We start from the raw sequence: 144,179 nt of genomic DNA on the forward strand, positions 1-144,179 counted from the left end.
ACGTACAGACGTACAAACGTACAGAGATTACTGGAATTATAGATAGACTAGGGCATGCCCGTACTATATATAAGCTAGGACGTGCCCGTACGTGGGTGCCCGTTCCTTGCAAAAAAAAAAAAACTGCAAAAAAAAAAAAAAAACTGCAAAAAAAACAATGGTTTGGTCCATTCGCAACGACCACAGAACCCCCCCCCCCTCTATTTACATGAATGGTTTGGTCCATTCGCAAAGCCAAAGCGAACGACCACAGAACCCCCCCCCCTCTATTTACATGAATGGTTTGGTCCATTCGCAAAGCCAAAGCGAACGACCACAGAACCCCCCCCCCCCCCCTCTATTTACATGAATGGTTTGGTCCATTCGCAACGCCAAAGCGAACGGCGAACGGCTAAATCGCCATAGCTCGGTAAGTACTTGTCCGATTAATTTCAAACCTTGAAAAGGCACATCCTCGGGTCCCCCAGCAATATACCTGGCAAGTTTCAAGTATATCGGACCGGTAGTTGTCGAGAAACAGCGGTCACAGACAAACGTACAGACGTACAGACGTACAAACGTACAGAGATTACTGGAATTATAGATAGATGGAGGCCACTGTGCTCTTGGGAACCTTCAATGCAGCAGAATTTTTTTTTGTCGGCTTCCCCAGATCTGTTCCTCGACACAATCCTGTCTCTGAGCTCTGCAGGCAGTTCCTTCGACCTCATGGCTTGGTTTTTGCTCTCATATGCATCGTCAGCTGTGAGACCTTATATAGACAGGTGTGTGCCTTTCCAAATCATGTCCAATCATTTGAATTTACCACAGGTGGACTCCAATCAAGGTGCAGAAACATCTCAAAGATGACCAAGAGAAATGGGAGGCACCTGAGCTAAATTTCAAGTGGCATAGGAAAGGGTCTGAATACTTATGTCAATGTGATTTTCAGATTTTTTATTTTAAATAAATTTGCAAAACTTTCTAAAATCCTGTTTTCTCTTTGTCATTATGGGGTATTGAGTGTAGATTGATGAGGGAAAAAATGAATTTAAACGATTTCACCATGGGGCTGCAACATAACAAAATGTGAAAAAAGTGAAGGGGTCTGAATACTTTCTGAATGCAACTGTACGTACACACACACACACACACACACACACACACACACACACACACACACACACACACACACACACACACACACACACACACACACACACACACACACACACAATATTCATGGTCAGATAGAAGACTGAGATTCAAGATGCTTCAGGAAATGGGAATTGAGAAGACATTCAAAGACTTTGGAAATAGTAGAAGTCAGAGCAATAGGATGGTAGTTGGAAGGGTTTGAACGATCTCCCTTCTTTAAAATAGGCCAAAACTAAGGCATGTTTCCAGGAAAGAGGAAAAGTTTGGGGTTTTAAACAAAAACGAAATGAACGAGCAAGCGCGGGTGGAAGTTCTGAAGCACACTCCTTCAAGACACGTTGAGGAATGACATCTTGTCCGTACATCTTGCTTGTGTCCAGAGTACTTTTTTGACTCCATGAAAAGAGATTCCAGGGAGGGGCATAGGATTGGTAAGGGGTGCATCAGAGGAAGATGGAATGTTAGAGTCATCCATTGTGGAATTGGAGGAGAAAAGAGAAGCAAAAAGAGTTGCTTTATCAGTCGTAGAGACAGTGATGGTATCATTGGTATGGAAAGGTGAAGGAAAGGTAGAGCAGCAGAAGTTGTTGGAGATACTTTTAGCTTATGACCAGAAAGATCTATTAGTGGAAGATGAGAGGTTGTCACATTTTTTTTGGATGAAGGAATGCTTCTCCTCACGAATAACATGTTTGCAATGATTTCTGGCAGAATGAAAGCTGGATGTGAGTCGGAGGAAGAAGAGTTTTTTCATGTGCAATATGCTACATCTCTTTCAAGAATGGCCGCAGAGCAGGAATTATTGAACCAAGAGTTGGTAGGAGAGATAGACTTGAAAGAGAAGGGGATATAAGGCTCCATTCCTGCAACAATAACTTCAGCTATACGTTCAGCAGAGATAGAGGCATCTCCTGAGGAGAGGCAGTATCTTTCCGTGAAAATCAGAAAAGAAGTTTAGTAAACCAGTCCAGTCAGCACTTTTGAAATGCCAATACTAGTGTTTAGTCGGAGTAGTCGGAAGAGAGGAGTGGTGGTAAGTAAAGTGATGTTCATACGATTGTGGTCAGAAGACCCAATTGGAGGTGAAATTGTGTAGCTGTACTGCAATGGATTGGAGGTGAAGAACAAATCCAAAGTATTGGAAGAGTGGTCATGACGATCTGGGATATGAGTAGGGTGGGTGATAATTTTGTTACAAATCATTGGGAATGGAAAATGTAAGAGCTTCAAACTCCCCCAACATCCATGTGGGATTGATTTCAACCACTCCCTGTGGTGTAACATTGAAGTCTCCTAAATACAGGAATTCTGCTTGAGGGTGTTCGGATATCATGGTCTCATGGCAGGAAATAAGATAGTCAAAGAAAGCTGTGAAGTGTGTAGAGTTGGGAGAGGCAGTAAGTGAAACAGAGAAAAACAGTGTGATGGTTGGAAGACAAATATTAAGCCAGATGACATCAAAGTTTGGAGATTCGAGGTCAACAAGGAGAACGGCAGGTGTGTTGATGTTGGAGTGGATGCACACTCCTCCTTTGAAGCGCAATCGTGAGTCGAAGGTTGTACTTTTGAAATGTTAAAGAAGTTGACAAGAACATCATGTGACAATTGGGTCTGGGAGAAGCAAGATATTAGGAGGTACTTGATAGATGATGTTCAACAGAGGAAAGATTCAAACAATGACCACAAATGTTGGTGAAATTAATTGAAAAAGAGACGTTGATTCAACAGGGAAGGGTCTTGGGAGGGACTGATACTACTACTGCCATCAACAGATGTCAACGAGGCAAGGAGCAGGCTTATTCCAGTGAAGGAAATGGAAACACTGCCACCTACACATGATGCCCTCCAGCAACACATCATGAGGGCACACACTACCAAGCAAGGCCCTGGGGAACAGCAATTGTTTCAGGTCTGTTCGTCCATCCATCTTATCAGTCTATAATCATCCGTTCGTGATCGAGGAACAACGTATTTAAATAGATTATCATATTTTGAACATGAAGTAAGATGACAAGTCCGTCGTTTTTACCACAGCTTGGCTAAGAATTCATCTGATCAGCACATGCACAGAGAGGAATGAGACTATATATATATATATATATATATATATATATATAATATATATAAAATATAACTCTATTGCAGTCCACCAAGATTGAAAAAGATTCTAAACAGAAAACCTACTCTTTTTAAGGATGTCATATGGACACATATCACAGGCACGAATAACTCACGTACGTGTTCGACAGGGTAATGTAATAGACGCTGGAGAAAATGGCAGTATAATTCATAATTTGTTTATTTATACGTCTTTAAACCATCCTCTTTAAAACGTTACTCAAATTGAATTATATATTTTAACACTGTATAACAAATCACCTTCATAATACTTCCAAGAACCTCCATTTTTGAAGGGGTGTGTTCAGTTACTAAGTTTCTTGCAGAACGCTCACCAAGTGGCTTAAGCACTCAATTCAAAACCAAATCAAGGTACAGTTTATATTTTCTATCCACTGATAGGCCAGATCTGGATTTGGACCTGGACCAAAGCCTAATCGGCTTGTTCTTGTCACTTAACCAACTCATCCACAAAGTTTTGTCATAATTCGTCCACAAGTATGTGACTTATGTTGACCTCAAAAATCGTTGGTAGTTGGTTTCACTAACCTGATAGATATGAAAATCCTTTTCAAATTTCAAGTGAATCAGATGAAAATTGAGGATTTTAGGAATTTGGAAAAGTGGTTGACCTTTGGCCTACGTTGACCTTTTGGCCTAAGTTGATCTAAAAAATAGTTGGTGGTTGAATTCAGTTTGCTATGTAAATCCCATTCAAATTTCAAGTGAATCGGCTGAAAATTGAGGATTTTAGGAATTTGGAAAAGTGGTTGACCTTTGGCCTGTTGACCTTTTCACCTCAAAAATATATAGAATTGTCAGACCACCAACTCTCTACCATTTGGTGGTTTCATGAAGATCGCTTTAAAATTGTGACCTGTAGGCAAGTATAAGTGAGCGGACAGACAAACAAACATGAAAAATCACTCAAAGAGACACTTGGCAAAAGAGAACAAAGCAGAATGGCACTCAATAGAGAATCCTTTTGCCCTCTTATATAATTGGTGGTTGAATTCAGTTGACTGACATGGAAATCCAATTCAAATTTCAAGTCAATCGGATGAAAATTGAGGCATTTAGAAATTTGAAAAACGTGGTTGACCCTTCGCCTATTTTGACCTTTTGGCCTATGCTGATCCCCAAAATAGTTGGTGGTTGAATTTAGTTTGCCGATGTGTAAATCTCATTCAAATTTCAAGTGAATCGGATGAAAATTGAGGATTTTAGAAATTTGAAATTGTTGTTGACCTTTGGCCTATGTTGATCTCATCAATAGTTGGTGGTTGAATTCAGTTCGCCGTTATGTAAATCCTCTTCAAATTTCAAGTCAATTGGATGAAAATTGAGGATTTTAGAAATTCAAAAAAAGTGGTCGACTTTGGCCTACGTTGACCTCTTCGCTGATGCTGATCTCATCAATAGTTGGTGGTTGAATTAATTAGCCGATATGAAAATCCCATTCAAATTTCAAGCGAATTGGATGAAAATTGAGGATTTTCGAAATTTAAAATTGTTGTTGATCTTTGGCCTATGTTGACCTTTTGGCCCATATTGATCTCAAAAATAGTTGGTGGTTGAATTCAGTAAGCCGACATGTATATCCTATTCAAATTTCAAGTCAATCAGATGAAAATTGAGGATTTTAGAAATTTGAAAAAAAGTGGTTGACCTTTTCACCCCAAAAATATATAGGATTTTGTCGGACCACGAACTCTACCATTTGGTAATGTTTCGTGAAGATTGGTTTAAAATTGTGTCCTGTAGGCAAGTATAAGTGAACACACACACACACACACACACACACACACACACACACACACACACACACACACACACACACACACACACACACACACACACACACACACGATCAACATACTTGCAAATATATATATATATATATATATATGTTTGCCAAGTAACAAACAGGCGTGATCAACATACTTGTCTTTAAAAAATTTTTGTCAAGTAAACAGACAGACCGGTCAAAACACAACCTCAATCCACCTCCAGTGGCAGAGGTAACAAGATTTTGTTACCTTTTAATTATAGCCTCCTTTTTTGAGAATGACCCTCCTACGCTTTCTTTTCATTCGTTTTGTTAATAGAAAGTCAGTTCTGACATCAAGCCTGGTGTTGGCTTATTTGTTAAGGCGGCTGGCTTGAGATCTTATAGGGTCTTGAGTTCGACCATGTGTCATGCCATTGAAATAATAACAAGTAGGTTGAGTCAGCCTGTCATCCTTCCGAGGTCGGCAAAATGAGTACCAAATTACTGATAACAGGGGCAGCCGTGTTTCCAGAAATGATGTAACCAGCACCCATAGGCTGCATATGGAACAACAGAAACAGGGCTGACATTGTCGAAATATTTATCCGCAAATGTGCCGGTGTTCCATCTGTCTCAAAAAGTGAGCCAGAACAGCTGTCTCTGGTTCACCATATTGTTATTGTTAGGATTTTGGAGATTATACTATGCTTGCCAGATTGTGGGTGTGACCAAATGTCAGTATGATACATCTCTCCCCCATTGTGCTCCCCTTGAAGACGACATTGCAGCTGCCATTCTAGCAGCAACAAGTGTGTACTCAACTGCATGTGATAAAATGTGCATTACACTGCAAATACATTTTTAACAAGATAGTTGGTTGATGTACAAGAAACCATTCAATGCAAACCATAACTAATGTGCACACAAGCGCACACATTTGTGATCGGAAACCAAAGCTTAAAGTTAAAATTATTCAAAACACAAATTAAATTGAAGGCGAAGACCGACACTTAATAGGTGCTGAAAACAAAAAATAGAAATGATAAGTGAGATTTAAAAAAACTTTGACAAAGTCAACAAAGGGAGAAGGCAAAAACAATTATTTGAAAATAACCCAAAAAGATTCTACCACAAACTAGGGAAACAAAATCAAAGTATATCAAGTCCCCTAAAAAAAGATTAAAAAGAATATTTTTGGAAAGAAATAAGTATGAATGATCCTATTCAAGAAGAAAAGTTAATGGATGAGTGGTTCACATAAGGTAACACCCTCCTCGTCGCAAAATCTGAAGAAACCCCATGACCACTTGACATAAAACTTTGAAAGGAATTATCACAGAAATTATGCACCACCACCTAACAAGGGCACCCAGAAGCAGAACAGAAAGATGTCGGAGAGAATGCCATGGAGAAGACCACTTTCTACAAAACAAGGCCATACTCAAAAACTGTAAAACGAGGAGAACCAAATTGTCCACAGCCTGAATTGACAATAAAAAAACATTTTGAGTGTCCCACATTGATGGATGATAAAATACATGCAAGTGTACAATTCAACCACCAAATAATCAATATGATTGAGAAAGCAATGGAACTCTGGAATACTATGGATGAAACTGCACTCTGAAGGAAAGATCGAAATACGTACCAGGAGTGAAGATACGATGATATAAGCAACCCTCGATACCTAAATGCATGGGAAAATAATCTTTAAAATCTTATAGTTTGCATAAAATGATATTTTGACAAAACATTAAAACATTACTACACTGCAAAAATTCTTTGTGCTTTATTGCAAATTTTATACATCAAAAGTAGTATGTGCTCCTAGACATTGTACAAATCAAGACAATCATTAAATAATTTAACACCTAATCCCACCCTGACCACCTTTCCATCTCTTAAACTCCTCTGATTCATTGACAATCCAATAAAACCAACATGTAACAAATATATTACAAACTTACTCAAAATCATATCAAATGCAAATCCATCTTTCCTTATCCTTTAAACATGTTGTTTACATAGTGACTATATTTTGTTTTAAAACAACAACCGATAAACAAATGCTGTGTTTATATAGTGACCATTTCAAAACCATTCATAACAGGTGAGACGTAATCATATAACTAAATTGTGCAAATTAATGCTTTACACACAGTACTTGCATTACTAAACAGTGAATAAGTATTTTTTTTTTAAAGTTAGCGCCTTTTGTTTTTGTTGCAAAACAAGGACAGTGATATTTAGTGGGATAAAGGAAGCAATATTTCTGCTAAACAAGAATGTTTACGCTTTGAATTTATCAAAACGTTTGGTCACAATAGAAACACCACGTGTTACTCAAAATGTGTAAACATATTTTTAATTATGCCATAGCACATGTCACGGTTAAAATTATTTCACAATACAATTACAGTGTTGTTTTAAATAAATGGCATGGTGATATAGACTTGGAAATTGTTAACATTAAGGTATCAGATTTCAAAAGTTAAAATTTAAAGTTGATATATTCAAATCAAAACCAAGCACAATCTGACCAATTGAGTTCGAGAACAGAAAACATAAGTATGTGCATGGTGAAAACTTCAGTTTGCTTATTCAACGAAGACTACATTTTCATCAACTTAAAGTACCAAAAAAAAAACTATCTAGGTAATGAAGTTAATAATACAGTAATCACGTCATTTCTACATGGAAAAAGTCTTAAAGAAAAAAGACAAACAGACAAATGTGTAGAACAGTTACTCAAAAACACAACATTTTCTAACTGATTGTACAGCTGTAATGTTTTCCGTCAGAACAATATTGCTTTTCATAGTATATTGGACTTCAAAATCAGTTCCTTTATCATTGTCAAAGCAAAACTCACAGTAGAACAAGTCATTCATCTCAAATGCAGCACACAAAATGGCTGTTTTTGAAAGAAAAAAAATAATAATAATAAGACAAGCTATCGCAATCATTTTCTGGATTCAATTATGCAGACGATTAGATATAGACAATGAAGTCACAATATAATGCTACTCGACCCAAACCTATGAAAGAAAATAGAATCAAGACTAGGCACAAACGCGTTTCAATCTACTTCCCGAATTAGTCGACATTTTATTCAATCTTTACACAGGAGCTTAGAGAAATAAAAATTCAAAATATTGACATTGCAAAATTAAGATGCACTGTTCTATTCTATACAGACCATGGATCATTAATATGAACAAAAGAAGAGGTTTGCTAGGATATCTTTTTGTTTTGCAACTGCATCTCAAATGAAAATCCATCCTTCATTGTCCTTTAAAACATCGTTTACCGAGTGATCTTTTTAAGAACCTATAAACAAATGCTGCATTTATATAGCGACTATATTTCAAGTCTTCATAACAGGTGAGGCAATGACATGACTAAATAAATTGCACAATCTAAGGCTTTACACACAGTACTTACACTTCTATTCTGTTTGGGTTTTGCGATTTATTTATCAGTAACGTTGAAGAATGCTACCAATCTGTATACATGTGGAAAACTGTCAAAAACATCACTAAAATAAACAAAAATAAAGAATATATGAGAACTCGTATGAATGGATGTTCCATAAATTTAAAGACAATACTTCACCATTTTCCCATCTTTTCTGCTGTCCATAAGGTCAAATACCATTGCCTTTTCATATGATATTTCTGTGTAATGGAAGACTTGTAAAAAGTCCATCAATTTTTGTATTGCACATTCAACTTTTTATTAATAAAACACACTATTCACTTTTCCAAATGTCTGTGCATAGATTTCACTCAGAAAAAGACAATAAAAATTTCACAAAAAAAAAAAAAAAAAAACTTCAAAAAAAAAATGCCTTTTCAGTCCAGGTTATTAAAAATGGTGTGCGTGAATGTATGCTTTACACACCCAACAGTAGAAAAACATTTGGTATGATGAAAGATAAATAGTTCACATTTCTCCATCATTAAGTGAACACAAGGCAGATGTACTCGTTTAATAATCCAACTATTTGACTTGATTTATTGGTAAACCTCAACATTTCTCAAATGCACAGAGTAAAATTGTGCATCAACCTTACAATGCACCTAAGGGACAATTCAGATTTTTAAGCACCCAAACATCTCACGTTATCAGTCCATAATGGTTTACACTGAAGAACATTATTATGGGATTACAGGGGATTTCCACATCGAAGTTTTGGATCCTGTACTGCTTCCCACATTGGCAACATCTGGTAGGGCAAAAGTCTGTGCACAAGGAGCATTTCACGGTAGTAACATGGATGGAAAGAATTAACACGTTTCCCTGGCAAATTTAGGCCCGAAGTGCGAAAGCCATTGTGATATTGTGGCTTCAGGCCAAGAAGCTCCAGACATTGTGCGAGAAAGACATCGTCAATGGGCAAAATGGGTAGTGATGATGCCGCAACATGTATCTGCAAAGCCGTCCATGATGACATGATAATTCCCCCACCGGACACATATGTAGGGTATTTCTTTTTGGCTTGAATTTGGGATGGAACATAGTACCTGAAGAAAAGAAGTATATGCAACTGGTCAGCAAAGCAAAGACATAACTGGTGGCTCAAAAGTCTTCATTTGAAAGAATTTTCCAATCCCATCCATTCTTGTTTTTGCGAAAATGAAATATATTTGCATTCAATGCATGTCTATATACATGTTTGTGTCCTAAAAAAGTGTGTAAGGTTTCAAATGGATCTCAAAGGGTCTTTCAGTTTGGAGGGGTCTTAGGTGTCTGAAATGGTCTTAGGGTTATAAAGGGTCTGAAGGGTGTTAGGGGTCTCAAATGGTCTCAGGGTTATAAAGGGTCTAAAGTGTTTTACATGTCTAAAAGGGTTCTAGGGACATCAGGTTCTTTGTGGATCTTCATGATCCTTAGGTTCTTCGGGTTGCAAAGGTTTGGGAGATTTTTAGGGGTCGTAAAGGGTCGAATGTAATAAATACACATCCTCATGTTCTGTGCAGACAAACAAGAAGACTTGTGCCAAGTGCCAAGCACAATACTTGCAAAATACAACCCTCCCTCTCCACGAAAAAAAAGGTTGCAATTGATCCAGCAAATTGTCCATTTCATCAAGATCAAAATTAACGATCTTGATCAAAGCCTTCAAAGATCAAAGCCTATTCCCTTCTCTGTTCTTATCCGTTTTGTTCTTATTTGTTCATTCGTTCTTTGACCACGTTGTTCGTGATCACGTGTTCACGTCATTAAAAAATGTTTCATCTGTCCCCTGAAGAATGGTATTCTGTCATATTCTATAACACCTTTTTCTTCTTGTTCTATAAAAGGATGCTTTCGACTTCCTCACCAAATCTATTCATTCCAAAAAAAAATTCCATCTCTTACAGCTACAGTGCCTCTTTCATTCATTCCCTAAACTCTCCAGAACTCCACCCATCCTTCAGCGTCCTCAAACGTATTTTTGACTCAAAGGTCGCAAGAAACTCATTTTGCAAGAAATGTTCGTTTCCCATTAATCGTACATTTTTCAAAATCCAATCTCACCCCTCACCTCCAAATCTTCCCCATCACCCATCCCTTTCAAATCTTCCCCCTTGCCCCTGCCCTCCAAATCTTCCCCATCACCCATCCCTTTCAGATCTCCCCCCCTTGCCCCTTCCCTCCTAAACTCCCCCCACACGCCTCCCCTCTGAGACCCTCCCTCACTCCTCCCCTCCTAGACTCCCCTCTCACCCCTCCTCCTCAAAGCATCCTCCCCGCTTCTTCCCCCTTCCAACTCTCACCATCTCCCTCAACCTTCTGCCTCACTCCTCCCCCTCCTCAAACAACACCTCACTGCGCCTCACCCAATCACCATCAAACCTTTTGTCCGCCCCATTCTTCCCTTTCTCCAAGCTATTCTGTAACCTCTGACACACCTGCAACAGCTCTCCCTACCTCTTCCTCCTCTTCCACATCATACCCTAACGCTCCCCCCCCCCCCCCTGTTCTGTATCCGATGCTCCCCCTTCCTCTTCTTTAACAGTATGGACCTCAAACATCCAGGGCCTTCGCTCAAACTTGACTGATCTCTCCATACAGGTTGCTTCTGCCAAACCAGACGTGATCTGCTTAACAGAAACTTTCCTCCTTCATGATGTCTCTGATTCCTTGGTATCTCTCCCAGGTTACTCCCTCCTCCGGTATGATAGACCTGAGCCTCGTCCTGGAGGGGGGGTTGCTATCTTTATAAAAAAACTCTTCCTCACTCGCCCTGCACTGCCCTCTCTCCACCTCACCCCCAGGAATACCTTTGGCTACGGCTTCCCCTTCGCTCCCACCTTTTGTTCATGTGTGTGTTGTACCGTCCACCAAACAGTGATGACTCCATCTACATCTCGCTGTCTGATAACATGGACCAACTTCTATCTACCCATCCCAACTCTCTCTTCCTCATATGTGGTGATTTCAATTGTCACCATGCCAGTTGGCTGGGTGTGGGTACCTCTCTCACCAGCCATGGCTCTTCAGCAAAGGACTTCTGTGACTCACTGGGACTGACACAATCTGTCAATTTCCCGACCCGGATCTCAATCAACGGAGCATCTTCTCTTCTGGACTTGGTTATGACTAACTTCCCTGAAAATGTCTGCTGCTCTTCTTCTGCTCCAATCGGCTCATCTGATCATGTGCTTGTTAAAGTGGACATGTCTCTGACCATTCTCAGAGAGCCTCCTCAGCGTCGACGAGTCTGGCATTTCACTCAGGCCAACTGGCATGGTCTTCAAGCAGCCATCAATCATCTGGACTGGTCTCCCATCTCGACCGCCTCTGACATCAACTCATCCTGGGAATTCTTCCAAAGTAAACTGCTCTCTCTCATGAACAGATTTATCCCATCTCGTCTTCAGTTGTCATACCCTTCCTCCCGTCCATGGTACACGGAATCTTGTGGTGAGGCTATTGCCCAGAAACAACTTGCTTTCGTCTCCTGGAAAGCAAATCCAACGGAAGGAAATCTCATTTCCTTTCACAAAGCCCGAAACAAGTGTGTGTCCACCCTCAGGAGAGCCAGGAAACAATATCTCTCCGTTCTCAGGACAGAACTCTCTTATCTGTCTCCCTCTTCCAAATCCTGGTGGCGTCTGGTCAAATATGTTTCTGGTGTTTGTTCCCCCTCCATCCCCTCCCTCACCTCAAATGGCCACACGGCTGACTCCGCGCGTGAAAAACCTGAATGCCTCAACTCTGTGTTTGCCTCTAAATCTTGTGTCCCAAACCCATCCCTCTCTGTACCCACCGTACCCAGTCGTACCCAGCTGCTCCTGGACTCTGTGTCCTTTCCTCCTGACAAGGTGGAAAAGTTTCTGTCAACCCTCGACTCTGATTCTGCAACTGGACCTGACGGCATCAGCCCACGGGTCCTAAAATCTTGTTCTTCCGCTCTTTCACTCCCTCTCTCTGTTCTCTTCACACTCTCTTTTGCTCAAGGTCATCTGCCATCTGCTTGGAAATCTGCCAACATCACCGCTTTGCACAAAAAAGGTGCAAAAACAGATCCCAGCAACTACAGACCAATCGGCCTTCTCTCAATTATCAGTAAAATCATGGAATCCATCATTGCTTCAGATATGAAATCCTTCCTCTTCTCCAATGGCTTGATCTCTCATCATCAATTTGGTTTCAGACCTGGTCACTCTACTCTGGACATGCTGCTACTGCTTTCTCAGCAATGGATGGAGGTCCTCAATGCCAAACAGGAAATTAGAGCTGTCTCCCTTGACATATCACGTGCCTTCGATACGGTCTGGCACTCCGCTCTGCTCACCAAACTCTCCTCTGTTGGTATCCATGGAAATCTCCACGCATGGCTGGCGGACTTCCTCTCTAGTCGTAGTCAATGTGTGGCCCTGAATGGGTTTCTCTCATCTCCTCTTCCTGTTCAGGCTGGAGTTCCCCAAGGCAGTGTTCTGGGCCCTGTGCTTTTTCTGGTCTTCATCAATAAATCTCTCCGACTCTCTTGAAAATCCTCTCTATCTCTTTGCTGATGACTCTACTCTCTGTCGCTCCATTCTTCATCCCTCTGATCGGCAGTCTGCAGCCTCCTCACTCTCTGCAGACCTGGACAAAATCACAGACTGGGCAAACAAGTGGAACATGTCTTTCAATCCTGACAAATCTCAGACCTTACGATGTCTCTCCGAAAAGACCGACTGGACAACCCTCCCATCTACTTTCTGAATAATCCTCTCCAAGAAGTTCTGTCACTCAAACTTTTGGGTCTCACTATCTGCCATGATCTTTCCTGGGAAAACCACATTTCAAATCTGGCCTCCAAAGCCAGTCGCCGACTGGGCATCCTCCGTCGTGCGAAGTCCTTCCTTGGCACACCTGAGCTCCTCACCACGTACAAGGCTTTCATCTGCAGCTCAATGGAATACTGCTCTCCCCTCTGGGCTGGTGCTCCTGCCTCACACCTAGCTCGTCTTCACGCTGTTGAAAGCAAAGCATTCAGAATCATTGGAATCTCCCGCGATGAAGCAAACTCCAAGGGCCTCTCACTCACTCACCGCAGGCAGGTTTGGTGGTCTTTCCGTCTTCTACCGACTACTCTCTGGCCTTGCCCCCCCAGCTCTCTCTGGGCTCTGTCCCGCAAATATTCCTTCAGGTCGCACAAGATCTGCCTGCAACCCTCTTATGGTTAAACTGCCAAAATCAAGACTCTCTGCTCACCTTCACTCCTTCATTCCTCTTTTCTCCCGCCTCTGGAACAAACTCCCTCACTCTCTTCAATCCCACTCCACCCTCCAGGTCTTTAAAACAGCTGTTCACCACCATCTCTTATCTTCTCCCATCCAAAACCTTGATCTTTTCTATCCCCGATAATTTCACCCCAATTCCACTTTTTGAAATACCAACTTCCGTCCTGGAAGTCCTTGGTGTCCTTGTGTTTTATACTTCTCCCACCCCCCTCCCCCCTTCCCACGCCTCCTCCCCCCAAGCCCTCTCCCTCCCACACATCTCCCTGCTCTTAAATGTTGTGTGCTCTCAAGTGTTTGTGTGCTTCCCATTCTCTTGTCTGCAGCTCCCTCTTTTTATATATTTTGTTTGTCTGGTTGATTTGTTTGTGAAGTAAATGTCAGCTTTCACGAGCCTCGATTCAGTATACAAAAAAAAAAGAAAAAAAAAGAAAAAGAGCTGAGGTCAATAGGATGAAAAGTGATGATTTTTAGATGAAAATTGATGATTTTAGAAGTTTGACCTAGAGTTGACCTTTGACCTTTTGACCTAAAAAGTTGGTTTCCCAATTCAGTGAGGCACTATGCAGATGCTGTTAAATTTTCAAGTCAATAGATTGAAAATTGATTTTGCAAGTTTGACCTTGAGTTGACGTTTGACCTCAAAATTAGTTGGTTTCCCAATTCAGTGAGGCACTATGCAAATGTTAAATTTTCAAGTCAATTGGATGAAAATATATGATTTTTCAGATGAAAATTTATGATTTTGGAAATTTGACATTGAGTTGACCTTTGACCTGTTAACCTCAAAAGTAGTTGGCTTCCCAATTCAATGAGGCACCACACAAATGCTTGCTGTTCTTTTCCAAGTCAATCAGATGAAAATTGATGGTTTTTCAGATGAAAATTGATGATTTTGGAAGTATGACCTTGAGTTGAACTTCGACCGTTTGAGATCAAAAATAGTTGGTTTCCCAATTTAGTGCCTCAATATACAAATGCTGATCAATTTTCAAGTCAATCGGATTTAAAATGGCGATTTTAGAAATTTGACCTCCAGGTGACATTTGACCTCAATCAATAGGCTTCACAATTGTGACTACCTCTACAGCTTGGTGAAGCTTCATGATGGTCGGTTTAGAATTGTGACCTGTAGGCGAGTGACAAACAGACAGACAGAATAATGAAAAATCACTCAGAGCGACACTTGGAAAAACAGAACAAAGTAATATGGCACTCAGTAGAGCATCCTTTTGACCTCAAAAATAATGAATGGTTGAATTCAGTGACCTGATATGCAAATGGTCTTCAAAGTTTAAGTTAATCTGACGAAAATTGACAATTTTAGAAATGTTTCCTATGTTGACCTTTTGGCCAATGTCGACCTAAAAAAATAGGTGGTGGTTGGTTTCAGTAACCCAATATGCAAATCCTATTCAGATTTCAAGTCGATCAGATGAAAATTGAGGATTTAAAAAATTTGAGAAAAGTCGTAGACCCTAGTTGTCGACCCTAGCCTATGTTGACCTTTTGGCCTATTTTCATCTCAAAAAAAAAGTTGGTAATTGAATTTAGTTAGCTGATATGAAAATCCTATTCAATTTTCAAGTCAATCAGATGAAAATTGAGGATTTTACAAATCTGGCCTATGTTGAGCTTTTGGCCTATGTGGACCTCCAAAAAATAGTTGGGGGTTGAATTCAGTGATGAGATATGCAAATCGTCTTCAAATTTTAAGTTAATCGGATGAAAATTGACAATTTAGAAAATTGGCCGATGCTGACCTTTTGACCTATGTTGAACTCAAAAATAGTTGGTGGTTGGTTTCAGTAAGCTGATATGCAAATCCTATTCAGATTTCAAGTCAATTGGATGAAAATTGAATATTTTAGAAATATGAAAAAAGTGGTTGACCTTTGGACTATGTTGACCTTTTGGCCTATGCTGATCTCAAAAATAGTTGGTGGTTGAATTCAGTTCGCTGATAGGAAAATCCCATTTAAATTTTAAGTCAATCGGATGAAAATTGAGGATTTTAGAAATTTGAAATGGTTGTTGACCTTTGGCCTGTGTTGACCGGGTGACCTATTTTGACCTTAAAAATAGTTTGATGTTGAATTCAGTTCGCCGATATGAAAATCCCATTCAAATTACAAGTCAATCAGATGAAAATTGAGGATTTGAAATTTGAAATGGTTGTTGACCTTTGGCCTATGCTGATCTCAAAAATAGTTGGTGGTTGAATTCAGTTAGCCGATATGTAAATCCTATTCAAATTTTAAGTCAATCGGATGAAAATTGAGGATTTTAGAGATTTGAAAAAAGTGGTTGACCTTTGGCCTATGTTAACCTTTTGGTCTATGTTTATCTCAAAAATAGTTGGTGGTTGAATTCAGTTAGCCGATATGTATATCCTATTCAAATTTCAAGTCAATCGGATGAATATTGAGGATTTTAGAAATTAAAAAAAAAAGTGGTTGACCTTTGGCCCCTGTTGACCCCAAAAATATATAGGATTTGTCTGACCACAAACTCTACCATTTGGTGAAGTTTCGTGAAGATCGGTTTAAAATTGTGACCTGTCGGCATGTATAAGTGAGCGGACAGACAAACACACAAACGCACACACAAACCGGAGTGATGAACATACTAATAAATAAAAAAACATTTTTGCTCGTAACAAACGGACAGAATAACGCACAAAACCATCCAATATACCTGAAAAATCTTCAATTTTGCTAGTAACAAACAGACTCAAATGAAATACCCTCTCCTCCAGGGAGGGTAACAGTCCTTCGGTTGGACATTCAGCTGGGGACCCATCTGCCCGTGTTAGTTGATGAACATTAAATACCACGTTATCTTTTACATAAGATAGAGTATGTGTACTACTGCTGGCTGGCGTCCTGTAAAATTGCAAATTCCTGCCTTCACATTGTACAATTGAATATCAGACATGGCCAGAAGGTTTTCTAAATAACTGCGCCAATTTACCTTTTGCGGCTGACCTATTAGAAATGGTTAGATTAATTGAGACCATTAGAGTAATATCCATCTCGGATTATAAATCAGACATTTGCTATAATATCATATTGTGGGCCATAAATAATTGGCCAACCTCATGCACTCTTTGGGAATTCATTCATTGAATTTGAATTCATTCATTCATATTCATGCACTCTTTGGGAAGAAACGTCCCCACTATATTATTCACCACATCAATTCATTACTGCTTTGTCATACCTCAGTGAAATAATCATTGCCCGATTTCCATTGAATACATTTTGGACCGATTTTTATTTTTTTTAATCAAATGTGAAATTACAAGTAAACTAGTTACAATTTTACAGTTTCACAATTATCATACTAAAATACGCAATTTGGTGTTGTCTGTCTGACGATATTTGACCGAGATACATTGGGTTGTTACTTATCCAATCGCAACCAAACTTGACAGGAGGACTACGGGACACGGGTCACACGATGAAGGTTGCAGCGAATTCGTTTGTCCCCCTCCCCAAGGGGGTTTCTTCAACAACGGGGTTTTCCCCACCAATGGGGTTGCGTGTTGAGGTGTATATCTGTGTTCAGATAGCTTTATCGTGGTGTTTTTCCAAGGATGCTTCTAATAACAAAAGCACAATATTAATACTCATTAAATCTCCCCCTTCCCAAGGGGTTTTTCCTCCTTGAACAAACGCCGTGTTAACGTGTATAAACATCTTATCGTGCCGTTTTGGTGGGAGCACCTCTACCAGAAGTGAAAATATTATTAACCACAAACACCTTTGATTACCTTTTGAAATAGACGCTACTGTTGTTACCGCCACCACCAAAGGTGGATGGAGGTTATGTTTTCACCCCTGTCTGTTTTGTCTGTTTGTCTGCCCGTTTGTTTGTTTGTGTACAAAATATCTCAAAAAGTTGTGGACAGATTCAGACAAAATTGGGCAGAGATGTAGCGTATGTGACAAGGACTAAATGATTTGATTTTGGTGAAGATCCGGATTCAGATCCAACTACTAGAATTTTTCAAGTGATTCTTCACGATTGGGAGATCTGGCCAAAAACGATACATAGCAGGATATCTCAAAAAGTTGTGGACGGATTTGGACGAAACCTGCTGGACAGGTTGGGTGTCTGACAAGGACGATTCGGTTCGATTTTGGTGAAGATCTGAATATGGATTCGGGTATGAGAATTATTTAATTTTTTTAAGCGATTCTTCACCATTGAGATATAGGGCTAAAAACGATACACAGCGGGATATCTCAAAAAGTTATGGATGGATTTGGACGAAACTTGTTGGACAGGTGTGTGTGTGTCTGTGTGTGTCTGTGTGTGTCTGTGTGTGTCTGTGTGTGTCTGTGTGTGTCTGTGTGTGTCTGTGTGTGTAAGAAGGAAGAATCGATTCAATTTTGGTGAAGATCCAAATCCGGATCCAGCTAGTAGAATTTTTAAAGTGATTCTTCACCATTGAGTGATATGGCCAACCAGGTGGAGGTATGCTCTCTACTGAGTGCACTTCTAGTTTAACATCAAACTGAAAGGAAGGAAACCCAGGGTGTGTTCAGTTACCAAGCAGCTACCTAGTGCTTGCCAAGCCAGCTGTTCCTTATCAAAGGTTTTGAATGGAGTGCTTCCTCGAATGCTCAAACCACTTGGTAAGTACTCTGCAATAACTTGGTAAATGCACTCTCCCCCAACAACCGCCCTCCCTCCCCCCAATGTTCTTGAGGCTCGGCCAAAATCTACTGTAATCTATACATCCCAGAGAGGAATGACCCTTCCTGCCGCCCCCGAAGGGATCCAAATGATATTTTGCTGCACTCAAATCAAATTATTGGCAACCCATGAATTGCAAATTGGATTCATATATTCAAGGTCAATGTAGGTGTCGTTTTATACTTGCTGTGTTGATTGAGAATGGGGACTGCATTCTTAATGACCATGCCCGTATAGATGTGTTGCTGTTGTTGCTGAGTAAGCAGGAACTGCACGAGGTTGTCAATGTTGACAAAGACGTCATCATCTCCATCAAATATGTAAGAAACTCCTGCACAAGTTTCATTCAACCAATCAAGAAAGAGTAGCTGCTTGACAGTCAGGTTGAAGAACGTGTCGTAAAAGTTCCACTGGAGCACATCATTGTGCTCGACATTCTCCCGCTGCAACAAGGCATTCAAGAACCGAGTCTCGGACTTTTGGTCATGGACACCTGCCAAGAAGATACGCCGGACAGACCTGCCCTGTGGGGGTTGAGGAGGTTGGGGGAGGTGAGAAAGAGGGGGGGGGGGGGGGTTAAAGGATACAGTAGTTCAGACAACAAATCAATTGCCACTTCAGGCAGCTAAGCTTCCAAAGAAAGCTGCATTTAAGAGAAAACAAATAAAAGGAAGTGTCAAGTTGAGTAAAGCTTTCATTTTGATAGCGAGGAAAAAAGAATACATCAGGAAAATGCTTGAGAAGCACCTGCAAATTTTTCTGGGAAATAGTTTCATTCCATTTTTTATGTCCCAGAAAGTTTAATTCACTTCTCAACTTTTCATGTCCTAAAATATACATATCTGGCATTTCATTCTTTCAATCCAACAATTACTGTAAAATGCAATATAATGTTTAAATCAGGACATTTCTTGTTTAATCCCCCTTATTCTTCTTTAACGGCCACTATTATCCCACCTTGTGGGGTCGGCTGGTGGGAAGCTTGGCAGACCTGACAATTGACTAGTTAGGGCAGGAATTTGGAATTTGGCCATGGTGCCGGCAATAGCTCGCCTAATCTTTGCGATGGACACTCTTTCTTCACTATGCATTAGAAATATTTTTTTGTCATTTTATATAGAGTTAAAATAGCATGTAATGGCACTATGCACTCTCACATTCCATTTTTTGCTGTAAAATTGCATTCTGAATGAGGAAAGTGAAGAAGAGAAAGTAAAGCAATAAAAAAAGGGAAAAGCTTTCATTTACACTTTACAGTATTCACATGGCAGCCCTTAAATTAGTTATTATATACTCTAACGCAAAAGGAATAGTCTTGGGAGTTCAACATAGTTTCTCAATGTTTCAAAGGTCATCAGTCCTTCCACCTTCATATTATGTATGTGCAGGATGTTTCAAAAAAGCAGACCCATTGACCAGCCTGATATTTTGTCGTTTCTCATGCCATACCCTTCTCTCTTGCAGGGTATGGTGGTGGTGGTGGTGGTGGTGGTATGCCATTTCTAACAAGTAGTCAGGAGTACCCCATGTCAACTATGGTGTTCACAGTGGAACAAAAAGTGAAAATCGTGACTTTGTGGTTTGAGACAAAATCCTACGTGCAGGTGCGCAGACGATACTGTCAGTATTACAATGTTCACACCTGTAATGGAACTTCCAATGGGAGTATTTAGCAGTTTGTGGATCACTTCCAAGCACATGGAAGCATGAATAATCAAAATAAAGGCAACAGTGGCTGCTCAACAAGTGTTATCAAGGACCAAGGGAACATTGATCTTGTGAGATATGCTGCTATCATAAGTCCTAAGAAATCCCAACATCGGCATTCCCAAAAACTGGCAATCTCAGCCTCATCTATGTGACACACTCTCACTTCTGAACTCAAGCTCTACACCTACATCATATCTGTAAGGCATAAACTAACTCTGAATGACATGGCAAGACGAGTAACAATGTGTGATTGGTTCAGTGACCAAATGGAAAGGTACCCAAATTGGATCAACCCCTTGTGGTTCAGTGATGAAGCACACGTCCATTTGAACGGGGGCTATCAACAATCACAACAACATCTTCTGTGTTGCTGAACCTCCTGAGGAGGTGCCTGAGATGTCTCTCAAGGGCCGAAAGTCAACTTGCTTCTGTGCACTGAATGTCAGATTGAGTATGCGGGGACCGTATTGGTTCAAGGACGCCAATGGCAAGACAGTAACAGTCAACGGAGAGCGGTACTGCAAGGTCTTGCACCGATTACACGTTGATCTCGCTTAATTACTGTCTCCAAACCAACGAAGACTTGCATGGTTCATGCAGGACAGTGCCTCACTGCACACTGCACAGGTGAAATCACTGACTTGCTCTACCAGCTGTTTGGAAATTGTGCCATCAGCCTGGGAACAGTGCATGAGTGGGCACATCACAACCAGGATTTAAAACGTAAATTTTCATTTAAGGAAGCTTTCCGATGGTTCTGCGATTTTTCCCGGAATATTGGCTCCGATGTCCGTCGGCACGCCAAATCTCAGCTTACCACAACAACCAGAAGATACCTAACATTAATATCAGTCCATCAGTCAGTGGTTAGAAAGAGCAATCTATCTATCAAATGTGTATGTATATATATATATATATATATATATATATATATATATATCTATATATATATATATATATATCTATATATCTATATATATCTATATATATCTATATATATCTATATATATCTATATATATCTATATATATATCTATATATATATCTATATATATATATATATATATATATATATATATATATATATATATATATATATATATATATATATATATATATATATATACATATATACATATATACATATATGCACATATATACATATATGCACATATCTATATATATATATATATATATATATATATATATATATATATATATATATATATATATATATATATACATATATATATATATACACAGACTTGGCATTTAATATGGATTATTTTTTTTTTCTTGACTTGGGTTTACTTTCTGAACTCAGAATATCAATCTGGTGAGTTTATTTTACGCTTCGGTGATTTCTTTGTTAAAAGAACCATGTCACTGATTGTCTTTCGCAGCAAGAAGTCAATAACAGGATAATATCACAGGTGGCGTGACAAAATGTAAGGGAAGGTACATTTGACGATTGGCTTCACAATAGGGTATATAAGGGTTGTTGCATTCTATTAGTGGAAAACAACTGCTGCACGTCTACAAAAGTTATTGCCGCTTCCTCTGGAGATGGTCCGTCAACTCGACAATGCTGTTTGTCATGGAGTGGTGGCTTTATGAAATTCCGGTATGAAACAGCGTGCTATTGCTTGGCAGGATGGCATCACTCAAGGTCAGGTGTCAAAGATCCTGAAACGAAATTCTCAGAGGGGTGTCCCTACTCCAATACCGAGGCCAGGACGTCCCCGCAGAATCACAAGGAGAGATCATCGCCAGCTGCACCGGTTAGTCCACAATGGCCGTACCAAGTCAGCTAATCGGCTTCGGGCTGAGTGGCAGCAACTGACAAATGTGCCTGTATCCAGAAGGCTAGTTAACCAACGACTGGTTCAAGCAGGCTATCGTGCCAGGTGTTCCCTGAGAAAGCCACGACTGACCAGACAACACAGCCAGCACCGATTGCAGTGGGCCAGAGAGCACCGTCAATGGCAGCCAGGACACTGGAATCACGTGACCTTCAGTGACGAGTCTAGATTTCTGGTCTATCGTAAAGATGGCCGCGTCTGAGTGCACAGACAAGTGCATGAAGCCTACAACAAAGATTGTATAGTGCCAAGAGTCCAAGCTGGAGGTGGTGGGGTGACCGTTTGGGCTGCTTTTCATGCAGGGGGCAAAACTGACCTGGTTGTTCTGAATGGAAACCTGAACCAGTTCAAGTACAGGGCCATTCTGGAAGAAACATTGCTTCCATTTGCTCTTGCAGCCTTTCGAGGAAACTTTGTCTTCCAAGATGACAATGCATGGCCTCCCAACACTTTCTTGTTGACCATGGTGTCGAGCATATGGAGTGGCCTGCCATGTCCCCGGATATGAATCCGATGGAGAACTTGTGGGCAGAATTAACGCGTCAAATCGACAACTTGGTCCAGCAGCCTACCTCTGTGCGTGAATTGCAGCAGGCTATTGTCACTGCATGGCAAGCGATTCCTGTCCAAACCTTGGCAAATCTCGTGAACAGCATGCCTCGACGTGTACGTGCTCTCCTGAATGCTCGTGTGGGTTACACGAAGTACTGAACTGTAATTTTACTGTCCGTAATCCCAGTCATAATTTAACTTATGTTTTTGTTGAAATTTTTTTTGGCTAATGTGTAAAATAAAGAGATACTTCTGGAAAACGTACAGAAGTTTAACACAGTACTGTCCGTGAATTGAGTTCGATTATCAGTTCACATCACTTTCAAGGATCAATTTATTTGCTTCGAAATGTCAAATGTGGTTTTTGTTTTTTTTAAAGGTCACATTAACAAAATCTAGAATAATTTCAACATAATTCCAATGAACTTTTGGTTCTAGGGCATCTTGAAAAGTAAGTTCACCCCCATAAAAAAAAAATTCCATATTAAATGCCAAGTCTGTGTGTGTGTGTGTATATATATATATATATATATATATATATATATATATATATATATATATATATATATATATATGTAGGGAGCTGTAATGCCCCTCCCCCTTTGTATATCCTTGCTGCTTTACCAATTACCAAGTATAACCAATTATATGTTTTGTTTTGACTTGCTACTGTACTCTTTTATGATACTGAGTTCTTTCTACTGCATTGAGGATGTGTAATATCCTAATAAGGAGTTCTCTGCCTGTGTGCTCTGGCCTGCGTGGGCACAATCTCTAGTTCCCCTTTCCAGGCCTTGGAGGCAACTCTTATCTCTCTTTGCCTTTTTCCTGATTTTGCCATTATCTTGCAAGTTGACAGTTTTACGAGTGTCCACTCCCCTTTGTACTTTCCCAAGCCAGCTGCTATACAGAAAGTTGTAAACATGTTGTCACATAATGCTGACCATCTCCTTATCAGAAGCTAACCCATGACTGGCCTTGGATGAACTTCCTTTAATTAACTGAACAACAGGATGGGACTATGGTGGGGGACCCAATGAGCCCATTCTGTCTCTGTGTCTTGTGAGCTAACTCCACCCCTGACTTTCCTTTATATAAAGCAATGTTAATTGAATTATTTCAGAGCATCTTGTTGTACTGTTGGTCATTCCTTGTGAGTTTCAATGCAACTTTGCTGTCCTCAAGCTTGAGTACTCGAGTTCCAATAAATATATCCGTTGCTCCTTTCTTCTGAGTTCTTCTGAGTCCCAAGTCCTAAGTCCCGATCCGACAACTGGTGGCAGCGGTGGGATCAGTCTGGGCAGTCCGGGACGCGGTCCCAGGCAAGGGAGTGGTGAGAGACCAGCTGGCAATTGATCCGGGTCAGGTGAGCTGTGGTTTTCTTTTGTTTTTTCCTTTTTAGCCCGGGGGTCAGTCCAAATTGTAACCCACTCTCTCTTGCTCGGTCGCCGTACGTTCCGTTCCCTGCTCATACCTGTTCCACGAACCTAAATTTAATTACGGACCGCTTGGGTCCTGGAGCAACTGATTGTTTATGGACTCGTTAGGGTAACGTTACGTAAGGAGAAGTGCCCCACGTTGGGCGCCTGAGGTTAAGGGGTAATAGATCTCTGGGTTGTGAGGGTAAGGATAAGGGCGGCGTCCCGATCCGAGGCCTACCCGGGAGACGTTGGGATTTTAAGTAAGATCAGAACTATTATACGGGCGTAGGACGCCAGGAAAGTGCAGTAAGGGTAGGATAGACGGCTGTGTAGGCGGGCGAGCCTCTCAGGAGAGTAGGTAGCGCGGCCGTACCACGCGAGGCGGGCGAACCTCACGAGTACAAGACTGCGAGCCTCTCAGAGTTAGGTAGACGGCTGTAAACGCGAGGCGGGCGATCCTCACGAGTACAAGGCTACGTCGGTAAACTAAATTTTCCTAGGATGGGTAACAGTATGGGTAATAAGACAGTAAAGGCAGGTGAACCGCTTAGACATACCCCAGCATTTTTTATGTTTAAGAGGTATGGCTATGCTGCTGTGAGACCAGGGAAGTCATGGGTTGCATTGACGAAGGATTTAGGAGAACCGTGGCCCGAAGGAGGGTCTTTTGCGCTGGAAAAATTGGACGTATTGTATGAGACATTAGAAAAGTTCGAACAGGCCACGAAACACTTTCCGCCTGACTATTGGAAAGTCTTTGGCTGGTGGAAGGAAGAAGCGATGAAGCGACACGCAAAGTCGAAACAGGCCAGCTTGGCCGGTGAGGTAACAAAACTCAAGGGTCTGAGGAAACAGGCGAATAAAGAGCAGGATGAAGCGCTTAAGGAAATAGAGAGGCAGGCCAACGCGCGACTGATGCCGCTCGTTGAAAACCCAGACCCCGCGAGAGGGGAGGCAGTGACCAATCTACCCTCCCCAGCCCCAGTCCTAAGCTCTGTCCCGGGGTTTCAGGCACCACCTATCCTTTCTGTGCCCCCGCTACCACCTCCCTATAACCCCGCTACCATCGCGCCCCAGATACCCCAGAACCACCCGAGCCAGGGAAGGCCGTTTGCACAACTCGGGGCTAACGGAATAGATGACGGGACCGACATCGCAGGGTTCCCGCCACCGATAGGACCGGATGGGTTATACCCCTCACTGGTAGGTTGTAAGGGGAAAAGGACCTCACAAACTACCCCATCGGAATGTCAGGAAATAGAGGAAAGGAAAACATTGTGCCCTGTACAAGTTATCGGGGTTGACGCAGCAGGTCATGGGGTTTGGGAAAGAGTACCATGGAAAGAATCCTCTTTAACTGTAATGCGGGCAAGGATTCAACATTTGCTTATTGAGGATCCACGGCAGATAGTGCCGACCATGTCGAATTGGGTTTTGGATGGCGAGTGCGACTATCGAGACATAACCCATATGGGAGTGTCCGTGCTCCCACCCAAGGTATGGGAAAGGGCTAGACAAAGAGCACACTGGCCGGTGGCAGACCCAAGGGCTGGTGCAAACCCCCCGTTAACACAAGCGCAATGGGATGCTCTAAAGGTCCTGCTGCTAGATTCTATTGAGCAGGCGCTGTTGCCAGCAGGAGGTCCGGATTGGGGAAAGATCGGGGCCATAAAACAAAAGGCAGGAGAACCAATTGGAGAGTACCGAGAAAGGTTGGAAAAGGCCATTGCGCGCTGGGGAGGACTGGGTCCGATGCAGCTGGGAGGGCTACCCCAACCATTGGTAAATCAATATCTAATCGAGGGGCTTCGGCCGGTGTTAAAGAAACAGGTACAGACCGTCCTCTTCGGCTGGAAGGGAATGACAACCAACGAATTATGCGACAAACTGGAACAATGCCCGGGCTCCTCCCTAGAGGAGAAGAAGGATATTAAGGAGGAAATATTGCAAATGTTTGTCCAAGAGAAACGGGCTCAATTTAATCAGAATAAAAAGGGGGATCAGAGTCAGAACTACATACACGAACAGTGCCAGAAGTGGGGACCTGTTCGAGGTCCAGAGGAACATAGGAGGAGTTGTTATCCTCTTTTCTATAAGGGCCAATTCCCCAACGGAGAGTGGATCCACAACGAAAATGAGAACTGCGACGGTTGTACTGAGGAAGATTTTGGACTAATTAATATGAACGAGGTGAAACAACAATGGACAATACCACCCCCTCTTCCCCCTCCTCCTCAAAACCCTCAAACTTGGACTGTGCAAGGGCCCCCTCCCCAAAATTGGTATCCACCAAGACCCCTTCTCCAAAACCCCGGACCACCCCCCAATAGTGGGATGCAGAACGGACCAAGGGGGAACTGGGCCCCGCCTCGGGGTCCGCCGCAGTGGCAACCAGTGAACCAGTCACATTGGGGGCCGCCAGAACGCCGGCAGGGCGGAAGGGGCGCTGTAGAGGGACGACCTATGCCCTCCGCACCACCGGTTCCGCAGGAACCGTGCCATTATTGCAAGCAGATGGGACACTGGATACGTGATTGCCCAAAGGCTCGTAAGGGGTTTCAGCCCCAATACAATAGAGGGGCCTATTGACGGGACGCTGGCGAGTCGCCCAAGGAGTGTCCTCTCTTGACCATGACACCGGCAGAGGAACCAACCATGATGTTGGACGTGGAGGGAAGACAATTAGAATTTCTCGTAGATACGGGCGCGACTCGCAGCACAATTAACAAGGGGCAATTGCCCTCTTTGCGCCCTACGGCCAGGAACGTTCAAATACTGGGTGTTTCGGGTTTACCCCAAGCGCTTCCTATTTCGGAGGAAGTGCGAGTAACATGCGGCCCGCTGGAGGCTAAACATGCTTTTTTGATGACCACTACCGCCCCGACGAATTTGCTGGGACGGGATTTATTGTGCCGTTTGGGCTGTCAGATCTCATGTACCGAGGAGGGAGTTTTCGTAGACGTCGCGGAATCTAAACGCGACTTGGTAATGACGGCATTGTCTCGGCCCGGCCCCACCGTGTATTGGTGGCGCATGGATGAAGGGGCTCTGGCTACCTGGACGCATATCATAGATAATGTGTGTTTGGACAACGCAGTTCTGCGAGATTGGCTACAACTGCACGAAATTTCGATAAAAACCTTAAAGGATAGTCCACCCCATTGCACTGCGTACTATGATGCAACGGGCGACGACGAGAATTATCGAGAAAAGGTTAAGGAAAAGCTGGGCGAGCGCACGCCTCTACACTTGTCACGGATGTGGATCGGCCGCGAGGGAATAGGAATCGAGGCAGTCCTAACCTCGAGTCAGCGTGCATTGACCCGATACCCCGAAGGAGCGGCCGCCCATGTTACCCTCACTACTGCCAAGGGGTGGCCGCCGGAAAGTGTAGGTTGGATGGTAGGGAGGTTACGTGAAGTTCCCCTACAAGGTTATCGGAGTAAGAAGGGCCGTTGGACTTTGAAACGGCTCCAAAATGGCGAAGGGTTCTCAATTGACTTCAAGACACAACGGAGGGATGGAACGTTCGAAGCAACAGAGTTGCCTCCTAAGGGCACCTATGCCATGAGGGCAGTGCTGACGGACCCGGGTGAGTCAGATTACCTCCTAGCGGAGGTGCCAGACAATTTATGGCCCAAAAGCGACGGTGAGGTTGGACGGATGCGAGACGCCGAACCTCTAGTGATAGCAGTGCAGCCGGGGATGCGCTTGCCAAATGTAAAACAGTATAAGCTACGACCTGAGGCCGACGTAGGCATAGCACCAGTGATTCAATCCCTAGTGGAACAGAAGATTATCGTGGAAACTAACAGCCCATGTAATACACCAATTTTGCCAGTTAAAAAGCCGTCAAAGGACAAATGGAGGTTTGTACAGGATTTAAGGGAGGTGAACAAGGTGATACAGGGCATACACCCACTAGTTCCAAACGGAGAAACCCTCATGTCAATTCCACCGGACGCAACATACTTCACGGTCATCGACCTTTGTTCTGCGTTTTTCTCTGTGCCCATCGCGCCTGAGTCACAATACTTATTCGCTTTCACCCATAGGGGGCGCCAGTATACTTGGACAGTACTACCTCAGGGGTTTTCAGATAGCCCCACTCTGTTTTCCCGGGCGCTGCACCGCGACCTGGCGGATGTGGAATTGAAGGGAGGGTCAGTGTTGCTGCAATACGTTGACGATTTGTTGATTTGCTCCCCTTCAAAGGAGGCGTGCGAAATGGATTCTTTGGCCCTATTAAAGGCCTTGGCAGCCAAAGGCCACAAAGTAGGCAGACCAAAACTTCAGTTTGTGCGGCAGGTTGTAACTTACTTGGGACACGCCATTTCGCATGGAAAACGAGAATTGGATGCTGGACGGGTGACCGCTATCATGGAGCTGCCTCGCCCTCGCTGGCAACGACAAATGCTGCGCTTCCTAGGTATGACGGGATATTGCCGCACTTGGATACTTGATTTTGCGCTGCTGGCTAAACCACTGTACGAGGCGACCAAATCAAATGCCCCGGACCTATTGATATGGACGGATGAATTGAGGCGATGTTTTGACGGGCTGAAACAGGCGCTGGTTACGGCACCGTCATTAGGACTCCCGGATTATGCGAAACCATTTACCCTTTACACTCACGCCGTGGGAGGTTTCGCCCAGTCAGTTTTGACACAGACCCATGGGGATAAGGAGCGGCCGGTGGCCTACTTTAGTAAAAAGTTAGACCCGGTCGAACAAGGGTTTCCGGTGTGCTTGCAAGCCGTGGCAGCGGCCAGGTACGCAGTAGAAAGAACAGCGGACATTGTTATGGGACACCCAGTAACGCTACGAGTACCGCATTGCGTCACTTCGCTGTTGTTACAGCGAAGCACACAGCATTTGTCTAACACTAGATTAATGCAATACGAATCCGCACTGATCACTGCAGCCAACATCACGATCGAACGTTGCACGACGCTCAACCCAGCCTCACTGATGCCCACTCCTGAGGAGGGCGAACCTCATGTGTGCTCCGACGTTGTGCAGCTAGTCTCCACGGTGCGATCGGATTTAAAGGACAATCCCTTAGAATACCCCGACTGTATATATTATGTCGATGGATCAGCTAGGCGCGCATGGGACGGGTCTCTGTTGTCCGGGTACGCCGTGTGCTCGGATAGCGAAACGGTAGAGAGCGGGCGTCTTCCACCTACATTTTCCGCACAGCAGGCGGAGCTGTGCGCCTTGACCAGAGCGTGCAGCTTGGCGGAAGGCCTTGCCGTCAACATTTACACAGATTCGGCCTACGCTCACGGCGTAGTCCACGATAAAGGAGCCATCTGGAAGATGAGAGGTTTTCTCACATCTGCCGGTTCAGTGATAAAGAACGGCGCGCTGGTAGAAGGGCTCCTCCGAAGCATTTTACTTCCCCGCGCTATCGCGGTAATTAAGTGTCGTGGCCACCAAAGGGCGGACACTGACGTTGCCCGGGGCAACGCAAGGGCGGACGAGGCGGCAGGAAAGGCCGCCAACCAACAGATAGAACGCAACATGCCGATGGTGACACGAGCACAGAAGACAGCCGCACAGATTGCTGACATACCGACTGCGGGACCACCCGCCACACCAACTAAGGACGATATCATAAATTTGCAAAATGCTGCACCGACGGCCGAACACGAGGTCTGGCTCAAACGAGGAGCGATACGCCCTGGGCCAGGGGAAATGTGGACCCTTGATGAAAAACCTATAGCACCCCAGGCTTTACTGCCTTGGCTGGCACGCATGGCTCATCAGAATGGTCATGTGTGCCAGAGGGGGGTGATGGGACAGATAGACTACACTTGGGCAGCGCCAGGACTGTCACGGATTGTATCCGAAGTGTGCCGATCGTGTGTGGTCTGCCAGCAACACAATAGAGGGGCGCCGCCGAGACATGCACATGATGGGGGACGGCCCCCGCCAAGTGGGCCGTTCGCAACTATTGAGTTCGATTTTACAGAATTGGAACCAAGCTTGTCGTTTCGCTATGTGTTGGTAATCGTAGATACGTTCACCAAATGGGTCGAAGCATACCCATGCGTCAAATCCGATGCTCCGACAGTAGTGAAGCGCCTCGTGCGGGATTTTATGTGCAGATTTGGCATTCCCCAGATAATTTCGTCAGATCAAGGAGGCCATTTCACGGCGCAGGTGGTTAAGGGCATCCTGAAGGCGTTGGGCGTTAAACAATCCTTCCATTGCGTCTACCACCCACAGTCCTCAGGACTTGTGGAACGAACGAACAAGACTTTAAAGAATAAACTAGCGAAACTTTGCGCAGACACAGGCTTGAGGTGGCCAGAGGCTCTTCCGCTTGCATTGATGAGCATTCGTTCCACCCCGGGTCGCACTACGGGCCTTTCCCCCCACGAAATATTAATGGGACGACCTATGAGCTTGCCCGTTTCAGCACCAACAGACATGTCCACCCTTGCTTTGCCAGTAATGGATGACATGCTTTTGAGATTTTGCATAGGCTTGTCGAATGTGGCACGCAGCATCCATGCTCGAGTACGAGAGGCGCTGCCTGAACCAATAGGCCACGCCATCCACAACTTTCAGGCCGGCGACTGGGTGCTCGTGAAGCACTTCACCCGCAAGGCTGCTTTGGAGCCACGGTGGAAGGGACCATTCCAGGTGCTACTGGTCACACCGACGGCAGTCTTCTGCGAGGGTAAACCTTCGTGGATCCACGCCACCCATTGTAAGTTGTCCTTCCCCGCACCACAAGCCACACAAGACACCGCACCTCACATTGCTGCAGACACCACACCTCACACCGCTGAAGACAATGCACCGTCTAGGGCACCACAGTCTCCTAAGGGCGGCGATGACGGTCATGATGATGGGAATTCTGGGCAGCTGCCTAACAAACCCCGCCAAGGATAGGCTTCTGCAGTTTAACCCACTGAGAGAGGATCTCCCCAAATACCCAGGACACGACAACTACACGTTATTTAAACTTTACTCCGTCAAATACATAACGGCTCCCCGGGGACAGGGGATAGTAGTACATTGCTGTGAGTTGGAGACACATTTCAAGTGGTTATCTGTAAGATGGATGGAAGCCATGGTGGTACACAATGGGACACCACAGGCACGCATGACAACCCCACGCATAGTCTTAACTAAAGTTAGACAGGTGGAAAATGGAAGGTTTACTGGGACCGTGAATAGTCACGCCGCCGCAGGATATCAATGGGGCACGGGCATCGACAATACTACTCTCCTACTGTCGCATGCCCTCGTCGGCCCACACACCACGATAATACTTGAATGTGGAATATGGCCCCCGCGCACGCTGATTAGAAGGAACAAAAAGAGGGGAGAGACCCAACACCAATTCCGGCCTAGTTGTGCCGCCTACGTCATTAAACCCCCTCCTGCCCAGGAAGTAAGAAGGAAGCCAGAGGAGAACACATACTGGAAGGTCGCACGGCATATGGCCACAGTACAGAATAGGACACAGTGTTGGATGTGTATGCACCTTCCCCGCACCAGCACAGCAGGCATACCAATGGTAGTGTTACCCCTATCACTCAATGATTTGTGCTCGAAGCCACTAGATACCAAATGCATTAGTACAACTCTGACAAGCCAAGGTTCTGATGAAACCGCGTGTAAACGAGTTTTCCAGTACTCCCCTCCCATCCTGTCCCGACACTTTGAGGAACGTCCGGCGCCGGTTTGGGTCAAGCCGGCATGGGGGGCCCTCTGCTTAGAAGGAAAGGGCCAAGTAATGGTAGGCAAATCCGTGTGTAGAGATACCCTTCCCGCGGACCCGAGAAACGGGAAACACACGCTCCTAGTGAACGTTACAAGCTCGCCCTTGCATAACCTCACACACCTCCAGTTGGCATGGAAAGGGGAAAACGGGACAAACACTATCCCAGGTCTTCTCACTTGCATGACCACCCATTTAGTGGCCCCGCACGGGACCATGTTTGTATGCGGGAATAAAGCTTACCCGTATTTACCTGATAATTGGGGAGGAATTTGCTATTTAGGATCAGTTTTCCCAGAGATGGAAATGCGACAGCACTTGCATAATACCACCGCACTCATAAGGACACAACGAAGCACCTATTGGCACGACGACGACACCACTACTTTACACGGCGCTGATTGGGAGAAAGCCGTTAGCTTCTTCTTCCCATGGGCTGGGACGGTCATGAACAGTTACCGCATTGACAAAATTGCGTTAATCTTAGAAACTGTGGCCAACGCCACCGCTACAGCACACGACGAAATGTTGGACACAGTTGTCCATCTGCGTACAATGGTTATGCAAAATAGGGTTGCATTAGATATGCTATTGGCAGAACGAGGAGGGGTATGTGGGATAATTGAGGGTAAATGTTGCACTTTTATTCCTGACCCCTCACAGGGTGTCAGTGCTGCTATTATAACGTTAAGGGAAAGCGCTCACTCATTGACAAGGGATCGATTGGATCGGGAAGCCTCCCACCAGTGGCTTACCGACTGGTTCAAGGGGTGGACAGGCACAATTGTAAAGTGGGTACTAACCGCCTTGGCAATAGTCCTTGGAATCGTGGTTTGTTGTGTAATAATCAAGGCTTTAGTCCTTGCGTGTGTGAGGAAGTTTTCCACAGGATGGACACTGAAGACGACAACAGAAAGGGCCATGGTGATGCTTGAAAAGCTGACCGTGGGTCCAGAGGACACACTGGCCGTCGACGTGACTGCAGACCGCGGATCCTGGAACGACGACCCGGACGAGCCACTGGGCCGCGACAATGAGATCTCCGCTTCCGAAGATTGTTCTTCCATTGTTGATATTACCGATAATGACGTCGAGTACACTTATGCGGACCTCGAAGCATTTCAGGCTACCAGGAGGCCGTTTAAACTGGGCCCCGACACGTCGGAAGAAGAAATCGACGATTTCCTGAAGGATTCCTCTCGTTTCTTCACGATATGCCATGCCGTGGCTATGACTATGGGCCGTCCACTCCGCAGGCCTACGCCACCTGAAAATAATGTTACTGATGATGTTACCAATGATGATGTGGGCCACTTGCGAGGGTCCCCGGCTGATGTTTATGTTTCAATGCAGGCTCTGCCTCTCCATGTTTCACGAGCTCACCTTTATGTCTCACAAGCCCACAGTGAGTCAAACGCCACTGACCCAGTTCGGGATTTGGACCCAGCTGTGAACCCAAGCCCGGATGGAGAGGAACTCGATCGTGAAAATACTCTGAGTTCCGAGTCTGATTGTTTTGGAGATTCGCCCTTGAATAACAGCGAAGCAAGCAGCATCGCCTCGGACGATCTCGACTTTGACCCAAAGGAAGTTTCTCTCCCACCTTTGGATCGTTATGCTTTATTTCATGGCCATAGGTTTGAGCCACCTGATACTGACGATGTTGTGTCTTCCCCAGATCACCAGCACGTAAGAGACCTCATGAACATGAATATCGATTGAGCGCTGAAGATCGACAAGGATTTCACTTGGGGAAGCCTGGGCGAGCTCCAGTTGGGGAGGAGTCCGGCTGCACCTCTGTGGACCAAGGGTGGGTCGGAGATCTTCCTGGGTGTGGACCCCGGTGGAACCAGAGGTCTTCGTTGTGGATTTGGCGCGCTATTCGATCTTCATGTCTCTACGGTCTCACCTCATACACCCATCTACACCCGACTTACATCATACATCCACTTACACCCACTTGCACCCACACACCCGCGGATCAGCCTGCTGGGTTCGTTGTGCGGTACTGGGTACGGGACATGCTCACTGGGCTGCATTCGTCTGGTACGTTACGTTTAGTTACACTCTCTCTCTCTCCCACCTCTTTTGGTGGATTTTGTGTGCCATTTGATCACTCTGCTTTTACGGCCTTACATTGCATACTCACATACAGACGCGAATCATCCGACTGAGTTTGTGTGGTGCTTTGGTACGGGACATTCTTACGGGGCTGCCTTCGCGTGATATGTTGAATGATTTTTCTGTTTTTGTTTGAAATAAAGGCCTTTGATTGGCTCGTAGATAACTTTGTATCTTAGATCCAAAAGGGCGGTATGTAGGGAGCTGTAATGCCCCTCCCCCTTTGTATATCCTTGCTGCTTTACCAATTACCAAGTATAACCAATTATATGTTTTGTTTTGACTTGCTACTGTACTCTTTTATGATACTGAGTTCTTTCTACTGCATTGAGGATGTGTAATATCCTAATAAGGAGTTCTCTGCCTGTGTGCTCTGGCCTGCGTGGGCACAATCTCTAGTTCCCCTTTCCAGGCCTTGGAGGCAACTCTTATCTCTCTTTGCCTTTTTCCTGATTTTGCCATTATCTTGCAAGTTGACAGTTTTACGAGTGTCCACTCCCCTTTGTACTTTCCCAAGCCAGCTGCTATACAGAAAGTTGTAAACATGTTGTCACATAATGCTGACCATCTCCTTATCAGAAGCTAACCCATGACTGGCCTTGGATGAACTTCCTTTAATTAACTGAACAACAGGATGGGACTATGGTGGGGGACCCAATGAGCCCATTCTGTCTCTGTGTCTTGTGAGCTAACTCCACCCCTGACTTTCCTTTATATAAAGCAATGTTAATTGAATTATTTCAGAGCATCTTGTTGTACTGTTGGTCATTCCTTGTGAGTTTCAATGCAACTTTGCTGTCCTCAAGCTTGAGTACTCGAGTTCCAATAAATATATCCGTTGCTCCTTTCTTCTGAGTTCTTCTGAGTCCCAAGTCCGAAGTCCCGATCCGACATATATATATATATATATATATATATATATATATATATATATATATATATATATATATATATATATATATATATATATATATATATATATACAGTGGTACCTCGGCTTACGAGTTTAATCCGTTCCGTGACGGAGCTCGTAAGCCAAATCGCTCGTAAGTCAAAGCAAATTTTCCCATTCAAATGCATTGAAATGCTATTAATCCGTTCCAGCCTCAAAAAAAAAACACCAATTTTTTTTGTTAGGTGCTTCTAAATAACAAAAATGTACTTTATAAATAACAAATAATGTATAAACAAGCACGACCTCGTATATACTGTACATAATACAAGAGAATGTAAAGAAATAAACTGGACCTCTATCCATGAAGATATGGAGAAGTTGTTGTTTGTGTGGTTGAAGGAGAAGCAGCTCGCAGGAGATACCGTGACCGAGAGCATCATGTGTTTGAAAAGATTGAAACTCGGATATCGAGCACGGACCACGAGGTGTTTTTTCTTTTTTCTTAATCTCGGTTTCAGTGAACTTTTGCTCTGTGCTCACGTGTACTGTACCTGTACCTGTAATGGTACGTCAGAGGATGGCACCTGTTGTCATCATATTAAGTGCAAGATGTTCTGCATCGTAAGTTGGTACACCGTGGTCTTTCGGCGGTGTTTAAGCCGGCCGTCTTGGCTTCTGTCACCATTGGCATTGAGTCTTTCGATGTAGGTAGGTCGTTGTGTGCCGGTGCCTTGGCCGAATTCCTTCATTGCTGCATTGTTAGCTCACCTGGTTTTTTATACCACATCTTTGGTTATCGGACCAGCGAATGACGTCATCTCCAAAGTATGGCTTATTCTCACTTGTCTTGGACGATCTTCTACTTCTAGCCTTCCACCGTGCATTTGGTGTCCACTGTACTTACTGTACAGTGCCTGGTAAAATTGATGTAATGGGTTTTTGACCGTCAACGCCATGAACCGTCATGAACCGTCAACGCCATGAACCGCTAACACTCAAAAGCCCATTTATCGCGCCTTATAAAGCAAAACGCAAACCGAAAGCCATGCCTCTCAAGCGAGGCGTGCTTCCGTGGTCACGTGATCCACAGGTGTAGCTCATTATACCCGCACGCGCGACACGCTTTGGCGGTCACGTGACCAGCCACTCTGGAGGCGGGGATCCCCGCCGATGACGTCACCGGCTGGAGCAAGGAGATTCCTCGCTAATGTATTTCGACGATTGCGTGTTTTATATCCAAGCAGAGATGCTTTCACGGCAAGATAACCACGTGACCGGAACCGGAAGCCACAACCGGAAAATTCAAAAAAATAAATTTTTTGAGCTCGTACATCGGATCTCGGCTCTTATCCCAAAGCAACAAACCGCCCGAGCGACGGCTCGTATCCCGAAAAACTCGTACGTTGGGGCACTCGTAAGCCGAGGTACCACTGTATATATATATATATATATATATATATATATATATATATATATATATATATATATATATATATATATATATATATACAGTGGAACCTTGACTTACGAGTTTAATCCGTTCCGTGACCGAGCTCGTAACTCAAATTGCTCGTATCTCAAATCAAATTTCCCCATTGAAATGCATTGAAATGCTATTAATCCGTTCCAGCCCGCCAAAAACCACACCAATTTTTTTTTTAATATACAGTATATATATAAATATCTCGCGCTTTATATTTCACCTGTATGCAGCATACAAGTTGGCAGGATGGCCTGGACTGGAGGTACGCACACTTGACTCTAAAGTCTAAACTGTCCAGCCTGGGTTTGAATCCCGACCCAGCTATAACCTGTCATGGGTGAATCACAGGCAGGGTGATTCATCAATGGGTGTACCGCTAAACTGGGCGCCCCGTTTGCGTCCCATTAGTTGTTGGATGTTAAGGATCTCACCGTGTTTTCCACAAAGAGAAGGCGAGCTATCGCCGGCACTCTGAACAAGTTGACGGCAGAGATACTGTACTTGCACGGCATGATAACCACGTGTCGCACGATCTCTTGTCATGGTCCACAAGATTATCACAGAGAGGTGCAGCTTCCAGCGTTTCGAGATCTGATCCAGGCCTATCCAACGAGACCGGTCCCAGCGTTCTAGGCCCGGTGGTTGTCTCAGACGGACCCGACAACGGCAGTGTTCGTTTTAACTCGATTCGATTCGAGCGCCGACGTGCCGGCGAACAAAACCGGTCATATCTTTTGAACGCGTGGCTCGATTTTTACAAAATAAACTTTTTCTTGAAGGTCTGAACCGTGCGCTCAAAACGATACCGAGTTTGACCCTGAGAGAGCCGTTTTGCGCCGGCAAAGGCGCCTTGTGTGACGTGAGGACCACGTCGTGCTGCATAGATTATCATAAATTATCATATCATTATCGGCGGCGTTATATATCATTAGCGCTATACGACAGAGATACTGTACTTGAACGGCAAGATAACCACGTGACCGGGTGGCGAAAGCTCGTAACTCGGATCTCGGCTCGCATCTCAAAGCAATAAACTGCCAGAGTGACGGCTCGTATCTCGAAAAACTCGTAAGTTGGGGCACTCGTAAGTCGAGGTTCCACTGTATATATATATATATATATATATATATATATATATATATATATATATATATATATATATATATATATATATATATATATATATATATATATAATCGGGAGATTAAATCAGACGCAGACGTAGCTTCAGGACGGTCGATCTTTAATTCTCGACAAGCTTTCGACCAACAAAGGTTTTCTTTTTTGTCTACAGAAACAACAGGAATGTATATCAGACAAGTATGTACAGTGATATGTGTGTAAGATGTGTGATATGTGTAGAAGATGCATATAAAAATAAGAGCCACGCTAAAGCTAACTCACCGTCCCCAAGTTCAGCGGAAGTGAAGCGCAGCTTACAGTTATCGTTCACGTTACAGTTTGTGCACGTGCATATACAAATATATATATACATACATAAACACACAAGCATATATTCATATGCCATTTATATTCATATAATATATTTATATATTTATTTATATATTTATATAAATGACATATAAATGTAGAATGAATGAATGAGTGAATATGAGTGAATGAATGGGTTACGGTTAATGATTTGATTGGGTTGATGTTGAAACATTCTTTAATCATCAAAATTTATGTCATGAGGGATTTTTGTCCGAAATTTATGTATCCAAAAGGACTCACGTTTCAGAATCGTGGTGTGTGATCGATTTGTAATTGATTCAATGGCAGAGATTTGAATGTCATTTATAGAGTGATCCGGTTGATTAAAGTGTATCGTGTAAGGTAGAGATTTGCCCTGACTGGTGTGGAAGTTATTGATTTCTGACCGGGTGTTATTAAATCGTGTGTCGAGTGTATTCTCAGTTTTTCCAACATATTGTTTGGTGCACTTTTGGCAAGTGATTAGGTATATGACCCATGTAGATTCCCAGTTCATATAGGAGGTGATGGGGAATTTTTGTCCAGTGCTAGAACTACAAAATTTGTTTCCTTCTAGTAAATGCTTGTGAATAATACATTTGTTTGCTGTGCATTTATAGAAGCCAGGGATCCTAGTTTCTTTGTTGTGGGGCTGTGGGTGCTTTGCTTTTACCAAAAGGTCCCTGAGTGTCCGACCATGTCAAAATGATGTTAGTGGAGGTTGAGGAAATGTGGTGCCGAGTGTTTCTGATTGATGGAGGAGAGGAAGGGCCTTATTCAGAATACTTGGCAATTGGGATGAGGTAGGAGAGTAGGTGGTTACCAGTGGGACACGGTTAGTTGCAGGTTTGGGTTTGTAAGTCAGGTCTGCTCTCGGTATGCGTTTTGCTCGGTTTATTGCTTCTTTCACAGAGTGAGGGTCATAGTTTCTTGCAATGAAGTGTGTTTCTAATTGGCAGAGAGATGTTTCTTCTGCCATTTTTGTTGAGCAAATGCGTCTTACTCTGATTGCTTGACTGTATGGTATGCTTGCAATTGTATGTTTAGGATGAGATGAAGAAGGGAGAAGGTAAGAGTGAATGTCTGTTGGTTTGGTGTATAGTTCTGTTTCAAGTCTGTTATTTTGAAGTGTGAGTGATGTGTCTAGAAAGTGAACTTCGGACTGTGAGCTGTCGAATGTTAACTTGATGGTCGGATGAATCAAATTAAAATCATTTTGGAATTGTGTGAGATTACGGGGGGGGATTTTGACCAGATGAACTGGATGTCATCAATATAACGTACCAAGGATTTTTCCAAGATGCCGTGATGAGGTTGTGCATAGATCTTGGCCTCTATCATTCCCATGAAGATGTTGGCATACGATGGTACAACAGGAGTACCCATAGCGGTACCATGAATTTGAATGTATTGTCGTCCGTTGAATTAGAAATATATGATATTTCATATATACAGTGGGGAGAACAAGTATTTGATACACTGCCGATTTTGCAGGTTTTCCCACTTACAAAGCACGTAAAGGTCTGTAATTTTTATCATAGGTACACTTCAACTGTGGAAGACGGAATCTAAAACAAAAATCCTGAAAATCACATTGTATGATTTTTAAGTAATTAATTTGCATTTTATTGCATGAAATAAGTATTTGATCACCTACCAACCAGTAAGAATTCCGGCTCTCACAGACCTGTTAGTTTTTTCTTTAAGAAGCCCTCCCATTCTCCACTCATTACCTGTATTAACTGCACCTGTTTGAACTCGTTATCTGCATAAAAGACGTCTCCAGACCGTCTCCGACCACAAAGACCGCAAAGACCGACCGCAAAGCCGTCTCCAGACCTGTCCACACTCAATCAATCAGACTCCAACCTCTCCACAATGGGCAAGACCAGAGAGCTGTCTAAGGACATCAGGGACAAATTTGTAGACTTGCACAAGGCTGGGATGGGCTACAGGACAATAGGCAAGCAGCTTGGTGAGAAGGCAACAACTGTTGGCGCAATTATTAGAAAATGGAAGAAGTTCAAGATGACAGTCAATCTCCCTCGGTCTGGGGCTCCATGCAAGATCTCACCTCGTGGAGCCTCAATGATCATGAGAAAGGTGAGGGATCAGCCCAGAACTACACGGCAGGACCTGGTCAATGACCTGAAGAGAGCTGGGACCACAGTATCAAAGAAAACCATAAGTAACACACTACGCCGTCATGGATTAAAATCCTGCAGCGCACGCAAGGTCCCTCTGCTCAAGCCAGCGCATGTCCAGGCCCGTCTGAAGTTTGCCAATGACCATCTGGATGATCCAGAGGAGGAATGGGAGAAGGTCATGTGGTCTGATGAGACCAAAATAGAGCTTTTTGGTTTAAACTCCACTCGCCGTGTTTGGAGGAAGAAGAAGGATGAGTACAACCCCAAGAACACCATCCCAACCATGAAGCATGGAGGTGGAAACATCATTCTTTGGGGATGCTTTTCTGCAAAGGGGACAGGACGACTGCACCGTATTGAGGGGAGGATGGATGGGGCCATGTATCGCGAGATCTTGGCCAACAATCTCCTTCCCTCAATAAGAGCATTGAAGATGGGGCGTGGCTGGGTCTTCCAGCATGACAACGACCCGAAACACACAGCCAGGGCAACTAAGGAGTGGCTCCGTACGAAGCATCTCAAGGTCCTGGAGTGGCCTAGCCAGTCTCCAGACCTGAACCCAATAGAAAATCTTTGGAGGGAGCTGAAAGTCTGTGTTGCGCAGCGACAGCCCCGAAACCTGAAGGATCTGGTGAAGATCTGTATGGAGGAGTGGGCCAAAATCCCTGCTGCAGTGTGTGCAAACCTGGTTAAGAACTACAGGAAACGTCTGATCTCTGTAATTGCAAACAAAGGTTTCTGTACCAAATATTAAGTTCTGTTTTTCTGATGTATCAAATACTTATTTCATGCAATAAAATGCAAATTAATTACTTAAAAATCATACAATGTGATTTTCAGGATTTTTGTTTTAGATTCCGTCTTCCACAGTTGAAGTGTACCTATGATAAAAATTACAGACCTTGACGTGCTTTGTAAGTGGGAAAACCTGCAAAATCGGCAGTGTATCAAATACTTGTTCTCCCCACTGCATATATATATATATATATACAGACTTGGCATTTAATATGGAATATTTTTTTTGTGGGGGTGAACTTACTTTTCAAGATGTCTTTGAACCAAAAGTTCATTGGAATTATGTTGAAATTATTCTAGATTTTGTTAATGTGACCTTTAAAAGAAACAAAAACCACATTTGACATTTCGAAACAAATAAATTGATCCTTGAAATTGATGTAAACTGATATCTAACTCAATTCGTGGACAGTACTGTGTTCAACTTCTGTACGTTTTCCAGAAGTATCTCTTTATTTTGCACATTAGCCAAAAATTTTTTTAACAAAAACAAAACTTAAATTACGACTGGGATTACGGACAGTAAAATTACAGTTCAGTACTTCGTGTAACCCCCACGAGCATGCAGGAGAGCACGTACAGGTTGAGGCATGCTGTTCACGAGATTTGCCAAGGTTTGGACAGGAATCGCTTGCCATGCAGGGACAATAGCCTGCTGCAATTCACGCACAGAGGTCGGCTGCTGGTCCAAGTGGTCGATTTGACGCGTTAATTCTGCCCACAAGTTCTCTATCGGATTCATATCCGGGGACATGGCAGGCCACTCCACATGCTCAACACCACGGTCAGCAAGAAAGTGTTAGATCATGCGAGCACGATGAGGCCGTGCATTGTCATCTTGGAAGACAACGTTTCCTCGAAAGGCTGCACAAGCAAATGGAAGCAATGTTTCTTCCAGAATGGCCCTGTACTTGAACTAGTTCATGTTTCCATTCAGAACAACCAGGTCAGTTTTGCCCCCTGCATGAAAAGCAGCCCAAACGGTCACCCCACCACCTCCAGCTTGGACTCTTGGCACTATACAATCTTTGTTGTAGGCTTCATGCACTTGTCTGCGCACTCGGACGTGGCCATCTTGACGATAGACCAGAAATCTAGACTCGTCACTGAAGATCACGTGATTCCAGTGTCCTGGCTGCCATTGACGGTGCTCTCTGGCCCACTGCAATCGGCGCTGGCTGTGTTGTCTGGTCAGGCGTGGCTTTCTCAAGGGACGCCTGGCACGATAGCCTGCTTGAACCAGTCGTTGGTTGACTAGCCTTCTGGATACAGGCACATTTGTCAGTTGCTGCCACTCAGCCCTAAGCCGATTAGCTGACTTGGTACGGCCATTGCGGACTAACCGGTGCAGCTGGCGATCATCCCTCCTTCTGGTTCTGCGGGGACGTCCTGGCCTCGGTATTGGAGTAGGGACACCCCTCTGAGCATTTCGTTTCAGGATATTTGACACCTGACCTTGAGTGATGCCATACTGCCGAGCAACAGCACGCCGTTTCATGCCGTAATTTCGTAAAGCCACCACTCAACTCGACAATGCTGTTTGTCATGGACGGACCATCTCCAGAGGAAGCGGCAATAACTTTTGGAGACGTGCAGCAGTTGTTTTCCACTAATACAGAACGCAACAACCCTTGTATACCCGACTGTGAAGCCAATCATCAAATGCACCTGTCCGTACATTTTGCCACGCCACCTGTGAAATAATCCTGTTGTTGAATTCTTGCTGCGACAATCAGTGACATGGTTCTTTTAACAAATAAATCACAGAAGTGTAAAAGAAACTCACCAGATTGATATACTGAGTTAAGAAAGTAAACCCAAGTCAAGAAAAAAAAAAATATTCCATATTAAATGCCAAGTCTGTATATATATATATATATGTATATATATATATATATATATATATATATATATATATATATATATATATATATATATATATATATATATATATATATATATATATATATACACACACACACACACACACATATATATATACCGTAAATTTCGGACTATTGAGCGCATCGTTATATAAGCCGCATCCCCTAAATTTTTTTTAAAAGTGGAATTTAAACACACACAAGCCGCACTGGTTTATAAGCCGCAACCATTTATTAACCACAAAAAGTGAGAAACTCGACAGCCACAGAAACTTGTCAGACGCGCGCAAAGCACAAATTCAATCACGGTTGCCTTTTTTGTTTACAGTCCGATTGAGAGGTAGGTCAAAGGTCAGAGGGACCTCATCCATATTAATTATGTCCTGCGGAGCAATGACGTTCTCTGCTATTTTCTCCTGCGTGTAGTTCCGAAAGTTTGCGATTTTTTCTTCGAAGTCAGGAGGGAGTTGTTGACAGAGAGTCGTTCGTGCTCTGACAGAAAGACCTTTGCGTTTCATAAATCTGAAACACCATGACTGCCCGCCCTGAAATTCTTCTATTTTCTTTTCTGCAGCGATCGATCTTGCTTTGAGTCTAATCTGAACAGTAGAAACACCCCGACCATCCACTCTCTGTGTGTTAACCCAGTCTTCAAGTTCGTCTTCCAGTTCGGGCCATCGGCATTTCCTACCTCTGAAAGCCTTTGTTGACTTTTTGCAGCGAGAAAGTTCGCCCCTCTGCTTTCTCCAACGTCTGATCATGGATTCATTCACTCCAAGTTTATGAAAATTCCATAAACAAGCCGCATCGTTATTTTAGCCGCAGAGGTCAAAGTTGAGGGAAAAAGTTGCGGCTAATAGTCCGAATTTTACGGTACATACATACAGTCACGTGAAAAAGTAAGTACACCCCATGTAAAGTTTTGACTTTTTCAACATATTTCAACATACAGCTATTTCATCTTCATTTCAACAATATTGATCGATAAAGGTGATATAATATAACAAATCAAATGAAACATTTACATTTTGTAATCCATTGTATAATTTAAATAAACATAAATGCAAATTTCGCTTGTGGAAAAATAAGTACACCCCTACATTTATCACTACTTCAAATACCTAAAATTAGAATCAGGTGCACCAGCTCAAGTGCAAATGATTTGAACATTGTTAGAGAGGATCTTGGAGGAACCTGTCTTATTTAAACCTCAGACATTTAGTTTGGTTTGCTCTTTGTTGTTGAGGTGTGCGGCGTCACCATTCCTAGATCAAAAGAGCTCTCCGAGGCCTTCAGAAAGGTTATAGATGCCGACGAGTCTGGGAAGGGATTTTAAAAGATCTCCAAACAATTTGAAATCAATCATTCGACTGTCCAGAAGATCATCTACAAGTGGAGAAGATTCCAAAGAACTGCCAACTTGTTCAGGCCAGGTCGCCCCAGCAAGTTCAGCCCGAGAGCAGACCGCAAGATGCTGAAAGAAGTCTCTAAGAACCCCAGAATGTCATCACGGGACCCACAGGTAGCTCGTGCCACTGTTGATGTCAAAGTGCACGAGTCTACCGTTAGAAAGAGGCTGCACAAATTTGATCTACATGGGAGGTGTGCCAGGAGGAAACCTTTGCTGTCCAGAAAGAACATCAGGGCAAGACTAAGGTTTGCCAATGAACACCAAGGCAAAGACCTGCACTTCTGGAACAATGTGCTATTGAGAAATGAGTCAAAGGTAGAGCTATTTGGCCACAGTACCAGAAGACATGTTTGGCGAAAACCAAAGACAGCATTTGACCACAAGAACCTGATACCAACTGTAAAGCATGGTGGTGGAAATATTATGGTTTGGGGCAGCTTTGCTGCATCAGGGCCTGGGCAGCTCACCATCATAGAATCCATTATGAATTCTTCATTGTACCAGAGGGTGCTTGAGGATAAGGTGAGGCCATCTGTCGGAAAGTTGAATCTCAACCGAAGGTGGACCTTGCAACATGACAATGACCCTAAACATACCAGTAAATCCACCAAGGAATGGCTGAAAAGAAAGAAATGGAGGGTTCTGGAATGGCCAAGTTAAAGCCCGGATCTAAATCCCATCGAGATGTTGTGGGGGATTTGAAACGAGCTCTGCATGTAAGAAACCCCTCAAACATCGCACAGCTGAAAGAATTCTGCATTGAGGAGTGGGCAAAAATTTCTCCCAGTCGATGTCAGAGACTAGCAGACAGTTCCCAGAAACGCCTACTTGAGGTTGTTTCTGCCAAAGGGGGCAATACCACCTATTAGAGCCAAGGGTGTACTTACTTTTTCCACATGCGAAATTTGCATTTATGTTTATTTAAATTATACAATGGACTACAAAATGTAAATGTTTCATGATATTTGTTACATTATATCACTTTTATCTGTAAATATTGTTGAAATGAAGATGAAATAGCTGTATGTTGAAATATGTTGAAAAAGTCAAAACTTCACATGGGATCTATATATCTATATATATATATCTGTGCAGCGTCTGTCCTGTGTTGTGTTGTCTCGTCACTGAACTACTTTCTCAAACTTTTGTGAAATCGTACCAAACTTCTGGTATGCACATATCCTAAGGATATTACATATCCTAAGGTCCTAAGGGTATTTTGTTTGAAAAAATTTCCAATTATTATTATTATTTTTTGGGAATTTTTTGGGGAAATTTTTTTTTTCAACTTCAATTGTTTATGAAATGTGATATCACGTATATTACAAATACATTTGTGCAAAATAATTGTTTGAATTATGATTGGTTTAAACCATGACAAAACGGCACCTCGGGTACAGTCATTTATCTATACTAGGGCATGCCCGTACTATATCTATATCTAAAATTATATCCCCCCCCTCTATTTACATGAAATGGTTTGGTCCAAAGCGAACGGCTTGTGAGTACGGTGACAATCCCCCCCCCCCTCTATTTACATGAAATGGTTTGGTCCAAAGCGAACGGCTTGCGGAGTTTGGTAAAGAAATCGCCATAGCATGCACAAACGCGCAGGAAAGCGAAAGAATCGCAAATTAGTTTTAATTAGTTTTAAAACATCGTTTAACGCCAACATAGCGGCAACATAGTTTGCCAACGTGAAATAAATGAATACGCTCTCAAATGTGCCGTCCGAGGCAGAGTCTGTTCGCCACGTTCGGCACACGTGATAACTCGCTGCTCTCTGATTGGTTGAATCGTTTTTTGGACATAGCTCGGTAACTACTTGTCCGATTAATTTCAAACCTTGAAAAGGCACATCCTCGGGTCCCCAGCAATATACCTGGCAAGTTTCAAGTATATCGGACCCGTGGTTGTCGAGAAACAGCGGTCACAGACAAACAAACAAACACACACACAGACACACACACACACACACACACACACACACACACACACACACACACACACACACACACACACACACACACACACACACACACACACACACACACACACACACACAGAGATTACTGGAATTATAGATAGATATCTCCACATCTGGGCAGCGTCTGTGTTGTCACTTAATGACTCCCTCAAACTTTTGTTTCCGTGGTTGTGAAGTGTTTTTAATGACGTTGTGGTGGTTTTGAATCACGTGGTGGTGAGGTATTTTGAATTACGTGGTGGCGAGGTGTTTTTAAATGATGTGGTGGCGAGGTGTTTTTAAATGACGTGGTGGCGAGGCGTTTTTAAATGACGTGGTGGTGAGGTGTTTTTAAATGACGTGGTGGTGAGGTGTTTTTAAATGACGTGGTGGTGAGGTGTTTTTAAATGACGTGGTGGTGAGGTGTTTTTAAATGACGTGGTGGTGAGGTGTTTTTAAATGACGTGGTGGTGAGGTGTTTTTAAATGACGTGGTGGTGAGGTGTTTTTAAATGACGTGGTGGTGAGGTGTTTTTAAATGACGTGGTGGTGAGGTGTTTTTAAATGACGTGGTGGTGAGGTGTTTTTAAATGACGTGGTGGTGAGGTGTTTTTAAATGACGTGGTGGTGAGGTGTTTTTAAATCACATGGTGGTGAGGTGTTTTTAAATCACATGGTGGTGAGGTGTTTTTAAATCACATGGTGGTGAGGTGTTTTGCTTTACGTAGTGGTGAGGTATTTATAATTACGTGGTTGTGAGGTGTTTATAATTATGTGGTGGTGAGGTGTTTTGAATTAGTTGGTGATGAGGTGTTTTTAATTTTGTGGTTGTGAGGTGTTTTTTTTACGTGTTTTATGGCTGTGAGGCGTTTTTAATTTCGTGGTGGTGAGGTGTTTTTATTACGTGTTTTATGGCTGTGAGGTGTTTTTATTATGTGTTTTATGGCTGTGAGGCGTTTTTAATTTTGTGGTGGTGAGGTATTTTTATTACGTGTTTTATGGCTGTGAGGTGTTTTTATTATGTGTTTTATGGCTGTGAGGCGTTTTTAATTTTGTGGTGGTGAGGTATTTTTATTACGTGTTTTATGGCTGTGAGGTGTTTTTATTATGTGTTTTATGGCTGTGAGGCATTTTTAATTTTGTGGTGGTGAGGTGTTTTTATTACGTGTTTTATGGCTGTGAGGTGTTTTTATTATGTGTTTTATGGCTGTGAGGCGTTTTTAATTTTGTGGTGGTGTGTTTTTATTACGTGTTTTATGGCTGTGAGGTGTTTTTATTACGTGTTTTATGGCTGTGAGGTGTTTTTAATTTTGTGGAGGTGTGTTTTTTTACGTGTTTTATGGCTGTGAGGTGTTTTTATTACGTGTTTTATGGCTGTGAGGTGTTTTTAATTTCGTGGTGGTGAGGTATTTTTATTACGTGTTTTATGGCTGTGAGGTGTTTTTAATTTCGTGGTGGTGAGGTATTTTTATTACGTGTTTTTATGGCTGTGAGGTGTTTTTATTACGTGTTTGATGGCTGTGAGGTGTTTTTAATTTCGTGGTGGTGAGGTGTTTTTATTCTGTGTTTTATGGCTGTGAGGTGTTTTTATTCTGTTTTATGGCTGTGAGGCGTTTTTATTACGTGTTTGATGGCTGTGAGGTGTTTTCAATTTTGTGGTGGTGAGGTGTTTTTATTGCGTGTTTTATGGCTGTGAGGTGTTTTAAATTACTTGGTGGTGAGGTGTTTTAAATTACTTGGTGGTGAGGTGTTTTAAATTACTTGGTGGTGAGGTGTTTTGAATTACGTGGTGGTGACGTGTAATCGTCCCAAACTTCCAGTCTGCACCTACCCCTCCCCTATGTGTGTGCTGAGGGGTTCTTTTTTGGAAAAAAAAACATTCAACCTAAATCTTCAACCTAAATTGCCTATAAAAATGTAATATCACAAACACAACAAATACATTTGTGCAAAGTAATTGTTTGTATTATGATTGGTGTAAATCATGACAACACAGCAACTCAGGTACAGTCATTAGCCTCAGCTAAAATAAGCCCGTTCCTCAGTAACGACCGTCTTGTTCCGTCTTGAACAAGCCTACCGTCTTGTTCTTTTCCTCGAAGGTAGTTTTGACATTGCGTGGAGGTGTGTATCGGGTCATTATCTTGCTGTAGGATGAACCCCTGACCAACTAGGCGTACACCAGAGGGTATTGCATGGCGCTGCAAAATGCTGTGGTAGCCCTTTTGGTTCAGGGTGCCAGTCACTCTGTGCAAGTTGCCAGCTCTGGATCCAGCAAAAGAGCCCCAGACCATCACACTTCCTCCTCCATGTTTGACAGTTGGTGTCACACAATGAGGAACCATCCTTTCGCCTAATCGATGGCGTACAAAAATCCTGTGTGATGAACCATAGATTTAAAATTTTGATTCATCGGTCCATAAGACCTTCTTCCAGTCTTCAGTGGTCTGCCGACGGTGCTTCATGGCCCAGGCAAGCCTCTTTTTATTATTTTGCAATCTTAGCAATGGCTTTCTTACTGCCACTCGACCTGTCAAACCTGCAGCTTGAAGTCTTCTCTTCACAGTTGAAACGGAGACTTGCTTACTTCAACCAGTGTTAAGCTGTGCTTGAAGCTGTTGTCATGTGAGCCGCCTATCACGCAAGCTGTTGACTCTTCGAAACTTGTCTTCTGATTCTGTTGTGGCTTTGGGTCTGCCAGACCTCTTCCTGTCATAGTTTCCTCAGCTTTCCAAGTGCCTTTTGATGGTGTAGGAAACTGTACTCACTGACACCCTGGCTTTCTTTGCAATTTCTCTGAGGAAAGACCGACACTTTTAAGGGTTATAATGGTCTGTCTGTCTTCCTTTTTCAATTGCCCTTTTTCTCGCCATTATGATAGCAATATACTACTTCCTGCAGTGCAATATTGTCCAAATAATGCTTCAGAGAGTGTAATAACAGTCTGTTCCAATACTGCTTTTATACAGACAGGGGGTTTGTAATCAAGTAATCAGCAGAGGTTGGTACACCTGTAGGAATTGTTTGCATCAACTTTCAATGCTTAATTTACTTACATTGCTGCAGAACAGCTGTAAGTTGTTAAACCATTACTTGTTCCTTGAAGAAGGCCTTTTTTTTTTACAATATAACTGTGCAATTTACATTATTTTCCCATTTTTGCTAACCTAAACTTTTAAAAACCTCGAGCAGTTTTTACTGCTTACCTTTGTACCATTTCAGGTTATTCACTGGACTTGAATTGCTTAAATTTTTTTTTAAAAACTGGTAAAATTGAGGGGTTCTAAAACTTTTGACCGGTTGTGTACATGTTGAAAGATTTGCAGCTCAGGATTCATATTGTAAAGGACAGCACACTGAGCAGTAAACAACAACAACAACAGGCATTTTAAGGCCATTTTCCCTGCAAGAGCGGGGGTTAGCCTTGCGGCCCCCATGACAATGTTCTCCATTTTGCCCTATTTTCTGCATCTCCCCTTGTTAACCCCCTTGCCCGCATTTCTTCTTCGACCATCTTTAGCCAAGTCTTTCTCGGTCTTCCCCGTCCTCGACTTCCTTCTACATTCATTTCCATCACTCTTCTCAACCAGTCACTTTCATCCTTCCTCAACACATGACCAAACCATCTCAACCTGTTTCTCTTCACAGCATCCATCACAGGCTCTACTCCCATCATCTTTCGCAATTCATCATTTGTCTTCCTCTCTCTCAACGATACTCCACACATCCACCGAACCATTCGCATTTCCACCCTTTCCAGCCTTCGATGCTGCTCTATGTTCATTACCCATGTCTCGCTCCCATAAATCATAACACTTCTCACACATGCAGCATACACCTTTCCCTTCGGCTTCAACGACACTCCCCTCCTCGTCAGCACGCCACTCAGTTCCCGAAACTTCTTCCATGCACATCTCACTCGAGCAACCGTCGCCGAGTCTGATCCACCTTGTCCATTCAGCACGTCTCCCAGGAAACAAAATGTTTTCACACCTTCCAGCTTCACGCCATCTCCAAGATCCAACTCAATATTTCCTCCATCTCTCCCTCTGTGTACACCTCACACTTGAATGTAGCTGCCACACTGGTTAATGACCCTCTCAAGCCACTACATTTTTGATGAACCCACTTAGCGCACATTGTACATTGAATGGAATTCAATCCGACACCCTTCCTGCACACAGCACACGGCCACTTCCCAGTTCTTTCCACCTCACCACATGCTTTACCACTTGCCATCACCTTCGTTTTTCCGATATTCACCTTCAGACCTTTTGTCTCCATACATTCCTTCCACTTGTTCATCTTCTCCTTCTCCATCTTCTCCATCACACTGAGCAGTAAAAAGAATTTAAATTCTTTATTAATGACCTGACGTTGCGAGAGCAAACTAGTTCTCTTCATCAAAGGCGTTGAGTGTTGCGTTAACCATCAAGTTCTGTTGGGGATGGTTCCCGTCATGGATTGGCCCAAGGCAACTGTATCTATATTTCGGTGTGTATACCTATAGTGTGTCCTTCGTAAGATTCTCGGTGTTAATTTTTCATACATGTATACAAAATCGTCGGTTAATTCGTGTCGCGTATTTTAAGGCCGAGTAGGCTACCGTGTCCGACCTTGAGGCTTTGTTTTTCTCTCAGCGGTCCGTCGATTGTGCTGCAATTACTTTAGTTTACCGTTTTGTCCCAGTCTTTCACCCCATACTTCCTTGTTTAAAATCTCAACTAAAAAAAAAAAAAACCAAAAAACATTTCCTTCTCTGTTCTTATTCGTTGTTCTTATTTGTTCGTTCGTTCTTCGATCACGTGTTTCACCCCCATTTCCATTTTCCATTTCCCCAGATAGTTTTCACTGCTCAATTTAAAAATGTTTAAACTTTCCCCTGAAGAACTGTATTCTGTCGTATATTATAACACCTATTTCTTCTTCTTCTTCTATAAAAGGATGCTTTCGACTTGCTCACCTAATCTATTCATTCCAAAAAAAAATTCCATCTCTTACAGTTCCTCTTTTCTACATTCCCGAAACTCTCCTGCACTCCACTCCCCCTTCAGCATCCTCAAACGTATTTTTGACTCGAAGGTCACAAGAAACTCATTTTGCAATAAATGTTCGTTTCCCATTAATCGTACACTTTCTAAAATCCAATCTCACCCCTCCCCTCCAAAACTTCCCCATCACCCCTCCCCTCCAAATCGACCCCCTTGCCACTCCCCTCCAAATCTTCCCCATCACCCATCTCTTTCAAATCTTCCCCCTTGCCCTTCCCCTCCAAATCTTCCCCATCACCCATCCCTTTCAAATCTCCCCCTTGCCCCTTCCCTCCTAAACTCCCCCCACACCCCTCCCCTCCGAGACTCTGCCTCGCTCCTCCCCTCCTCCTCCTCAAAGCGTCCTCCCCACTTCTTCCGCCTTCCAACTTTCACCTTCATCTCCCCCAACCTTCTGCCTCGCTCTTCCCCCTTCTCGAATAACACCTCACTGTGCCTCACCCAATCACCATCAAACCTTTTGTCCGCCCCATTCTTCCCTTTCTCCAAGCTATTCTGAAATCTCTGACACAACCTTCAACAGCTCTCCCTCCCACTTCCTCCTCTTCCACATCTTACCCTACCCCCCCCCCCTGTTCTGTATCCGATGCTCCCCCTTCCTCATCATTAACGGTATGGACCTCAAACATCCGGGGCCTTCGTTCAAACTTGACTGATCTCTCCATACAGGTTGCTTCTGACAAACCAGACGTGATCTGCTTCACAGAAACTTTCCTCCTTCATGATGTCTCTGATTCCTTGGTATCGCTCTGAGGTGTTACGTGTTCCTCCCCGCCCTCCTGGTCTCGGTATACCTCCGAACCCCGAGAAGAGCCACGACAGAAAAATATGTTATTCCGTGTCAAAATCAATATTGAAACCACACCAATGGTTATCCACAAACAAAGAATATATTAAAAAGCACACAGGAAGAACAATACAACAATGATAGCAATCAACCATACAATAAATATCTTAAGATGGTACCATCTTCTCAAGTAACCGAACTCAAACTCACCGCACTCCCAGGGAACGGAACAGAACACTCCTCAATGTCTCTATAACTCAGAGGGGATCCCGGCGAAGAGGCGAGTAAGGAGGTGTAGGCAAGGCGTGGACCGTCACGTGGTCCAAACCAACAGCAAACTGGCGGTGGAAAGGGAAATCCCAAAGACGCGATCCAGACGTGCACATTCAACGTTCAATCCGCAAACCGCAGTGTAATCTTCACACACCGCTTTAGTGCACACCCATCCCCGGCAGACCACCGGAGGGTGAGACAAGCTGACGTGGCCAAAACCTTTTTCAGTGAACGACGCGCAAGGGTCAAAATGGCGGACGGCTCTTACTCGAGCTGAAGCCTCCAGGCGAGGATTCTCCGGAACCTCAACGCCTATACCTGACTATGCAGGTTTTTCAATACTCCCGCGATAACACCAATCGCACGAAATTCCTTTCACGGACTAAAAGTTCACTCGCGACGTTCGTTCGACCACGCTCGGTACAGAGCTTCCAGACACGCGTCTTTCCACTTTTTCCTCACGCCTTCTTCTTCCTCCTCTCTGTCCTCGTCTTCCGGCTTCCTGTCTCTTTTCCATGAGCGCTTTCAACCTTTTAACCACAATAACCATTTCCCTTAAACAACAATAACCATAATACTTAGAACAAACAATAATAATAATAACAACAATAATAAGTGCCGAATCCATAACACAGGTTACTCCCTCCTCCGGTATGATAGACCTGAGCCTCGTCCTGGTGGTGGGGTTGCTATATTTATAAAAAAACTCTTCCTCACTCGCCCTGCACTGCCCTCTCTCCACCTCACCCCCAGGAATACCTTTGGCTACGGCTTCCCCTTCGCTCCCACCTTTTGTTCATATGTGTGTTGTACCGTCCACCAAACAGTGATGACTCCATCTACACCTCGCTGTCTGATAATATGGACCAACTTCTATCTACCCATCCTAACTCTCTTCCTCATATGTGGTGATTTCAAATGTCACCATGCCAGTTGGCTGGGTGTGGATATCTCTCACCAGCCTTGGCTCTTCAGCAAAGGACTTCTGCGACTCACTGGGACTGACACAATCTGTCAATTTCCCGACCCGGATCTCAGTCAACGGAGCATCTTCTCTTCTGGACTTGGTTATGAATAACTTCCCTGAAAATGTCTGCTGCATTTCTTCTGCTCCAATCGGCTCATCTGATCATGTGCTTGTTAAAGTGGACATCTCTATGACCATTCTCAGAGAGCCTCCTCAGCGTCGCCGAGTCTGGCATTTCACTCAGGTCAACTGGCACGGTCTTCAAGCATCCATCAATCATCTGGACTGGTCTCCCATCTCTACTGCCTCTGACATCAACTCATCCTGGGAATTCTTCCAAAGTAAATTGCTCTCTCTCATGCACAGATTTATCCCATCTCGTCTTCAGTTGTCATACCCTTCCTCCCGACCATCGTACACGGAATCTTGTGGTGAGGCTGTTGCCCAGAAACAACTTGCTTTCGTCTACTGGAAAGCAAATCCAATGGAAGGAAATCTCATTTCCTTTCACAAAGCCCGAAACAAGTGTGTGTCCACCCTCAGGAGAGCCAGGAAACAATATCTCTCCATTCTCAAGACTGAACTCTCTCATCTGTCTCCCTCTTCCAAATCCTGGTGGCGTCTGGTCAAATCCGTTTCTGGTGTTTGTTTGCTCCCCCTCCATCCCCTCCCTCACCTCAAACGACTACATGGCTGACTCCGCACGTGAAAAAGCTGAATGCCTCAACTCTGTGTTTGCCTCTAAATCTTGTGTCCCAAACCCATCCCTCTCTGTACCGACCGTACCCAGTCGTACCCAGCTGCTCCTGGACTCTGTGTCCTTTCCTCCTGACAAGGTGGAAAAGTTTCTGTCAACCCTCGACTCTGATTCTGCAACTGGACCTGACGGCATCAGCCCACGGGTCCTAAAATCCTGTTCTTCCGCTCTTTCACTCCCTCTCTCTGTTCTCTTCACGCTCTCTTTTGCTCTAAGTCATCTGCCATCTGCTTGGAAATCAGACAACATCACCGTTTTGCACAAAAAAGGTGCAAAAACAGATCCTAGCAACTCCAGACGAATCAGCCTTCTCCCAATTATCAGCAAAGTCATGGAATCAATCATTGCTTCGGATATGAAATCTTTCCTCTTCTACAATGGCTTGATCTCTGATCATCAATTTGGTTTCAAACCTGGTCACTCTACTCTGGACATGCTGCTTCTGCTTTCTCAACAATGGATGGAGGTCCTCAATGCCAAACAGGAAATTAGAGCTGTCTCCCTTGACATATCACGTGCCTTCGATACGGTCTGGCACCCCGCTCTGCTCACCAAACTCTCCTCCTTTGGTATCCATGGAAATCTCCAGGCATGGCTGGCTGACTTCCTCTCTAATTGTAGTCAACATGTGGCCCTGAATGGGTTTCTCTCATCTGCTCTTCCTGTTCAGGCTGGAGTTCCCCAAAGCAGTGTCTGGGCCCTGTGCTTTTTCTGGTCTTCATCAATGATCTCTCTGACTCTCTTGAAAATCCTCTCTATCTCTTTGCTGTTGACTCTACTCTCTATCGCTCCATTCCTCATCCCTCAGATCGGCAGTCTGCAGCCTCCTCACTCTCTGCAGACCTGGACAAAATCACAGACTGGGCAAACAAGTGGAACATGTCTTTCAATCCTGACAAATCTTACACTCTTACGATGTCTCTCCGAAAAGACTGACTGGACAACCCTCCCATCTACTTACTGAATAAACCTCTCCAAGATGCCAGTATATACATATATATATATACATTATATATATGCTAGCAGAAGTACCCGGCATTGCCGGGCGGGGGAGGGGAGGGGAGGAGGGGAGAAGAGGGGGGGGAGGGGAGAAGAGGGGGGGGGAGGGGAGAAGAGGGGGAGGGGGAGGGGGAGAAGGGGGGGAGGGGGAGAGGGGAGAAGAGGGGGGATGGGGAGGGGGAGGGTGAGGGATGGGAGGGGGAGGGGGGGTGGGAGGGATGAGAGGGGGGAGGGGGGAGGGGGGAAGGGGGGAGGGTGAGGGATGGGAGGGGGAGGGGTGGAGAAGGGGGGATGGGGAGGGGGGAGGGGGAGGAGGAGGGGGGGAGGGGGAGGGGGCTTGGGGAAGGGGGAGGGAAGGGGAGGGCCAGTCAACAATGACGTTGCAGTTCTCATGGTCGGAGAGCAGCACAACAATCGCGACATCGTCCTGCATCTTCGCAAGAGCACGAAGCGGATTTGGAGACTCACCGATCCTGTGACCCACGTCCTCCAGTACCGGCGTTGCCGGGCGGGGGAAGGGAGACCCGTACATTCCCAACCCGTACATTCGCCCTCTCGACTCAAGCTCGTATTCGATTCGTATTCGAAATCGAAAGGGGAAAGGGGAAATCCTTCGTATTCGAATTCGTAAACACGAAATATGAATTAAAATTTAATTCATATCGCACAAAATCGACACAAAACACGATCGCATAAAGGTGAAAAAACGCAATCGCTTTTCGCCCTGAATTACGTGCAAACGTGTGACGTGTGACGTGTGGATGGAACATCACGTGATTGCTCTGAGCGAATCAGCGAGCTGCTCTGTCACTGGCTGAGATTAGCGGGTACTTCGCTGAAATGCGCTGAGGTAAATATGAATAAAAAATATGGATCTCGTCAAATATGGTCTCGGCCATGTTCGTCCCAGGCTCAATGGCCATGTCTATGCCAAATATCAAGCACGTGAGCCTCTCCGTTTCGGAGTCTATCGGTAACATTACACACACACACACACACACACACACACACACACACACACACACACACACACACACACACACACACACACACACACACACACACACACACACTGTTTTATATATATGTGTATATATATATATATATATATATATATATATATATATATATATATATATATATATATATATATATATATATTCATATACATACACAGATTGAACCCCTTAACTCGACTCGGAAGCAAGGCACAGATTGAGTCTCACCCCAGCAATTGCAGCACAACCTGTTAGCAACAAGTGTCACCTGCCACGCTGACACATTGTCTCTGCCCTGCCCATCAACAATTAGGAGGTTTGCAGTCAGGAATATTAAATTTAACCAAAGAAGCACACTATTGACGCTGACATTTTATGTCTTTTTATTCTTGTGATATCATGATATCATCGCGATAATCGTGATAATGAGGTCCATTATCATGATAAAGGTTTGTTCATTATTGCCCAGGCCTATTTAAAGGGTATGAGGAAAAGGTCTGAAAAAAACCACAGGTGGGATGGACAGAGACAGACAGACAGAGGATAGTCCCCTCAGGTGAAACCGCAGATGTTTCATGAATGGCTTATGGATTTGGTCCTGTTTTCTTCTTGAGATTTGGTCCTGTTTTCCTGTTTTCCTTAAGCATGATCATCATCACGCTGAAGTAGGGGACGAATACAATTTAAAACGGGAACAATGCAAGTGTGTTGCCAATATGCCTCCGCATAGTCCCACAATGGGTAGATGCCGTCACTCTGCATAGGTATGGGTAGGGGATCACATTTGTGAAGTTTTTTGTTGATCGGATGAGGTTCGTTATTCTATCCAGGATGGCTGCAAAAACCACATGACCTATGACATCATCATTTTCAAACTATATGCAACAGTGCTGTTCGATGATATTTGTAAAATTTCACATCGATAGGGTGAGCGGCTTCAGAGATATAATTATTTAATATTTTCCTTCAATCCAATATGGCTACCAAACCAAGTGACCGATGATGTCATAAATTTTATATTTCAATACAAATGGGTCATAGATCATGTGCATGCAATTTCAGATTTTTAGGATAAGGAATTCGATTAAAACATTTTTGGCTGGTATACCACTTCACCTATGATGTCATCATTATCAACTTTTGTTCCCCATTGGGAGTACTTGACAATGTCTCAAGTTTCAAATGTTTCCCTTAAGCAGTTTCCGAGAAATATTTTTTGAACTATTCGCTTTTAATCCAAGATGGCTACCATACCACGTGACCGATGACATCACAATTATCATAAAAACATTCTGCATGGGTGTCACTCCTACCCTGAAAGTTTTATCTCAATCGGACATATGGTTGTTGAGGAAAAACGAGGTTTAGCCCGTATGGATGGACAGACAGACAGACGGACGGACAGACAACCCAAAACACATAATCATCAGCTTCGGCGACTTTCGGCAGAGGCATAAAAAGCACCTTCACCTTTGCAAACAGCCTTCTACGTGGTACCTTATAAAATGTCTTCTGAAAGTCCATGTATAATACACGACTGCACTTCCCTCATCCAACCAGTCAGAAACTGCTTCATAGAACTCCAACGAATTTGTAAACATGACCTCTTTTCAGTAAATCCGTGCTAACTACCTTTAATTAGATCGAAATTATTGAAATGGCTCCCTATCTATCCATTGCTTAATTTATGACTCCAACATTTTCTCCATCAACAGAAGTCAAACCAACAGGTTTATAGTTCCCCAATTATTCTCTGAAACCTTTCGCAAACGGTGATGTAGCATTTTCCACTCTCCAACCGAGCTTATCCGCTCTGCCACCTGCTCAATACTCTCGCACAGCATATTATCCAGCCCTGGAGCTCCATGAACCCTTAATTTTTCCTCGGTATTCCTTCACTTACACCTGCATGGATCTCTTGCAAATGCCCTTGCTCACCCCAGTGATCGATACTCTCAGCTACTAGAAGTTCCCCCGACTGTTCCTGCGTACATACAGTTGAAGCAAAAAAAATAAAAAATAAAAATGTTTTTTTTATAAGTCTGCAATCTCACCCTCATCATCCACTAATTCTCATGCCCACACTCTTCTTAACCCTTTCCTTACACCTTGGGTAATACTTCAAGAATGTCTTGCCGTTTACGTTTAATATTCTTGGCTTTGCCCTTTTCATATTCCCTTTTGACTTGTCGAGTTGTTGTCGGACTCCAGGCCTGTTGTTTTGCATTGGATTAATGCTATTTATCCTCAATTACACGCCGTACCACCCTGATTAATTTCACAACACGACAATTATCCTTCATTGCACAACCATCGTGTTCTCTTTCTGTCCCTACCTTTACACCTCACTGGAATATGCCCACTCTGCAGTCTACACATTTGTTCCTTGAAGGTTGCCCATTTCTCTGATCCAGACCATCCACTTGTAAACTTTTTTTACCCAATCCTTTTTGCCAATGATAATTTATTGGTAAAACCTAGCTACCTTAACCTAAACTTACCTTTGACCTTAACTTAACTATCTATCTATCTATCTTTACCTCAACTTAACTTTACTATCTCAACAATAACTTTACCCAATCGTCAACCGAGCTCGGCTTCACGCTGTTGAAACCAAAGCGTTCAGAATCAATGGAATCTCCCACGATGAAGGTAACTGCGAAGGCCTTTCACTCACTCACCACAGGCAGGTTGGTAGTCTTTCTGTCTTCGACCGACTCTTCTCCGGCCCAGCCCCCCCCCCCCCCCCCAGACCTGTCTGTGCTCTGTCCCCCAAATATTCCTACAGGTCACACAAGATCTGCCAGCAACCCTCTTATGGTTAAACGACCAAAATCAAGACTCTCCATTCACCTTCACTCTTTCATTCCTTCATTCCTTTTTTCTCCCACCTCTGGAAAAAAAACTCTCTCACTCTCTTCAATCCCACTCCTCCCTCCAGGTCTTTAAAACAGCTGTTCAGCACCACCTATCTTCCCCCATCCAAAACCTTGATCTTTTCTACCCCCGCTAATTCACCCCAGATCCACTTTTTTGAAATACCGACTTCTTTCCTAGAAGTCCTAACAGTGCCCTTGTGTTTTATACTTCTCTCCCCCACCCCCCTTCCCACGCCTCCTCCCCCCCAAGCCCTCTCCTTCCCACAGATCTCCCGATATCCCTGCTCTCAAATGTTGTGTTTGTGTGCTTCCCCATCTCTCCCAATTTTGTCTACCACTCCCCTTATTTTGTGTTTGATGTGTCCATTTGTTTTTTTGTGCGATTAATGTTAGCTCTTTCACGAGCCTCGATCTTGTACACAAAAAATATATATATATACATACATACATACATACATATATATATATATATATATATATATATCCAAATATATGTTCAGTTCTCCAGCTTTCAATGAGCGCATGTAATGACGTCACTGCCATGTACATACGCTCTGCTTGTCAAGCTCTCAAGAGAACCCTCTGACAGAGCAGAATTTTGATCTTAGTTCAGATACTGTCATAAGTGTATGTAAAACTCACAGTTACCGACCTGGTTTCACCCTTTTGGGGGTCATCAGGGCAACGCAGTGAGTCCTGCATACACTTATGACTCTGAAAACCTTTCGGTTATATACCAGTCACTATGCGATTTCATACCATCAGTGGTGAACCGCCATTAAGGTATCCCATCCAGCTATGCTGTGCCTTAATGGGAGCGATAAGTACCATCTGCCACATGGCACATTATCTCTGGTATCCACTCATTTATATGGAACAGCCATACACCACTTCATCCCGAACTACACATCTCAACATAGGAATTTCGCTGACTACATTGTGGTCACTTATACCCATACGTAATGGCACCTCCACCTTCTCCACCGCAATGGGATCATTCCTGAAAAAGAGGTCCAAAACTGCACTCCCCCCTCGTGGGCTTCTCCACAAACTGTTAAAAAGCAATATTGGACAAGAGGTAGAAATTGCTCATCCACTCGGCCTTTCCTCTGTTCCTGAATCAAATATATTCCTGGCAAATTAAAATCCCCCAAAATACTTATTTTTTCCTTGTGATATGCCTTTCTGAATTCTTCACTTATCCATCTTTCTTGCCCTTCCCTCACACCAGTCCAAGCCATGCAAAAACATCCTGCATGCATCATATTATCCTTGTAATCTCCATGCACCGAATCCTCAACATTCCCTTTTCTCTCGAGAGTCCATGCAATAATGTCTCACCCAGATCACCATACCTCCGACCCAGATCGCAATACCTCGTACCCAGACCGCAATACCTCCTACCCAGACCGCAATACCTCCTAGCCAGCCCGCAATATCGCCTACCCAGACCGCAATACCTCCTACCCAGATCGCAATACCTCCTACCCAGACCGCAATACCTCCTACCCAGATCGCAATATCTCCTACACAGATCGCAATACCTCCAACCCAGATCGCAGTACTTCCTACCCAGATCACAATACTTACCACCCAGATCGCAATACCTCCTACCCAGATCGCAATACCTCCTACCCAGTTCGCAATACCTCCTACCCAGATCGCAATAACTCCGACACAGATCACAATACTTCCTACCCAGATCGCAATACCTCCTACCCAGATCGCAATACCTCTTACCCAGATCGCAATACCTCCTACCCAGATCGCAATATCTCCTACACAGATCGCAATACCTCCTACCCAGACCGCAATACCTCCTACCCAGATCGCAAAACCTCCGACCCAGATCGCAATACTTCCTACCCAGATCGCAATACCTCCGACCCAGATCGCAATACTTCCTACGCAGATCGCAATACCCCCGACCCAGATCGCAATACCTCTTACCCAGATCGCAATACCTCCTACCCAGATAGCAATATCTCCTACACAGATCGCAATACCTCCTACCCAGACCGCAATACCTCCTACCCAGATCGCAAAACCTCCGACCCAGATCGCAATACTTCCTACCCAGATCGCAATACCTCCGACCCAGATCGCAATACTTCCTACGCAGATCGCAATACCCCCGACCCAGATCGCAATACCTCCTACCCAGATCGGAATACCTCCTACTCAGATCGGAATACCTCCTACCCAGATCGCAATGCCTCCTACCCAGATCGTAATACCTCCTACCCAGATCGGAATACCTCCTACCCAGATCGGAATACCTCCTACTCAGATCGCAATACCTCCTACCTCTTACCCAGATCGCAATACCTTCTACCCAGTCCGCAATACCTCCTACCCAGATCACAATACCTCCTGCACAGATCGCAATACCTCCTGCACAGATCGCAATACCTCCTGCACAGATCGCAATACCTCCTACCCAGATCGCAATACCTCCTACCCAGATCGGAATACCTCTTACCCAGATCGGAATACCTCCTACCCAGATCACAATACCTCCTACCTCCCACCCAGATTTCAATACCTCCTACCCAGATCGCAATACCTCCTGCACAGATCGCAATACCTCCTGCACAGATCGCAATACCTCCTGCACAGATCGCAATACCTCCTGCACAGATCGCAATACCTCCTGCACAGATCGCAATACCTCCTACCCAGATCGCAATGCCTCCTACCCAGATCGCAATGCCTCCTACCCAGATCGCAATGCCTCCTACCCAGATCGCAATGCCTCCTAACCAGATCGCAATACCTCCTACCCAGATCGCAATGCCTCCTACCCAGATCGCAATGCCTCCTACCCAGATCGCAATGCCTCCTACCCAGATCGCAATGCCTCCTACCCAGATCGCAATACCTCTCTCCTTTTTTTGTTCTCATCACATCTATAAACCCTGCAGCCTTGAATTCCCGAGCTCCAGTGGGATTGCTCACTAAGCAATGTTTGAGTACAATAAACGTCCGAAGCGAGTTGTATTTACAGCCAGATCATAAATGGCTGCAATCGTCTCCATCATCATGTGGTTGGCACATCGTCTGTCGAGGCTCATAAAAAACAACTCCATTTACATTAACAAATTAGGACGTTTAAACTGTCGTCGGTCCCTCCCTCGCAGGTATTTAGTACTTTTATGAAGCAAAAGATGTGAAGACCAGAATATATCAAGTCAACAAGTAAAATTGAATAATAATCGATAAAAAAACAAAACACTAAATAGACGAGGCCGAGTCGACTCCACGAAGGAACAATCGCGTTTCCTTTACAGTTTACCTTGATGTCGCGCTCCTGTCCCCAGGTGCGCCGGATGGCATCCCTCCGGTGCACGTTTGGCGCCACCGTCTTGATCGCGAGCAACAGGAACTCGTCGCCGGACGAGCACTTCCCGCGGGGCTCGATGATCCGTTCGAAGTTCCTGCAATGCCGGTGTCTGAGAAAGTCTCGAATGAGCGGCGAAAGTTTCTGGAAACCGGGAATCGAAGGAGCGCTGCCATTGGCTTCGCAGAGCGCCGAACGTCCGTCCCAGACGACCTCCCCGCGCGGTTCCGACGAATCGTGCTCGGCCCAGAGCAGTGGAAACGGGTCGATGCTTTTCCGGGTCGGATCCTCCGACGCGGGTTTGGTCTTGGCGATCATCACCTCGGTGTGCGAACGGCGCACGTGCACCGCGGGCGTCGTGGAGACCTCTTGCTGCTGCGTCCAGCCGTAGATGCTGAGCATGGCGAGGATGGCGAGCAATAACACCGCGGGTTCTCGAGGTACCCGGAATGAGGTGCATCGCACCATGGTCTCGCTTTGCGGCTCCGAGGACGACGAGTCCGCTGAGCTCGTTCGCTGCGCGCGCGCGTCTCACGTGTTCTCCCGCTTGTTCCCGTTTTCGCCGGAGAGCTTACACAGGCCCCGCCCCCTTTGTGCGACGTCATCGCCGTGCACGCCTCGTCGTCCACCCCGGCCCCGACCCCGCGCACGTGGAATGCGAGGTGCGGTGAACGATGCTGCAATGATCGTCTTCGCAATCGTGGAATCCCGCACGACCTGCACCGATGAAATCCCGTATGCAAATACAACATTATTGACATTTTATTGTCGTTTCGACTACCGGACTGTGGGTCTGGCAGAAAAATATAGTCTTCGAATAATTTTAATTTACAAAATTAACTCTTATTATGAAGTTTCATATAACACAGTTTTGCTCTATTTCATTTTTGTTTGACAATTTGAAGCACAAAATAACCTGAGAAAAATACACATTATAGCGGAGATGCATCTCAGCCCAGCTATAAACCGCCATCCTGGTGTTGCACAGGCAAGGTGATTCATTAACCCCAGTCCCCAGATAGGTGTACCCTTTTCACCTTTTGTGAAACTTTTTCACCTTTTGTGTTGAGCTATATTTCGCGTTTTGACACCTCTGGAGTAGTTTAGTTTCATCCCAGGGAAAGGTGCTTTGATTTTGCTTTGAAAACCCAACCGGTCCGCGTGCGCACGGATTAGTCAATTTACCAACGAGGGCTTTCACTCCGGTTTTGTGATCGTACAATAAATTGTAGTGTGGACTTGCGAAACAATATTAATGTGTATTATCCTGAGGAATTGTATAAATTTTATTGTGATTATTGTACACCGCTCCTTTCCGAAGTCACCACCGCGGTGATGCATGACGTCATCGCCAGGCACCGAAGGAGGCCCGGAAATGATGCACGCTGAAAGGGGGTGCTCAGTTTGCACTCTGGTTGTTACTTGCAAAATCAAAGATTTTTCAAGTATATTGGTTGGTTGCATTTGTGGTTCTGTTTGTTTGTTACTTGCCGGAAAAGATTCCGGCAAGTATGTTGATCTGTTCGTTTGTTTGTCTGTCTGTCTGTCTGTTTGTCTGTTTGCAGCACTACGTCACACCGTTGCACGTAGAATCGCCAAACTTTGCACACGTATTTGTCTTGCACTCTAATATACTATGCCCAAATGATGACGTCATTGGTCACGTGGTTCGGCCGCCACCTTGGAAAAACCGAAAAAATTTGCACCTCCATATCTCCGAAAGTGCTGAATAGAAAAAATTGATACATGGCTCATTGTAAAGAACTCTCCATGGAGAATAAAATATGTTATTGATGACGTCATAGGTCACGTGATTCCGCCGCCATCTTGGAAAAACCGAAAAACTTTGCACCACTATATCTCCGAAAGTGCTGAACAGAAAAAATTTAGACATGGCTCATTGTAAAGAACTCTCCATGGGGAATAAAATAAGTTAATGATGACGTCATAGGTCACGTGATTCGGCCGCCATCTTGGAAAAACCGAAAAACATAGCACCTCTATATCTCCAAAAGTGCTGAATAGAAAAAATTGAGACATGGCTCATTGTAAAGAACTCTCCATAGGGAATAAAATAAGTTAATGATAAAGTCATCGGTCGCGTGGTTCGGCCGCCATATTTGTCCTAAATGGCCGATAAAAAAGAAAATTCCGGCAAGTCCTCGGTCTCTGACCGATTTTTCATTACTTGCCGGAAAAGATTCCGGCAAGTATGTTGATCTGTTCGTTACTTGCCGGAAAAGATTCCGATTTTACTTGCCGGAAATTTTTGATTTATTGATTAATCAATTAATTATTCGATTAATGACTAAAATGTTTTTTTTTTTAAGTTACAGATTCTGATGAAATGGTGGTGGTTTATGTGTTCTATTAGCGAATTGATTACTTATTTAATTTTTTTGTGATTATTATTTATTTATTTTCATCATTATTCATTTATTTATTTTATTTCTCATCTGGGCAATATCTCAGGCACCTTTTGACCTAGGAAGCTGATATTTGGACATGACAGTGACCATGTGATTTGCCTGTAAATGGTATTTTTGATTTATTGATTAATTAATTAATCGATTAATTATTTAATTTTTGATGAATGACTTAATTTTTTATTTTTTTTTAGTTACAGATTCGGATGAAATAGTGGTGGTTTATGTATTCCATTAGCCAATTGATTAACTATTTAATTTTTTTGGGGTGATTATTGTACACTGCTCCTTTCCTATGCCATCTCCAGGCACTGCAAAACGTCATTGCCGGGCACCGAAGGGTGCTTTGCAATGACGCCGGCTGAAAGGGAGTATTCAGTTTTCACTCCAGTTTATTGATGTACACCACACCTTACCTATGCCATCTCTAGGTGCTGCATAACGTCATTGCCGGGCACCGAAGGGGGCTCGGCAATGACGCACGCTGAAAGGGAGTACTCAGTTTTCACTCTGGTTGTTTGTTTGTTTTCTTTCTTGTTTGTCCGGGTGATATCTCAGCCATCCTTTGAGCTAGGAAGCTGAAATTTCGGCACAATAGTGTGCAAGTACTTTTTCAAAAACAGTATTTTTTGTTTTTTGATTAATCAATTAATTGATGAGTTATTTAATTATGAGCGATTAATTAAGTACTTATACATTTCCTTTCTCTTCTGGCCATTATCTCAGGCACCTTTTGAGTTAGCAAGCTGATATTTGGACATGCCAATGACCAAGTGATTTGGCTAAAAAAGCTATTTTTGATTTATTTGTTAATCAATTAATCGATTACTTATTTAATTTTTCGTTTAATGACTATTTTTTTAAATTTATTTTTAGTCACAGATTCGGATGAAATGGTGGTGGTTTATGTGTTCTTTGAGCCAACTGATTAACTATTTAATTTTTTTATGATTATTATATATTTATTTTTATTATTAATCATTGATTTATTTTCTTTCTCATCTGGGCAATATCTCCGGCACCTTTTGAGCTTGGAAGCTAATATTTGGACATGACAGTGACCAAGTGATGTGGCTATAAAGGATATTTTTGATTTATTGATTAATCATTTCATCAATTAATTATTTATTGAATGATCAATTAATTTTTTTTATTATTATTAATGACTTCTTTAATTAAATTTCTAAAAGATACATCTTCGGATGAAGCACTAGTGGTTTAGTTATGTTATTAGCCTATTGATTAAGAAAATATTGTATGATAATCTTTTATTGATTTTAATTATGCAATTAATCAATCAATTATTGTGCACCTCTCCCTCCCAATGCAGTCTCTATGAGCTGCACTGGGGTATTGCCGGGCGCCAGGGGCGCCCCGGCAATACTGCGCTGTAGGATATTTAATTATTTGGCATGGGGGTGGTGTATTTTGAATGTATCTGTACTTGTTTTCTTGTTTCTTGTACAACGCTCTTTTCCTATTCCATCTCGAGGTGCTGCAGGAGGTCATCGCCAGGCAATGAAGGGGTTCCAGCAATGATGTGCGCTGAAAGGGAGCACTCAGTTTTCACTCCGGTTTCTTTCTTTCTTGTTTGTTTGTTTTCTTGTTTGTTGTGCACCACTCTTTTCCTATTCCATCTCCAGGTGCTGCATGACATCATTGCCAGAGCACCGAAGGGGTTCCGGTGATGACACACACTGAAAGGGAGCACTCAGTTTTCACTCCGGTTTCTTTCTTTCTTGTTCGTTTGTTTTCTTGTTTGTTGTACACCGCTCTTTTCCTATTCCATCTCCAGGTGCTGCATGATGTCATCACCGGGGCACCGAAGGGGTTCCGGTGATAACGCGTGCTGAAAGGGAGCACTCAGGTTTCACTCTGGTTTCTTTCTTTCTTGTTTCATTATTACTTGGCAAAAAAAGAAAACATTTTTTCCAAGTATGTTGCTCAATCCGGTTTGTGTGTTTGTTTGTGTGTTTGTTTGTGTGTTTGTGTGTGTCTTTGTTTGTGTGTTTGTCTGTCCGCTCACTTATACTTGCCTACAGGACACAATTTTAAAGCGATCTCCACAAAACTTTAACAAATGGCAGAGTTCGTGGTCCGACAAAATCCTATATATTTTTGGGGTCAAAAGGTCAAAATGTCTACATAGGCCAAAGGTCAACCACATTTTTCAAATTTCTAAAATCCTCAATTTTCATCTGATTGACTTGAAATTTGAATAGGATATACATGTCGGCAAACTGAATTCAACCACCAACTATTTTTTAGATCAACATCGGCCAAAAGGTCAACATAGGCCAAAGGTCAACCATTTTTTTTCAAATTTCTAAAATCCTCAATTTTCATCCGATTGACTTGAAATTTGAATAGGATATACATGTCGGCGAAATGAATTCAACCACCAACTATTTTTGAGATCAGCATCGGCCAAAAGGTCAACATAGGCCAAAGGTCAACAACCATTTCAAATTTCTAAAATCCTTAATTTTCATCTGATTGACTTGAAATTTGAATAGGATTTACATATCGCCGAACTGATTTCAACCACCAACTATTTTTTTTAGATCAACATTGGCCAAAATGTCAACATAGGCGAACGGGTAACCGCTTTTTTTCAAATTTCTAAAATCCTCAATTTTCATCCGATTGACTTGAAATTTGAATAGGATATACATGTCGGCGAACTGAATTCAACAACCAACTATTTATGAGATCAGCTTAGGCCAAAAGGTCAACATTGGCCAAAGGTCAACAACCATTTCAAATTTCTAAAATCGTCAATTTTCATCCGATTTACTTGAAATTTTGAATAGGATATACATGTCGGCGAACTGAATTCAACAACCAACTATTTTTGAGATTAGCTTAGGCCAAAAGGTCAACATAGGCCAAAGGTCAACCACTTTTTTCAAATTTCTAAAATCCTCAATTTTCATCCGATTGACTTGAAATTTGAAGAGGATTTACATATCAGCTCACTGCATTCAACCACCAACTATTTTTGAGATTAGATTAGGCCAAAAGGTCAATATAGGCCAAAGGTCAACTACTTTTTTCAAATTTCTAAAATCCTCAATTTTCATCCGATTGACTTGAAATTTGAAGAGGATTTACATATCGGCTTGCTCAATTCAACCACCAACTATTTTTGAGATCACCATCGGTCAAAGGTCAACAACAATTTCAAGTTTCTAAAATCCTAAATTTTCATCCGATTCACTTGAAATTTGAAAGGGATTTACATATCAGTTAACTGAATTCAACCAACAACTATTTTTGAGATCAGCATAGGCCAAAAGGTCAAAATAGGCCAAAGGTCAACCACTTTTTTCGAATTTCTAAAATCCTCAATTTTCATCTGATTGACTTGAAATTTGAATTGGATTTTCATATCAGCTTACTGAATTCAACCACAAATTATTTGTGATGTCAAAAGGATTCTCTATTGAGTGCCTTTCTACTTTGTTCTGTTTTGCCAAGTGTCGCTCTATGAGTGATTTTTCATTTCTTGTTTGTTTGTTTTCTTGTTTGTTGTATACCGCTCTTTTCCTATTCCATCTCCAGGCGCTGCATAACGTCATCGCCGGGCACCGAAGGGGTTCTGGCGATAACGCGTGCTGAAAGGGAGCACTCACTTTTCACTCCGGTTTCGATATTTTTTGTTTGTTTGTTTTCTTGTTTGTTGTACACCGCTCTTTTCCTATTCCATCTCCAGGTGCTGCATGTCGTTATCGCCGGGCACCGAACCGGACCCGGCAATGCCGCACTGGAGGATGTTATTTATTTATTTGGCATGGAGCGGTGTACTTTGAATGTATCTGTACTTGTTTGTGAATATTGTTGCATGTGTATGCATGAAACGTAGTTATTATTCCACTTGCTTTCTCGACTAATAATAACCTCGCCCCCTAATTTTGTAATCAGCAGAAAATATTTTAAAAATCGATTAATCACGTGACAATGCTTTGTTTCCTCGAGATGGAGCATTCCCTTTATGATGTTTGAGTTTGATATTTTTGGAAGCAAAGTGAGACCTCGCCCTCGGTCTCAGCTCGAGTGATTGTGAACCATGATCGATAAGCTCTCATCTCTCATGATCTCGGGGCCCCTTGGAATTTGCACAGGTTGCATGACTCTCACGCCGCCTCTGCCAGGGCCCTCATTGAGCTTGTTGGGTCCAGCGTGCCAGTGCGTTAATCCGCCACTGAGAATATAAGAATCTAGGATATCCGGCTCTGCATTGAAACAATGCCTATTTTGCATTGGTCAAACAAACATGTCAGGCGTGTGTTTCTGTTTGCAATATCTTGCTTACAAATATTACAATAATAACTTGTTCGAAGCACTTTCACTGTACACTGTCTCATAAGGTGTTTGGAAATGGCCCAAATTGTCTTCAGTCGTCCCAAAGTAAGCAAAGTTGACTCCAGTGCTTCACTGTGGGCTTACATGTCTGGGGGACCATATGGAACAGGAATCTTGTGCGTTGTCTATTTGGCGTGACCTTTAGAGCTCAGATGGGATTTTGGGAGCATGTTCATCTTCGGACTGTCTGGTAGTGGATTACTGCTTCCCCATGGAATTGAGTCTGACTAAAATTGTTATAGCGATTTAGTGAAGCGTTAAGAGAATAATTCACATAGCTAGTAATAATTAAATGTTCTGAGTTATCTGCCAAAAAAGATCACGATATGCTGACGTTTGGACTTACTCTGAAATTCATGTCCTCATTCAGACCGGAAAGTTTGGTTGGTAGACTGGTCTGCAGTTAAGGTGTGCTGAGAGCATATCTGATTTCCCTGCTTAAAACCGGTTTTGTCTGTTGTTACACAACAACTGACAATACCCGAAATGAATTTCCTGCCTCGAGCTTAATCAACGTTTAAGAGTATTTGCAGTGCCCAAAGATAGTCTACACCCCCTTTCAAATTATTAATCTTTTCTTACCTTATAGCCTGGAATTAAAATGCATTAAATCAGACTTTTTCCACCTTTATTTACACATCGGAACCCACAACTTCCAAATGAAAAACAAATTCTACAAATTTCAGAAAATTAATTTAAAATACAAAACTAGAACATCTTGGTTGGATAAGTGTTGCTTATAATAGCAATTGTAAATTAGCTCAGGTGTAACCAATCACCTTGAAAATCACACATCAAGGTAATTGGCCTACACCTGTGTTAAATTGTAGTGATTCTGATTATTTCAGAACAAAATCAGCTGTTCCTGTAGTTTTCCTCTGCTGGGTAGTGGTGAATGTCAGAGCAAAGACTCGACCATGAGCACCAAGGAGCTTTCAAAAGACATTCGGGATAAAGTTGGGGAAAGGCACAGGTCAGGGGATGGGTATAAAATTATTTCAAAGGCCTTGAATATCCCTCGGAGCACAATCAAGATAATCATTAAAAAGTGGAAGACGTGTAGTATCACCAAGACCCTGCCTAGATCAGGCCGTTCCTCCAAACTGGATGACCAAGCAAGAAGGAGACTGATCAGAGAGGCCACCAAGAGGCCAATGGCAACGTAGAAAGAGCAAACTTTATGGCAAAGACTGATCACTGTGTGCATGTGACAACAATATCCCAAGCACTCCACAATTCTGGCCTGTACAGTAGGGTAGCAAAAAGGAAGCCATTACTCAAAAAGACCACCTTTAGTCCCGTTTGAGGTATGCAAAAAAACACTTTGGAGATTCTGAGGCCATGTGGAAAATTTTTTTGTGGTCTGACGAAACCGAGATGGAACTTTTTGGCCTAAATGCAAAACGTTACTTTTGGTGTAAACCCAACAGCACATCGCCCAAAGAACACCAACCCTACTGTGAAGCATAGTGGTGGCAGCTTCATGTTATGGGGATGTTTCTCATCAGTGGGGACAAGGGCTCTTGTCAGGATAGAAGGGAAAATGGATGGAGCAAAATACAGAAAAATCCGAGAGGAAAACCTGCTGCCCTCTGCAAGAAAGCTGAAATTGGGACGGAAGTTCGCCTTTCAGCATGACAACGACCCGAAGCACACAGCCAAAGCTACACTACAGTGACGAAGGAACAAAAAGAGAAATGTCCTTGAGTGGACCAGTCAGAGCCCCGACCTAAATCCAATCGAAATTCTGTGGTACAACTTGAAGATTCCTGTCCATCAACGCTCCCCACGCAACTTTACTGAGCTTGAACAGTTTTGTACAGAAAAAAGGGCAAATATTGCCCAATCCAGGTGTGCAAAGTTGGTGGAGACCTATCCCAACAGACTCACAGTTGTAATTGCTGTCAAAAGTGCTTCCACCAAGTATTAACTCAGGTGGGGCGTACACTTATCCAACCAAGACGTTAGTCAGGTTCACTATGTTAACAAATATAATTTCGTTCAAAATTTTGGTAGATGAGCAAAACTATACATTTTTGGAATATTCAGAGCATGGGGAATCCAAAAATTAATGTTTACATTTGCGTAGACACCTTTGCGAAAATGACACTCAGGACAGTGATGAAGATAGTCAGGTTCACTATGTTAACAAATATAATTTCTTTCAAAATTTTGGGATTAGCAAACCTGTACATTTTTGGAATCTTCAGAGCATGGAGAATCTGAAAATCAATGTTGGCATTTGCACAGACACCTGCGTGGCCGCCATTTTGGATTTTCAAAATGGCCGCCATAAAATATATATTTTGCGCGATCTCGGCTTCTAGTCAACCTAGAGACTTAATTAAATATGCTAATCCTATGTTTTCTGGGTCAAGGAATCCAATAAAGGCCTCAAAATAGTGCTCAGGATTATAGAAAAGCAACAAACAAAGGTCATTGAAAACCATTGTCTTTATATTTGTGATATAACTGTATTACATAATACATGATATTGCAAGTCCTTTGAAGTTATAGGTTGTTATAGGAAGTTATAGGTAGTATCAGATTGAACTATAAGTCCTATACATAGGATCTACGAGGTCTATACCGTTCAGGAATATGCTTTTACACATCTTCATCACTGTCCTGAGTGTCATTTTCGCAAAGGTGTCTAAGCAAATGTAAACATTAATTTTTGGATTCCTCATGCTCTGAATATTCCAAAAATGTATAGTTTTGCTAATCTACCAAAATTTTGAACGAAAAAACATAGTGAACCTGACTACGTTCTAGTTTTGTATTTTCAATTAATTTTCTGAAATTTGGAGAATTTCTTTTTCATTTGGAAGTTGTGGGTTCTGATGTGCAAAGAAAGGTGGAAAAAGTTTGGTTTAATGCATTTTAATTCCAGGCTACAAGGCAACCAAAGGTGAATTTTTTTAATGGGGGAGTAGACTTTCTATAGGCACTGTATGGCTCATACATAAGGTAGAGAGAAAAACGAGAACGGCACTCAGTAGAGAGCAAACCTCCACCTGGTTGGCCATATCACTCAATGGTGAAGAAAAGCTTTAAAATTCTACTAGCTGGATCCGGATCTTCACCAAAATTGAATCGATTCTTCCTTATCACACACACAACCTGTCCAGCAAATTTTGTCCAAATCCATTCATAACTTTTTGAGATATTGTGCTATGAATAGTTTTTGGCCCAATCTCCCAATGCTGAAGAATCACTTAGAAATTAAATAATTCTCATGTCCGAATCATATTCAGATATTCACCAAAATCGAAGGGAATCCTCCTTGTCAGACACCCAACCGGTCCACCAAGTTTCGTCCAAATCCGTCCACAAATTTTGAGATATCCTGCTATGTATCGTTTTTGGCCAGATCTCCCAATGGTGAAGAATCACTTTTAAAATTCTAGTAGCCGGATCCGAATCAGGAACTATCACCAAAATCTAATCATTTAGTCCTTGGCACATACGCTACATCTCTGCCAAATTTTGTCCGAATCCGTACACAACTTTTTGAGATATCTTGTTCACAAACGGACAGACAAACAAATGAAAAATCACTCAGAGTGACACTTGGCAAAATAGAACAAAGTAGAATGGCACTCGGTAGAGCATCCTTTTGACCTCAAAAATAATTAGTGGTTGAATTCAGTGACCTGATATGCAAATCATCTTCAAAGTTGAAGTTAATCTGATGAAAATTGACAATTTTACAAATGCGGCCTGTGTTGACCTTTCGGCCTATATTGACCTCAAAAATAGTTGGTGGTTGGTTTCAGTAAGCTGATATGCAAATCCTATTCAGATTTCAAGTCAATCGGATGTAAATTGAGGATTTTAGAAATTCGAAAAAGTGGTTGACCTTTGGCCGATGTTGACCTTTTGGCCTATGCTGATCTCAAAATAGTGGGTGGTTGACTTCAGTTAGCTGATGTGTAAATCCTCTTCAAATTTCAAGTGAATTGGATGAAAATTGAGGATTTTAGAAATTAAAAAAAAGTGGTTGACCTTTTGCCTATGTTGACCTTTTGGCCTAAGATGATCTCAAAAATAGTTGGTGGTTCAATTCAGTCAGCCGAAATATAAATTATATTCAAATTTCAAGTTAATCGGATTAAAATTGAGGATTTTAGAAATTTGGAAAAAAAGTGGTTGACCTTTGGCCTATGTTGACCTTTTGGCCTATGTTGATCACCTTTTGATCTTTTGACCTCAAAAATATATAGGATTTTGTCTGACCACAAACTCTACCATTTGATGAAGTTTCGTGAAGATCGGTTTAAAATTTTGACCTGTAGGCAAATAGGCAAGTATAAGTGAGCGGACAGACAAACACACACACACACACACACACACACACACACACACACATACACACACACACACACACAAACCGGAGTGAAAACTTACTTGCAAAAAAAAAAAAAATTGCCAAGTAACAAACAGACAAACAGGGGTGAAAACATAACCTCCAATCACCTTTAGTGGCGGAGGTAACAAGCCAATTGATGTCAAGTTGATGCAATGGAATTATATCACAGGTAGTATGATCAACCATTATTAACTGAGTTTCCGCAGTTGTATTTTCTAAATTGAGCTTTCCATAGTGATTGCCTAAGATTACGATGCTTGCATGCTCACCGAGACGATAAAATATTCGTTTAAAGTGATGCTTTCAGAGCAACTTTAATTCCGAAGCATTTTATTCAAATCCAATGTCTTTGGAAATCGAATATATATAACTTTTGGAAGTAAAAAGTCCCACAGGGTCCTTCGCAAAGAGTAGGCGAGCTATCGCCGGCACCATGAACAAATTAGAAATTCTTGCCCTAACTACTTGGTCGAATGTCATGCCTGACCAGCTGATTCTTGAAAAATATGGTCAAAATCTTCCCAGGCTAAACCCACAAGAACGTGGCACTAATATTGTAGCCGTTTATAGAAGAAGAAGAAGAAGAAGTAGAAGAAGAAGAAGAAGAAGAAGAAGAAATATGACAATTAACGTGTACTATAAAGCAGGGTTGTAATGATCGGATGAGGCATCAGTGCAATCATCAATACTTGTTTGAAAAGTATGCCTTAATATAACGTTTTGTGTTTGTTTTCACCCGTTTGTCTGTCTGTCTGTCTGTCTGTCTGTCTGTCTGTCTGTGAGCAGGATATGTCAAAAAGTTATTGACGGATTCAGACGAAACTTGCTGGACAGGTTGGGTATGTGACGAGGACGAAGTGATTCAATTTTGGTGAAGATACGAATACGGCTCCTGATACGAGAGTTATTAAATTTTAAAGTGATTCTTCACGATTGAGAAATAAGGCCAAAAACGATGTAGAGCACGATATTTCAAATAGTTGTGGACGGTTTATGACAAAACTTGTTTGATGAGCCAATTCGATTTTGGTTCAGGTCCGAGTCCAGATCCGACCTATCAGTGGGTTACAAAAGGTAGACAGTTGAGCCTGGCGTAGGTATGCGCTCCACTGAGTGCAGTTCATGTTTCCAACTGTACTTTCACTGCATTGTTTAACCATGAGCAAACAAAATTCAAAACCGGTTTAATCCCACTCACGATACATGAATGACGTCAGTAGGGGGAAAATGGGGGGTCTGGGACACATTTAATTTAACATTGAAGTCAATGGGGAAAAAGGGAAAAACTTATTGACTCACACCCCCCTCTCATAAAATTACACCCCCTTTTCTCTCAAAAAATTGCGTCCACTTTTTACGAAGCTAATTTACCAACTACTAAAACATATAGAATTTAAAATTGAAGTCAATGGGGAAAGAGCTAAAAAAAACTTAATAACTCACTAGATTTTCAACCAAATTTCACCCTCTTTTGGGACAACCTATTTACAAATATTAAATCCTCAATCGACCTAACTACACTCATAGGTTCTAGCTCACCTCAAATTTAACATTGAAGCCAATGGGGAAAAGTATGGAAACTTATTGACTCAAACCACCTGTCTTGAAAAATTACACTCCTTTTTTCTCTCATTAAATTATGCCCCCTTTTCTCCCTCCTAAGCCACGCCCACTTTTGACTAAGCCCCGCCATTTTTCCTCAACCTTGCCCATGGCTTGAAATGCCAGGCATGCCAGGCTTGAAAAATTACACCCTTTTTCTCCCTGCATTTAACTTATTAACTCCCCCATTTTTCATTATACTCATACAGAGACCCAACAAATATTTGTGTTTCATTTTTAGGTAATAACTTAATTCTCTTAGAAGAACAATCACCATCTTGAATATTTACAAATGTTATATTAGAATTTAACTCTCTGTTTAGGTATCGCCGTTGAGCTGATATGAAAGGATAAACTTCTCTTCATGACCTCGTCTGACCCCCTCCCGAACCACATACCATTTTGAGATCAGAGTAAGTTATTTTCCCCTCGATCTCTTGACAATCACTTTTTTGTCTAATAAATACAATGTTTCAAAACACAAAAGACAAATTTCAATCAATCTCCTCATTTAAAAAGGATACTGAAATATATTGCACTGATGTAAAATTTAACAAAGATGATTTCAATAACTTTTGGATTAAACCTATTATCTTACTATAATTCACCAAATGTCCGTCCGTCCGTCTGTCTGTCTGTCTGTCTGTCTGTTCGAAGGTACCGAAAAACTGCTGAACCGATCGCAAAGATATTTTGGGTGGATAATCCTGGGATCTCCATGAGTAAAATAGGCTATTTAGTTTTTCCAATTTTAGCTTTAGTCTCTAGCATTCTCAGGTTTGGACTCCCGCATAACATTCGCGTTCACATAACGTTCATTGTTCTCATTGTGACGATGTTGTTTTCCCGGGTGCCGCACAAACGGCTGCACCGATCGCTGCATGGACTCGATTGGACTCAGTGACCTTGGACAAAGACCTTTTATAAGCACACTGGTTGAATACCTGCTTGGGAGAATTCTAACCCATTTCAACTGAAGGAAACACCTACAGGGAGTACATACGACATAGCGATTGTGAACACGATTATCGATCAGGCTTCACGATCACGATCATCACGATCATAGTGTATCGATCACTGTGGGACTTTTGGTGAATTATAGTAAGATACTGTTTAGATTTTGATGATTTGCGTGTGATATGATTTAACGGATGTTTATATGAATCATTTAAAATAAAAAAAGCCTTCAATTTCTGATATTTTACCTTTTCATTTGGGTGTCCCAATTGAAGCCCCGACCGCAGGGGCCGTTGTGGGCGTACCGTTGGGGCGTTGAAACCCTGCTTGAGAGAATTCCACCCCCCTCACCGCCATCACGGTGATGGTGCTTCTTCTGCTCAATACCCGCTCCACCCCATCATGCATCTCTGCCATCAAATCAAATGGACTCCTCCGACGACCCAGGTACATTCACCGTGGCTCCGGTCGTAAGTTTGTATATGTACAATCAGGTCACTCCATCCCCGTCCTCTGGTCGGCTCAGCGCACTCCCACTCATCGTCCCAGCGCACCTAGACACGGCAACGCACAAAATCGCACCTCCTGCCTGCGAACCCTGGCTAAATCACCTGAATTCATCCCCGCTGTTCAAAACAACATCAAGCTCACCCTGTTCAACACCCAGTCCCTCAACAACAAATGCCTCATCCTCAACGACTACACCCTGGATAACAAACTGGATTTTCTCTGTCTCACCGAAACCTGGCAACAACCACTGGACTACTACACGCTCAACCTCACCACACCCAATGGATATTCCTACGTCAATAAACCACGCTCGGAGGGCCGAGGTGGTGGAATTGCCATTATCCACCGTCAAGACATCAGGACCAGCCTCATCCCCATCGCCTCATCCTCATCCTTTGAACACCTGGCTTTTAAACTCTCTGGTCGCACGCAGTCAGTCATGGCTGTCGTCTACCGCCCTCCCAAACCACACCAATTATTCCTGTCTGACCTCTCCTACTTTCTGACCCAGCTATGTTCCCTCTCCCCCTCAATCCTCCTCCTTGGTGATTTCAATATCCACATGGACTCCACTGACTCCACAATAACCACTGACTTCACTGATTTACTCACCTGCTTTAACCTCACTCAACATGTCAACTTTCCTACGCATATCCGTGGTCACATTTTGGACCTTGTCTGCTCCACTGGATTAATTTTGCACCATCTCTCTGGCTCCGACCTCACCCTCTCTGACCACTTAGCCATCACTATGACCATCAACATCCCCACCCCAACACCAAGACATTATCGCACTATCAACTTCCGTAAGCTAAACGCTCTTTCACCGACCTCATTCTCATCCACCCTCTCTGAAAAAATGTCCACTTCTCCCTTCATTGACCTCCACACCCCTTCCGACCTCACTGACTACTACAACCACACTCTCTCCTCCTGCCTTGACCAGCTTGCGCCTGTAAAAACCAAAACAGTTTATTTCACCCATTCTGCTCCCTGGTTTACCCCTGAACTCCGCCTGATGAAAACTCGTGCTCGCCAACTTGAAAGACTCCGCAATAAAACAGGTCTCACAGTTCACTCCCAAGCCTACAAGGACCACCTACAACACTACAAAGATGCCCTCTCCCACGCCCGCTCCGCCTACTACTCTCAAATAGCCACTCTGGCTCCGGAAACCCAAAAGCACTCTTCTCGACAATAAACAAACTCCTCCGCCCCCTGGACACCACCACCCAGTCATTCACAGTAGACAACTGCATCTCCTTCCTTTCTTTCTTCCAACGCAAAATTGACAACATCTACAACAGCTTGACCACCGCCGCACCCGCTCCCCCTCCAACCACCTGCCCCCCCTTATCCTGCCTTCCCCTGTCTCAATTCTCCCCGGTCTCCCCTACTGACCTCTCTGAACTCCTCATAGGAATGAAAACTGCCACCTGCACTCTTGACCCCATCCCCTCCAGCTTTGTCAAGGCCTCCCTCCCTGCTCTCTCTCCACTTATCATTGCAACAATAAACTCCTCCCTGTCTACAGGCATCGTCCCACCATCCCTCAAAATTGCTGCTGTTACCCCCATTCTAAAAAAACCTGGTCTAAACCCTGACACCCTAAACAACTTCAGACCCATCTCCAACCTACCCTTTCTGTCGAAAGTTTTGGAACGCGCTGTAGCCACTCAACTCAAACATCACCTCTCTGCCAATAACCTGTATGAAACATTCCAATCCGAATTCCGCTCCAACCACAGTACTGAAACTGCTCTCCTCAAAATCACCAACGACCTTCTCCTCTCCTCTGACGCTGGCAACCTCAACATTCTCGTCCTCCTCGACCTCAGCGCTGTCTTTGACACCATCGATCACACCATCCTCCTCACCCGACTTGAATCCACCTTTAACGTTACCGGCACTGCCCTCTCTTGGATTAAATCATACCTCTCTGACAGACGCCAGTTCATCTCCATCAATAACTGCAAATCCCCCACTGCTCCCCTCCCCCAAGGTGTCCCCCAAGGTTCAGTTCTTGGCCCCCTCCTCTTCATCCTTTACCTGTCCCCCCTCGGTCACTTAATCCGCCGTCATGGTCTCCAATTCCACTGCTTCGCCGATGACATCCAGCTTTTCATCTCCACCAAGTCCGTCTCCACCGACACCCACTCTATCCTGACAAACTGCATCTCTGAAATAAAATCCTGGCTTCAAATCAACTTCCTCAAACTTAACTGTGATAAATCTGAAATAATCATCATTGGCCCAAAAACGCTCACAAAATCCACCCATAACTTTGCCCTCAACATCGACGGTATCCCAGTATCCACCTCCCCTCTCATCCGGAATCTTGGCATCATCTTTGACCAAACCCTCTCCTTCGACAAATACACTAAACAGATCACAAAGACAGCCTTCTTTCACCTGAAAAACATCGCCCGTCTCCGCTCATCCCGCTCCTCCACGGCTGCAGAAACCCTCATCCACGCCTTCATCACCTCCCGTCTGGACTACTGCAATAGCCTCCTCTATGGTTCACCCTCAACAATCACCAATAAACTCCAATACATTCAGAACTCCGCTGCCCGTCTACTCACCCATTCCCGGACCCGTGACCACATCACCCCCATCCTTTACAAGCTTCACTGGCTCCCCATCTCCCAGAGAATCCAGTACAAAATCCTCCTCTTGACCTACAAAGCCCTCCATAACCTGGCCCCATCCTACCTGGCTGACCTCCTCTCCAGACACACTCCCACCCGCAACCTCCGCTCTGCTGGTACCAACCTCCTGACCCCCCCCCCCATCCGGACCAAATTCAGATCCTGGGGGGACAGGGCCTTCTCCATCGCTGCTCCCACCCTCTGGAACTCACTACCTCACACCATCAGAGACTCCTCCTCACTCACCACATTCAAAACATCACTCAAGACCCACCTGTTCAGCACTGCATTCAACATTCAACCCACAGCATTTAACCCCTGACTATCACTTCTCCTTCTCCCTCCTTTTGCTTTAAATATTTCCCTATTGATTCTTGTCTTTTTGCAATTGTTGTTTTCATGTTTTGTTATGCATTATGTTTTGCACTCTGTCAAAGCACCTTTGGGCTTCATGAAAAGCACTATACAAAATAAATGAATTATTATTATTATTATCCAACTTAGAATCCCACGAGATATGCGGAAAGGATGACCCAAAACCAATATAAACATCATTAAACATCATTCGTATATAAACATCATTAAAAGTAAATAATGACCTCGGGAAAAGTTCAAAGACATTTAATCTCTACATGAGAGAATTTCACATAGCTATTTGGGCAGTGAATATGCTAACAGATCGCTGTCTCCATCGATCTTGCCAAGGCCGGAACACCTATCGGCTCAAAATCCTTTCAACTGTTCATTTGGTAGTTTTTACAATGAAGGAAACATTGACAATGTTGTTCAAAGTTTATTTTGTGATTAATTGGAGTTATGTTGTTTGGAATAAAAAAAAGAGATATCAGGTTCAAGTGAATGACGACATACCGTGATGGTTTCTACTTTCTGAACGTGAACTTCACGGATCGCCATATGCAGATTCGTCACGGTCCCATGATCGATGTTTCTATACGTGAACGTACCCGTTTGTTTGCGAACGGGTACGTTTTTCATGGAAGTCCTTCACGAACTTGCTGTCCATATCTGACGTGCGACTGAAGGTGATACAGAAATGTGGAATTTATTGGTTTCATGCTTTAGCATTCGCCGTATCTGCATTGCCTGTTTGCTTCTGGCCTCCCACCCGTGCGTAGCATCCACACACACGGCACGTGCACGGCATACACACGTAACATCCATACACGTGATTGTGTGGATGTGTGGAATGTGGGACATTTGGTGAATTATAGTAAGATACTGTTGAGATTTTGATGATTTGCATGAGATATGATTTAACGGATGTTTATATGAATCGTTTAAAATAAAAAAGCCTTCAATTTCTGATATTTTACCTTTTCATTTGGGCCTCACAATTGAAGCCTCGCCCATAGGGCGGGTACCGTTGCTAGTGAAGGATAATATGAGCTACTCAATACCTTTTAAACTAAGAGCATTCTCTGTCTTTGGGAAGTCGTCAATTAAAGTAATTATAACAAAAGTTTCACCACCATTTACGAAGATTTATAATAAACTAGAGGAGGTAATGAAACATGTTAAAGTATCAAAAAAGAAAACTCTTTTTACTGAAGTTACCGAAAAGGAAGATAAAACTATTAGCTCCAAACACTGTGAAATTTCTATATTCTTTAATAACACCAAAGATGTCAATCTTGATGAAATGAAAGATGTTAATATATCAGTTGAAATGTCATTTCGCTCAATCGTAGTTAGGAACCATTTTAAAATTACCTATAATATAAAAAATGTTGTAGTTGAATCTGTTAATGAAAAAAAGTATATGGATATAGACGGTAATGTTTTTTCTTCTAATTAAATATGTCATTATTCAAGTGAAGATTTTGTTGATTTTAAAAGTGATGATAGTGGTAGTGAGACTTTGTCTTCGCAAGACAGTTATGATACTGAGAGTTTATGCTCTAATGATAGCTATGAAAGTAGTTTTATAGATGATGATGATTATGAAAGCACCAATTATAGTGAAGATGATTTTTAGTTTAAATAATCTTTTACTATATAAATATGATAAATCCAAATGGCATACCAGATATTGAGCCTCTTGAATTCCCTGATTCTCCATATGATAAATTAGAGAATTGTCCGGCTTGTGATAGAGTGGGATTAAATACAAAGTCAAAAGCCCATAAACAATGTTTATTCTGTGATTATCTTTTAATTAATGATGATAAAAAAAATATAAATATATACAGTATAACTCTTTTAAATTAGAACCCAAAATGAATTACTTTACAAGATTAATAAGAGAGATGAATGTTAAGTATTATGATGATAATACACCATTTCTTACAAGGGAAGAGGCTATTTGTATTGAGGAAATGTATAGGGGCTTAATGATATTTATTAATCAAAATAATTTTAATGGAAATATTAATACAAGATACTATATAAATAAAATAATGGATTATCTTGAAATTAAACCCGAACTCAGGAAAAAAAATTGAGCTTCTAAAAAAGCTCATAAAAAATTAGATGAATTGTTTTCCAAATATAAAAAAGAATGATTTTTTACCCGTTTGGGAAAACAAGATAAAATTTAACAACCATAAAAATCTCCCAAATTCATTAAGATGTCTAATAGTTGGTTCAAGTGGATGTGGAAAAACCTGTTTGCTTTTAAAGATGCTCCTCACCCCCAACTTTTTAGATTATGATAATTTAATAATTTTCACAAAATCAAATTTTCAACCCGGGTATCAACTACTATCACAAGGTTTTAATGCGGGCCTTCAAAAAGAAGATAAATCGGTTTAACTTTAAAAAAAACTAAATGATTATAATATTGAAGATATAATACAACTATTTTGTGATACACAGAAATCAAAACCGAAACCAAAACCCATAAAGTGTATTCTCGGTGATAATAAGGATGATATACCTTCACCCCAAGATTTAGATAAATCAAAAAAGAACCTCGTTATCTTTGATGATTGTGTTAATGAGAGAAACCAAACGGTTATGGATAGCTACTATACAAGAGGGAGACATTCTTCTTGTAATTGTATTTATCTCAGTCAATCATACTTTCAACTCCCTCGTCGCTCAATAAGAAACAATGCCAATACTTTTATTTTATTCAAGTTAAATTCAATAGATGTAAAGAATTTTTGGAGAGACAATTGTTCTACGTTATGTAGTAAAAAAGAATTTGAAGCTCACACGAAACACACGATTGGAAAATATAAATATATTGTTGTGAAACAAGATGAGATACTAAATGATATTTTTCAATAAATAAATACAGAAAATGAATACACAAGAAAGAGCTAGAAGATTTAAGGAACATCAGGAGTTAGTTTCAAAAGTTGTAAAGCAACAGGAAGGCATAAAGAAGAAACGCAGACAGAAACTAACGGGTGAAGAAGCGTTTGAAAGAAAACAAGAGAAATTTATTAAACCGCTTTTAAAAACTTCCCAACAAAAAATGATTTCGTCTGCAGTTCCTGCGACACAATATACTCAAAAAAAACTTCAAATGCTTAAAGATTTTAGTCAAATAACGGAGCAAGAACTTGGAGATATAGGAGAATTAGAATATGATGATGAAGGATTATTTCGGCAACTTGAGCAGGTAAATCAACCTACCAATTATATTGTGGAAGTTCTTCAAAACAATGAATATTCGGCGGATTAAAAAACCAGAGCAGGTCTCATTCCAACAGAAGCACCAGCACAGTTCTATCTCGTTAAAGAAAAGGTATTGATATATAACGATGAATTGGTGTTCTTAAGCTCTGCTCAACCAAATGTAAAATTAACCCCCAGATTAATGTTTCTTCTAACAAAAGATGGTCTACACCGACCAGAATCATCATATTATGACACACCATTGAATATGAAAAATGAAGATGATAGGGTATATATTGATTTACTAAACTAGCTTGATTATGGAGTTTCTGTTGCTGGTAAAAATAAGAAGCATGAGAAGGAAAAGCATATTATTGATGCTTTAAGCAAGGTAGGTTCAGGTGTTAGATTTCTTCCAAATGACCCATCACAATTAGTTAATAGGCTATTATTGCTGTTAGGTAGTGTTACGGGGTCCTCTACAATCTCCTGGTCTCGGTAACCTCCGAACCCCGAGAGGAACCCCGGCAGAAAAATATGTTACCCTGTGGTGAAAATCAATAGTGAAACCACACCAATGATTATAAATGAACAAACTTGTATTATAAATCACACACAGGTATAACGGTACAACAAATGGCCATTAAGAGTGCACTTGATATATCTCTTATATAAAGTCAAATAACTCACTGCTCCCAATGAGTGAAAAGGACACTCCTCAATGTCTCTATGACTTTTCCCAAGGCAAATGGGATTCGCTCCAGGGGTCGATTGAACGAAATCCGGTCGAAGCCCGAATCTCGCTCTCCAGTCGATATCCGAAGCGGGTACAGTGGGCAAGAGTGCTCTTCCCACCAACCTGTACAACGACGCCCTCTAGAGGCGCACCTTCACCGCTCCCTCAACAAACCGCAATGTAATTGTAGACGAAGCGGTCGCACACACACATCCCCGACAGACGGTAGGATGTTGGGGTGAAGATGACACGAAGCAAACCATCACAGGTGTCCGAAGCATGGGGTTCAAGATGGCCGACAGCTCTAGCTTGAGCCGATGCGACGAGACGAGGATTCGTCGGAATCTCAGCGCCCCAAATCTGTCCACGCAGATTTCTCCACTCCAACGAATATTCTTATCACCGGATGTCCCTTCCAGGAACTCAAAATCCCCTCACGGCTGTCAGTAATCCTTGCTCATTACCGAGCGCTGATGTCACGCGTCCTCTCCGATTTTGCTCGCGCTGCTTCTTCCTCTTCACCTCATTCTCTTCTCGTTCGGTTTCCTGTATCGTTTTAAGTTAACCTTTTTAACTTTTAATAACTGTTCATAAACAATAAACCTTGGGAAGACAATAATAGTACATCGAATCCGAAATCTTTCAAGTGTAGGAAAACCACAATAACGGAAGTTACGAATCCGTAACACTTCCCCCCCTCAAGAAAGAAAATTTGAACACAGCAAAAACTTTCTTTGCATACAAACTCTTTAAACAAGCAAGTAAATTCCCAACCCAAATCATCAATTCCCATGGGCAACAATATTCAACATTCCCCAAAAAATAAAGCAACAAAATTTCACACAACCCACAGAGATTTCCAAAGTTAATTCACTCTGGACAAGCATCAGGAACGACATTGTCCCTGCCCTTTACATGTTCAATTTCCAAGTTGAACTCCTGCAAAGCCAAACTCCATCTCATCAACCTCTGATTTTTCACTTTTAGTTTCTTTTGCATGAAGGTTAAGGGGTGGTGATCAAAAATCCAAAGTCAAGCAAATCGATAGCACTTTTTCTGGGAGGCCGATCTGAGGTCCAGGTTCCATGGTGGTTGGGTGGTGAGGCCTGGACATATTCACTACATGGACGCCTTTAGGAATGTGGAGTTCACGGTTAGACCGTGTAGGAAAGTTCACTACATGGACGCCTTTAGGAACGCGGCGTTCACGGTTGATCCGTGTAGGAATCTTGGCTCGGCTGCTCCACAGCATTCAGGGCTTCAACTCTTTCTAACTTTCCTAACAATCCCGGTTGGACAACTTATCACGGTAGTCACATGAATAGCGGTCTCCTTCTCGGCCACTGCTCTGATAATCCTTCCTTCGGGAGCTGCCATAACTCTGGAAGCCTCCATAATAATATCGATTGTGGCCACCACCACTACTACTCCGTGGTCCTCCTCTGTAGCCTCCTCTACACCTAGGAAATGCCTTCCCTACTGTTATGGTCCGACCTTCCAACTCCTTGCTATTCAGATCCTTTTCTGCCACTCTGGCGTCCTTTGAGTTTTCAAACGTGACAAAGCCAAACCCTCTTGACTTTTGTGTCTCCTTGTCTTTTATCAGCAGCACTTCCAAGAGTGGTCCATATTTGCTGAAGGCAGACTCCAGAACATCTTCCTTTGTTTTGAAGTTCAGTCCCCCTACAAATAACTTGCTAAATTTGTCGTCATCCCTAACTAATGTGGTGTTATTTTCCCTACTGGGCTTTTTGACAACCATCAGGTGACCATAAACTTGACCACCGGCCAAATCATTGCCGATAACAACAGATACTCCCTCTACAGGAAGAGTGGCTTGTAAACCTATGGTGACCGGTCCTGACACCACATCGGACTCCAAATGGATGGCATGAAGTGGAGCTCTAACATAGCCAGCAATCCCCTGTAAACGAACACTATCACCAGTTGCTGTCTCCTCTGACAATGGCAAGATGCCTTCAAGCATTAAAGATTGATGTGCTCCGGTGTCCCTCAATACCCTAACAGATCTCCGGCTAGTCGAGGCTCCATCCAGTGACACAAACCCCTCTGAAATAAATGGTTGGTAACCCTTTTGAGGGTGACCACTCACATTTGCCATTGCATTCGGAGTGGTACTAGTCGAACTCCGCTCCTGATTTTCCTTTCCCAGAGCATAACAGTGGGACATCAAGTGTCCAGGTTTATGGCAAAAAGTGCAAGTAGGCCCGAAGGAGAACCTCGTGGTTTGCCTTGAGCCCCCCGGAGGATAAGTCTGCCTTGGAACTGTTGTTTTCTGATTTCTAGAAATCATAGTATCAGTGTGGTCCTCATAGTCATCTCGAGGCCGCCCCCCTGAATCTTCGTTCTCCGCACCAGATGTATCATAACTCTCCGTGCGAACTCTAGGCGGGAAGTTAGGTTTATGGAACCTCATCCTGTGTGTTAAGGCATAGTCATCTGCCATGGGTGCCGCCTCATACAACTTTGGTACTTTCCTTTCCTCCAAATGTACTTTAATGTCCTCATGGACACACTGTTGGAATTCCTCCATCAGGATCAATTGTCGCACTAGTTCGAAGTCTTTCCCGACTTCTTTTGAATCACACCACCGATCAAACATGGTTTCCTTCATTCGGGCAAACTCCACATGGGTCTCATTCTCCCTCTTCCTGGCGTTCCGGAATTTTTGCCGGTAAGCTTCAGGGACCAATTCATAGGCTTTGAGAATGGTTTTCTTCACTCTCTCATAATCTGCACATTGCTCAATCGGTAAAGCCGAATAAATATCTTGAGCTTTACCCACCAGAACACTTTGTACTAATATGGTCCAGGCCTCCTCCGGCCATTTTAGCAGTTGAGCCACTTTCTCAAAGTGTAAAAAAAAACTTGGCTACCTCCTTTTCATTGAAGGGTGGAACCAGTCTCACATGTCTGCCAACATCCCAGGTGTTTTGACTAGTTGTCAAACCAGTCGGCATGGGTGGTACCTCTCCCCGTTCTCATTAACTACAGCTCCTTGACTTTAATTTCCTGCTGACGCGCCAATTCACGGTCCTTTAACTCCCTTTCGGCTCTTCTCTCCTCTGCTTTGAGTTCTCTTGCAGCTCTCCTTTCCTCTGCTTTTTTGTCTTCTAACCTTTCCTGGAGTTCTCTTTCTTGTGCTTTCAACCTTTATTGGAGTTCTCTTTCCTGTACAGCTCTTCTTTCCTCGAGCTCTCTTTCCTGTGATTTTAACCTTTCCTGGCTCTGCAATTGCATCTCCATTTTTTGGAGCTCCACATTTTCTTGTTCTTCTGGTAACCAATCCAAGGCTCCCTCTCTAAATGTTCCTCGTTCCACCATAGATTCTATCACCACTGTCTGCATCTCTGTTTTCTTCATTTTAGCTCGTACCTCCAAGCTAAAATGTTTGCCCAATATCAAGAGTTCCGATTTTAACGCTTGGAACTGTGCCTCACTAGGGGTCGCTGTAAACTTCTCTGCGTCAAACTCCATGGTGACTATCCGTTAACACCTATTAACCATCACACAAGAAATTTCCCCTCCCAAAAAAAATATATATTTTTTGTTTTTTGAAAAATTTGGGAATGTTGAAAAATTTCCAAAATTGGAAAATTTGGGAATGCTAGGGAATTTTTATCCCGGACTATATTTAAGGAATTTTATATCCCGGACGAAGACCCAATTGTCAATAGTCAATTGGACGAGCCCCGAATTTCTGTTACGGGGTCCTCTACAATCTCCTGGTCTCAGTAACCTCTGAACCCCGAGAGGAACCCCGGCAGAAAAATAGTATGTTACCCTGTGGTGAAAATCAATAGTGAAACCACACCAATGATTATAAATGAACAAACTTGTATTATAAATCACACACAGGTATAACGGTACAACAAATGGCCATTAAGAGTGCACTCTATATATCTCTTATATAAAGTCAAATAACTCACTGCTCCCAACGAGTGAAAAGGCACTCCTCAATGTCTCTATGACTTTTCCCAAGGCGAATTGGATTCGCTCCAGCGGTCGACGGAACGAAATCCAGTCAAAGCCCGAATGTTGCTCTCCAGTCGATATCCGAAGTGGGTACAGTGGGCAAGAGTGCTCTTCCCGCCAAACTGTACAACGGCCCCCTCCAGAGGCACACCTTCACCGCTCCCTCAACAAACCGCAACGTAATTGGAGACGAAGCGGTCGCACACACACATCCCCGGCAGACGGTAGGATGTTGGGGTGAAGATGACACGAAGCAAACCTTCACAGGTGCCCGAAGCACGGGGTTCAAGATGGCCGACGGCTCTAGCTTGAGCCAATGCGACGAGACGAGGATTCGTCAGAATCTCAGCGCCCCAAATCTGTCTACGCAGATTTCTCCACTCCAACGAATATTCTTATCACCGGATGTCCCTTCCAGGAACTCAAAATCCCCTCACGGCTGTCAGTAATCCTTGCTCATTACCGAGCGCTGATGTCACGCGTCCTCTCCGATTTTGCTCGCGCTGCTTCTTCCTCTTCACCTCATTCTCTTCTCGTTCGGTTTCCTGTATCGTTTTAAGTTAACCTTTTTAACTTTTAATAACTGTTCATAAACAATAAACCTTGGGAAGACAATAATAGTACATCGAATCCGAAATCTTTCAAGTGTAGGAAAACCACAATAACGGAAGTTACGAATCCGTAACACTTCCCCCCCTCAAGAAAGAAAATTTGAACACAGCAAAAACTTTCTTTGCATACAAACTCTTTAAACAAGCAAGTAAATTCCCAACCCAAATCCTCAATTCCCATGGGCAACAATATTCAACATTCCCCAAAAAATAAAGCAACAAAATTTCACACAACCCACAGAGATTTCCAAAGTTAATTCACTCTGGACAAGCATCAGGAACGACATTGTCCCTGCCCTTTACATGTTCAATTTCCAAGTTGAACTCCTGCAAAGCCAAACTCCATCTCATCAACCTCTGATTTTTCACTTTTAGTTTCTTTTGCATGAAGGTTAAGGGGTGGTGATCAAAAATCCAAAGTCAAGCAAATCGATAGCACTTTTTCTGGGAGGCCGATCTGAGGTCCAGGTTCCATGGTGGTTGGGTGGTGAGGCCTGGACATATTCACTACATGGACGCCTTTAGGAATGTGGAGTTCACGGTTAGACCGTGTAGGAAAGTTCACTACATGGACGCCTTTAGGAACGCGGCGTTCACGGTTGATCCGTGTAGGAATCTTGGCTCGGCTGCTCCACAGCATTCAGGGCTTCAACTCTTTCTAACTTTCCTAACAATCCCGGTTGGACAACTTATCACGGTAGTCACATGAATAGCGGTCTCCTTCTCGGCCACTGCTCTGATAATCCTTCCTTCGGGAGCTGCCATAACTCTGGAAGCCTCCATAATAATATCGATTGTGGCCACCACCACTACTACTCCGTGGTCCTCCTCTGTAGCCTCCTCTACACCTAGGAAATGCCTTCCCTACTGTTATGGTCCGACCTTCCAACTCCTTGCTATTCAGATCCTTTTCTGCCACTCTGGCGTCCTTTGAGTTTTCAAACGTGACAAAGCCAAACCCTCTTGACTTTTGTGTCTCCTTGTCTTTTATCAGCAGCACTTCCAAGAGTGGTCCATATTTGCTGAAGGCAGACTCCAGAACATCTTCCTTTGTTTTGAAGTTCAGTCCCCCTACAAATAACTTGCTAAATTTGTCGTCATCCCTAACTAATGTGGTGTTATTTTCCCTACTGGGCTTTTTGACAACCATCAGGTGACCATAAACTTGACCACCGGCCAAATCATTGCCGATAACAACAGATACTCCCTCTACAGGAAGAGTGGCTTGTAAACCTATGGTGACCGGTCCTGACACCACATCGGACTCCAAATGGATGGCATGAAGTGGAGCTCTAACATAGCCAGCAATCCCCTGTAAACGAACACTATCACCAGTTGCTGTCTCCTCTGACAATGGCAAGATGCCTTCAAGCATTAAAGATTGATGTGCTCCGGTGTCCCTCAATACCCTAACAGATCTCCGGCTAGTCGAGGCTCCATCCAGTGACACAAACCCCTCTGAAATAAATGGTTGGTAACCCTTTTGAGGGTGACCACTCACATTTGCCATTGCATTCGGAGTGGTACTAGTCGAACTCCGCTCCTGATTTTCCTTTCCCAGAGCATAACAGTGGGACATCAAGTGTCCAGGTTTATGGCAAAAAGTGCAAGTAGGCCCGAAGGAGAACCTCGTGGTTTGCCTTGAGCCCCCCGGAGGATAAGTCTGCCTTGGAACTGTTGTTTTCTGATTTCTAGAAATCATAGTATCAGTGTGGTCCTCATAGTCATCTCGAGGCCGCCCCCCTGAATCTTCGTTCTCCGCACCAGATGTATCATAACTCTCCGTGCGAACTCTAGGCGGGAAGTTAGGTTTATGGAACCTCATCCTGTGTGTTAAGGCATAGTCATCTGCCATGGGTGCCGCCTCATACAACTTTGGTACTTTCCTTTCCTCCAAATGTACTTTAATGTCCTCATGGACACACTGTTGGAATTCCTCCATCAGGATCAATTGTCGCACTAGTTCGAAGTCTTTCCCGACTTCTTTTGAATCACACCACCGATCAAACATGGTTTCCTTCATTCGGGCAAACTCCACATGGGTCTCATTCTCCCTCTTCCTGGCGTTCCGGAATTTTTGCCGGTAAGCTTCAGGGACCAATTCATAGGCTTTGAGAATGGTTTTCTTCACTCTCTCATAATCTGCACATTGCTCAATCGGTAAAGCCGAATAAATATCTTGAGCTTTACCCACCAGAACACTTTGTACTAATATGGTCCAGGCCTCCTCCGGCCATTTTAGCAGTTGAGCCACTTTCTCAAAGTGTAAAAAAAAACTTGGCTACCTCCTTTTCATTGAAGGGTGGAACCAGTCTCACATGTCTGCCAACATCCCAGGTGTTTTGACTAGTTGTCAAACCAGTCGGCATGGGTGGTACCTCTCCCCGTTCTCATTAACTACAGCTCCTTGACTTTAATTTCCTGCTGACGCGCCAATTCACGGTCCTTTAACTCCCTTTCGGCTCTTCTCTCCTCTGCTTTGAGTTCTCTTGCAGCTCTCCTTTCCTCTGCTTTTTTGTCTTCTAACCTTTCCTGGAGTTCTCTTTCTTGTGCTTTCAACCTTTATTGGAGTTCTCTTTCCTGTACAGCTCTTCTTTCCTCGAGCTCTCTTTCCTGTGATTTTAACCTTTCCTGGCTCTGCAATTGCATCTCCATTTTTTGGAGCTCCACATTTTCTTGTTCTTCTGGTAACCAATCCAAGGCTCCCTCTCTAAATGTTCCTCGTTCCACCATAGATTCTATCACCACTGTCTGCATCTCTGTTTTCTTCATTTTAGCTCGTACCTCCAAGCTAAAATGTTTGCCCAATATCAAGAGTTCCGATTTTAACGCTTGGAACTGTGCCTCACTAGGGGTCGCTGTAAACTTCTCTGCGTCAAACTCCATGGTGACTATCCGTTAACACCTATTAACCATCACACAAGAAATTTCCCCTCCCAAAAAAAAATATATATTTTTTGTTTTTTGAAAAATTTGGGAATGTTGAAAAATTTCCAAAATTGGAAAATTTGGGAATGCTAGGGAATTTTTATCCCGGACTATATTTAAGGAATTTTATATCCCGGACGAAGACCCAATTGTCAATAGTCAATTGGACGAGCCCCGAATTTCTGTTACGGGGTCCTCTACAATCTCCTGGTCTCAGTAACCTCTGAACCCCGAGAGGAACCCCGGCAGAAAAATAGTATGTTACCCTGTGGTGAAAATCAATAGTGAAACCACACCAATGATTATAAATGAACAAACTTGTATTATAAATCACACACAGGTATAACGGTACAACAAATGGCCATTAAGAGTGCACTCTATATATCTCTTATATAAAGTCAAATAACTCACTGCTCCCAACGAGTGAAAAGGCACTCCTCAATGTCTCTATGACTTTTCCCAAGGCGAATTGGATTCGCTCCAGCGGTCGACGGAACGAAATCCAGTCAAAGCCCGAATGTTGCTCTCCAGTCGATATCCGAAGTGGGTACAGTGGGCAAGAGTGCTCTTCCCGCCAAACTGTACAACGGCCCCCTCCAGAGGCACACCTTCACCGCTCCCTCAACAAACCGCAACGTAATTGGAGACGAAGCGGTCGCACACACACATCCCCGGCAGACGGTAGGATGTTGGGGTGAAGATGACACGAAGCAAACCTTCACAGGTGCCCGAAGCACGGGGTTCAAGATGGCCGACGGCTCTAGCTTGAGCCAATGCGACGAGACGAGGATTCGTCAGAATCTCAGCGCCCCAAATCTGTCTACGCAGATTTCTCCACTCCAACGAATATTCTTATCACCGGATGTCCCTTCCAGGAACTCAAAATCCCCTCACGGCTGTCAGTAATCCTTGCTCATTACCGAGCGCTGATGTCACGCGTCCTCTCCGATTTTGCTCGCGCTGCTTCTTCCTCTTCACCTCATTCTCTTCTCGTTCGGTTTCCTGTATCGTTTTAAGTTAACCTTTTTAACTTTTAATAACTGTTCATAAACAATAAACCTTGGGAAGACAATAATAGTACATCGAATCCGAAATCTTTCAAGTGTAGGAAAACCACAATAACGGAAGTTACGAATCCGTAACACTTCCCCCCCTCAAGAAAGAAAATTTGAACACAGCAAAAACTTTCTTTGCATACAAACTCTTTAAACAAGCAAGTAAATTCCCAACCCAAATCATCAATTCCCATGGGCAACAATATTCAACATTCCCCAAAAAATAAAGCAACAAAATTTCACACAACCCACAGAGATTTCCAAAGTTAATTCACTCTGGACAAGCATCAGGAACGACATTGTCCCTGCCCTTTACATGTTCAATTTCCAAGTTGAACTCCTGCAAAGCCAAACTCCATCTCATCAACCTCTGATTTTTCACTTTTAGTTTCTTTTGCATGAAGGTTAAGGGGTGGTGATCAAAAATCCAAAGTCAAGCAAATCGATAGCACTTTTTCTGGGAGGCCGATCTGAGGTCCAGGTTCCATGGTGGTTGGGTGGTGAGGCCTGGACATATTCACTACATGGACGCCTTTAGGAATGTGGAGTTCACGGTTAGACCGTGTAGGAAAGTTCACTACATGGACGCCTTTAGGAACGCGGCGTTCACGGTTGATCCGTGTAGGAATCTTGGCTCGGCTGCTCCACAGCATTCAGGGCTTCAACTCTTTCTAACTTTCCTAACAATCCCGGTTGGACAACTTATCACGGTAGTCACATGAATAGCGGTCTCCTTCTCGGCCACTGCTCTGATAATCCTTCCTTCGGGAGCTGCCATAACTCTGGAAGCCTCCATAATAATATCGATTGTGGCCACCACCACTACTACTCCGTGGTCCTCCTCTGTAGCCTCCTCTACACCTAGGAAATGCCTTCCCTACTGTTATGGTCCGACCTTCCAACTCCTTGCTATTCAGATCCTTTTCTGCCACTCTGGCGTCCTTTGAGTTTTCAAACGTGACAAAGCCAAACCCTCTTGACTTTTGTGTCTCCTTGTCTTTTATCAGCAGCACTTCCAAGAGTGGTCCATATTTGCTGAAGGCAGACTCCAGAACATCTTCCTTTGTTTTGAAGTTCAGTCCCCCTACAAATAACTTGCTAAATTTGTCGTCATCCCTAACTAATGTGGTGTTATTTTCCCTACTGGGCTTTTTGACAACCATCAGGTGACCATAAACTTGACCACCGGCCAAATCATTGCCGATAACAACAGATACTCCCTCTACAGGAAGAGTGGCTTGTAAACCTATGGTGACCGGTCCTGACACCACATCGGACTCCAAATGGATGGCATGAAGTGGAGCTCTAACATAGCCAGCAATCCCCTGTAAACGAACACTATCACCAGTTGCTGTCTCCTCTGACAATGGCAAGATGCCTTCAAGCATTAAAGATTGATGTGCTCCGGTGTCCCTCAATACCCTAACAGATCTCCGGCTAGTCGAGGCTCCATCCAGTGACACAAACCCCTCTGAAATAAATGGTTGGTAACCCTTTTGAGGGTGACCACTCACATTTGCCATTGCATTCGGAGTGGTACTAGTCGAACTCCGCTCCTGATTTTCCTTTCCCAGAGCATAACAGTGGGACATCAAGTGTCCAGGTTTATGGCAAAAAGTGCAAGTAGGCCCGAAGGAGAACCTCGTGGTTTGCCTTGAGCCCCCCGGAGGATAAGTCTGCCTTGGAACTGTTGTTTTCTGATTTCTAGAAATCATAGTATCAGTGTGGTCCTCATAGTCATCTCGAGGCCGCCCCCCTGAATCTTCGTTCTCCGCACCAGATGTATCATAACTCTCCGTGCGAACTCTAGGCGGGAAGTTAGGTTTATGGAACCTCATCCTGTGTGTTAAGGCATAGTCATCTGCCATGGGTGCCGCCTCATACAACTTTGGTACTTTCCTTTCCTCCAAATGTACTTTAATGTCCTCATGGACACACTGTTGGAATTCCTCCATCAGGATCAATTGTCGCACTAGTTCGAAGTCTTTCCCGACTTCTTTTGAATCACACCACCGATCAAACATGGTTTCCTTCATTCGGGCAAACTCCACATGGGTCTCATTCTCCCTCTTCCTGGCGTTCCGGAATTTTTGCCGGTAAGCTTCAGGGACCAATTCATAGGCTTTGAGAATGGTTTTCTTCACTCTCTCATAATCTGCACATTGCTCAATCGGTAAAGCCGAATAAATATCTTGAGCTTTACCCACCAGAACACTTTGTACTAATATGGTCCAGGCCTCCTCCGGCCATTTTAGCAGTTGAGCCACTTTCTCAAAGTGTAAAAAAAAACTTGGCTACCTCCTTTTCATTGAAGGGTGGAACCAGTCTCACATGTCTGCCAACATCCCAGGTGTTTTGACTAGTTGTCAAACCAGTCGGCATGGGTGGTACCTCTCCCCGTTCTCATTAACTACAGCTCCTTGACTTTAATTTCCTGCTGACGCGCCAATTCACGGTCCTTTAACTCCCTTTCAGCTCTTCTCTCCTCTGCTTTGAGTTCTCTTGCAGCTCTCCTTTCCTCTGCTTTTTTGTCTTCTAACCTTTCCTGGAGTTCTCTTTCTTGTGCTTTCAACCTTTATTGGAGTTCTCTTTCCTGTACAGCTCTTCTTTCCTCGAGCTCTCTTTCCTGTGATTTTAACCTTTCCTGGCTCTGCAATTGCATCTCCATTTTTTGGAGCTCCACATTTTCTTGTTCTTCTGGTAACCAATCCAAGGCTCCCTCTCTCCATGTTCCTCGTTCCACCATAGATTCTATCACCACTGTCTGCATCTCTGTTTTCTTCATTTTAGCTCGTACCTCCAAGCTAAAATGTTTGCCCAATATCAAGAGTTCCGATTTTAACGCTTGGAACTGTGCCTCACTAGGGGTCGCTGTAAACTTCTCTGCGTCAAACTCCATGGTGACTATCCGTTAACACCTATTAACCATCACACAAGAAATTTCCCCTCCCAAAAAAAAATATATATTTTTTGTTTTTTGAAAAATTTGGGAATGTTGAAAAATTTCCAAAATTGGAAAATTTGGGAATGCTAGGGAATTTTTATCCCGGACTATATTTAAGGAATTTTATATCCCGGACGAAGACCCAATTGTCAATAGTCAATTGGACGAGCCCCGAATTTCTGTTACGGGGTCCTCTACAATCTCCTGGTCTCAGTAACCTCTGAACCCCGAGAGGAACCCCGGCAGAAAAATAGTATGTTACCCTGTGGTGAAAATCAATAGTGAAACCACACCAATGATTATAAATGAACAAACTTGTATTATAAATCACACACAGGTATAACGGTACAACAAATGGCCATTAAGAGTGCACTCTATATATCTCTTATATAAAGTCAAATAACTCACTGCTCCCAACGAGTGAAAAGGCACTCCTCAATGTCTCTATGACTTTTCCCAAGGCGAATTGGATTCGCTCCAGCGGTCGACGGAACGAAATCCAGTCAAAGCCCGAATGTTGCTCTCCAGTCGATATCCGAAGTGGGTACAGTGGGCAAGAGTGCTCTTCCCGCCAAACTGTACAACGGCCCCCTCCAGAGGCACACCTTCACCGCTCCCTCAACAAACCGCAACGTAATTGGAGACGAAGCGGTCGCACACACACATCCCCGGCAGACGGTAGGATGTTGGGGTGAAGATGACACGAAGCAAACCTTCACAGGTGCCCGAAGCACGGGGTTCAAGATGGCCGACGGCTCTAGCTTGAGCCAATGCGACGAGACGAGGATTCGTCAGAATCTCAGCGCCCCAAATCTGTCTACGCAGATTTCTCCACTCCAACGAATATTCTTATCGCCGGATGTCCCTTCCAGGAACTCAAAATCCCCTCGCGGCTGTCGGTAAACCTTGCTCGTTACCGAGCGCTGACGTCACGCGTCCTCTCCGACTTTGCTTGCGCTGCTTCTTCCTCTTCACCTCATTCTCTTCTCGTTCGGTTTCCTGTATCATTTTAAGTTAACCTTTTTAACTTTTAATAACTGTTCATAAACAATAAACCTTGGGAAGACAATAATAGTACATAGAATCTGAAATCTTTCACGTGGAGGAAAACCACAATAACGGAAGTTACGAATCCGTAACAGTAGTAAGAAGGCTGGGAACAACAATTGTTTTAATGAAGCCTCAGCCATTTTAGACCAGTTGATGAATATGAAAATAATTAATAAATGTCAATACAGTACAAAGATATTTTATTACATATTAAATGAGATGAGAAGCACAATTCTTAGTTTTAATTTCACGACAAGTGATTACACAGCTTCATTCCCCTACCCACTACAACTTGACCCCACAAAAGAATATGAGGCATCTTTATTGTCAATGGAAACTTATAATACCTTGTTTAATATCACAGAGAAAAAGAACAAGTTTAGTTATAATTCAGGAAGTGGATATAAAACTACTAGCAGAAGTACCCGGCATTGCCGGGCGGGGGAGGGGAGGGAAACGGCGGGAGGGGGAAGGGGAGGGGAGGGAAACGGGGGGGAGGGGAGGAGAGGGGGAGGGGTAGGGGTAGGGGGGAAGGTGTAAGGGGAGGGGGAGGGGAGAGGAGGGGGAGGGGAGGGGAGAGGAGGGGGAGGGGAGGGGAGGGGAACGGGGGGGGGGAGGAGAGGGGGAGGGGGGGTAGGGGGAGGGTGGAAGGGGAGGGGAGGGAGAGGAGGGGGAGGGGAGGGGGAAAGGGGAGGTGGTAGGGTGGAGGGGGAAGGGAGGGGGTAGGGTGGAGGTGGAAGGGAGGGGGAAGGGGAAGGGGGGGGAAGGGGAGGATGGAGGGGGGAGGGGAGGGTGGAGGGGGGAGGGGAGGGTGGAGGGGGGAGAGGAGGGAGAGGGGGGAGGGGTTAGGGGAGGATGGAGGGGGGAAGGGAGGATGGAGGGGGGAGGGGAGGGGAGGGAGAGTGGGGAGGGGAGGGGGAGGGAGAGGGGGGAGGGGAGGGGGAGGGAGAGGGGGGAGGGGAGGATGGAGGGGGGAGGGGAGGGGAGGGAGAGGGGGGAGGGAGAGGGGGGAGGGAGAGGGGGAGGGGAGGGAGAGGGGGGAGGGGGAGGGGAGGAAGGGGAGGGCCAGTCAACAATGACATTGCAGTTCTCATGGTAGGAGAGCAGCACAACAATCGCGACATCATCCAGCATCTTCGCGACAACAGCACGAAGCGGATTTTGGAGACTCACCGATCCTGTGACACCCTCCAGTACCGGCGTTGCCGGGCGGGGGAAGGGAGACCCGTACATGCTCAACCCGAACATTCGCCCTCTCGACTCAAGCTCACTCGGACAAAAGCCTCGCACAAATTACACCGTGAAGGCCCAATGGCCATGTCTATGCCACAAATCAAGTACATGAGCGAGTCTGGTGCACTGAATTGAAAATATATAGAACGCTCATCCTCCGTAAAAAAATGTAGCCGCCGTGTCGCCATCTTGGTTAGCATGACTCGATCAACTCGCTTCGCGGATCTCGTTTGTTTTGAACATGTCCCAGATTTTAAAAGCCAGACAACAGTTAAAATGCCATTTTGAGCGGCAATAAACTACTCCAATCGGTTACGGAAGGGTTGTGGAAAGACATTTCACAGCTGTTTCAAAGACGTTTAATTCATATTGCAAAAAATGGACACAAAACACGATCACACAAAAGGTGAAAAAACGCAATCGCTTTTCGCTCTGAATTACGTGCAAACGTGTGATGGAAATCACCATCGCCCAGCATTGAGTGCCAACCAAGATGGCGCCTGGTAGCTGCATCTCCACCTATGTGGTGTAAATGGCAATGGTCATTGATTCGATATATTTTCCGTTCAATGGTGTGGCGGCGGGGATGGAACATCACGTGATCGCTCTGAGCGAATCAGCGAGCTGCTCTGACACATGCTGAGATTCCGTGTATAATGTTCATCGCTGAAATGCGCTGAGGTAAATATGAATAAAAAATATGGATCTCGTCAAATATTTTTAGGTAGGCCATGTCCTTCCCAGGCTCAATGGCCATGTCTGTGCCAAATATCAAGTACGTGAGCCTCTCCGTTTAGGAGTCTATCGGTAACATTACACACACACAAACTGTGTTTTATGTTCAATGGTCTGGCGGCAGGGATGGAACATCACGTGATCGCTCTGAGCGAATCAGCGCGCTGCTCTGCCACCGGCTCAGATTCCGTCTGTAATATTCCTCGCTGAAATGCGCTGAGGTAAAAATATGGTAAAAAAATATTATGAAATAATTTTTTTTAGGTAGGCCATGTTCTTCCCAGGCTCAATGGCCATGTCTATGCCAAATATAAAGCATGTGAGCCTCTCCGTTTAGGAGTCTATTGGTAACATTACACACATACACACACACACCACACACACACACACTGTGTTTTATATATATAGATGGTCTGGCGGCGGGGATGGAACATCACGTGATCGCTCTGAGCGAATCAGCGCGCTGCTCTGCCACCGGCTCAGATTCCGTGTATAATATTCCTCGCTGAAATGCGCTGAGGTAAAAATATGGTAAAAAAATATTATGAAATTTTTTTTTTTAGGTAGGCCATGTTCTTCCCAGGCTCAATGGCCATGTCTATGCCAAATATCAAGTACGTGAGCCTCTCCGTTTAGGAGTCTATCGGTAACATTACACACACACACACACACACACACACACACACACACACACACACACACACACACAAACTGTGTTTTATATATATATATAGATAACAGTTTCACCCGGAGCTTACGAGATTTCTCAAATATCTTCTGAAATTGCCCGTCTTATGAAAGACCAAGGTGATGAATCCAAAAATATTGCAATAGATATTCAAAAACATACCGTATTTTCCGGTGTATCAACCGCAGTTTTTTACCGACGGGAAAACCCTAAAAAAGGGGGTGCGGTTGATACACAGTAACAGAAAAATTTGTGCATTGAAAAACTGTCATATCAACGGGACGTAATCTTTCTACTACTTTGGGGTTGCGGGGATACAATGATGTGTAATCGTCAATTACGTTACTAAGGTAGGTTCAACGCCGATTACTGCTGCCAGTCAAAATACAAGAAAGTTTGAAGTTTGTAATATTTGATTTTTCTATGCGTGTTTGTGAAAATGTGTACTTTCACTAGTCCTCTTTGAATGACAGGTCACATAGTGAATAGAGTGTGCTAAATAAAGACAGGATTAAGTCACAAAACAAAAGCGTCAACATGGTAAACAGGATGTTTTGCATGGGACATTATGACGTACCTATTGTCTAACCAACGCCGCGGTAACGCCACATAAAAATAAAAAGTTGTTGAGCGTCCTTTTATCTCAAAAGTTCGGGTAGGGAGGGAGGTTTTTATTTTTATTTTTTTTATTTTTTTCTTACTTTCCATTGAGCTTTGTTGACATAGAAAAATATGAAATAAAGACTCCTTTCTCCTCAAAATGATTTTATTTCTTCATTCATCGGGTTCCATCCTGTGATCCGTGGCCTTGTCTGCAGCCAACACAAATTTGAGAAATGAGCCAAGAGTCTTTGTCACATCAGAAACTTTGCAAGCTGGTGAAACTTTCGTCATGTCAGTTTTACTGGGGCCGGCGAATACTTTGACAAAAGTACCGCGTGTATCGTCAGGCAATGGCTCCCTATCCCCATCATACTTGCCGTCTGAGAACTCTGCATAGAAGTCCGAGATTGTAACATCCAACTCGATATTGCACGCAAACCAGTCCTTCACCGTCTTGGGAGAGCCCTCACGGGCTATTGGTGCGATCACAATAGGCATTTCAAGCCGATTCTAGCACGAATCAAAACAGATTTCAGCGGAAAAATCTCACACAATAGCCGCCATGAATGGCCAACGTAAAATGGGTGAAGTTGCCCGAGGCACTTGCGACGCTCTGCGCAGCACGCACTCGCATGCGGTGCAGAACGGCGCCAAATTTGAATGTGAAAAGATCGTTTTTTATGATTTTTTTCAAAATAAAAAATAAAAAACGTTTCAGGTCGGGTGTGTTTCGTAGGGTCCGGCGGGGACGATCAACAACTCTTTTTTTATCTGGCCTAACCTATTGAAGTCGGCTTTGATGCCGCCACATGGGCTGGGCGAATGTATAAAACGGAGAGGTCAACGGGGAGTTTCACCATTCGTTCTATCCTGTTCGAGCTATCAAGACCAAGATTCACCATTCGCTTCTATCCTGACCAAGACCAAGCTTCACCATTCGCTTCTATCCTGACCAAGACCACGAGATGGCACCGCGATCATTCACAGCAGCTTTCAAGCTCCGTGCCTGCAGGTTTGCAGAAGAGTTTAGTAATCGGGCGGCCGGCCGACACTTCGGAATCGACGAGTCCATCATTAGACGCTGGCAGACTAACAAGCAGACGCTGGAGACGATGCATAAGAAGAAGGTGATGAGGGGCAAAGCAGCCCAGTGGCCGGCCTTGGAGGAGAGACTGCTAATGTGGGTGAGAGAAGCGAGCCGAGGGACACGCCAACGCGACACTAGTGTTGCGACTCCAGGCCCGACTCATCGCCAGGGAAACAGGGGTCGATGACTTCACGGCCAGTACGTCTTGGGCGTACAGGTTCATGGGTCATCATGGCCTTTCCATTCGCCGGCGAACCCACATCGCACAGAGTCTCCCTGATGACATAGCAGAGAAGACTGCTAATTTTCAGAAGTTTGTGATCAAGTTCCTCAAGCAGCACGAATATCCCCTAAGCCGCATCGGCAACGCAGATCAGACGCCGCTGACCTTCGATGTGCCTCGAGGGACCACCATCTCGGCCAAAGGTGACAAGTCGGTGTCCATCACTACAACGGGTCATGAGAAAGATCGTTTTACTGTTATGCTAGCGTGCACCGCTGATGGGGGAAAGTTGCCACCGTATATCATCTTCAAGAGGAAGACGCTACCAAAGGATAAATTTCCTCCAGGTGTAATCGTTCGAGCCCAGGCCAAGGGGTGGATGGACCAAGCGCTGGTAGATGACTGGCTCCGCGTCGTGTGGGGGAGACGAGTTGGTGGGCTTTCGCGGCGACGGAGCATGCTCGTCCTCGACGCCTTCCATTGTCACAAGACAGAGGAGACCAAGTCAATGCTAAGGAGGCTCAACACTGATCTGGTGATGATCCCGGGTGGCATGACGTCGCTGCTGCAGCCGCTAGACGTTTCAGTCAACAAGCCGTTCAAAGACGGTCTACGGCGCTGTTGGTCGGAGTGGATGCTGGCGGGGGACAAGACCTTCACCAAGACTGGGAGGATGAGGAAGGTGGACCTCCCGACGATCTGTAGCTGGATACTGAAGGTCTGGGAGGAGTTGCCGGCAGCCATCATCGAGCGGGCCTTCCTCAAGTGCTGCATATCTAATGCCCTTGATGGCACTCAAGATGACATCATCTGGGAGGATGAAGTGGCAGTGACCGACGATGGAGAAGAGGATAACGACGATGATGATCTCGCCTACGCAGACTCGGATGATGATCTTCGTAACGTCTTCCCTGAAGAAACAGATGACGAGGACTTCTTCGGATTTTAGAGCCTAAACCCAACGGCCCTTTTCCGACGATGGAGAAGAGGATAACGATGATGAGGATCTCGCCTACCCCGAATCGGATTGGACTGAAGAAACGGATGATGAGGACCTCTTCGGATTTTAGAGCCTAAACCCAACGGCCCTTTTCAGGGCCCCACATTGGCAAGAAAGAATAATTATAATGTTTTTAAAATTCTCTTTCAACTCATTTCATGTATTTTCACTCTTTCTCTGTCTTGAGTTTCTCTTTCCTTTCATCATATTTCGCTTTCCATTTTATTTATTTATTCTCTTCTCTTTTTTACATTTTCCTGATTTTTTTTTCCCCTCGAAAATCTGACATATATAATATATATATATATTTTTTTTGAAGTCGAAAATCGGGGGTGCGGTTGATACACGGGTGCAGTTGATACACCGGAAAATACGGTACTTCAAAATCAACTATTAAACTTAAAAATAATTATATCGTTGATTTCACAATTGAAAATTCATTCAGAGAGCTATTAGGTTTCTCTTCAAAATAGATTGAAACTAACGGGACGTTTTACAGTGATAATGTTATTCAAATATCCTCCGGTATAAATTCGGTATTAATTCATTGTAATTTGATTGATGGTGCTTATAACGATGGAAAAAGAACAAATACAATATTTTCATTCAGCGCATGCTCAACCCCGATTGGTTATAAATTCAGTATGGAACCAAAGAATCTTGTCTATTTACCTGTGTCAGGAAAAACCATATACAGAGTAAATTTTAGGATAACCGATCAAGATAATCATATGATTTCCTTTAATGAACCACCTTTAGAGGCTATTTTTCCCCGCAGAGGTGGGGTTGGCCTTTTTTGGGCACCGTGGTCCGCTTTTTGAAGCAATGTTTTATGGCCGGATGCACATCCTGCCGCCAACCCTGTTAGTCGCCTTTTGCGACACACAGGGAATTACCAGTGAACTGGTGCTCAATTTGCCGAATTTGAAGGATGACAGGCTGAGCCAAACCCTCTGGTGTTAATTCAGCGATCAACCAGGATTCGAACCCAGGATCCTAGGATCCCAAGCCAGCACCCTAACCGCAAATGAAGAAATTATATCCATCAGAATTCACCTACGTGAAGTTTTCCAATAAATAAATAATGGTTATTGTGAGGAAACACGAGTTGGGAAAATATAAAGTAATTACAGGGGATGGGATGTTCCTTTCACCATACTATAAGGGTGAAGGTATGTTTCTTGGGAGAGGATACTATAAACCTAAGAGACAACGAGGTGTAGGGCATCAATTTAGAAATAAAGGAGATGGGATAATTGATACTCTAATCACTAATGGGTATTGGTTCAACCATTCTTAAACATAAAGACCTAATTGGTTCAACCGCTTCTGCTGTGGGAAATGTAGCAGGTGCTATAAAGAGTATAAAAGATGCTCAAAAGGAGTCTCATAAATTACAAGCATTCAAATAAATTTTAAAAAGGCAAAACTCAACTATCTTCACAAGAACGACAAAAAAATCAATAAAATACTTGGGTCAGAGTTTCAACAATTTTAATGCTATATAAATACAAGTATGGAAGCGATTGATAGTATCTATGGTTTGGATGATACGATTATCATTTCAAACTCCACGAAAAAGGAAGACTATTTTAAGGTAAATGCTATAACAGGAACAGACTGGAATTCAAACGGAACAAAAAGTTTTGAAATAAATAATCAACAAACTTACTTGAATTCAGCTGATAGTTTCTTGTTGTGTAAATTTAAATTCACTAAGGATGCGAACAATACTAATGCTACACTCGTAAATGATTTCTTCTGGAAAATGTTTGATAGTGTCCGCCTGTATATTGGAACACAAGAGGTTGAAGCGGTTCATTATGTCTCTGCTACATCTGAAATGATGAAATTTACACTATATTCGTTTAGTGATAGAATGGGTAAGGGAGCTGTTGAAGGTTTTATTCCTGATATGACAACGGGAACAAATGCTGACCCTGGTTATAGTCAAAGGAAGGCAATGTATAATGATGAAACAAAAGCAGAGAATAGTTTTACCATAGCAGTACCTCTTAAAGGTATATTTGGATTTTGTGATTATGATAAAGTTTTTTATGGTCTTAAAATTAGATTTCAACTACAAAGGAATGATAATGTAAATAGGTTTCTTTTTGGGACTGCTCATGCTTTTGGTGACAATAATAAATTTGTTATTAATGATTTGTGTTGGTATATCAGTGAATATACTCCTAATCTTAAAATGGAAGAGATGTTGAATAGAAAAGTTGAAAGACTTAACTCAAAGAAACCGCTAAATGTATCATACCTGAAAAGTAGATGACAACACGTTAAACTGGAACACACTACCTAAACTTGGAATTTCGGTGTTCTTCAAGGAAAGCCACGATACCTATGGCTCATTTGCAAAAAACCAGATGGAGATGAAGGTACTGATAAGAATAATGTGCTGAGTGATAATGTTAAGATGAAACAACTTCGCGTTTCTCTGGATGGTACATTTTACCCGCGAGATAGATTGGAAATTGATTGGCAAAAAAATGATCATACGGAAGCCTACAAGTCTTACCAAATGGTGTGTGAAAGCAAAGGTAATCAAGAGCCCATTTTGGATATGACTTTATACAATCTACGCAATTGACCTGAGTTCTCATAAGGAAACTATAAAGTATAATACAGTGGATACTTCTCTATACATTGAAAGAGTGAAGAGTGAAGAAGTTGATACATATTGTTTGCTTTTGGAAGAAACAGAATTGCAGATTAATACAGATAATGTTGTTATGATTAATATCACATAGATTTTTCTAATATATAAATGAGTGTTAAAGTATCAAATGATGTACGTATATGTTAATAAAATCAATCTTAATAAACTATCGTCTTGTATTCAAAAGCAAAAGCCTTGTTTTTTTTTTTGTTTTTTTTTGTATACAAGATCGAGGCTCGTGAAAGAGCTAACATTAATCACACAAAAAGACAAACCGACACACAAAACACAAAAAACAAGGGGAGCGGCAGACAAGATGGGGAGAGAGGGGGAAGGACACAAACACAACATTTGAGAGCAGGGACATCAGGAGGACTTGGGGGGAGGTGGGAGAGGAATAAAACATATGAACACTGCAAGGGGTAGAAAAGGGGGTAGAAAACCGGGGGTAGAAAAGATCAAGGTTTTCGATGGGGGAAGATAAGAGATGGTGGTGAACAGCTGTTTTAAAGACCTGGAGGGAGGAGTGGGATTGAAGGGAGTGGGGGAGTTTGTTCCAGAGGCGGGAGAAAAGGGGAATGAAAGAGTGAAGGTGAGCAGAGAGCCTAGACTTTGGCAGTTTAACCATAAGAAGGTTGCAGGCAGATCTTGTGCGACCTGAAGGAATATTGGGGGGACAGAGCACAGAGAGAGCTGGGGGAGCAAGGCCGGAGAGGAGTCGGGAGAAGACAGAAAGACCACCAACCTGCCTGCGGTGAGTGAGTGAAAGGCCCTCGGTGTTGACGACATCGCAGGAGATTCCAATGATTCTGAATGCTTTGGCCTCAACAGCGTGAAGCCGAGCAAGGTGTGAGGCAGGAGCACAAGTCCAGAGGGGGGAACAGTATTCCATTGAGCTGTGGATGAAAGCCTTGTATGTGGTGAGGAGCTCAGGTGTGCCAAGGAAGGACTTCGCACAATGGAGGATGCCCAGTCGGTGACTGGCTTTGGAGGCCAGCTTGGAAATGTGGTTTTCCCAAGAAAGATCATGGCAGATAGTGAGACCCAAAAGCTTGATCGACAGAACTTCTTGGAGAGGATTGTTGAGAAAGTAGATGGGAGGGTTGTCCAGTCGGTCCTTTCGGAGAGACATCGTAAGAGTGTGAGATTTGTCAGGATTGAAAGACATGTTCCACTTGTTTGACCAGTCTGTGATTTTGTCCAGGTCTGCAGAGAGTGAGGAGGCTGTAGACTGCCGATCTGAGGGATGAGGAATGGAGCGGCAGATAGTGGAGTCATCAGCAAAGAGATAGAGAGGATTTTCAAGAGAGTCAGTGAGATCATTGATGAAGATCAGAAAAAGCACAGGGCCCAGAACACTACCTTGGGGAACTCCAGCCTGAACAGGAAGAGGAGATGAGAGAAACCCATTCAGGGCCACACGTTGACTAAGACTAGAGAGGAAGTCCGCCAGCCATGCGTGGAGATTTCCATGGATACCAAAAGAGGAGAGTTTGATGAGCAGAGCGGGGTGCCAGACCGTATCGAAGGCACGTGATATGTCAAGGGAGACAGCTCTAATTTCCTGTTTGGCATTGAGGACCTCCATCCATTGTTGAGAAAGTAGAAGCAGCATGTCCAGAGTAGAGTGACCAGGTCTGAAACCAAATTGATGATCAGAGATCAAGCCATTGGAGAAGAGGAGACGTTTCATATCTGAAGCAATGATGGATTCCATGACTTTGCTGATAATTGGGAGAAGGCTGATTGGTCTGTAGTTGCTGGGATCTGTTTTTGCACCTTTTTTGTGCAAAGCGGTGATGTTGGCAGATTTCCAAGCAGATGGCAGATGACCTTGAGCAAAAGAGAGGGTGAAGAGAACAGAGAGAGGGAGTGAAAGAGCGGAAGAACAGGATTTTAGGACCCGTGGGCTGATGCCGTCAGGTCCAGTTGCAGAATCAGAGTCGAGGGTTGACAGAAACTTTTCCACCTTGTCAGGAGGAAAGGACACAGAGTCCAGGAGCAGCTGGGTACGACTGGGTACGGTGGGTACAGAGAGGGATGGGTTTTGGACACAAGATTTAGAGGCAAACACAGAGTTGAGGCATTCAGCTTTTTCACGTGCGGTGTCAGCCGTGTGGCCATTTGAGGTGAGGGAGGGGATGGAGGGGGAACAAACACCAGAAACAGATTTGACCAGACGCCACCAGGATTTGGAAGAGGGAGACAGATAAGAGAGTTCGGTCCTGAGAACGGAGAGATATTGTTTCCTGGCTCTCCTGAGGGTGGACACACACTTGTTTCGCGTTTTGTGAAAGGAAATGAGATTTCCTTCCGTTGGATTTGCTTTCCAGGAGACGAAAGCAAGTTGTTTCTGGGCAATAGCCTCACCACAAGATTCTGTGTACCATGGACGGGAGGAAGGGTATGACAACTGAAGACGAGATGGGATAAATCTGTGCATGAGAGAGAGCAATTTACTTTGGAAGAATTCCCAGGATGAGTTGATGTCAGAGGCGGTAGAGATGGAAGACCAGTCCAGATGATTGATGGCTGCTTGAAGACCGTGCCAGTTGGCCTGAGTGAAATGCCAGACTCGTCGACGCTGAGGAGGCTCTCTGAGAATGGTCAGAGAGATGTCCACTTTAACAAGCACATGATCAGATGAGCCGATTGGAGCAGAAGAAGAGCAGCAGACATTTTCAGGGAAGTTAGTCATAACCAAGTCCAGAAGAGAAGATGCTCCGTTGACTGAGATCTGGGTCGGGAAATTGACAGATTGTGTCAGTCCCAGTGAGTCACAGAAGTCCTTTGCTGAAGAGCCATGGCTGGTGAGAGAGGTACAATTGAAATCACCACATATGAGGAAGAGAGAGTTGGGATGGGTAGATAGAAGTTGGTCCATATTATCAGACAGCGAGATGTAGATGGAGTCATCACTGTTTGGTGGACGGTACAACACACATATGAACAAAAGGTGGGAGCGAAGGGGAAGCCGTAGCCAAAGGTATTCCTGTGGGTGAGGTGGAGAGAGGGCAGTGCAGGGTGAGTGAGGAAGAGAGTTTTTTTTATAAAGATAGCAACCCCCCCTCCAGGACGAGGCTCAGGTCTATCATACTGGAGGAGGGAGTAACCTGGGAGAGATACCAAGGAATCAGAGACATAAAGAGTTTAACTTTAAAGAAAGAAGAGTTCAGAAAAATGAATATGATAAGAAGTTATAAACATCAATTATATACAGAGGAGGTGAATTAGAAGGCATTAGGAGCTTTTGATGATAAGAGGTTTATTTTGGAAAATGGAATGATAGTGTCCCTAATGGGTATAAGTATTAAAATAAATATAAGTGATTCGCGGGTTATTTTTGACCCACGGAATAAATATCTAAGATAAGAGAAATGTATAAGTGATAGATAAATATATAAGTGATAAGATAAATATAAAAGTATAAGTTATAAGATAAATATATATGAATAAGTGATAAGATAAATATATAAGTGATAAGATAAATATATAAGTGATAAGATAAATATATAAGTGATAAGATAAATATATAAGTGATAAGATAAATATATAAGTGATAAGATAAAAAGGGGGGTTAGGGATTTTAACGGGCTACCGCCACCATTTTTCCTAATATATAAATGATAGCACCAAGTATGAACCAAACTAAAGAGTGGAGGTAAATACAGCCTTGGTATATAAATGGAAAACATCATGAATGTGAGAAATAACAAATACGTATTATTGAAGAAATAACAGGGGTAAGAGTAGATAAAACAAATAAGCGAATAAATTTAAATACAAATAAGTTAGAGGCACTAAGAGGCAACATCCTTGAGTGGACTGAAAACTTTAATGGTTGCCAAGAGATTGAGGGGAAAATAATTGACTATAATCTCAAAATGGTATGTGGTTCGGGAGGGGGTCAGACGAGGTCATTAAGATAAGTTTATCATTTCATATCAGCTCAACGGCGATACCTAAACAGAGAGTTAAATTCTAATATAACATTTGTAAATATTCAAGATGGTGATTGTTCTTCTAAGAGAATTAAGTTATTACCTAAAAATGAAACACAAATATTTGTTGGGTCTCTGTATGAGTATAATGAAAAATGGGGGGAGTTAATAAGTTAAATGCAGGGAGAAAAAGGGTGTAATTTTTTAAGCCTGGCATGCCTGGCATTTCAAGCCATGGGCAAGGTTGAGGAAAAGTGGGCGGGGCTTAGTAAAATATGGGCGTGGCTTAGGAGGGAGAAAAGGGGGCATAATTTAATGAGAGAAAAAAGGGGTGTAATTTTTCAAGATAGGTGGTTTGAGTCAATAAGTTTCCATACTTTTCCCCATTGGCTTCAATGTTAAATTTGAGGTGAGCTAGAACCTATGAGTAGTAGTTAGGTCGATTGAGGATTTAATATTTGTAAATAGGTTGTCCCAAAAGAGGGTGAAATTTGGTTGAAAATCTAGTGAGTTATTAAGTTTTTTTTAGCTCTTTCCCCATTGACTTCAATTTTAAATTCTATATGTTTTAGTAGTTGGTAAATTAGTTTCCTAAAAAGTGGACGCAATTTTTTGAGAGAAAAGGGGGTGTAATTTTATGAGAGAGGGGGTGTGAGTCAATAAGTTTTTCCCTTTTTCCCCATTGACTTCAATGTTAAATTAAATGTGTCCCAGACTCCCCATTTTTCCCCTACTGACATTAATGATGGCGTCTGTGGACACTTGTCTATTGTTATTAATGGCAGTAAAGAAGTACTTTTGAATGAAAAATGAATGAATGATCGTTTTAAGGCCATTTTTCCCCGCTAGAGCGGGGGTTAGCCTTGCGGGCCCCATGACAATCATGGTTCCCTGTTTGAGGGAACTTTGAGGGAAAGAAGTACTTTTGAATGCCAAACAAAAAAAATTGCACATCATTTGAATATACTGTGTTGAGCAAATAAGGGAGTGAAAGAATGCCAAGGGCAAAGATGAGAGATAAAGAGAAAATAAACCTGTGTAGGTGACAATTTAGGAGGAAATGAGTCACCCACATAATGTAACCCCTTTTAAAACAGTAAGTTACTCTAGTTCAAAGTTTAGGTGTAGCGCGACTGATGACCAAAGACTGCCAGAATGGATTAACACCACCGATGCTTTGTCGTTGAGGTTGTGGGACATTATAGGTGAACGAGGGATTCCCTTTAATCTCGGCTTGGTTTAACCGTGTGGATGGGAAGGTGGGGTGGGGGGGGGGGGGGAGGGGTGGGGAGGCGAATCAGTGTAGGAATTAAATTACAGGACAAAGAAGTTCAGAGGAAAGTTTGAGGCAGAAAGGTAGAACAAGAGAAGCCACAATGCTGTTTCGAGGATATACAGTGCCTTCAGAAAATATTCACACCCTTTGACTTTCTCACATTTTGTTGTTGCAGCCTGAAGTTGAAATGGATTAAATTTAAATTTTTGTCACTGATCTACCCATAATAATACCTCATCATGTCAAAGTGTAATTTATTTTCTGGAATCTTTTCCAAAATAATAAAAAATTAAAAGCTGAAATGTCTCGAGTCATTAAGTATTCAACCCCTTTGCAATGACATTCCAAATTGAGCTCAGGTGCATCCAATTTCCTTTGATCATCCTTGAGATGTCTTTACAACTTGATGGGAGGCCACTGATGGCCGATTCAAATGATTGGACATGATTTAGAAAGAAACACACCTTTCTATATAACGTCCAACAGTTGACAGTCCATGTCAGAGCAGAAACTCTTGGGATATACTTGGGAATTGTGAGGGATAGACCTAGGGAACGGTATAAAACAATTTCTAGAGTGTTGAAAATTCCCAATAGCCCAGTGAGCTCAATCATTAGGAAATGGAAAGAATATGGAACTACCTTGAATATTCCTAGAGCTGGCTGTCCGATCACACTGAGCAACCAGGCAAGGACCCTGTTCATGGAGGTGACCAGGAACCCAGTGACCACTCTGAAAGAACTACAGAATTCCTTGGCTGAGATGGGAGAACCTGCCAGAAGGACAACAATCTCTGCTGCACTTCACGAATCTAGGCTTTATTGGAGAGTGGCCAGACAGAAGCCACTCCTGAGAAAAAGGCACATGACAGCACACCTGGAGTTTGCAAAAAGGCATGTGAAAAACTCTGAGAGCATGAGGCAAAATATTCTGTGGTTTGATGAGACGAAAATTGAACTCTTTGGCCTGAATGCAAAGTGCTACGTCTGGCAGAAACCAAGCTCAACTCATCAACATCTCATACCATCCCTACCATGAAGCATAGTGGTGGCAGCATCATGCTTGTTGTAAAAACCAGATCTACAACATTGTCCCAATAGTAGGTTTAACTCAGTTTCGATCTCGAGCAACACCTGTAAGAAATCACAAGCATTGTATCAGTATTCCATAATCATAGAAGTAACAATGGATTAGCAATTTAGTGCAAGCAAGCCTGGAACATCTAGCAATACACACCATTCGAGTATGCACTATCACACAGAATAAATGTCACAGGAATGTGTCGGAGCGATGTCCGTCCGAGTTCTTATGGAAGCCTCTCAGTGGTCGAAGACAGCGTAGCACCTGGGTTCAACTTAGACACAATTTCATTACATTCTCCCCGCTGTTAAAACTACATTTCCGCATGGCAGGAATCAAGCTAGCAGCACATATCATCAGTTAGCAGTAGAGTAATATCATTGAGCAGCAGTTGTCAGTCTTTGTCAGTCAGTCCAACCATAGCGGTCTGGGCGGCGAATTTCTCTCCCGGCGCGTGTCCGATAGACACCGGGTACCACATCCCCGAGGCTGGAATCCCCCGCATCGGAATGTCCGCCTAAATCGGGTGACAGCGGTGGCCCCACAAAGCCATACGGATCTGGTGCATGTGGCGATGGAGTAGCTGGTAGATTTTGCATTGTCGGATCAACTATACCATAAGCCGGCTCATCAGAATCCCCACATGGCGCTAGATGGCGCACTGAGACTGTAGACTCCCATCCATTGGGCAACAGTACATGAGCGTGCTCGGGATTGGTTTGGAGAACATGCACTTTGTCAATGAGAGGGTCGTATTTACTTGTGCGAACCACGCATTTGAGGAAGGCTGGTCCGGGTTCAGCAAGCCAGCCCGGCAGAGGACGGGTTACTGCCCGATCGACGCGGGTAGCGAAACATATGGTCATGGGGAGTTTGATTAGTAGCGGTGCACAGTAAAGTCCTGATCGAACTTAATGCCCCAGGTAGCTACCAAACCCATTGGTCCAGCCCTAGTCCGTGGGACTTCAGGCTCAGAGTAACGACTCTCCATATGATGCCATTAAATCGTTCCACCTGTCCGTTCGCCTGAGGCCTGTACGGAGTAGTATAGCTAGAAGCGATATGATGTTGGAGCAAGAATTGTCTCACATCTTGGGATAAGAACACCGCGCCTTGATCAGTGTGCACAAAGGCCGGATTTCCAAACATAGAAAACAAGGTCCGCAGACACCGGATAACCGTATCCGCAGACATATCGCTGCACGGGAAAGCAAAAGGGAATCTGGAGAACTCATCAACAATCATGAGTAAATAACGAGAACTACTCGAAGCCGGTGAAGCCGGCAGGGGTCCGGCAGGTAGCTCTCTCCGGTCGTGTCTGTTGGGATATCCTTGCAGTGACGTATGAGCATTCATACGAGTCGGCTTGTACCTGCGCTTCGGTGTACACGTGAGATAACCGAGGGCTGTTTCGAGGGTCAAGTCGTCTTGTTCGTGTAGTCTTTGTCTGACAACCTGCGACCTAATGCCTGAGCCAAAAGCATTGCGAGCAAGGTCATCACAGACTTGTGCATGGGTGCGTACCTCAGTGGTACAGTCCTTCAATAATCGTCGGAGGCGATTTGTGTGCCTGAAACCTCGTGCGCGAGGCAGCCATCTTGTGCGCCTGAAACCTCCGCGACCACATCCTCATTGCTCTCCTCCTCTCTCTCCCCCATATACATTTCCTTGGGGTCCTGGGTCGATTCTAAACCCTCTAACTCCCCATCCGGCATCCGGTCGCCTTGATTAATCCATGGCACGATTTTAAATTTAGATGTTACTACAATTTTGGCCACTCGTAATTTCGAGTGCGTTAAGCGCACTTCGGGTCCGAATCTCGCTCCTGACACCAATTGTTATGGAAACGGGAGACGGCTCTCCCATTAGCAAGGGGTGGTTAGCCCCTTGTCCTGTTAAGCTGGCCGTCTCCCCGGTGCTGGAAGTATCCGCTTCTTCGTGGGGTGAGATTGGCCAAGGTGATTGGTCAAGGGAGTCCCGTACACCTCCGCCAACCTCTCCACGAAGCCGGTGAATAGCCCCGTTCGAAACCACGGACAAGATGTTATTTGCCGAGCGGGTTAGCAGCCCGCGGCTCGAACCATTAGCAAGTACTAAACCCGATTCCTATACGTTGGCCAAATCGTGCCACAGGTATTCAATGATGGAAAAGACAAGGACGATCGGACGAGGAAGAAGAAGAAGGCAAAAGTAGGAAATAACAGGATTTATTAACCAATTATGTACAAGCCAAAGAAACCAAGGAGAAGGAAAGAAAACGAAAGTAATTTACAGAAGAGGAAGACACAGTGCAATTCTAGCTTATCTATACAGTCTTACTTATTCCCCAGACAGAACAAACAAGACAAACTCACGTACACAAATGGCTGAATGAGGGCAGGAACGAATGGCTGGAGGGGGAGGAAGGTTCCGCTGGACGCTGGCTGGAGCTTGATCCTGCACGGGACGTCGGGCTGGAAGTCGACGGCCACCGATGCCCCCGCAATCTGGTTCCCGCGTAGCAGTGGGTCGAAACTGCGCGTCAAAGCTGTGCGCGTGCCGGGGCTGGTTGCAATCAGCGTCTCCTCTCTTCAAACCTTCAATCTTCTCATCACGCAACTCAACTGAGGTCAACCCAACTCAACTCAGCTCCTCCTCAACCGAACTGCTCGGTGCATCCTCCTCACTCCACTGGCTCCCTCAATCGTCTCTGGTCGGGGGCGTCGCGCCGCGGGTTATATGACACGCCCTACCAAGCCATACCCACTGATTTGTGGTTGGTCGTTCGGGGCTCCACCCTTGGTGACGAGGTGCGGGCCACGCCCATAATGTAGCTCCTCCCCCTTCTTCTCCGAGGCTTGACCACGTGCATAATGGAGGCAAATGAAGTTGGCAATTGAAAGGGGATTTGGGGCAATTGAAAGGGGATTCTACCTTATTTAATTTGGTGCAATGCAATGTCAACTAGTGGAAAACAGCCTTAAACTGGAACACGTAATAATGATATAACTATTTAGGGATCCTATGGTTCTCTACGTGTGTGCGATGGACTAACTAAAAGGAGGACCTTTGATCTTTACACAAATTGATGGAGGTATTTACAAGAATCATTACAATTGACAGAGGGTGATATTTACAACAATTACAGGATTCTCAAATCCGTTACAATATATACAGTATACATATATATATATATACAGTATATATATATATATATATATATATATATATATATATATATATATATATATATATATACATATATATATATATATATATATATATATATATATATATATATATATAAATATATATATATATATATTGTTACGGAACCCAACGTCGGCCTATGGTTCCCCTTTGAGGGGGGATTAGTCCCCTCGTTTGTTACTGACCAACGTGGTCCCTGAAGCTGCACCGCGGCCTCCGGAAAGGCCGGTGCACAGCCCCGTTCGTACCGCGGATAAGATGTTACTTGATTGCCGAGCGGTGTTTAGCAACCGCCGCACGAACTGTTACCAAGACTAACCCGATCCTGAAACGTTGGCCAAAATCGTGCCACAGGTGTCCAATGAGGGAAAAGACAACAACGACGGATGTAGAGGAAAGAAAACAAGAGGTAGGAAATACGAATATGATTTATTATTACTATTTACACCATTGAAAGAAACCAAGGAGAAGGAAGGATAATAAAATAAAGGCAGAAAGAGGGACGGACCAGAAGGACACAGGGAAACTTAGCTTACCTATGCAGTCTTACTTAACCCAGGACAGAACAAACAAAGACGGACTCACACGAATGGGGAATGGAGGCAGGAACGATTTGCTGGAATGGTTTGGGACGGCAGAGAAGGGGAGGAAGGCACGGAGCTGGCTGGAGCTTGATCCCGCACGGGACGTCGGGCTGGACCACGACGGCCACCGATGCCACCGCAATCTGGCTCCCGCGGGGTAACGGGTCGAAGCTGCCTGGTGGAGCCCACGCTGCCTGGTGGAGTCAACGCTGCTTGTGGAGCCAAAGCTGCTGGTGGAGCCAAAACTGCTGGTGGAGCCAAAACTGCTGGTGGAGCCAAAACTGCTGGTGGAGCCAAAACTGCTGGTGGAGCCAAAACTGCTGGTGGAGCCAAAGCTGCTTCTCTGGCTCACATCAGGACGCGTCTCCCTTCTTTCTCCGAGGGCTCGTCTCGACTCATCCGCCGTCTCTGGCGCAACTCATGGTGGGGGCTGATGCAACGGGTTTTATAACCCCGCCCTCTTGAGCCATACCCACTCATTCTTGGTTGGTCGTAGGGGCTTCTTGGCTCCACCTCTTGATGATGGTGTGCGGGCCACCCCCTTCTTCTCTGAGTTGGAGCACATGGGCAATGGCGGCGAATGCAGTTGGCAATAGAGGCTTTGGGAATGGGGCTTTGGGGATGAAAATGAAAGGGGATCTATCTATTTGAATTCGGTGCAATGGAGTGTCAATTAATGGAAGACACAGCCTTAACCTACATAGAATAAGGAAATAAACTACCAACAAGGAGGAAATCTATGATTGGCTAACGTGATTGTATATGACCTAATTACGGGACGCACTTTGACCTTTATACACAACTGGAGGAAGGAGGGTGATATTTTACAATGTACTACACAATAAAAAAAACACAATTTTCATATCCACAACACTGCACCCTCCCCCTCTTAGGCACGTCCCGGGCCTATTACTTTTACTTTTAGTGTGGCACGTAGGTGTAGTTCCCTCTACATTTAACCTGGCCCTGAGTGTGACAGTTTTAAAAACACAAATAAATATGACCCGCTGCTCCATTGCACCCTGCCTAACAGATTTACGCCCACAGCTAACCGAATTGCGGAATTGTCTTCAAACTAAAACACTTACGGTGGGGGCGCATTATTTACAACGACGCTATTTTTATTTACAATGGCAACCCAGGACCTGTGATTGTTCTTTTGTGGGGGGGGGGGGGGGGGGGGACAGTCTGCTCTGCATCGACGCACCATGAAGCACCCAAAAATGCACCAAAAACACCATCAAGCACCAATCGGTGCACAGTCACCACAGTTCAATAATAAAAATAACCAAACAAACCCTGCTGGTGGTCTCTTGCTCTTCGGCTCCCTCTGCTGGCTCGTGTCGTTTTTCCAGTTGTTGTCATCTTCTTTGATGGCGCCCTATTTGGACATAAAACTTGCACAAAACGTGTCCGTTTTTATTTATTTATGGCCCACAGGGCCGACTACGTGTGGTTCACCTGTATGGCATAGGTGCCCTGTGACCAAGGTCCACCAGCAAGATCTCGGGCCTTCATGGCCGGTTCCAGCAGAGTGGTCATGCTCCAACCCATGGGGTCCATCAGTGGTGCTCAGCCACAGCCATGTGGTCCATAAGGTGGTGCATCGATGCAGACAGCTGTGGTTGCGAGAGTTTCGGGCACACAATGGCGGACTCCCGCACGCTCCCCTCGGCGCCCAGTGGTGCACAGTCCTCGTGTGGGAGACAAGGGGGGGGGGGGGGAAGACAGGTGAGCGAGGGGTAAGGTCACAAGGGTACACATCAATAAAGGCATTGCAAGGCGAGGTGCGTATGGAGACGGAGCGTAGAAAAGCTCGTCCCTACCGTACGCCCCCCACCACATGTGACCTACACTACCCTTGCCCTTACCCCATATGTACAAAATCTACACATTACAAATTCGTCACTAATGTCTCGTCTTCCCCATATTTCCCCTACACCAAATTCGTCTTCACTCCCACTAATCCAAAATTTGCCATCACCCAATTCATCATCAATCCTCATAAGGAGGAAGAGATGGAACAACAAAGCACAATGTCACACCCACGTCATGATGCATCTCACATTCCAAACATTTGCACAATAAAATAATAAAAACAACCATGGCATGGTGTGGAGGTACGTCATCCCATGTGAGTGGATGCAGATGGTGCGAGGAGATTTCCATCCTAACTACCTTCTAAATGACTTTAATACACGTTACACTACCCGGGGTCTTTCCCTGCCAAACCATTGGCCAACTTACTCTATGCGGTTTTAAGAACCAAATTCCCATTGACCAAACTGTGGTGCTTATCAATTTGGGGTCTCACTCCCCCGATTCATCTCCCGGTGACCTTGCACAATTTCCGGGCTGAGTCGTGTAGCTCTCCCAGCAGGTCTACCCACCTGCACACCTCCACCACTGTAGTTGCCACCCAAGCTTACCTAGCTCCTCACCCTAACCTATCTAACTGGGGAAGGCCCCTCCTGGCTCTGTCACCCCTCGGTGCCCTCTGGCACTGGGCTACCCGGGTCCATCCTCCGGATCCTCGGGCCCCATCCACAACAACTCTACCGGCTCCCAGAGCCCACCTGCGGCCTCACCTGGCCGACATCCTCACAGTGGTGGAGTGCCCATTCAACTACTCGCACGAACAGGCTACACGCCCAGCCATTTCCACAACACTAATGCACCCATCGAAACTCCATTCTTCCACACGCACCACAGATGCCAATATCCAACCACAATTTACCTATACCCGCTACCTAACTCTTAAACTACCCTCCCCGGGTATTCGTGATGGGGTCCATCCTCCTTTCCCCCATCCACACTTTCACACCATCCACTCCACTCCACAGTTTCCACCATACTCACTCCACGACCATCCATTCCATACTCCATATATTCCACACTCCATGTATTCCACACAACCATTCTCCATACCTCCTGTAGTTGCACACCTGTGCAATCACACCTGGTGCCACCTGCACCCTCCTTCCTCCCTGGACCATTTGGGTCAACACAAAACACATCACCATCACTCCCTCATACACTGCTCCATACACCTGTTCAGTTGCACACCTGTGCAATCTCAATACAACTCACAATCACAATCATTTACTCATACCCTGCTCAATACACTTTCGATCCTCACACACAAGGCATCATCTCATCTAACTACTCCCCTCTGGAACTTGCGCTTCCCAGTCGCCCCTTTAAACTATTGCGCTCCCTCGTCATTATCATCCAACTACCCTCGCGATGTCCCCACTACCGGTTCAATGTTGCTACCTAAACCTTACCGTTACCTATGGTCAATCTCTAAGTCCCTACACACGATATCCTAACCCTCCCGGGCTAGTTTTCACTGCCAAACCCCATAAGACTAGTGCTCCTTTGCCCCCGCTGTGAGGGATGGCAGAGTTGCCATCCCATCACATCAGGTATCTCTCACTACCAATTTGGCACATCAAATTTCAGCCAATTAAAAATTTGCCAATCACTACCAATCATCTGCCAATCATCAATCTGCCAATCCTTTGCCAATCATCAAATTTTGCTTTTCAATTTCGGGTCCAAAACACTATCCTCATCACAGTCTACTCACTAGAGCCTCTCAGTGCGCCAATTCATCTCTAAAGCCTCGCAAAGCCGAGCAATGAATGCGGGTTGCTTGGTGCCGGCTGTTGGATCCGTCCGGCATTCGGTGCAGGCAAGGTTTACTCGGGCCGAGATCCCACGCACCATCCCGGCACGGAGCCGTCCAATGGCCCGATCTCGCCCTGCCGGAACGCCTCAACAAAAAGGGGTCGCCATGACGACCCTTCCTACCGGGCCGCCCGTTCTGCCTAGCGGAGCACGGACGCGGCCGTTCAGAGCGCGGCCCGGCGTGGCTCCCGCACGGCGGTTCTTTCGAAACCACCGCAGTTACGATCCCCCCTGGGCCCCGCGGCACACGAAGCTGCCCGGCACGCACCGAAGGCCCGCTTCGGCTGTAAGTCGCTCTAACCGCTAACCCGGTTAGCGTCGATGCTCCACTTGCATGCTCACTCCCCGTGGTCCGTTCCTTGCTCATACATCCAGCCGTTCCCATGCTCCTCGTCATTGCACCTTCTCTTACACACCAGGTACACTCATTCCGCTCACAGACTTTGTCACACACCTGACCACCGCACACCTTTGCACACACTCATCGTTCGCACACCTCACCAACACACCTCTTCGCGCTCCCTCCTCGGTCACCTCCTCTGTGACAACCACAGGTGTGCTCTCCACCGTACACCCAACCATGTGCCTCACTACCAACTCCAGTGTGCATTCCCATACGCGCTCTACCATTCCAGGTGTGCATCCTTCCATTCCAGGTGTACATCCTCTCTCACCTGCCACAACCAACTCACGCTCCGTGTCACTCTTACTACTTTTACCACCACACTCGGTCTCGCATTCACCCTTACTCTCGACCGCGCACTCTGTACTCATGCAATCCGCTGTTACACACCTTTCTCGCGCATCCTGCTGCGCACACTCTCCCGTTACGCCCTCCGTAACACTCACCACAGGTGTGCATTCTCCCGTTACATCGTCTGTAACAATCCCCACTACGCGCTTCCATATGCCTCCCCACAGACGCGCTATGACCAACTCACTCTCGACAGCACACTCACTCCTTGGCACGCACTTTTTCCTCACACACCCCAGAGTGGGACATTCTCGCACACCTCCTCTTTCGCACTCCGTACCTGTCGCACACTTTACCAGCGGCCTCTCACGAACACCCGGGTCCAAACCAACTCCCAAGCCGACTGAATCTCCTCTCACACCATATACATTTCCGCGTATATCGCCACTCACCTCGGCACCTCATCGTCGCACCTCCTCCGCCACCTGCAAACTCTTTATCTGGTTAGCGAGCACACCATCACTATTTGAGCACCGACCTTGTTAGTCTAGTAGGAAGACTAGGTCCCTCTGCACCCCCCGGAGATATACTTCTAATGAGTGTTTCTAGATTGGAAAAAATGTGTAGAAAATGACTAGCTATGGCCCCAAGCTGAAAAAATGTCCCACATACCATTTTTATGCAAATTACTGCTGCAAATTTTATGCAAAATTATGCAAATTTTATGCAAATTTTTGATGAGGAGTAGAGTTGAGGGGTCTTTGAGGGCTTCATCGAGGTGCTCTCGGTTGCAAGACTGGGTCATTCTGAGAAGCACAGCAGGGTCAGAGATCATGATGTTCTCCTCCTCAGTGAATCTCTCCATCAACAGCCTCTCCATTGCCTCACACACTGTTTTGAGGCAAAAGAGGGACTTTGCGTAGGCCTTTCCACTGAGAACACCTTTGAGAGATCCACTTGTTACTAGTTGTGCCTCAAAGAGAATCTCTGCATATCCAGAACCACGCATCTTGTGTCCAGTGAGCATCCCGATGTAGTTCATGGATGTGTGGAAGGGTCCAATCGTTACTACATGACTAGCAAATTCATTTGGCCAGCGCCAGATGATGGGAAGGGCTTTCATGCAGACACCCAGATCAAATGTATTCAGGACCCATCTCTGACCCACCTCAGCAGTTGCTGCCTCGGAACGCTTCAGTAGCTCACGAACAACTGCGTTGTCTGTGATCGGTTGGTGGATAGGCATGCAGTAGTCGACTGTTGATTTGCTGGGTGGGGGAGAACCAGTTGCAGAGGTGAAACCCCCTAGCCCAGGCACAGGCTGCAGGCCATTGCCATGCCATGCAGGCACCAGGCACAGACCGATCACAGACAACGCAGTTGTTCGTGAGCTACTGAAGCGTTCCGAGGCAGCAACTGCTGAGGTGGGTCAGAGATGGGTCCTGAATACATTTGATCTGGGTGTCTGCATGAAAGCCCTTCCCATCATCTGGCGCTGGCCAAATGAATTTGCTAGTCATGTAGTAACGATTGGACCCTTCCACACATCCATGAACTACATCGGGATGCTCACTGGACACAAGATGCGTGGTTCTGGATATGCAGAGATTCTCTTTGAGGCACAACTAGTAACAAGTGGATCTCTCAAAGGTGTTCTCAGTGGAAAGGCCTACGCAAAGTCCCTCTTTTGCCTCAAAACAGTGTGTGAGGCAATGGAGAGGCTGTTGATGGAGAGATTCACTGAGGAGGAGAACATCATGATCTCTGACCCTGCTGTGCTTCTCAGAATGACCCAGTCTTGCAACCGAGAGCACCTCGATGAAGCCCTCAAAGACCCCTCAACTCTACTCCTCATCAAAAATTTGCATAAAATTTGCATAATTTTGCATAAAATTTGCAGCAGTAATTTGCATAAAAATGGTATGTGGGACATTTTTTCAGCTTGGGGCCATAGCTAGTCATTTTCTACACATTTTTTCCAATCTAGAAACACTGATTAGAAGTATATCTCCGGGGGGTGCAGAGTGACCTAGTCTTCCTACTAGACTATGTACATATTCCATCACCTCCTCCCTTATCTCCCTCTTAGTTTCCCTCCGTCTGTTCTTAATTTCACTCACCCCCTCTTCCACTTCCTCTAACTTTTGCTTCACCTCTTTTATTTCCCGGTGCGTCTCCTCAATTTCATCCTCTAATGCCACCTTGACCATTTCTATGTGCGTCCTCATCTCCCGGTCCTTTGTCTCCATTGCCTCCGTCACCTCGTCCAACCTCGTTGTCAGTCCCTCACGTACCATCTGACATTCCCTCTTCGTCGCTATCAAGTCATTTTTGATTTCGTTTTGTGTCGCTTTCAACCCTCCTAGTACCGCAGTGTTCTTTTCCACCTGCTCCACTAATTCCCTTTGTCCCAACGTCAGCTGTTCCACCTCCTGCGTCAGATCTTCTATGCCCCCCTGTAACCTAGCCATATTATTCCTCACCTCTTTCTCCATACGCTTCTCACCTCGCTTTACCTCCTCGCGTACCCCCGAGGCCTCCTCGCTTACACCTCGTCTTACTTCCTCCCCCATCTCCTCCATTTCTTTAGTAGATGCCACCCTTATCTGTCCCAATTCATCCCTCTGAGCATCCAGTTTACCTTCCAACCCGATTTTCACCTCCTCTATCTGGTTCCCCATCCGTTTGATTTCCCGGGCAGATTGCTCCCCTACTTCCCGCAATTTGTCGTCCATTGTATTTTCCAACCCCATTAACCCATTCTTCACTTCTTTTTTCCCATTGTCTAACTCTTCAAATTTATTGTCCAACCCCTTAAAATTATTGTCTAACCCCTCAAATTTCTTGTCTAAACCCTCAAATTTCTTGTCTAAACCCTCAAATTTATTGTCCAACCCCTTAAAATTATTGTCTAACCCCTCAAATTTATTTCCCAACATTTGTTCCATTTCCCTGCTGGATTTTTCAGCCATTTTTTTCATATACCCCATCATCTGCGCCGCGAAGAGGTCAAATTTCCCCAGCGCTGCGGACTCGGCTGCCGCAGCGCCGCCATTTTGTGCCTCTGCAACCACGTGTGCGAGGGCGCCATTTTGTGCACCTGAAACTTCCTCAACCACATCATCATTTCTCTCCTCCATTTCCTCCCTGTGGTCCTGGGTTACCCCTAACCCCTCTTCTATTTCCCCCACCGGCATCCGATCACCTTGACCATCCGTGGCACGATTTTCAAATTTGGATGTTAAAATAATTTCGGGCGCTCTTAATTTTTGACCAAATTTTTTGAAGTTATTAAAAATTTGGTTCGGGCCTCAAATCTCACTCCCAGACACCAATTGTTATGGAACCCGACGTCGGCCTATGATTCCCCTTTGAGGGGGGATTAGTCCCCTCATTTGTTACTGACCGACGTGATCCCTGAAGCTGCACCGCGGCCTCCGGAAAGGCCGGTGCACAGCCCCGTTCGTACCGCGGATAAGATGCTACTTGATTGCCGAGCGGTGTTTAGTAACCGCAGCACGAACTGTTACCAAGACTAACCCGATCCTGAAACGTTGGCCAAAATCGCGCCACAGGTGTCCAATGAGGGAAAAGACAACAACGACGGATGTAGAGGAAAGAAAACAAGAGGTAGGAAATACGAATATGATTTATTATTACTATTTACACCATTGAAAGAAACCAAGGAGAAGGAAGGATAATAAAATAAAGGCAGAAAGAGGGACGGACCAGAAGGACACAGTGAAACTTAGCTTACCTATGCAGTCTTACTTAACCCAGGACAGAACAAACAAAGACGGACTCACACGAATGGGGAATGGAGGCAGGAACGATTTGCTGGAATGGTTTGGGACGGCAGAGAAGGGGAGGAAGGCACGGAGCTGGCTGGAGCTTGATCTCGCACGGGACGTCGGGCTGGACCTCGACGGCCACCGATGCCACCGCAATCTGGCTCCCGCGGGGTAACGGGTCGAAGCTGCCTGGTGGAGCCCATGCTGCCTGGTGGAGTCAACGCTGCTTGTGGAGCCAAAACTGCTGGTGGAGCCAAAACTGCTGGTGGAGCCAAAACTGCTGGTGGAGCCAAAACTGCTGGTGGAGCCAAAACTGCTGGTGGAGCCAAAACTGCTGGTGGAGCCAAAGCTGCTTCTCTGGCTCACCTCAGGACGCGTCTCCCTTCTTTCTCCGAGGGCTCGTCTCGACTCATCCGCCGTCTCTGGCGCAACTCACGGTGGGGGCTGATGCAACGGGTTTTATAACCCCACCCTCTTGAGCCATACCCACTCATTCTTGGTTGGTCGTAGGGGCTTCTTGGCTCCACCTCTTGATGATGGTGTGTGGGCCACGCCCTTCTTCTCCGAGTTGGAGCACATGGGCAATGGCGGCGAATGCAGTTGGCAATAGAGGCTTTGGGAATGGGGCTTTGGGGATGAAAATGAAAGGGGATCTATCTATTTGAATTCGGTGCAATGGAGTGTCAATTAATGGAAGACACAGCCTTAACCTACATAGAATAAGGAAATAAACTACCAACAAGGAGGAAATCTAAGATTGGCTAACGTGATTGTATATGACCTAATTACGGGACGCACTTTGACCTTTATACACAACTGGAGGAAGGAGGGTGATATTTTACAATGTACTACACAATAAAAAAAACACAATTCTCATATCCACAACAATATATTGTTGCGGTTTTGAGAACGCACACTTGTAAATATGACATTGTAGCGGTTACCGCTGGGTGTACACAATCGCCTTGCACCTACCAGGGACGCGGCCAGGGAGCAATCACCATGCCGGGCACGTCCAGGCCGCCCGGACAGGCCCAGATGCGCCTCTCCCGGGCATGCCCGGGCTCGCTGTTCCCGGGCTCGCCCGAGCCTCCCGGGCACGCCCGGTCTCGTCTTTCCCGGGCATGCCCAGACTCGTCTTTCCAGGGCTCGCCCAGGACACCCGTGCATGCCCGCTCTCGCCTTTCCAGGGCTCACCCAGGACGCCCGGGCATGCCCGCCCTCGCCTTTCCAGGGCTCACCCAGGATGCCCAGGCAGGTCCAGACTCGCCTTTCCAGGACTCGCCCTTGACGCCCGGGCATGCCCGGTCTCGCTTTTCCCGGGCAAACGCTCCGGCATAATGTGTATATATATTGCTGCCCGATAAATGGGCTTTTCAGAGTACCCGAGTTTGATACGTGCAATAAAGCAACTCGGACAAATTTCCGTCTTTGGTCGCGTCAATCCTTCCGACTCGCGTTGGAGCATAGCTCCTTCATTGGTGACCCCAAACATGGACACGGCAGTTGCCCTTAAACTGCCTACCTTCTGGGAGGCTCACGCGGCTGTTTGGTTCGCCCAGGCGGACTCCCAGTTCGCCCTGCGAGGCATCACCGCCGACGACACCCGCTTCCACCATGTGGTAGCAGCGCTCGGCTCTGCCACCGCGGCCCGCGCCCTGAGCCTCCTCGAGCGCCCGCCAGCCGCTGACAAGTATGGCGCGATAAAGACGCTCCTCCTCGACGCTTTCGCCCTCTCACCGGCAGAACGCGCACGACGCCTGCTCGACCTGCCCGAGCTCGGCGACACGCGCCCGTCCGAGTGAATGGACTACATGCTCTCGTTGCTCGGCGAGCACTCGCCGGATTTTCTGTTCCGAGAGCTGTTCCACCGCCAGCTGCCTAACCAGGTACGCCTCGCCCTGGCAGGCACGTCAATCACGGATCCCCGCGCCCTCGCCAGGGAAGCCGACAAGATCTCCTCGGCAGGCCAGCACATCGGAGCGGCTACCTGGAGCCCGCCGCCGTCCGAGGCGACGCCCATGACGCCCGAGCGCCCTGCACGGTTGGAAGCCGAACTGCCGGTGCAACTGGCGGCCGCCACGCCGCGCTGACCACTTCCAACACGACGGCCGGGGCCTCCACCTGAGCAGGCGTGGTGTCATTACCACGCCAGGTTCGGACACAAGGCTCGGACATGCCGACCCCCGTGCACTTTCGGAAAATCGGGAAACGGCCGGGCCGGCGTTCATTACCAGCCATGAGCGCCGGCCACTCGGGCAACTTGCTTTTTATTAAGGACAAAGCATCCGGGCGGCGTTTCCTTTGTGACACCGGCGCCCAACTGAGCGTCATACCCGCCTCCGAGCAGGACAGGCAGAACGCCGTTTGCGGCCCCTCCTTAGTCGCTGCTAATGGATCGGCCATACGCACCTTCGGCCCGCGCAACGTCACCCTCTGCTTCGGCAGCCAGCGCTTTCAGTGGACCTTTGTTACCGCAAGCGTCCCCATGGCTTTGCTGGGCGCCGACTTCCTCTGCGCGCACGGGCTGCTGGTCGACGTCAAACGGCATCGCCTTGTCAACGCCGAGACCTTCAGCTCCCTGGCATGTACGATGAGCAGCTCCGTGCCGACCATGCTGGCATGTGCCCTCCCGACAGCGAACGAGTTCGCTCGCCTGCTCGCGGAATTCCCGGCCCTCACGTGGCCGACGTTTTCGGCCGTCGTAGTGCGACATGGGATCGAGCACCACATACCCACTATGAGCCCGCCGGTCTACACCAGAGCCCGCCGCCTCGACCCGGCCAAGCTCGCCGTGGCCAAAGTCGAGTTAGACGCGTTGGAGCGCCTCGGCATCGTGCGGCGCTCAGATAGCACGTGGGCCTCACCACTGCACATCGTGCCAAAGCCGGGGGGCGGATGGCGCCCGTGTGGTGACTACCGCCACCTCAAAGACGCTACCACCCCCGACAGGTATCCGATCCCGCACATCCAAGACTTTTCTGCCCGTTTGGCGGAAACTGATGGGTTATTTTTTCAAAAATTGACCTGATACGGGGATACCACCAGGTACCTGTCAGGCCGGCCGACGTCCCAAAGACGGCCGTCATCATGCCGTTCAGTCTGTTCGAATTTTTGAGGATGCCGTTTGGCCTCAATAACGCGGCCCAGGCGTTCCAACGCTTGATGGACGGCGTGCTGCGTGACCTGCCATTTCTTTTCGTCCATCTGGACGACATCCTCGTCGCCAGCACGTCCCAAGCCGAGCACCTCCTCCACCTCCGAACGCTGTTCGGACACCTCAGCGAGCACGGCTTAATTGTCAACCCGGCCAAATGCCACTTCGGCACGACGACCGTTGACTTTTTGGGCCACCGCATCACCAAGACCGGGGCCGTGCCGCTGCCGACCAAGGTCGAGGCCATCACCAAGCTCCCGCGTCCCCGCTCCATCAAGGCCCTGCAAGAGCTCCTCGGCATGGTGAATTTTGATCACCGATTCATGCCCCGCGCTGCTCAGCTCATGCGGGAAGCCCTCCGGGGCAAGCCGGCCAAGCATGACATCATCTGGTCCGCGGCTATGGACGCGGCATTCACGAGCGCGAAGCAGGCCCTCGCCAACGCAACGCTGCTGGCTCGCCTGGTGCTCAACGCTCCCATCACCCTCACTATGGACGCCTCCAACTACGCGGTGGGCGCCGTCCATGAACAATGGGTGAACGGGGTTTGGCAGCCACTCGCTTTTTTCAGCCGGCAACTCCGGCCGAACGAGTTAAAATACAGCACGTTTGACCACGAGCTCCTCGGTCTATTCCTGGCCATTCGCCATTTCCACCACCTCCTGGAGGGCCGCCCGTTCACGGCTTTCATCGACCACAAGCCATTGGTTTACGCAATGGCCAAAGTCACGCAGCCGTGGTCGGCCCGCCAGCAGCGCCACCTCTCCGCAGTGTAGGAATTTACCACGGACATCCGGCACGTCGCCGGCAAAGACAACGCCGTGGCCGACTGTCTTTTTCGGGCCAGCGCGAACGCGGTCCACCTCGGCGTGGACTTCGCGCTCATGGCGGCCGACCAAACCACCGACACCGCAGTGCAGGCCCTCCGGGCGGCGGACACGGGCCTCCGCCTGGCCGACATCCCCTTCACGGACACTGTCATGCTCTGCGACGTCTCCCAAGGCCAGCCTCGCCCCATCGTGCCCGTTAGCTGGCAGCGCCGCATCTTCGCCTCCATCCACGGCCTTTCTCACCCGGGCCGGAAAAGCTTCTCAGAAGCTGGTGTCGGCACGTTTCGTCTGGCACAGCCTTCGACGGGACGTCTGCAACTGGGCCAACGCCTGCACGGCCTGCCAGTGGGCCAAGGTCCACCGCCACACCCAGGCCCCGCTGGCACCTTTCACCGTGCCCGAACGGCGTTTTGACCACGTCAACGTGGACCTGGTTGGCCCCCTTCCCCCTTCGCGGGGTTTCACACACCTGCTCACCATGATGGACAGGACCACCAGGTGGCCAGAGGCCGTTCCCCTCATTTCCACCACCACCGCCGACGTGGCACAGGCTTTAATCGCCACCTGGGTCGCCCGTTTCGGCACACCGGCAGACATCTCTTCGGACCGCGGTCCGCAGTTCACCTCCGAGCTGTGCGGCGCGGTCGCCCGCAACCTGGGAGTCCAGCTACACCGTACCACGGCCTACCACCCCCAAGCCAATGGGTTGTGCGAGCGTTTTCACCGCTCCATGAAGGCCGGGCTCATGGCCGGCCTTCAGGACGATGGTTGGGCCAACCGGCTGCCGTGTGTCCTTTTGGGCCTCTGCACGGCCCCCAAGGAGGACCTCCAGGCGTCCACCGCCGAGCTCATCTACGGCCAGCCGCTCCGCATCCCGGGTGAGTTCGTGCCCGACGCTACCAGTCCCTGGTCCGCAGCTCGCCAGCGCTTGGACCTCCAGGAGGCCGCCCGACGATTTGCCCCCATGCCAACGTCCCGCCACGGTGGCCCCCAGTCCTACGTCCCCCCAGCGCTTCGCACAGCGGAGTATGTCTTTGTGCATCATGACGCACACCGGGGGCCACTCCGGCCGCCGTACGACGGGCCCTTCCGGGTCCTGCGATGGGACGACAAGTCATTCGTCATCGACTTCGGCGGCCGGGCGGACCGGATTTCAGTGGACCGCCTCAAGCCGGCGCACGTGGACGTCGACCAACCACCACGGTTGGCCCTTCCTCCGCGGCGAGGCCGCCCCCCATCCACAGTTCCCCCCGCTCGACCACCCACCACCACATTGGTCCCCCCCCCCCCCACGACCCTCCAGGGGTCGCTTCGGCCGGGTCATCAGGACCCCCCTTAAATTGACCCTGCCGGTGCAAGTCGATTCTGGAGGGGCGTGTGTAGCGGTAACCGCTGGGTGTACACAGTCGCCTTGCACCTACCAAGGACGCGGCCAGGGAGCAATCACCATGCTGGGCTCGTCCAGGCCGCCCGGACAGGCCCAGACGCGCCTCTCCCGGGCATGCCCGGACTCGCTGTTCCCGGGCTCGCCCGAGCCTCCCGGGCACGCCCGGTCTCGCCTTTCCAGGGCTTGCCCAGGACGCCCGGGCATGCCCGCTCTCGCCTTTCCAGGGCTCGCCCAGGACGCCCGGGCATGCCCGCTCTCGCCTTTCCAGGGCTCGCCCATGACGCCCGGGCACGCCCGCTCTCGCCTTTCCAGGGCTCACCCCGGACGCCCGGGCATGGCCGCCCTCGCCTTTCCAGGGCTCGCCCAGGATGCCCGGGCAGGTCCAGACTCGCCTTTCCAGGACTCGCCCTTGACGCCCGGGCATGCCCGGCAAACGGCCCGAGCCGTTTATCGAAGGGGCTAAACCCGATCCATATGCATTGGCCGAATCGCGCCACGTACACTCAATTTGGAAATCGCTAAAGCGACCGAATGAGAAAGAAGGAAGGCAAAGGTACAGAAGAACAGATATTTATAAATTATTTACACAACCCAAAGAAAAGAGAGCAATCAAGGTAATATACAGGGAAATGGAAGGAGCAGAAGACACAGTGCAATTATTAGCTTATACTATACAGGCTTAACTTGAGACCCCAAGACAACACAGAGGACGGACAACGAGCAGACTCACACGACTGGGGGGATGAAAGGGATGGCAGATTCGAATCCTGGCAGGGTGGGGCACGGCCCAAAGAGATCGCGGCAGGAAGGTCCGGGGCCAATGGCTCGATGTGGTTTCCCCGCTCGAGCGTCCACGCGCCGATTCCGCGGAGAAGGCTCAAGGGTAAGTTCAAGAGCAAGGCAGCACAGCGAGGCAGTGAGTGGGCTCAAGCGCAGACGAGGTACCGCAACGAGCAGGGCGCACGAACCATCTCCATCATCCCTCGGTCAAAGGCTTCCGCCCGCGCTTTTATATCGCGCTTTGAGATCAACCCGCGCCACGCCCGTGATGGTATCTCACCAGCCCTGATTGGCTGGTGGGGGCTCGCTGGCTCCACCTTCCGATGACGAGGGGCCAGCAACGCCCTTCTTCCCCGGGTCGACCGCATGGAACAATGGCGTCTAGTGGAGGGATAATGCCAACAACCACCTGCACCCTTTCGAAGGGAGAATGGGCCTACGCTTCTTTAATTGATGCAACGCAATGAACTAGTGGAAACGAAGCCTTATGCTGACATTTACTAAGGACATAACTACTGAGGGAAACTTATGATTTGCTACGTGTGTGCGATGGCCTAACTAAGGACGACCTTTGACCTTTACACTTGGAGGTATTTACAAGGAATATTTACAGCACACAAAAGGGTATATTTTACAGCAAATTACACACAGGATTCTCAAATCCTCAACAATATATATATATATATATATATATATATATATATATATATATATATATATATATATATATACACATGTATATTGTTACGTGCTCCTCCCCAAACCCAGGTCACGGTGTACCTCCAAGCCCCGAGAGGAGTCACGGCAGAAAGATGTGTTATTCTGTATGTCAAAGATCAATGGTGAAACCACACCAATTGTTACCAACAAACAAGTATTGTATTAAGGTCACACAAGAATAACAGTACAATAACAATATTAATTAATTGTACAACCAATATATCATTCCTAGAATGGTACCATCAGTTTCGTACAATGTAACTCACTGTGCTCCAAGTGAGCGAAAAGAACATTCCCAATGTCTCTATCCCGGCATCAAGGCAAAGTCGATCCACGCTCCAGTGATCGTCAGAGCGATGTCGTATCGAGACCAGAATCCCGTTCGGTTGACAGTCACACTGCCAAAGATGGGCAAAGGTGTCCTCAAGAAGCGACTGGGAAATCACACCTTCGGGTATGGATGTTCAACGGCTCCCCACAGGGCGAACCGCAAATTCCCACTCGAAATGCACGTTACACATGCGAACCAGGCTAACGGCTGGATGCGTTGAAATGGTTGGAGCGAGGTGAAAAACCTGGAGCGATGTAAAATCAGGCGCGAGGCAAAATGGCCAACGTCCATTCTCGAGACATAATGGCACTCCAATGATTCTCTTCGGAATCAACCACAAAACCTGACACGCAGGTTTATCTGTCACAGCGATAACTCTGTCGCAGGAATCCCTTTCCCAGGAAACCCAAAGTTCACTCGTGACCCCCCTTCGCCAGCGTTTGCTCAAAACCTCAACGCAGCTCGGCTCCTTGTCCACCTCTCACGCGCCGCCTGTTTTCCTCCTCTTCTTCCTCTTCTTCTTCGTCCGGTACCCGATCCGGTTTCCGGTTTCTTTTAAAACACTAACTTTTTTTAACCTTTTGCAAAGAGTTATATCTATTTCACTTAAACGATAACAATAATAGTACATGCAACCAAAAATGTTTACAGTGGATGAGAACCACAACAGCGGAAGTGATGAATCCATAACACTTCCCCCCCTCAAGAAAGAAAGTTTGAACATAGTGAAAACTTTCTTTGCATGCAAAAACTCTTTTAACAAACAAAAGTAAAACTCACACCCAGATGATCAATTCACGTGAGCAACAATAATTAATATTCCCCAGAAGAAAGCAACAAAACTTCTAAACAACCTACAGGAATTTCCAAAGTTAGTTCACTCTGGATAAAGCATCAGCAACGACATTGTCCCTGCCCTTTACATGCTCAATTTCCAAGTTGAACTCCTGCAAAGCCAAACTCCATCTCATCAACCTCTGATTTTTATTTTTCATTTTTTGAATGAAGGTTAAAGGGTTGTGATCAGTGAAGACTTTTATAGGAAAGGTAGTAGTTCCCAGATACACCTCATAATGTTGAAGTGCTAACAGGAGAGCAAGGGTCTCTTTTTCCACAGTGGCATAATTTGCCTGATGTTTGTTAAACTTTTTGGAGTAGTAGCACACCGGGTGATCCATGCCATCATCACCTCACTGCAGTAGAACTGCCCCAGCCCCCACATCACTTGCATCAATGGCCAACATGAATGGTTCTTGAAAATCCGGGGCTGGTAGGACAGGAGAGCTCATTAATATTGCTTTGACGTGGGCAAAGGCAGCCTGACATTTGTCATCCCAAATAAACTTGGTCTCTTTCCTCAGCAAATTCGTCAAAGGGGCTACCACATCAGAAAAATTCCTGCAGAACCGCCGTTACCAACCAGCCATACCCAAGAATCTCATAAGCTCCTTCTTCCCTTTTGGAACTTGGAAGCGATCAATGGCTTCTATCTTGGCTGTCACCGGTTGCACCTGACCCTGACCTACTACATGGCCTAGGAACACCACCTGTGCCTTTACAAACTCACTCTTAGATAAGTTGATGGTCAACCCTGCCTCGGTCAGTTTCTTGAAAAATGCATGAATTTGTTTAATATGATCTTCCATGGTCATAGTGTGGATGATGACATCATCTAGATAAGTCTCCACCCCCTCAAGGTCTGCAATACGCTTATTAATCAGCCGTTGAAATGTAGCAGGCCCGTTTTTCAATCCAAAGGGAAGAACCTTGTACTGATACAACCCATTTGGTGTGACTAAAGCTGAGATTTCCTTGGCTCTATCAGTAAGAGGAATCTGCCAATACCCTTTCAGCAAGTCAAATTTAGTTACAAATCTAGCTGGGCCTAGTCTATCAATACAGTCATCAATCCTCGGGATGGGATATGAGTCGGTCTTGGTCACTGCATTAACCAGTTTTAAATCCGTACAACAGCGAAAACTGCCATCGGGTTTTGGAACCAACACACATGGTGAGCTCCATTCACTGCTGCTTGGTTCGATGATGTCATTCTCCAACATATACTGAACCTCCTTCCGAAGATACTCCATCTTCACAGGGTTCATCCAATAGGGGTGTCGCTTCACAGGAGTGGCTTCCCCCACCTCAATATCATGATATACCAAGTCAGTACGACGAGGTACATCTGTGAACAAATGTGCAAACTCAAAAATTAGGCTGGATAGTTGTCCTTGTTGTTCCCTCGTCAAATGACCTAATTTCTCGTCTAAATTACTCAACACTTCCGTGTTCGTCAATCTGGGACAAGCCTGGTCATCAAAGTTATCAAACTTCACACCGGCATCAACCTCTGTATTCTCTTGCCCCCCGGCTGCAGGCACGACAGGTGAGACAGGAACCATTTCTTCCACAGGCTTCCTCTCATAATATTTCTTCAGTCGGTTGACATGACACAGCTGCCGCTTTTTCCGTCAGTCGGAAGTTGTCACCACGTAATCTGTTTCATTAACCCTCCTTTCGATTGCATAGGGACCAAAATACCGAGCCTGTAGTTGCTGCCCTGGAACAGGAAGCAACACTAACACCCGGTCCTCAGGACTGAAATTTCTTATCTACGATTTCTTGTCTTGTCTCACTTTCATTTTATCCTGTGTCACTTTCAAGTTTCTTCTTGCAACTTCACAAGCCTTTGCCAAGCTGTGCCTAACCGTTGACACATACTCCACCACTGTTGACTGTGACTCCTCCTGTAGCCACTGTTCTTTCACCAATTTCAATGGTCCTCGTACTGCGTGTCCAAACACAAGTTCAAAAGGACTGAACCCTAATGACTCCTGAACAGATTCCCTCGTAGCAAACAACAATAAGGGTATTCCTTCATCCCAATCCTTGTCACATTCAAAACAATACGTTCTGATCATATTCTTCAATGTCTGGTGAAACCTTTCCAAGGCCCCTTGGCTCTCAGGATGGTAAGTACTTGATCTTATTTGCTCCACTCCCAACAGGTGTACCACTTGCTGAAAAAGCGTTGACATGAAATTGAAATTGGAATTGGAAATTGAAATTGAAATATGATTGTCTCTGCAACCGTTGGTCCGATTGACAGGAAATTTTCACCATAGGTGCAACTCCACATCTGGAATTTTTTAATGATAATTATGACGTCATAGTTCCCGTGTTCGGCCCCATCTTAGAAAAACCGAAAAATTTGCACCTCTATATCTCCGAAAGCGCCGAATATAAAAAATTGAGACATGGCTCATTGTAAAGAACTCTCCATGTGGAATAACATCTGTTAATGATGATGTCATAGGTGCCTCCATTATGACGTCATAATTCCACAAGTACAAAACTTCATCCGATTAAGATGAAATTTATTGAGCATAATCTAGGGATAAATTGGTGGAGAAAAAGAATAATGATGACAATCATCGGTAACGTAGTTTTGCCGCCATATTTGTTTGAACACAAAAAGCCTTAAAAACCACTGAAAACACATCCTGGCGGGGGTCTGCAATCTCTGATTGCTCTTTCTTGTTTATTTAATGCCAGTGAGAAACTCTGCTCGTATTGTAGAGTTTCTGCTATTTCTCACAGTTTCATATATGTATATTTTCAGATCTGCAATAAAAGCATTAAGTGTTTGATAAGTACGGTTCAAGGAATGTGCACATGTCGTGCAACCCACAGAGATAAAACGGGTTACTAATACAGTTTTCGCAAGAACAAGCAAGATAAGGAATGATTTATTGGCCTTTTCTAAAGTTGCAACATGTATATTTGCATATTTGGAAGTAATCAATATTTACAGGTGTCAATGTTCTTTTACTGATGGAAAGTTTTTCAAATAAGAAGAACAATCCGATCGTGAGTTTCTGTGACGAAGAGAAGATTTAAGAAAGACACAAGTCAGGAGACGACGATGGTTCACGAGCGAGCGGGATTCAATGACAAAGGACGGAGTATAACCGAAACAGGCCCGGACATGCCAGGCTCGGAAATGTCAAAACGAAGGTTACTGACCTTGAAATGAGATAGAAAATAATGTATAATCAGTTATGAGGTTAGTTAGCTACACAATACCGAAAATTCGGTGAAAAATGAAATGAAAAAAAAAATGAAAAATTGAGCTCTGTGGGGCTAGACACATGACATTGGCCTAACCAAATATCGAAACCCCTGTCAGATTCCACCAAACCCCTCGGATAATATGTAGCTTGAACTCGATTACTCCCTAAAAAGACATCTTTTTCGGGCGTGGCTCCGCCCACAATGGGCGCAATACGCCCACTCTAGGCAGGACACAACTAGATCATGATATCAACCTCCCACCCAAGTTTCATCAAGATCGGATGATATCATCGGGTAGTTATGCTGCAGACAGACAGACACACAGACACACACACAGACAGACGCACAGACATGACGAATATAGTGGTCACTTGATAACTCGTGAACCAATAATACAATGGAAACTAGGGCAGCACTCGGTAGGGAGTATACCTCTGCCAGGCTAAACAGTTGACGTTTTGTATTCCATTGGCAGGCCGGATCTGGATCCGGACTCCACTGATAGGCCGGATCCACTATTTGTATTCCACTGTTAGGCCGAATGGTGAATGCCGGATCTGGATTCCACTGAAAGGCCGGATCTGGATTTGGGCATCAATCAAAATTTAGTTGCTTGTTCTTGTCACCTAACCAGTTTTGTCATAATCCGTCCAAAACTTCTTCAGATATCACATATGCTCACCGACAGAGAGACAGAGGTGAAAACATAACCACCGTCCACCTTCGGTGCGTAGGTAGTTCGATGTAGTAAAAGGGGCCAGTATGGTCAGGTTCCATTTTTGAAATTGCGTATGCATATTTTGGAACTTCCACCCTTTTCCTCTTTCCCCAGTTTTTGCCCTAAGCCTGGTGTTGGCTTAGCGGTTGGGGTGCCGGCTTGGGATCCTCGGATCCTGAGTTCAAATCCCGGTCGATCGCTGAATTAACAACCAGGGAGGTTGACTCAGCCTGTCATCCTTCTGAGGTCGGCAAATTGAGTACCAGCTTGCTGGGATGAATGATCCTGGTGTGTACCATGATTTAGAATAGGTACACCATATCACTGCGCATCGTAAGAGGCGACTAAAGGTTGGCGTTAGGAAGGGCATCCGGCCATAAAAACATTGCCTCAAAAAGGGAAGCCTGCAAGGCTAACCCCTGCTCTAGCGGGGTGGGGGGGGGGGGGGTGGGGGGGGCGGGGCGGAAATGGCCTTAAAACGATCATTCAATCTGCTTCTGCCCTCAAGTCCATAGTTCTCACCCAGCCATCTCGAGCCTAGTTTCCTGTTTATTGGTTTTCTCAAGCTTGTTTTAAATCCCTCACCTCTACACTCCAAGGCATATGTAATAATTAGATGTCACTTTTATATGTTGTGCTTCCATCACAATGATGACAATCAGAGGGTTGAGCACCGATGTACGTCGCAGACCTTTGTGTTACCTTCAAGAAACTTCTCCTTTTTTGAATACATAGTTGAGGCTCATGGAAGAGCTAGGACACTGAATGGATCAGAATATGACAGACAAAACAGGGTGCAAAACACATGCATAGCATGGACAAGATGGGCACAGAGGTACAGAAGGAAACTCCGATGAGGGAAAATGGGAAGGAGGAGGGATTTGGGTGGGGTTATCCAGGGTAAGAAAGATCATGGTTTTGGATTGAGGATTATCTCAGAGGGTGGTGAATAGCTGTCTTGAAGACCTGTAGGGAAGAATGGGATTGAAGAGGATGTGGAAGTTGATTCCACAGGTGGGAAAAAGAGGAACAAATGAGAGTAGTTAGCAGTGATCCTGGATAGAGGTAGTTTCACCAGAATGGGGTTGATGTTGGACTATGTGAGCCCTGCAGAAATCAGGGAGGCACAATGCACGGAAAGAGCAGAGGGTGCAAGACCAGAAAGGAGGCAGTGGAAGACAAAGAGACCACCGACCTGACTGCGATGGTGAAGCGATAGGCCCATAAACTCGGCTTCAGCGTTGGAGATTCTAATGATCTTGAAGGCCTTGGTTTACAAGGCTTCAAGCTGAGCAAGATTGGGCAGGCGGCTGAAAGACTTGCAGGTGGATAGGAATTCAGGTGTACCAAGGAAGGACTTTGGAGGCCAACTTTTAAATGTAGTTTGCCCAATAAAGATCATGGCTGATAGTGAGACCCAAGAGTTTGAATGAGTGAACTTCCTCAATTGTTAAGAAAGTAAATATGAGGGGTTACCAGACCATCCTTTCAGAGCGAGTTAGTGAGAGTGGAAGGTGTGTTAGGATTTAAAGACATATTGTAAGTGTTTGACCAGCTTATAATTTTGTCAAGGTCTGAAAAGAGGGAAGAGGCTGCAGCCTGCCTGTCCAAAGGATGAGAATTGATACGGGAGAAGGTGGAGTCATCAGAAAGTAGATCATGAGGATTTTCCAGAGAGTCAAAGAGATCATTGATGAAGATCAGGAATATAACTGGGCCCAGAGCACTGCCTTGGTGCACTCCAGCCTTGACAGGGAAAGGCGATGAAAGGATTCCGTTAAGTGCCACACGTTGGCTACGAGAGTAGAGGAAGTCATTAAGCCATGTGTGGAGTTGGCCTTGGATATCATAGGCAGAGTATGGAGAGCAAGACGGGGTGCCAGACTGTATCAAAAGCACAAGATATGTCGAGAGAGACGGCCCTGATCTCATGTCTGATATTGAGGGCCTCCATCCATTGTTGGGCGAGTAGAAGCAGCATGTCCAAGGTGGAGCGACCTGGTCTGAATCCTAATTGGTGATATGAGATGAGGTAGTTAGAGAAAAGGAAGGCTTTCATATCACTTGAGATGACGGCGTGTCTGATGGATTTCATATCATGACCTTGCTGATGATTGGAAGTAAGCTGATAGGTCTGTAGTTAAGGGGATCAGTTTTTGCACCTTTATATTGTTACGGTTTTTAGAACCTTCACTAGTAAATTTTAGTAAATGTATCCCTTATAAATGTCCCCCTGTAGATATCCCCATCAATTGGCTGTTCAAGGATCGCACCCTAGTTAGTCATGAACCACACGTAGCGAACCATAGGACATCTTCGTAGTTATTTCATTATTATGTGTTTCAGTTAAGGATCTGTTCCCAGTAGTTGAATCTGCGTTGCATTAATCAAATAAGATAGGCCCCATTCCGTCCATTTTGCTCTCCCTCTCCAAATTGTGGTACTTCGTTTGCCAGCAGCATTCGCCGCCATTACGCACGCGGTCAAGCCGGAGAAGAAGGGGGGCGGAGCGCCGAGACCAAGGCGTGGCCCTTTCGGCGAGCCAACCAGGGCTGAGATGAGCTCGGTGGCAGGCGTGGTTTCGGAGGAGCGCGTAGTGATCTTGGCTCGCGTTATAAAAGAACGCGCGAAGAGCCCTTTGACGGACTTATTTCGACGGGCTCCTTTTGAAAGAACTGCGTGGGGACGTCTCTGGCGAAAGAACCATACGGCGGCGCTCTTGAGCAGGACTCGCGTGCACACGGCAGTGGCGAAAGAACTCTATGGCGGCGTTCATTGCAAAGGCGTTATAAGAGAACCTTGGAGAGGGTGCGTTTGGCAAAGCCATTCATTTATTACATACGGAGCATCCCAGTCCCCCCGCTATACGTAAGTTCCGCTCGCGGTTGAATGATACGCGCGAAGCTGCCTGCCGGGTTTTCGCCTGCGGGACCAGAGCCTGGACCCCATCGCGGGGACCATCCACCTGGACCTTCCACCCTACCAGCTACAATCCCTGTGTGAGTGTGTATGTTTGTCTGGGGTCGTAAAATAAGACTGTTTTAAGGCTTGCCCTGTGTATCTGCTTTTTCCTCCTTGTAAATGCCCTTCTTTCGTTTCATCTTCATTTCTTGTAGATAGTATATAAACCTGTGTTCTTCCTTTACCCTTGTTGGTTCTTTGGCTTCCTCTCATCCGATTGCTTTAGTCCCTTCTTTCAATTGAGTACCTGTGGCGCGATTTTGGCCAAATGCTTTATAATCGGGTTAGTCTTTTGTTAACGGCCTGAGTCGTGGCTCGCTTCGCTCGGCATGTCCATTACAGTCGCGGCTCGGGCGGGGCTCATTTCCTCGCTTACCGGAAGGCGCTGGTCATTAGGTCATAGGAATAATTGGCCCACTAGCGTATTCAGTGCTGACCGGAAGTGGCGAGATAGTTCCAGGACTCGGCTGGCCAGCTTATAAGACGAGGGGATTAAACCCCCCTCGGTAAGGGGAGTGCCGAAATCGAGATCCGTAACAATTGGTAGTCAGGAGTTGGGATCTGGAACCTCGGACTACATTTATTTAGACCAAATTTTGGACACCAATTGTGCTATTGGCCATAACAATTGGTGTCGAGGAGTTGGGAATTGGACCCGAACCAAATTTTTAAAAGAACATCTAAAAATTTGGTCAAAATTTTGAGCGGCCGAAATTTTTATTAACACCACCAAATTTAAATCGTGCCATGGATGATCAAGGTGATCGGATGCCGGTAGGGGAGGTAGAAGAGTGGTTCGAGGCAACCCAGGACCCCAGGGAGGAGTTGGAGGAGGAAAGCAATGAGGGTGCGGTAGCGGGGGTTGCAGGCGCACAAGATGGCGGCGCCTCGCACGAGGTCGTGGCAGCCGAGCCCGAAATACCAGGGTACACGCGATTTTTTATGGACCGATTAATGGCAAAATGGACACCAAGGGGGATGGAGCCACCCGGGAAAGGAAAGAATTGAGAAACCAGATACAAAAATGTGGGGAGAGCATGGATCGCATGTTGAGTGGGAAAGGCACACGGGTACGCGATGAGGTAATGCGACTCGAGGAGCGCGGATTGAGCGAGGCGGAGCAAGGCGCAGGTAACTGGACCGGGGTAGAAATCGCGACCCGGGGTATGGGGAAGCCGGCGACCGCCGAGGTAGAAAAGGAAATTTTATTCGGACCAGCGGTCGTCGAGGGAAAGAAAAAAGAAAATCAAATCGAATCAATCGAACCAATAGTGGTGGAAATTGGAATTGGAGAGACCGCAGACGTAGAAGAGCACTCGCGGGGTGAAGGAATGGAAATTGCACAAAGTCTGAATTCACATCCTGATGCCGTACTTGCTAATCCTTATAAAGATTTACAGGTGCGTGTGGAGAGGAGGATCCCAAAGGTGAGTAAGGTGGTATATGGTGCTAAGAGGTTTTGCGGGAGAATGTTTGGCGCGAAAAGAATTTTCGCGTGCTTGGGATCCCAGCGTACTGCGGGCGTTTGTGGGAGGTCCGTGGTGCGCTGTTTGAGAGAAAATGGCACGCGTGTGAGGAAAAAGTGTGCGTCGAAGAGTGAGTGTGTTACAAAGTGTGGGAGTAAAACCGAGTGTGAGCGAGAATGCACGTCGGAGTGTATGTGTGATGAGAGTGATACGGAGAGTGAGATGGATGAGGAGCGGGTGCGAGAATGCACACTTGGAATGGTTGAGCGTGTGCGAGGAGGCACACCTGAGTTGGTGGTGGAGCGCGTGATGGGGAGTGTTACAGGGGATGTAACGGAAGAGTGCATGCCTGTGGTGGTTACGGAGTACGTAACGGGGGAGAGTGCACGTGAGAAGTGTGCGAACGACGAGTGTGCGCCAAGGTGTGTTATGGAGTGTGCGGACAGCGAGTGGTGTGTAGCAGAGAGTGCGGTGGTGGAATTGACGGAGAGTATGGGATGTATGAGCAACAAACGGAACGAGTGGTGTGAGCATGTATGGGGAGCATCGACGTTAAACGGGATAGTGGTTAGACCGACGTTTAATCGACGCGAGCTCTCGGTCCGTGCCGTGTGTATTGCAGGAGCCGGCGGGGATCGGTGCCGCGTGGCTCCTGTTCGGAGCGCCACGCACGATCCGGGCCGGGCCCCGCCCCGCACGGTCGAGTCCGGGCTTTGCCGGGCAAGGCGACTGGCCCGGTTCGAGGGAAGGTAGGAGGGATCAGAACGGCGCCCCCCTGTGGTGGCGGCGTTCTACCCGGGCAAGGTTGGCCCACCGCGCAGGAGATCGAAAGGCCCCGTGCCGGGATGGTGCTGTGAATCTCGGCCCAACCAAACCTCCTCCCCTGAACCAAATGCCGGACGGACCCAACCTGCAGGCGACCAAACCACCCGTATGCATTGCTCAGCTTTGCGAAGCCGAGCTTTGAAAATGTCATGACGTACCGAGAGGCTCGGATATAATGGACTGTGATGATGATAGTGTTTTGATTTGAAATTGGGAATAGTGAATAGGATTGGCAGTAATGATTGGCAAATTTGATGGGTAAAAATGATTGGCAGTAATGATTGGCAAATTGGATTGGCAAAAATTGGAGGGGAAAAATTGGTAGTGAGAGATGCCCGATGTAGAGGGATGGTAAATCCACTATCCCTCCCTCCCACCCGGGCACATGAGCAATAGTTATGGGGTTTTGGCAGTGTAAGCTCGCCGAGGGCGGGTTAGGATAAACGTATAGGGACCTAGAGATGACCATAGGTAACTGTAGAATTAAGTAGTGGCATTGTACAAGTAGTGGGGACTTAGAATAGGTTAGATGGATTATAACGATGAGGGAGCGCAATTGTATAAGGGGCGACTGGGAAGCGCGAGTTTCAGAAGGGGGTAGTCAGCTTAGACGATGCAGTGTGTTTGTGGTGTGGTTTATTGAATGAGGCATTGCGTATGGAAGTTCTTGCTGGTGAGCATATTGAAATGAGGAATTGAGAGGCAATGCTCTTGAATGATGCAGTGTGTGTGAAGGAGGTGATTGAGCAGCGTATGGTGAAAAGTGTGATTGTGAGTTGTATTGAGCGAATGGTCCTGGAGGGAAGACGGGTGCAAGAGCCACCCGGTGTGTGTGAGCACAGTTGTGCAAATACAGGTGTATGGAGAATGGTTGGATGGAATAGATGGAATGGAGTATGGAATGGATGGTGTGGAGTGAGTAGTGTGGAATATGTGGAGTGGAGTGGTTGGTGCGAAAGGAGTGGATGGGGAAGATGGACCCCTTTCACGAGTACCCGGGGAGGGTAGTTTAAGAGTAGGTAGAGGGTATAGGTAAATTGTGGTGGACATTGGCATCTGTGGTGCGTGTGGTAGAATGGTGTTTGGATGGGTGCATTAGTGAAGTGGGAAATGGCTGGGTGTGTGGCCTGTTAGTGTGTATGGTTAAATGGGCAATCCGCCACTGTCAGGATGTCGGCCAGGTGAGGCCGCAGGTGAGCTCTGGGAGCCAGTTGAGTTGTTCAATGGGGCCCGAGGATCCGGAGGATGGACCCGGGTAGCCCAGTGCCAGAGAGGGCACCGAGTGGGGAGAGCGCCAGAGGGCCTTCCCCAGGTAGATAGGTTAGGGTAAGGAGCAGGTAAGCTCAGAGGCAACTACAGTGGCGGAGGTGTGCAGGTGAGTATACCTGCTAGGGGAGCCACACGACTCAGCCCCGAAATTGTGCGAAGGCACAGGGAGTTGAATCGGGGGAGTGAGACCCCAAATTGGTGAGCACCACAGACTGGTCAATGGGAGTTCGGTTCTTAGAACCACATAGTGCAAGGTGGCCAATGGTTTGGGAGGGAAAGACCCCGGGTAGAGTAAAAGTGTTAGTCATTTAGAGGATAGTTAGGATGGAAATCCCTTCGCACCATCTGCAGCCACTCACCTGAGGTGATGACATGACTCCACACCATGGTTATTTTGGTTTTTTTTGTGCAAATGTTTTGGAATGGTGAGACGCATCATGACGTGGGGGTGACATTGTGTTGGTTGTTCCATCTCTTCCTCCTTATGAGGAATTGATGAGAAATTGGGCTTGATGGCAAATTTGGATTAGAGGGATTGTGGACGAATTTGGTATTGGGGGAGATATGGGGAAGACGAGACAGTAGTGACGGAACTTGTAAATGTGTAAATATGGGGTAAGGGGCAAGGGAAGATTAGGTGACGGGGGGGGGGGGGGGCGTACGGTAGGGACGAGCTTTCTCCGCTCCCTCCCATGCGCACCTCACCTCTGCATTGCCTTGTTTTGATGTGTACCCTTGCGCCCTTGCACCCCGCTGACTCTGCTTTGTCCTCCTTCCCCACCTTTGTCCTCTCTGGGCACTGAGGGGAAAGAGTGCAGGAGCCGCATTTGTGTGCCCGAGCCGCCGCTGCACAGCCTGCCTGAATCGATACATCACCTTATGGACCGCACGACTTGCGGCCTAGCACCACCATATGGACCACACGCTTCTGTGGCTAAGCACCACACCCTCATGGACCCCACGTGTTGGGGCCTGGCCCCTCTGCTGGGACCGGCCATGATGGCCAGAGAGAGTCCTTTGCTTGTGGACCATGGTGAGGTGGCCCCTTTTGCCCTACAAGTGGACCACCCATAGTTGGCCCCTGTGGGCCCTAAATAAAAATGGACGCATTTTGTGCCTTTTTATTATTGTCAAATAGGCAGCAAGCAACAAGAAGGAACAACAACTGGAAGAAACATCGGACCAGCAGAGCAGGAGCAGAAACCAGAAGAACCGGTCACCAGTTTGTTTGCTTTTTATTTGAAATGTGTGCAAAGAGCACTAGATGGTGCTTTGGTGTTTTTCTGGTGCTTATTGGTGCTTTGTGGTGCTCTTGTGCTCGGGGGTGCACTGCAATATCAATTGTGCATCCCCGGGCACTTGAGTATGGTGTATTGGTGCAGTGCAGTGCATGCTCTTCCTCTTTTGCAGATCTTTTCTTTTTGTCTCCCAAAATGACAGGTCCTGGGTTGCAGTGTAAATACGAATTAGTGTTTTGTAAATAATGCTCCCCACCGTATATGTGTAGTTTGCGAACAATTCCGTAATTTGGTTATTCTGTGGGCATGAGTCTGTTAGGTAGGATGCAACGTAGCAGGCGGGACATACGTAGTTGTTTTAAAACTGTCGCACTCAAGGGTAAGGTTAATAGTAGAGGGCTATTACACCTGCGTGTCACATTAAGTAAAGTTAGTTCGGGTCGAGACGACCCTAGAGGAAAAACGGGTGCTGTGTTACGGTTTTTAGAACCTTCACTAGTAAGTTTTAGTAAATGTATCCCTTATAAATGTCCCCCTGTAGATATCCCCATCAATTGGCTGGTTAAAGATCGCACCCTAGTTAGTCCATGAACCACACGTAGCGAACCATAGGACCTCTTCGTAGTTATTTCATTATTATGTGTTTCAGTTAAGGATCTGTTCCCAATAGTTGAATCTGCGTTGCATTAATCAAATAAGATAGGCCCCATTCCGTCCATTTTTCTCTCCCTCTCCAAATTGTGGTACTTCGTTTGCCAGCAGCGTTCGCCGCCATTACGCACGCGGTCAAGCCGGAGAAGAAGGGGGGAGAAGAAGGGGTCAAGCCGGAGAAGTCCCCCTGCTATACGCTCGGACCGAGCGCCGAGATCAAGGCGTGGCCCTTTCGGCGAGCCAACCAGGGCTGAGATGAGCTCGGTGGCGGGCGTGGTTTTGGAGGAGCACGCAGTGATCTTGGCTCGCGTTATAAAAGAGCGTGCGAAGAGCCCTTTGACGGACTTCTTTCGACGGGCTCCTTTTGGAAGAACTGCACGGGGACGTCTCTGGCGAAAGAACCATACGGCGGCGCTCTTGAGCAGGACTCGCGTGCACACGGCAGTGGCGAAAGAACTCTATGGCGGCGTTCATTGCAAAGGCATTATAAGAGAACCTTGGAGAGGGTGCGTTTGGCAAAGCCATTCATTTATTACATACGGAGCATCCCAGTCCCCCCGCTCGCGGTTGAACGATATGCGCGAAGCTGCCTGCCGGGTTTTCGCCCGCGGGACCGGAGCCTGGACCCCATCACCTGGACCATTCACCTGGACCTTCCACCCTACCAGCTACAATCCCCGTGTGAGTGTGTATGTTTGTCTGGGGTCGTAAAATAAGACTGTTTAAGGCTTGCCCTGTGTATCTGCTTTTTCCTCCTTGTAAATGCCCTTCTTTCGTTTCCTCTTTTAGTATAGTAAATAAACCTGTGTTCTTCCTTTACCCTTGTTGGTTCTTTGGCTTCCTCTCATCCGATCGCTTTAGTCCCTTCTTTCAATTGAGTACCTGTGGCACGATTCGGCCAACACTTTATAATCGGGTTAGTCTTTTGTTAACGGCCTGAGTCGTGGCTCGCTTTGCTCGGCGTGTCCATTACAGTCGCGGCTCGGGCGGGGCACATTTCCTCGCTTACCGGAAGGCGCTGGTAATTAGGTCATAGGAATAATTGGCCTACTACCCTATTCATCGCTGACCGGAAGTGGCGAGATAGTTCCAGGACTCGGACGACCAGCTTAAAAGACGAGGGGATTAAACCCCCCTCGGTAAGGGGAGTGCCGAAACCGAGATCCGTAACAATATGTATTGCAGTGATTTTGGCAGATTTCCCAGCAGATGAAAGAGATGACCTAGTGTAAATGGCAAGGTGGAAAGGGAAGAGATAGGATGTGAAAGGGCAGCAGAGCAGGTTTTTAGTTTTTAGTACACATGAGCTGATGTCGTACGGTCCAATAGCAGAATCAGAGCTCAGGGTTGAATGAACCTTGTCCACCTTCCCAGGTGAAAAAGACACCACGAAAAGGAGCAGTTGGGTATGACTGGGTAGGGTGGGCACCGAGAGTAAGGGGTTGGGGACATAATATTTGGAAGCAAACACAGAATTGAAGCATTCAGCCATCTCACGAGTGGAGTCGGCTGTGGTGACATTTGAAGAGAGGGAAGGGAT

At 45.2% G+C, this 144,179-nt stretch overlaps 1 protein-coding gene across 1 annotated transcript; it reads right to left on the bottom strand.

Moving 5' to 3' along the window:
• Positions 1 to 6,798: 6,798 nt before the first annotated feature.
• Positions 6,799 to 62,553, bottom strand: LOC137412692 (N-acetyllactosaminide beta-1,3-N-acetylglucosaminyltransferase 3). Its single transcript, XM_068097980.2, has 3 exons — positions 61,912 to 62,553; positions 18,631 to 18,971; positions 6,799 to 9,552 (listed from the first exon to the last, which is right to left on the bottom strand). The coding sequence occupies exons 1-3, from the start codon at positions 62,422 to 62,424 to the stop codon at positions 9,195 to 9,197; spliced, it is 1,212 nt and encodes a 403-aa protein (XP_067954081.2). The 5' UTR covers positions 62,425 to 62,553; the 3' UTR covers positions 6,799 to 9,194.
• Positions 62,554 to 144,179: the final 81,626 nt, after the last annotated feature.

Source organism: Myxine glutinosa, chromosome 1 (assembly GCF_964187855.1).
Source record: "Myxine glutinosa chromosome 1, kmMyxGlut1.1, whole genome shotgun sequence".
NCBI lineage: Eukaryota > Metazoa > Chordata > Myxini > Myxiniformes > Myxinidae > Myxine > Myxine glutinosa.

Coding starts and splice junctions, on each gene's coding strand:
- LOC137412692 (XM_068097980.2), bottom strand. CDS start 62,424: ATGGTGCGATGCACCTCATTCCGGGTACCTCGAGAACCCGCGGTGTTA. Junction 18,972..61,911: donor GACAGGAGCGCGACATCAAG/GTAAACTGTAAA, acceptor CAACCCCCACAG/GGCAGGTCTGTCCGGCGTAT. Junction 9,553..18,630: donor ATTCTCAATCAACACAGCAA/GTATAAAACGAC, acceptor TCTTTTCTTCAG/GTACTATGTTCCATCCCAAA.